This window comes from Falco peregrinus, chromosome 3 (assembly GCF_023634155.1).
Source record: "Falco peregrinus isolate bFalPer1 chromosome 3, bFalPer1.pri, whole genome shotgun sequence".
Lineage (NCBI taxonomy): Eukaryota > Metazoa > Chordata > Aves > Falconiformes > Falconidae > Falco > Falco peregrinus.
In genome coordinates this window covers 96,700,904-96,810,185 of record NC_073723.1, presented here as the reverse complement: position 1 = coordinate 96,810,185, position 109,282 = coordinate 96,700,904, and the positions used below count along the sequence as shown (strand labels likewise).

The 109,282-nt window shown below is 42.8% G+C and overlaps 2 protein-coding genes and 2 long non-coding RNA genes across 4 annotated transcripts; 1 reads left to right on the top strand and 3 right to left on the bottom strand.

The window, feature by feature from the left end:
• The first annotated feature begins 15,994 nt into the window (after positions 1–15,994).
• ADTRP (androgen dependent TFPI regulating protein) lies at positions 15,995–49,252 on the top strand. The gene is made up of 6 exons (XM_005239093.3): positions 15,995–16,596; positions 24,116–24,250; positions 25,673–25,774; positions 37,091–37,206; positions 41,972–42,123; positions 48,366–49,252. Exons 1-6 carry the CDS (start codon positions 16,444–16,446, stop codon positions 48,407–48,409), a joined length of 702 nt encoding a protein of 233 aa, XP_005239150.2. The 5' UTR covers positions 15,995–16,443; the 3' UTR covers positions 48,410–49,252.
• LOC114012641 (uncharacterized) lies at positions 23,933–52,170 on the bottom strand. The gene is made up of 9 exons (XR_008746369.1): positions 50,544–52,170; positions 47,566–47,636; positions 45,650–45,961; positions 44,438–44,542; positions 30,373–35,875; positions 29,218–30,100; positions 29,007–29,099; positions 25,901–26,010; positions 23,933–25,405 (listed from the first exon to the last, which is right to left on the bottom strand). It is a non-coding gene; the product is annotated as an uncharacterized LOC114012641 (long non-coding RNA).
• Positions 52,171–60,628: 8,458 nt separating this feature from the next.
• LOC114012640 (uncharacterized) lies at positions 60,629–82,548 on the bottom strand. Its single transcript, XR_003555232.2, has 6 exons — positions 82,171–82,548; positions 76,792–76,917; positions 75,194–75,302; positions 70,949–71,191; positions 63,381–63,489; positions 60,629–61,616 (listed from the first exon to the last, which is right to left on the bottom strand). It is a non-coding gene; the product is annotated as an uncharacterized LOC114012640 (long non-coding RNA).
• Positions 82,549–83,438: 890 nt separating this feature from the next.
• Positions 83,439–109,032, bottom strand: TMEM170B (transmembrane protein 170B). The gene is made up of 3 exons (XM_055799143.1): positions 108,382–109,032; positions 97,096–97,266; positions 83,439–92,421 (listed from the first exon to the last, which is right to left on the bottom strand). The coding sequence occupies exons 1-3, from the start codon at positions 108,476–108,478 to the stop codon at positions 92,291–92,293; spliced, it is 399 nt and encodes a 132-aa protein (XP_055655118.1). The 5' UTR covers positions 108,479–109,032; the 3' UTR covers positions 83,439–92,290.
• Positions 109,033–109,282: the final 250 nt, after the last annotated feature.

The following is a 109,282-nucleotide window of genomic DNA, read 5'->3' as shown; positions in this document are numbered from 1 at the left end:
GGACTCGCTCAGCAGCCCTTCCGTGCAAGCCCTTGAGAGGCCTCTGTTTTCTCTGCACCGGATTATTGCAAAAAAACCCAAAACCAAACACCAAAAAAAACAACCCTTAATCACCAGGTACGGCAATTGGCTTCAAAGATTTGCAAATTAGGAGTAAGCTATCAAATAGCTTCCTAGGGGCTGTAAACCACACAAATCCCATTGCTGTTAATGAGGGCTTATGCTGCTAAATAATAATATCTTTTCTATACACGCACATACATATACACACACACAGCATACAGCGCCTTTCAGCCGAAGGCTGCCGCAGTGCCTGGCTGGTTTACCCCCAGCAAGGGGCCATGTGGGATTTCCCCGGTGTAGCATCCTCACTCAACCCAACCGGCAGGCAAGCAGGGAGGTCTCCCCGGGACCCCTCGCTGGGACTGTCCTCCGGGAGCCAGCGCCCTGGGAGCAGCGATGGTAATTGCTCAGCTGTGTTTTTAAGGGAGATGCTGGCAGAGGAGCTGTGGGAGCGTTACGAGGGAGGGTGAAGCACCAGGGGACTTTTAAGCATTGCAAGAAAAAAACACCCAAGAAGAAAGGAAAAGAAAAAAAAAAAAAAAAAGGGGGGGAAGACAGTTTGTTTTTCAGCTGTATTCCCAGAGACCTCTGTAAATATGTATGCCTTGTGCCTAACCGCTGTCAGTAGTGACGGGGATCTTCCCGGCTGCTCTGCGATGGGAGGAGGAACATCCCCAGCCCCAAGCTCAGCGCCTACGTAGCAGCGTGGTTCCCCGGGCAGGCTGGGCTGTGGGCAGCCCTCCTGCTGCCCTGGAGCATCACCAGCACCCTGAGTCACAAGCTGCCGGGCGCGGTGCCTGGGCCAGCAGACCGCAGCCTGCGCAACGCTCGGGGAAAGCAAAACAAAAACAAGCCCCGCGCTCCCCTCCGCTCCATCCCAGAGTTCGCTGCCCTCGGGATGGATTTACCAGATCATTTGCAGCTGTTGCACAAGGCCGTCAACCCTGGGAGGCATCGGCCCCTTCGCAGCACCGAGGGGAGGGCAGGGGAAAAGCAAAGCCCCGAGGAGGCCACCGCTCTCGGAAACCCAGTCCTCCCAACGAACCGTCCCAGTTGTTACTGGCTTTTCTCAGCTTGTCCACATTCAAACCCGCTATTTTAGAACAGCAACAAAATCCAAATCATTACATATGTGTGAAAATGAAAGGAATGCAAATGTTTGGGGTTTTTGTTGTTGTTGTTTTGGGTTTGGTTTTTTTTTGCTTGGGTCTGGAGATTCTTTTCTGCTCTAAATAAAAAAAATAGAGAAGGAAAAAGAAAAAAAAAACCAAAACCACTTAGCTTGCATTTCCCCTGTTGAAATAAAATAATGCATTTACTCTTTAGCCCTGGGGATTTCCAGGCTCTTCCTCACTCGGTGAAGAGCAGCCCCTCGGAGCTGCCAGTGTCCCTGGCACAGCTGGAGCCTGCAGCAGGGCATGGGCATAGGGGCAGGGCATGAGAGGGCTGTCTCCAAAATAACCTCAGCTGTGGCCACATTGCCTCCTCAGCACCCTTTATGTGACAAGTCACGAGCCTTGCCCAATGCTGTCTAGCCTGATTTTTCTTAACCAAGGCGAGCTGCACTAGAGCTTGTCCGAAAGGGGTAAAAAGAAGGCAGTGAGGAGGGATGCAAGAGAGCCCAAAAAAACCAAGAAGGGTGGGAGGGATGAGAAGCAGGATTAAAACAGCAACAAGCATTCCCAGAATAAAAAATGGTAACTCCTGAGAAATCATCATTTCTCTAATGAAACAGAGAAATTTCAATGGAGAGACTCCAGGCAGATGCAGACTCTCAACACTTTGTATTTTGTTATTAAAAAAAAAAAAAACAAACAAAACAAAAACCAAAGCAAATCCACAAGAGAAGCCCTACCTAGCCCTCTCCATTTTAAAGACCACTTTCCCCACACGGCAGCAGCAGTCATTACTTTCACTAGCTGCACAGCCCCGTGGAGTGGGCACTTCACACCATAACCCAGCAACACATCCAAACACAGCCCCTCTCCTCATGCACTTCAACCAACACCGTCATTCCAGCATCTCAGACTCCCCCACCCCCGAGGAGCCCAGGAGGTGGGGTGGCCCCTCAGCGGTACCTGGGGTGGGATGCTGAGGACATGGTGGCATCACCCACAGCACGGCTAGGACACAGGTAGCCAGGGGCTGCAGGTGAGGCGCTGGCCCCTCCACACGCAGGTCACCTCACCTCGCCTTTCCTTGCTCTCCCTACCACAAACGGTGGCAAAATAAATGCATTCAATCAGAGGAAAGTGTAACAAGTACTTGACAAGGGCTGCAAGCTACAGCAAGAAGTGCATGAACGCAAGATCAAGCGGTTTTTCTTTCCCCCCAGCAAACGCTTCCATTTTGTTCACCCTCCGATGACACTTTCCCACTTTTTAAGGCAATCTTGGCCCACACCAGCATCTTCTTTGCAAGACATATCATCATCTGGGACTTGCGGATAACTTATCCACTTAAAAAAAACATACGTATTACATACAACTACCACTGTAGCTTAATAGGGAACATATTCCTTCCAAAATAAACACGTTGGGCCAGTAAGCTTTGAGCGACTTTCAAACAAGGCTTACCAAAACAGAAATAAAGCAAATGTGAAAAAGCATGCCTGCTTTGTGCACCACCACCCCGCCCCCACCGCAATAAAACGGGTTTGTTCCTGATGGAAGATTCCATGAGAAGTCGAGGAGAGATAGGATTAAACGGAGAGAACAAAGCCTCCTTCACGGGGTGGGGATGTCCTAACAAGAGAGGAAGAATCTGATTTTTGGTAGCTGCTATTTCACCTCAACAGCTGAGTGACAACAAGAAGGGAAATTTAGTTTTGCTGTTGAGGACACCCAAACCTCACTTTCTAAGCGCTTCGCACAGTAGCCTGCCTTGGAATTTATGTTCTAGAAACCGCTGCTGTAACTGCAAGTCTTACACTGGAGGCTGTGTTTTCATGCCCTATTTTTGTACTGTTTTTTGAGAAGCACCAGTAAAGAGTTTATTTTGTGTGTGTATATATATATAAATACAAAAAAATTCAGAGGTCCCAGGGAGTAGCATCAGGAAAGCTTTCCATGAGGTCCCTGGGACAAAACTACAAGGGAAAAAAAAAAAAAAAAAAAGTACAAATACAGGGAGAAGGAATTAACACCCTAATGCAGAACAAGTGTCTACACAGCCAGCTACTAAATCACCCGAGTTTGGGAGCAGGTCAGTAAGTGACGGGACAGTTTAGCGACTTGCATGGCAAACCCTTACGAAATCCCTAAGGAGCCCAGATCCCTTCCCTCCAGTGTTTCACTTGAATTTAAAGTTGCTGGGCTGTGCCTCTATTCCCCCGCAGGAGACAACCAGCATTGGAAACTTCTCCCTCCTACCCCAAAGACCTAACTGGGTGGAAGATAAACCAGGCAAGAGAAAGGAGAAGGTCTGCTAATGATCTCCCACAGCTTTTTCACAAAGCAGCCCACGCCAGCAGCAGGCAGACACGTCGCTGCAGAGGACACGTGCAGTGGAGAAGGGATGTACAAAATCCGTCTCCTCCACTGGTGTCCCTGAAACACGCTATTTCTGTGAGAATTACATAATGCCAAAAAGCTGAACTACCGGAGAAAGGACAAGACATCACGTCACTTCTGTTTCACCAGCATAAAGCAGCTGTAGTTGTTAGAAGCGGTCAAACCCAACGGTTATCCCCTTCAGGTAAATCTGCATTTGCTGACCACATGTGCACATGGATAGGTGAACTCTGGCTGCTGAAACCCTAAAAGTGAGAAAAGAAAAAGAGGTATTTGGGGGCCATCGGGTGGGGAACAACACACAAAACACAAGAAATCCTCTTTTTAAGTAGCTCAGAGGCAGCAATGCCATGCAGGTCACTGGGGGCAGCCCCAGGAGTTTCCCCTAACAGGTGGCAGCAATGGGGCACAGGGTGCTGGAGGGGAGCTGGGGACCTCAGCCCAAGTCCAGCCCTGGCCTGGCATCTCCTGAGGATGACGCTCTCCAACCCACAGCGGAGGTGCAGCCCAAAGCATCCCCAGGGAAGGGGATGAAGTGGGCAGAACTGGCTGTGCTTGGCTGGGTGTGGAGCCCATGGCATCCCAGGTCGGGGCAGGGGGTGGAGGGGGGTGGGGGTGGGGGGAAGGGACAGTGTGGGGGGCAGGTGACAAAGCCTGATTTTCCATGAGGCTGGTATATTGCCCCTGGAGAAGGATGCAGCTTTGTGCTAACGAGCATGTTCAATCAGTGCGGCTCCTCAGCTAGAAGAGGCACGTTGGCCTCTAGAAGGCTCCACTAGAAGGAGACTCAGGCATGCAGCAGGAGGGAACTTCAGCTGGTTCTGTATGCATCTGCTGGTGGCAAGAGAAACAACTCCGGTTCCTGGGCATTGCTTCTCTGCTCATTCTGTGTTCCTTCATCTTAGTTCAAACGGGTTGCTGACGGCACGTAGGACCCTGGCTTTTAGGATGAGGCTGATGGACATGAAAGAAAATGGCAAAGCATGCACCTAAGAGCTACCAGTTACAGCTGCAGACTCTAAGCAGCACTCCAAAAATATACTGAATTTACTCAAGCTTTCAGCTCACCCTGCTTTAGGTAGAGGCTTAAACACAGAATAATCAACCTATAAGTTAAACACGACTTCTGTCTGCAGAGTGGTTAGCACCACGGTCTCATACAGAAGTCCAACCCAGCAAGATTCCCCTGTCCATCACAGTGCTGTTCCGATGGAAACGAAACAACCCACCTAAGGCCATTCAGCACATGGCCACAATTGTTTTATTGATATATATATATACATATGTGCACACACACGAACATATAAATAAATACAGGGGATCCAGAAGACAGAACCCCCTCCCTGCTTCACCAAGCCATTTTTTTATTCTAAAGCAACAGCCTTAGCTGTATATCCTCCTTCAGGGACTCAGTACCCAAAGGTAACAAGGCCGCTCTGAACTGCTGCTCCTGTCATAGTTACCCACTTGCCCAAGTGACCTTCTACATTTGAAAAGCAAAACAAGTTTGAAAAAAGTTATACTCCAGCTTCCTGGAGACTGCTATTTCCTTTTTCCATTCCTTTAGGCTGCTTTTCCCCTTGCCCTCCTACTTTCTTCCTGTAGTTCTCATAATATTTTTCATTCCTTGACTTCACCTTTTTTTGCCTGCCAAACTTCCCTCCGTGGCCCAAATGCAAAGCTACCCATCGAGGCTCATTGAAAGAGAAGGTGTGCTCAGTGAGACCAATTACACAGAACACAGGGCTTTTTTCTCCACTGCAGAAATACACTTCAAATAAATTTTTAAGAGTCTGTACGTGCCCCACAGAATTATGTGGCTAACTTCACATTTGCAAGAGCAATCCTCCATCCCATCATTTAAAGATGCCCAGACTGCTGCACTACCGAGTCAGTTCAAAGAGCTCGCTTAAATCTATATTCTCCTATATGTTGCCACATGGTATTTCTGGCAGCATTTCATATTTTTGCTATATATCTAGAACTAAAGACTAAAGAGTAAACAAGATATCCCATTTGCTGTTGACTGTATGTATTCCAAGTCCCTGTACATTGAAGTGCAAGGCTCCTGTTGCAGACCTAAAGGGCTTTTATTCTCAAACCTTGCCTGCTTCCCCGCACTGTACGGGCCTTGCTCATGAAATCTGTTATCTCCACTCTCACGTAAGCTGGGGTCGGTACTGGAGTGGCTTCTGCATGTCCAGTGCAGCCATGACTGCCGTGGAGTCACTGGGGAGCTGCAAAAACAAGTCTTGTGGAAGAAACAGATTTGGGATTTTAATGCCAGGCAGCTTAGCTGTTTTGGTTTTGGGCTTTGGCAGATTATTTTTTTTTAAATTAACCAATTACTCCCCAGATAATGATTTCAATAATCTACAGCAAAGCCCTTACATGCCCTGACTTTTCTGTTGTTGGGAAACAAGACCCTGTTTCATGAAGGTGCAAGTCTTCTGTGGTGCAAGTCAGATCTACTCAATATTTTACGTATTAATTTCACTCTGCTCAGGAAGACCTCCTCTGCAACAGGCTTCCAGCAAAGCAGTGCAAAGCTGCGCTAGTAAAATCCCTCTGCCAGCTCCAGGTTCTGCAAAGCTGTCCTGTGCATGATCCCTTTTGGTCCTTTGCAGGACCTCTCCTAATTGACTTCTGCTGTGCTGATGGAAACCATCTCCTGCATGATCCAGCCCTTGCTCCTTCCACAGGTCGTGTTCTGTCTGTTCTGCACGTGTGCGCACACACACACCATCACGCTGCATTTCCTGGCTCTACTAGAAGGAGGCTCAGGCATGCGGCAGGAGCGAAGCTCACCAGCAAGCCTCATCTGGATAGCCAGGGGAGCAGGGCTGTGGGGTGCACCACGGCTCCTACCTCCCACACAGTACAGATGCAGCCCAGGTGGCTTGCAGCATCTTTATTACTGCACTGATAGAGAAGCTTGAAGGAATGCAGCTTTGGACAGTCTGGAAGTCATTATCCCATGGCGCCGTCTTTGGAGCAGCTATTCCGCCTTGAACAAAGCTCTCTGAAAATGTATGCAGCCTAACTTTTATGCTTTAATAAGTGAAATACAGCTTTACTCGAAAATAGCTGCCAGGGTACATAGTTTGCTCTTTGAGAGGGATACGTGTTTGTTGAACTAGAGGAACTGTTGAGGAAAACAGAGATGCTCTGCTCGAGGTCGTTACTATCTGCAAAGAACCAAAAAAGCCCAACACCATTTAGCACCGAGCAGTGCTGTGCTGTACAGCCGGCAATATTCACACGTGATACTTGGCCTTCCTGAACTGCATGCTTTACAGCTCAATTAAAAAAAAAAAAAAAGTGCTGGGGGGGAGGGCAAAAAAAGGCAGTTCAAAGCATCCTCAGCATGTGCTGCAGTCATGTGCCACATCCTAGCTACAGCTAAGGGGATTGAACCAGACGTTTTCAGCAGACAGTAGTTTGATTCAGTTGCTGGGATTCCTAGCAAAGCCACCTTCTAGCACAGCGTTGCCTTGCTTCAGCTCCAACACCAAACTGGCTAGCAGGTTACAAAACTCAGAGCCTTTCATATGGTAAGAGTGTATTTTTCTGTTTCCCAGTCACATGTAAAGGAAAACTTCGTTCCCCTTTCAGTTGTCCTAAAATAATGTTAGCTTTTTTGCTTGGAGATTCACATCCCAATGGAGAAGAGAGTGAGAGAGAGAGAAAAAGGGCAAGAGAGCAAAATAAGTGAAACTGGGAATTATCATCCTTTTAGCTTGCCAGTCTCCATCCCTCCCATTCCGGTGTGAACTTCACATCACTTCCTTTAACTAACTACAGTTGCTATACAGTTATTCCTTCGTTTCCATTCATTACTACAGACAGCCTGGGTTCTCCTGTTTTGCTTCTGGTTTCATCATGGAGCATACATAATATATCGTCCGGTTTCCTAACACTAAGTCCACTTAGCTGACATCACCCCCTTCCACTGCAGCCATGCTAGACTAAACCAGGTCGTTTCATTCCACAGCGACTACACGTTTAATTAGAAGAGTGGCACCTGAATCCATGCTTATTGCATGACCTGATCTGCAGGCATGAGGAAAGAAACACAGACTGTGCTTGTGTACATCTGTGCAAGTGAGAGCTGCTGCCACCGAAGCGAGTGGAACAGCACCAAGCTAAAGCCAAGGGCACAGGCAAGTTCTGGGCTCTCAGCATCAGCGCAGGATCACCTGCTTTCCCCTCCTGTGCTCTCTGTATACGTGCAGGGCTGAACTCCAGGGATTAATTTACCACCTACTGTGCAGTTTTGCAGAGGAGGAAGGGTTCAAAGACTAGTTCAACAACATGAAGCTGTCACTAATGACGCAAAGGGCGATATTTCCTCTTGGCAGCCCAGGGCACAGAGAGGTGGCACTGGCTAGAAGGCAGTGCTACCCAGCCCTGGGTACATTTGGCTACAAGAGCAGCTTCAGGCTTGGCATCCCAGCAAAACTCCAGCTTGGCTTACATGAGGCTGGTGCTGATGGTACCCAGGAAAAGCCTCATCCAGGTTTGGGGTCCTTTTGATTATTTTTCCATTCTTACCCCTTTGTTTTCCCCTCACCGTGTATTATCCTGCCTTCATCTCCAGCACCAGGAGTCATCAGAAGTCAAACTTGCCCTCACAGCCACCTGCAGCAGCAGTGCTCAGCATCAGTGTACGCTAGTGTGGGCAACGCCGCTAGCGTGGGGCAAGATTTGGGAAGAAACAGGACTCTCTGAACTCCTACCTGTTCTTTGCCCTTTCACCAGTGTCCATCTTGCGTATTGGGACCAACACTCCCACACAGCTTGCCTAGAAGCTCAGGTTTTCTCCTTCAAGGCAAGGGCGATGATAGCCCCCCTTTATACAGCATCTGGAAAGGCACAAGCAGAGAGCAGTGCTGCAGGTCGCTAACGAGGCAGGAGCTCTGTCCTGCACACTGCGATGAACTCAAGCTGACTGCCAAACACAAGCAGTTGTTTAGATGTGCAAACAGTAAACAGTAGAATTAGCCGATAACTAGCATCTTGAATTTGGCAAGGGCAGGTTCCTTTTCTGCCATTCTCTCTTTCTAAAAGCAGGGGGTGGAAAACTCCAAGCCTTGGAGGTGGGAAGCTAGCAGCAAACACCGCCTCCCCCACCGGCTGATCCCAGAAACAAAGGTATACAAACCACCTATGTTTTCACTAAGCAGCTAAAGCACATGACCGAGAAAGTTCAGATCCCTCAAATGCATTTAGCATTAATGAAACACAATGCGTTTTCAGAGGGCGGTGAGAAGGAAGGGGTCAGCACAAGAGTTTTGTGGCAAATGGCCGTATTCCAAACTCAAACGCCTCACAAATACATCTGATTATCTGACCGAGAACCAAACGAAGTGTTGCAAAAGCTGGAGGCACTTTTCCTCAGCACTGAACATAGCTGTAAGGAAAGAAGACGTGCCAAGGCACGTCACATAATGGAATTGACAGTGGCAGAAGGAAAGTTAAGGTGGATTTTGTCAAGGAGGAAAAAATATTGAGGGTTTTGTGGTTTTGGTGGTGTTGTCCATCCATCCATCCATCCCCTCCTTCCCCTCACTTGAGTTCATTTCTACGTAGGATAACTTTTGAGGAAAAAAATTTTGTTACAGGAGACAGCCTGCCCCCTGTAAACAGCTACGGCAAAACACTCTGCCAAAAGCCACCGCTAAATCAGCCTGGTCAGTGAGATGGTGACTGCTGCATCAAGCGAGGCAGCCCTGGCTGCAGATGCAAAGGCAACCATGGCCATGCAGGAGGCCCAGGGCTCCCGGCAGCATCCCGCTCCCAGGCAGGGGGAGAGCCGAGGCTGTGCCCGGGGCAGCCGGCAAACGGAGAGCACGGGGCTGAGGAGCGGACAGAAAGCGGTCTCTCACTGCCGCCTCCATCACCCATCACACCGCTACAGCACAGGCAGGTCTCCGGTAGGTGCTGGGTGTCAGAACTGGGTCTCACCCAGCACAGCTCTTTGGGTAGGTAACACATGCCTCACCACCTCCTTGAGGAGGCAAAGCCACCCGGACGGGAACATCCATGCAAATTAAGAAATACAGTGAGCAGGCGTACGTGAGAGGTAAGAAGCAGTGGACTGACTTCCTCACAAAGGTGCTGGTGATGTGGAACACCTTTATGTGGGGTTCAGTCCTAGGGATCAGGATAAGAAGAAGTGGAGAGGAGGCAGCAGGCCACTTCAGCTGGGGAAGCAGCGTAGGGCTTGCTCTGAACATGACCCTCCCCCATCCCATCTCCAACAAGAAAATTCAGAGAGCTCTTCCCAGGGCACAAGCGCAATAGGGAACAACCTGCCAGCTCTTCCCAAGGAGCACTGGCCCTCGTACATCGCTGGTGAGGAGCGGTAGCTAAGACACTGAGGTACCACTGGTATCCCACACAGCCCCTGCTGCAGAGTTTGCTTTTTTTGTTTGAGAAGGAGCTGAAGAGCAGCATTGACGCAGTAAATTGGACACTTGCACCTGGCTCCAGCCTGATGGCCAAGGCAACGCTTCACCCCAGGGCTGTGCAGGCTGCACCGCTCCGCAGCCCTCTGGGTCACTCCTGCTCCAGTACGGAGCCACTACCACCTGGCTGCTCGTTACACAGGTAGGGTCCGGAGCCACGAGCTGCATCAGGCACGCCGATAACCTTGTGTGAACGCCACAACAACAGTGTGACTGCTCTTAGGTAGGGACCCTGCTTTCTGCCTTCACTGCTAGACAGGCAGTCTGACCAACCCACAGGTTCAAACTGTGGTATGTCATTGACATATTGCTGTTAGCACCATTAAAACATCACAATCTTCACTTTACCCTTGCCTTTGACAGACTGAAAAACTTACTTTGCTCTTTAGCGCTGGTAACCAGCGGGAACCGGACATGACTTTGGTGTACAAAGGATATTGTATACCAAGGAGAGAAGAATCTTGTACTTGCCACTCTGGCCAACTTGCAAGGTTCCCAGCATCTAGCAGGGTTTGGGAGGCTCTTGGGGTTGTGACATGTTTTATAACCTATTGAGTCAAGATGCTAGCAGTGGTGGGGAGCGAGACAGCACCTCTTCAATATCTCTTGCAGCATTACATCCTTTCCTTACAGGTGCTAAAGGTGTTATCAGGACTGCAGGAGAATGACCATTAATTTGCATTTCAACAGAGGCTTTCAGTGTGACCCTGAACACACCAAGTCACTGCTTTGGGTTGCACTTCTCCATGCACACGGTGGGGATGAACAGTTCCTTCCTCTGCCCAGCATTTGTTGCAACCCGAGTACTAAATGTTGTAACAGATTTAGGTACTACGCCAATATGGGCTATAGCCATACATAGCCTTTATTTTATTATCTAATACCCATTTGTGACAGTATCTGCTCTTTAAGGTAGATTTGCACATAAACTACACCATTTCAGCAAGCACTGGCTGGTGGGGTCAGTGTTGGATGATTATTGCCTTATATATGGAATATTCATTTGCAATTATACATAGCCCACAGAAAGGTGGGAGTAACATACACTAGATCTGCTAATATTCTGAACCACAAGTGGAAAAAAGCCACAAGTGATGTCTTCTTGGAGCCAGCAAAGAAGAATGACTTCCCTACCCTGCCATCCATCAGTCCAGCAAGGTGTCTCTATGTCATAAATCTTTTGAAATGCTTTTGCCAAAGAGTTATCGTGTCCTGCCCGAGAAGTTGCTGAGTTTCAGTGGTAGAGGAAGAAGCCCCCCACAAATGAAAATATTTTGATATGCAGTACATTTTCAACGCTCATCTATTTTCAAGACAGGTGGTACATTCTTAGCCCCTTCTAGAAAGGGCAAAGGAAAATATTTTAATATAAATGCATTTCTTACCTTGCCCACCACAGTTAGCTAGCAGGAAGGAGTCTAATGAGAGCCAGTCATACCTTGTGTATCCAAGACCTAAAACATACGCCCGGCATTTCTTCCCTACTACACTGTGGTGTGTTTGTTTCGCTCTGAACTTCAAGGTGTTTGTGCACAATCTTCCTAAATGGCCAAAGATTAATTTTGCATCTCTGACAGAAAAGGGAAGAGGTAAAATTGAGGATCAATGTTATATATCACTTCAAAAAGCACGTATGTTCTTGGAAACTGCTGAGAATCAAAGAAAAACAAGCCTTTTATTTCTAAGAAATAGTCATCTTATCAAGAGACAAGACACTGTTGGGGTTTGGCAATAAGACAGTCACTTGTTTCCACTGCAAGTTGGAGGTAATGAGATAGGCAAGCATTTTCCCAATCAAATGTTTCTTAATTTCAACGTACCTACTTTTAGAACCCAAGCTGTTAGCTGAAAAGGTTTTGTTTTGATTAGTGTTATAATTTTCATCCTTTTAAAAAGTGTCAGAAATGTCAAATCATTGTTACACAGGAAGTTTTGTTTCTGGATCAAAGTGACATTTCATTTGGCAGCCTGAATAAACAGACAGTCAAAAACCCAGTTGGACTCAACAAGAGGGAGCAGCTCTGCCATCCCAGCGAGTACTTTCAGCTACCGCATCCAGTTTCTGCTTGTGCACCAGTTGCCGCAAAATCCCTCTGGATTTTGGCATTTTGGAATAAATTGTTAAAACAATTCGGAATAAACATATCAAGATGGGATAAACCACTTCCTGTCTTCTCCTTAAAAAAAAAAAAAATACATTTTTAAACTGTCACTCAAGAAAGAGGAGAGGCCCATGCAGGAGCACTTTCAGTGGTGTAACTTTCCTGCTTGCCGTACACATGGGCAGATGTTGCAGCATTGCCCGTTCTCAGATTTTTTAGTGAAATAACTCAAAATATTTTTGTTGATCTTCATTAGTTGTTGCTCTCACTGCCACATTGCCGGGCAAAGTTTTATTAGCACTTAAAACATTTTGACACTTGTTCACACAGCCCTGAGGAAGAGCTGGGAAACTCAGACCCCTGGAAGCCAATGGAGCCCAAAACAAAACCAAAGAGAATGGAATCTTGTGAATTACACTAACCACACGATTTTTTTGGGAGGTGTCGGGGGGTGTGCCTCAGGATTTGAGGATGCCTGGAGCAGGCTAGGCGAGGCTTGCAATTTTGTCAATTGTGTTTCATTTTATACATCAGAAACGTATGATTTCTGACCACTGTGTCTGGGGGACACCGAGCTCAGTTAGCCACCTACTATGCGTTACAGAGCTCTCTTGGCCAATGTTTGTCAGAAAATGCTTCTTCCGCACAGACCCCTGCATCAGCTGAAACTAAACCAGAACACGGCAGAGATGAAGGCTGTTAACTCCAGCCGTGTTCACATAACACACAGAGGATGCTGCACAAGAACATCCCCAGGACCCACGTTCAAGGAATGCCACCTATAACACAAGCCAGGTGCCAACAGCAGTAAATTAAAATCAAATAAATTATGGAATCCACACGTGATAATAGAACCACACTGAGGATAGAAACAAGTGTCAGAAAACTAGAAGAAAAATGTACTTACCCAGCTCCTTGCATTTTCTTCACCCTGTGAAATCCCTCTGATGGAGGCAAGTCCCAGGTGCATATCCATTCCTTGATCTTAGATTTTGCCTAGAAGACAGAACTAGGCACAAAGACACAATTTTGCTTTTTGAGACCCCCAAACCTGTCCTAGGGCTTTGTTTGGCTTTGAACCCTTTCCTCCCACCTGGCTTAACTGCTGTCACCTGCCAGTAATTTCCTGCCTCACTCTCACTTGTGTTGCCATCACTGGATGCTGCCCTGACAGAAAGGAAACCTTTGCAGTGCAAAAATATCAAAGAACATTTGAAAGGCTCCTAACTGGCCTCTAAATGAATTGTCAGCCCATGAGAAAGCAGGAAGATTTGTTTCTGCCAGCTGCCTCATTGGCGACAGGCTGAGGTGGGAACTGAACGTTATATGGTAGTAATGGACTTATGGGGAGCTGCTGGGTAGCCTGGAAGTGCCGTGCCCATCAGCATAGACACACAACTGTGCTGCAAGCAGGTGTGTTGGCCTAAGATATTACCAGTTTACACTTTGCTGTTGTCTCTGTAGCTGAACCATACTAATAATATCAGTGAGTCAAACCCATTGCCGTGTGAAGTCAGGCAAGCTGGCCTAACTCATTCCTGTAGAAGAGGGCATGAGCAGGGGACATTTTGCATAAACAAAGTGATTTACAGCTCCAGTTACTTCTTACTGTTCTTCAGCTGAACCATGTTGATGGACTAACTGGGAGCTCCCACTTTGCTTCAGCCCAAAGTCTGTTGCTGCTCCAATGGGGTGAGCCCCCAAAGCGGACTGGGAGCACTGGCAGAGCGTGTGAATGTGGCTCAGCTCCAGGGGAGCAGCAGATGTGAGCTGGGGTGTGGTACCCAGCAGATGGAAACCAGTTTTGGTCCCAAACCATCCTTCTAGAGCTGCAGCAGCACATCTGCCTGTGCCCTGATGTGCTCCTTCCGTCTTCCTTCTCTCCACTCCCTGCAAAAAGTTGTGGGCTGCATTTCCTATTCCACAGAACCTGTGGTAGATGTTCATACCAAAGGAGAGATGGCATAAGATACAACCGTTCCAGTGTATTCGCTTGCTGCATCACCCTGGCGGTGAAGTAGGAAAGACCACATGAAGTGTGGGATGTTAGACTTTGGATCCTATCTGGTGCTCATCCTTCCTTTGTGATGCTTCTACAGCCAGACTTCATCCCTTATCTAGGCTGAAGGATATATATCTTGCTTCTTGTGTATGGGAAGACAAAGCAGATGGTCTCAGTCTATGGGACAGGTGTCCGCATCAGAAAACTGTCACCGTACTTGACACCTTCCCAGCCATACTGGCCAAGATCCTCCAGAAAAGAAAAAACACACCTTGCCATTTTGCATACATTTGCAATCATTTGCATGCATTCGGGCACCTACTGAGCAGAGAAGCACATGCCTTCCCATTTTTAAAGCTGCACTATAACAAAACCTCAGAAAGACTGGTGTGAAGATAACTTGTTAAGTGCCGACTGTCTGGTGCCTTTGATATGCAAATCACTAATAAAAAGGGCCCTTCCATGCCACAGTCCTATTCTCTTCCTGCCTTTTGTCACATGGATGAGCCTTGACAAGGAGAAGCAGCAGAAGAAGCTCAGCACGGAGGAAGGAGTGACAGCACTGCCTCCCAGAAAGGCTGTAAAGGCAATCAAAACCCCTTTCCTGCTAGATTTCCTAGGAAAAGACCAGCAACATTGTCAGAGTCCAAGAAAAAAAATATTCCCATCTTTTTTTTTCTTTTTTTCTTTTTTTTTTTTTTGCAAAAGATTTTCTCCTCCAACCTCAAACCATCACAAAGGGATCTACACCTTAGTTTTTCCTAAGTGAGGCAGAAATATTGTTTGGGGATCGTGATGGCTGGAATGCCTAGGGAATCTGGATGCCCGCAATCTGAATTAGGGGAGAAGTCAACGAAACACAGGAGAATATTGAAGTGCCTTCTTGCAAGGGCCCCAACATGCATGCACGCCGCTGTCTGAGTTCATAGGAAATCATCCCACATGGAGCCTTACAGCCAGTGCCAGGCGGAGGGGTGGGGGGGGAAATCCAAGGGAAAACCCAAAACAAACCAAAACACAGCAGATTGCTCAATGGTTAGAAGGGAAAAAAAAAAAAAAAAAAAAAAAAAAAAGAGAACCCTTTACACAGTTTGCTTGGCCAAAGCCCAGCCCTGCCCACAAGAGCAGCCCTTGTCCCCGTCCTGCGCGGGGAAGGTGCGGATGCTGGGGCTTGGTACCTGCTCCCCACCAAGGGCCCTGTGGAACACCCAGGTGACAATTAATGCTGGCAGCACGGCGGTTACCCACCCTCGAGCCCAAATAGGAAATGCTCTGTGTGTTTTTCCAGGGCTGCTTGGAGAGGCGGGAGGGGAAGGAAAACCAAAAATTTCCACCGGAACTTTTCTGATCGCTTCACTTTAGGGTCGTGGCATGAGTATCAGTCCTTCTGTCCCTTACCCCAGCCCCAACAGCACGGCAATGTCATGCCAGGGAAGAGGGGCTCTGGCGGTGAAGGGCAGCAGGTAAAGAAGCAGGCAGGTGAGATGCCCTGCTCAGTGCTTAGCTCCAAGGCCTTTGCCCTGAACCTCCATCCCTGCCAGAGCTGGAGCTTTGGAGCGACTCGGGGCTTGGCCAACCTGCCACGCGCGGCTGCGATGGATGGCTGCATGGAGCAGTGTGAAGGCAGCCAAGCCTCTTCCCATGCAAAAGTGTCAACGCTCGCAGTGATTTTCAACCCCCAGGACTTTTGCCTACGAATCCTCTCAGCTTCCCTGCCACCTCCGTAGCCTATCAACAAATCAACTCTTTTTCTTTTTTTTTTTTTTTTTTTTCCTTTCACAGACCACTGTGTTTCCCACTTCTTCCTTTGGAACAAGGAAAAAACACGGTCACAGAGGCTCCCCAAGCTGAGCTGGAGGCACGGCTGCACCCACAGCTAGGAGCGAGGAAAATGCCGCTTGTTTTCACTCGCTATCCGACGCATGACAGCCCGTTACACAAAATCAGCAGCAAAGCTTCCCCCACTTTTGGCGGGGAGGAAAAAAAAAATCCACTCAAAAACTTATGTAACTCTGCAACTAATCTTTGCTAATCTTGAGGCATTTAAATCTGAGGAATAAGCCTATTCTTCTCACACACACACAGAGAGCCCATCTGTACAGGGAAAAGGGAAACAAATCGAAGCAAAGTTCACAGCCTTGCGATTATTCCCGTTGACGAGAGCAAAGTGGCAACGTGTCCCGAGCTTGCTCTGCAGCAAACCCTCCTGCCCTGCCATTTCCCATGCACAGTGACCAAGGACCTTAAGAGAAAATCTGCTTTTGGACCGATTATCACTTGCTTTTAGCTGAAACATGGAAATCTCTACCCTTGCAACGTACCATTGCTTCGCTTTTGTCTGGTATTTTTTCATTGCCTATTCAATTGCACACATCAGAACAGAAGAGCGGCCATCTGAAGTGTTCCTTTACGGTGGGCAGTGGAAATATTTGACAGTCCTCAATCTGGTAAGCAAACCGTGTTGTACAGTGATACCAATATGTCTATTTGTTTGGCTGCCATCTGTGCCTCAAGACATATGCAGCTGGTAGATTTGCTGCTGTTAAACTGCTTCCTTTAACGGTTTATACCCCACAGGAAACTAAGTAGGGATCCATGCTTGTGCTGTGAAATGTATTCACAGGTTTTATGCAGAAAGAATATTGGCTGGCAAGCTGCTTGGCTTTCAGAAAGTACTCCAGAACTAGCTGCCTCCTTGTAAAAGAGACAAGCCCTCAGTGAGGAGAGGGGCAGAAAGCTAGCGTATGTCCAGCCAGCACACGTGCAAGTTTGATGCATGTTATCTAACCCTTAATTCAATACACATTATGATGCTGCTTGGAGTTTTACTTCATTTTTTTTTAATAGGTTTTTATGTCCTGTAAAAGACAGAAAAGGTAAAACAAAGCATGGGATGGTGTTAATTTAGCCGCTTGGAGTACATGCTTAGTTTGGCAATCGGTTGAAAGCATGAGAAAGAAATTCCAGGCTGTGGAGAGAGGTGCTTGTGACATTATCTCACGTGTTTTAACAGTGTTATCAACTGCTTGCTGCATTTCATAAAAGTATATAGAAAAAAATAGACCGTAATGTGTTCTGCTTCTCCTAAATATGCTAACATTTCACCAGATAGAAATCCAAAGGAAAGCACGTGAGATAGATACCCTGGGGGGGAAGGCTTGCTCACAGCCCAAGCAGTTCGTTGGTGACTCGTGGCAGCAGTGGCAGTGGGGTGGCAGGACTGGGAGTGTGGAGAGGGTTCCTACAAGGGGAAAATTTCAGGGACACTTGCTAGTCTGAAGGATGGCCACAGGGACCTCCATAGCCTTTCGTCCATTCTTTGTGACCATCAGAACTCAAGTATCAGTGGGAGGTCTGGCCTGGGGTATGTTCATCTCTACTTTTATTCTTCAGAAGGAGATTTCCCATGGTGGAGTTCAATGGAAGCTCAAAGGTTCCCCAGCTCCAAGTGGGGCCTTTGGAGACTCTCAGGGGTTTGGGAAATTTGGGTCCCTTCCAACCTCAACCATTCTGTGACTCTGTGAAATATTTGCAACCAAAAGGCGGTGAATGGCACGTGAGGTGGCTACAACAGCCTGGGCTTCGGGGATCCACAGTGTCCTTCTCAGCGGCCAAGCCAGCTGTGGAAGGATGAAGGCACGTATATCACTGCAGTCAGGATGGCGTATGTATGGTTTGTTGCTACGTTGTCTTTGTATCAGTACTTCTAGGCTTTTTGTGATGCATTAAAAATTAATTTCTCTGAAATGCCAGCGATAAAATGGGCAGGATTCAACAGCCTTAAGGATATTCAGTTCATCTGGCTGGGACATATGTTAGTAGACTAAAACACCACCAGCCGAGTCCCAGGAAAAGGACTGTGTGCCTAGCTTCCCTCCTTGGTTTTTGGGGGAAAGCCGGCCTCATTAAAGTAACAGGCAAAACCGCATCTCCACCCCACCCCTTGGCACCATTATGAGTTCTATCACCCAGTGTATGACACAGCTCTACAGCACGAGATCCAGAGGAGAAAGCAAGAGACCCATCTCTTAGTATCTGGGGATGCAGAAATACTCGTCGAAATTATCATCCAGCTTCCCTTAGTGACCAGCAGCAGATGATCAGGGGAAGACTGTACAAGACAAGAGGACGTGTAAGCATCAAATGAAGCTCCCATGGCTCCACCCTCACGCTGCCATACTGACATACCCCGCCAGGAAATAAATTGAGGCCAAGGTAGCTAATACCTACTCAAAACCTTCCCTTCATCCATCCAAAGGAAAAACACGCCTGTTTATACTTCTGGTACCTTCCTTACCCCACGGCAATGAGTAGCACAGGGCAAGCGTGCCTTGTGTGAAAGAGCAGTTCGTTTCGTTGGTGTAAACCTGCTTCCTGACAACTGAATCAGACGCCTCTTTCTGCGTTACAATTTAATCGCCTGTCCCTGTTCGCTTTTCCTTTGTCGCTCATTAGAGACCTCTACCAGGTTTTTCCCCTTGGTTATTCTTTTCTGCAAGCTGGAAGTCCGAGCGTTTTTCATCTCTCCTCACAAAGGGATGCTTCTTTCATTAGAGCATCCTAGTTGCCCTTTGCAGTCGGTTTTCTGGTTTCAGGAAGGGGTAACTAGGGCAAGCGGCAGCGCTGAGCTGTGAGCGCAGCATGGATTTGTACAGTGGCCTAACGGTGTTTCCTTGTCTGTTGTTTATTTCTTTTTAACAATTCTTAACTATTTGTCTTTTTTGATTACTGGTGAGCAAGGAGCTGGCAATTTGAGAAAGCTATCCACAGTGAGTCCAACATTTCTTTTCTGAATTTAGAAGCCACTGTTGAAAAATATATAATTGAAGTTGCTTGGGGTTTTTTGGTTTTGTTTTTGTGTTTTGTTTTTGTTTTAGAATACATTACGTTGCATTTACCAACACTGATTTTTGCCTGCTATTTGATCTTTCAGGCACTCAGTATCCTCAGATTTTTTGACAATTTTGCAGTCAGGCTTCGCTTTGACAGCAAAAAGGAATTAAAAAAAAAAAGAAAAAAGAAAAAAGATTTACAAAGCTTTACCCTCGGTGTTTGCTCCCTTCCCCAGCTCATTTATGGATCTGCTGAACAGCTCAGGTCTCATTAAATCTCCGTGGGCGGGGGCCCTTGCTCCACTTCTCCAGTTCTGTCTCCCATCTTTTAACCACATACTGATCTGATCCTGACTGGATGGGACGGATGAGATGGAGCTGTCAGCCAGCGGGGAGATGGTTTGGGCTGAAGGTATGGCCTATCTGTCACGCAGAAAATGTGGCAATGGGGGCCAGGGTCTGCAGAATTACTCCTTTAAGGCTGGCAGTCCTTCTACAGAGATGTGGGTTTTTTCAGGAAAGGATTACCAACATGGAAAGGGGTCCAGGGAGATACATGCCCTCATCCCCATTTCTCCCGTTGATCTGGACGGTGCTTGTCAGTATCTCCAGGTGGAAAAAAGGTTCCTCAGCTGCTGCATAAGAGAGGAAGAGGTTGAGAAGGGCTCCCTGTGGGACACAGGGCCTAGAAGAGTTGTCCTATGGTTTGGCATTAAACCACTCCCCATCACTGCTGAAGTCCATCAAGGAACAAGAGGTGGCTGTCAGCCACAGAGGTCCATCAGGTGCACACCCAACGTGTTACATTTCTAAGCCTTTGAAAGTAGCCCCAAGAAAGATCTTGGGATGCCAGGAGGTACCATCCCAGAGAAGAGCAGGCAAAAGCTTCCCACTGGGCTCTGCTGGTTTAGTGGATCGGCCAGGCTGTGCCTTGGAGGCTTCCCCGGGGCCAGCAGGCAGAGCCCTTATCCAGCTTTTCTGCTTGTCTCCTGCCAGACTGCCAGTGCCTGGCTTCTGGCACCAGCTGGCTGATTCGCTTGGAAATTTCCCCCGCCCCCCCCCCCCCCCCCCCCCCCTCAATTCCTCTTAGCTCTTTGGAATTGCATTTAAAAATTTCCTTCTGTGGAAAGCTGCTGTGGCCAGCTCACTCTGATCTGAAATGGAAATACTGGGAAACATGACATTTACCGGGGATGGAAATGCAGCCTGACTCCTAGCTCTGCTGGAGGGATGCTGGAAGAATTTCTTCTAGATATGACCCTCTTTTAGCACCTCATTCAATTCCTTGCTAGTCATGTGGCTCTCCCAAGAGAGCTAAGCTCTGACGTTACTCCAGATTCATTTATCTAGTTAATGATCATAGCAATCAAGATTCAGAAAGGAAATATTTTTGTAGTGTAGTAAAAAAAAAAAAAAAAAAAAAAGGATAAGTGGGTTTGGTATCAAAGGAGTTCATTGACCGATTATTGAACAAGCAGAAATGAGAGATAAAAACAATTTTGTATTCATTTGTCCGTGACACAAAAGAGTACAAGCTGAATCATTCATCGCCTGAAATATGAGCTCATAAAAATCTGCTCACTGCTGTAAATCTACTAGTACATCATTGCATAATGAGCACGCTGCACCTTTAAAAACTATTAATTGCATTCCTGCCCCATTTTATTCCTTACGCTCTTGTCTCTCATAATTGAAATACTTTTCATCTCTCCTGAAAGATGTTTTGTATTTCAAAATAGACCCAGTATTTACTATACATATTTTCCAGGTCTCTATCATGTGAATGGATGTGTCTCCACACTAAATGTTGACTGTTATGTCTAATAGTTGAATATTGGATATCAGAATATTGGATTTATCCCCCCTCAAGGGCAGAGCTTGGAGCCCGATTTATTTGTACTAGTTGGAGATTTCAATATACACATATGGCCAGATCTTATATGCGAAAGTAAATCATGTCAGGTTAGTTAAACAGAAACACCCTTTTGATCACTGCAGCAGATAAAAATTAAGGTTTGTCTTTGTCACTACGACGCTCAGTTTGGAAAATCAATCTGGCCAAATTAAGCATTTCTACAGCACCCAGCGCCATGGGGCTCCGCGGGGTCTAGAGGGGAAAGCAGCATCCCTCCAACAGGGATAATCACATCCATATTCTCCTCTTTGGGTTAATCGTTAGCTTTCTGAACGCTTCCAGTCTTCCTTCTGTTCGTGTGGGAATACATTAGGGAATCTTCTTTATTTACAGCCAGCGGATTTATGTTCCATGAGCGGTCACAATGGATTTGTGAGCACCAGCACTGCTGTTTGGGAAATTCACAGGACATCTGGAATAATCTGATGTTTTGCTGTCAACTTTTTTTTTTTTTTTTTAATATCAATAATTTCCCATTAGTGAAGGGCTGATATTTGGATGCACCTTTCCTATAGGAATAAGCCTGGAAAAGCACGGGTTTGGAGCTCTGACTCAACTCTACTTGTGGTGGACCCTGCCAGACTGAGCGTTACTAGGGACAGTTCTAGCTAGGTTCAGGTTTTGGCTTGGGAATGACTTGTATATTCTTCCATTGCTCCTGGAAATACAAGATGATCACAAACTGACTGAAAACCCTTTGAACCTGAGGTGACAGTTGCACAAGCAGTGCAAAACCTGGTCTGAGACTGAGTTTAAACTTCTTCAGGAGTTGTTCTTCTCCACGTTCAGCCAGAGAAACGGGTCAGGTTATGCATTCAGATAAGCATTTTCCACACGGAAGATAATATTGTCCTCCCCTGCATCTGACAGAATATTTACCAGGCTGAGAATGTGGCTGTTTTGGGACTGTTTCTTTTCAGAAATGTTTGTTTTAGTTAATTTTTTTTTTTTTTTTGGGGGGGGGGGGGCGGGAAGCAGCCTCTCCCTGTCCCATGATTAATGTAAGGCTGACCATGAACAAGATAATAATAGCCCCATCCTCTGGGAACCAGGCCTCTCCCTAATTGCTTTATTGGCAATTAGTCACCATGTGTCACCAGACTGTCACCACCCTCACGTTCATTTTTCATGCTTTTTATGGAAAGTTACTGCTGACTCTACAGGGTGTAACAAGAGCTTCTGTTTGTAACCAGGCTTTTCTTAGCGCTTCGGGGACTTGAGTCTGGTGGCCTGGCGAGGCCAAGGGCTGGGACAGATGTTTGGGTTGAACGTGTGCTTGGGTCTAGGTGCTGCGCCCCGGTACAGGCTTTTCTGAAAGAGACCCCGTGACTTGGAGGGCTGAATCTCTACTGACCAAAAGTGTGCCTGCAGTTACAGACGCTAATTGTGGTAATGGGGAGAGAGGGAGAAAAAAACCACATTTAAAAGAGCTGGTTTGGGTGCCTCAGAATTGACCCAAACCATATGTGGGTTCTGATGAAGCTGCTTGGGGGGTTTTATGTAAAAATGTGGCTGTTCACCCCATGCTTTTGGAAGGAAACATGGGGCTTTGCAGCTGACCTGGGTGATGCACGACCTCCGATACCTCCCGCTGGGTGACCCCGGGCCAGTTACCCAGCCTGCAGCAGCACGTCCCTGCCTCCACCACTGTGGGTCTGTGCAGGCAGGGGGGACACTCCACCGGTGGCACCTGGCTGCAGTCTACTATGGCGACCACCTGGACTGTGGAAAGGATAGGCGAGGAAGGATGTATCTTTTCTCTTTGCTGGGAAGCCACATAATGGATGGGGAGGCTTACAGATAACTGCAAGGATGCTTTGGTCAAATGCAAACTACTGTCGTTTTGATCCCCAGGAAGACTCAGTCTCTGCAAACTAAAGCTTGTAGAAACCCTTGTGTAACAAATGGGCACGGCAAAATCGTAGTCCCTTCCTTCCCTCAGATGTTTTGATAATAAAGGAATTTCTGATGAAAAAGCATTGCACTAATTCTGTCCCCTCCCAAGCACCACCCTTCTCGGCTCCTTCAGAAACTGATGAAGTAACCAGCCACAATTTCAGACACTTTGCTCTACATAAATATCTGATTCAGAGTAAGATCATGGCAAAAGAGATCTCACCCTGAAAGCTGTAGCAGAGCCTCTTTCTGTTTAAGCATCACTAGCTGGTCCAGTGCTTGCAGTAGGCTGCACTTCCAATATTGCATCACGCCGGGACAACCCAGCCTGAAAAAGCAGAGGCCACCTCCTGAGTTAACAGAACCGAACTAGACTCAGTGCTGAATGCAAGGGAGCCCGCGGGAGAAGTACTTTTCTGTAGGGTTTTGCCTTTGTGTGCCTGACAAATTGGGTTCAGCTTGAACCGCTGTGTAGCATTAGAAGAGAAAATGAAGTAATCAGAAAAGCAACACTGGCTTGAGCCACAGTACTGTGACAATTTCATACACAATTTGCGGAATTCTGTTTTGTCACTGTGCACATACCTAATTCTTTACCAAATCCTCCTAGCACTCTCCCCAAACAACCCCACCCTCATTGCCTGTAAATGATTTGAAGTCAGAAAAAAAAAAAACAAAGCCCAAACACCAAAACCACCACAAGCCACCCCCCCGACTCCAACTATAAATGGTTTAACTTTCTCAGTTTTACTTAGCGAAGTCTGGATCTCTGCTTCTAAGCACTTGAAATCCTTTCCTGAACCCCCTGGAGTTCAGCAGAAGAGGGTCCGTTTTTGAGCACTTCTACACCTAATTCTCACATTTAAACATTTTGAGCTGCTCAACGCTGAGATCAGCTGCAGCGCGAGTCCCCGGAAAGCAGACCTCGTGTTGGGTAAATGGTGGGAGACACTATCTAGCAATTGCTTTACAGGAAACATTTCCTGGCGTATTTTGTTTGCTCCTGCTCAATATACACTGAACCCAACAATTAACATAGGAAGTGTGAAGGAGCTGGCTTTCAACATGTTCTTCCACCTCTCCCATCTGAATCACATCACACATCTCTTGTTTAGTCTGTTAAATGAGATACTGTTAAAGTTATCTGCTGAACAACTTTATTTATTCAGTCACAGTAAAAAAGATTTAGCCAACAGCTATTTCCCTCACGTGGGCTTGCAGCTCACGAACAAAACGGCTCCCTGAAGAGCAAGAACAGAGTTCATTGAGGAACGTGTTAATGAAAGCTGGATGAGTTTCCCTCATTAGGTGTAATTACTTTAGGTTTTGCAGGCTGCCTTCTATGGGGTGTCCTTCCTGGCTGATGTGTTGAGACTAATTAAGAAACTGCGATGTGCTAAGTGCGTAATTTCCAGCAGAGACCTTCTTTTCAGTGTCCTGGCTTTCCCAACATCCACAGTAAGTAACCTCTGTAAAAATAATGTTTGCATAAATGATTAGGGGTGTATAGCATAACATGCACATGTCCAAAATAGATAACAACTGCGGGCTTTCTTTCACCATTGGAAAATGGATTTGGACCGTTTAGAAGAAGAAACAGTGCTGAAGCCTGTCATGGTTGAACGCAAAGCCTCTTGCACAAGCTTCAGGGTGGCTGTCCCCAAGCGAACACAGCGTGACCCCAAAGGGTGAACGAGATGCAACCTCCCCGTTAATCTCACAGTTCAAATAGCTGTGGATTTATTGATTTATTGATTTAGGGTGCTTCTCTAAAGGGCAGCATGGACAGGAGGACATGAGAGAGTACCTAAGAGGCAGCAAAATCGCACACCTCCTTCTCTGACTCCAGGGTGGCTTTAAATAAGCACTGGAGAGAAGCAGATTCACAGGACAATTATAGGCACAGCCTATGTCAGGTTCATCACAGATCACTTACTCCCTCACTGACAATGCTGTTTATCAAAATGCTGTTTATCTGGTGCTGAGGCTTGGATGGGAACTGATGGGCTACTTATACATGTAGGTACCTCTCTGCATAAGCGAAGCCTGCAGCCACCTCTGAACCCCAAAGGGCTGCTTAATTTTAGTCCATGAGCAGCTCAGCCAGCTGGCTTACTAAAAAAAATCCTGCCAGGGATGGAGACAGAGAGACTGGCTGATTTATCTTCCCTGCACAGCAGTATTCATGATGCTGCTGTCATATCCCCCTGCCCCAGGCATCCTCACTGTGCCCGCAGGACAGAGGCACAGGGCAGTCTCATTCTTCCAGCATCTCACGCCCCTGATTTCCAACTCCAAGCACAAAGTGTGCTCAAAGCCAGGCCAGAAATGTGCAAATAAGCTTCCAGGTATCGGTAACCAATACCAGGATTCATTTCCTCCAGTTAAGTTCTCCCACTGCAAATCCTCCTCTGTTGGGAGAAAAATGGGTGCCCACAGTGCAGCTTGCACCTGCAGTTTAGGAATTAGGCTTATGAATTGTGACGGTAAGGGTAAGTTTTATGTGAACTGGCCTACCAAGATCTGTTTTTACTTTGTTACTGAGCATAACAAACACCGTGGCTTGACAGCCAACCCCTTGAGCAGAACTTCTGGACCATCAAAAGATCCCATCTGCAAAGGAAGAAAAAAAAAAGTTTAAAGCTAATCTAGTATTCCACAGAAAGTGTCAGTGTTGGCAGTTTATAAAGGAGGTTTTTCTCGCAGTATCAACACAGAACACTGCACCTCAGAGTAAATTCCTTTCTTTATATTGTAACGTGAGATGCGTGAGTTTGTCTGGCAATATCACCGTTCTTCATGTAGGAGATGTTTTGCCTTCCCAGAAATGAAAGCATTAGCCAAATTTGAAATTTCTTTCACTGTGTGTTTTGGTTCCAGTTTGTGTCTATATCCTTTTGGACACTATATACCTACAATCGGGAGCTGGTTTACCCCAAAAGCCTTGATGGAGTCATCCCAATCTGGTTAAACCATGCTATGGTGAGTAAGAAACACCCCTGCCTCTTGCAGAGAAGAGAGAATTTGCAACGCGTGTCCCACCATTGCATTGTGTCCCTTTCCAGAAGAGTTTCACGGCTTCTTTCTCACCTGCTCCTTCCTACCTACCTGAATCTGATGCTGAGCTGTACGCAGCAAACAGCTGCATGTGCTTGAAGCCACCTCAAGAAGCCTTTTAGCACACAAGGAATGTCAGTGAATCAGTGCTTGTCAAGCCTCTAAAGTCAATGAGGTGATGTGTAGTCATAACCAAAAAAAAAACAACCAAAAAAAACCCCCAACAAACCCCAAACCTCACTTACTGTAGCTCAAAAAATAAATTTCTGCAAACAGAGGTCTATGAAATACAAAATGGCTGGGAGTATAACAAAGCAGTTCTTAATTTTTTTAAAAGGTGAAAGAACCAAAGAACATCTGACAGCTCTACAGCTAATAAGCTAATGTGTGCACAGCTTTGAATAGCTGAATTGCAATGATTGTTTACAGATTTTCTATAAATACTTTCCAGATTTCTCCTTCATTTGCTCTGGCCGTTTTTATGATGTGTTGAATAATCACATATTTCTCATCAGTCAAGTGTAAGGAGCCTGACAGTAACATGGAAACCGTGGGTGGATTGTAAGGTCAGGGAGGCCTCGTGGGGCTAATGGGAAGGGGGAGAGAAGGGAGAGGTTCAGCGCTAGACTGAATCAGAGAAGCCAAAAAGTATGAAATAATCGCATAGAAGGCTCACTTCTCTCCAGCCTCCATTTCTTAAGTACAATGCTTTGCAGCCCGCTGCAGCAGTCCCCGATGCATGTTGAAGGTAAATGCAGGAGGCTTCGGGGTTTCTGGCTGAGGACACTTGGTAAAGGTTTTGAGCAGCCACTTCATTTACACAGGCGTATCCAGATACGTGTGCCCGGAATCCAAACACACATAGGCATGTCCGCATTGCTGATACCCGAGCGATAAGCTGCAGCCGTCGTGCACTTTTAACCTCATCACCTGCTCTCTGCCCACCAATTCATCTCCACCAGGGCCTTTACGTCGCTGCCCAAACCTCGGCATGGATGCAAATGGGCACCGCTCTCTCTCAAAACCATCGGCCACCAAAAGGAAAGATTCCTTGTGTCCTCAGCATCACACTGGTTTCAGGTCTGGGACCTGGTGTGGATGACTGGTTGAAGTTTAAAATGTTCACGGTAGTGGAGGTGGTGGGGAAGGGGAGGCACAGGGTGCAGCTGAGAGGAGATGGGCTTTGCTGCTTGGTTTAATCCCGGCACACAGCTGAGAATTTGCCCTTTCCATTTCCACATTTGTTTATGACATGGGAAGGTTGAGAGGTGCTAGGATGTACGTTTTTATTTCATGTGCAGAAACGCTTTGCAGAAATCCGTCAAACGCGCTCGTTATAAGTTCTTTCTTACCCTACCTACACCTACATTTCATAACAGAGTCATTCTGACAACAACAAAAAGCTTTTCCTTTTCAGAAATGTCAAAAACAGGTGTTAAAAAAAGAAAACAATTCTTCAAAATTATTTTGACGAGAGACAAACTTCACAGAAAGCAAATCTCTATCACAATCTAGTACTTTATTTCTAAAGCTCTTAATACACTGCAGACATCTCATGCTTTACAGACCCTGGGTGGGAAATTTTCCTCCCAGTTACTACTGAGCATAAAACATCTGCCACCAGCACAGACTGATGCTCGCTCTTGATGACCCCCACGACTTGGGACACCTTCCAACAGGTGCCTTCAGGCTTATCTGAGGCATTTCTTTTATCCAACCCAGAATATCTACTGGGAACACTAAGAAGATCCAGGCAGCTACTGACACTTTAAGGGACAATCTCCAAGTTCTGATTGCCAAGCAGACACTTTTTGGGTTCGTTTCCTTGCACGTTGCTACACTTTATGGCTCTGAGATTACAGACATTTCATGGCAGATTGAGGCAGCATCTAGCTGGCTTTGGTGGAAAAAGACATTGGCGTATCAGTAGTAGATGTCAGTGCCATATTATTTGCAGTGGGAGTATTTTTTTTTTCTCGGTCTATTTTAAAGTTGTAAATAAGGAAAGCATATGTTGTTATGTAACTGAAGAGCAAACCTAAAAAATAGGCATGCAAAAACACTTCAAGAATACCAAGCTCCTTGAGTTCGTGGTGATGCTGCAGCACCTTCCTTGCAAAAACTGAACTAGCCATTTATTTTTCTCACATTTACTGCTCTTACAGTGGGAAAGTGTCGTTGCCCACCTGGTAGCCCAGAGTCATACAGAGAGCGTTACAATTTTTTTACATTCTGAGCAGAAACGTTTTCTGTTTTGCACAAAGGATGGCTAATGCAGAAAGGACTCTTGCTCATATTTGAAGGAGGCCAAATATTTTGGACTGCCTGGGTTTCTCTCTTTGCCTTCTGAGTTTAACCCAAGGGCTGCAGCTCAATTTCCACTTATCTCTGCCTGGGATAATTATGTTTTTCCATCTTGATATAAAGCTTTGAGCTTTATGGATGAAAAAAGTGCCCCTACTTATGTCTCAAGCACAATTATCTTACTTGAACAAGATTTTCGAAGTGGAAGACGGCTGAGACAGAAGATACACTGGCCAATTCCTCAAGTGAATTTGTTTATTTCTTTCCCAGCCATCTCTTTTCAAGCAACATCTGGATACTCTCCAGAAGGCGACTGACTGCTGGAGACAGCTTGGATTAAATCATATGCATGTATTATTCAACTTAATGGCAGTATACAGGAACACTACATTTTGAAGGGGCTGACAGAATTTAACGCTAAACAAAAAAGGACAGTGGTGGGTCAGAAGAGATCACTCAAACCCATATTAATCTATAAGAAAATATCAGATACGCACCAACATTGACCAGATGTGTTCACAAAAATGGTAATGGTACAATTGCCTTTTTGTAAAGGAGGTTTATCTTTTCAGCCTGTAAGGCACTGCTGTTGTAAAACACAAATGTTCTTGTAAAAAGCACAATTTTCTTTATTTTCAGGCTGCAGCTGAGTTTAGTTTAGCCATCTCTTCTCCTAATTTATTCTGTAACCGTCTTGCCCTCCCTGCTTTCCAAAAATCAGCATTTTAGTGTCCTGGGCACTTTACTGACATACAGTTGTGAGCCATGCATGTTCTGCAGACCTTGTAAGCTAAATAACTAAGAATAAAGGAGGAGGGATGGTAAATGGAAGCACAGAAGAAAAATTACTTACCTGGCAGACTTTCAGCAAAAATGACAACAGACCCCACAGGGCCTGAGCCTCTCAAGCTCCTTTGCGCTTTGCCCCAAGGTAGCCAAGCAGTATCTGAATGTAAAAAGAAAATGTAAGGGAGTGGAAGAACAAGCTGGGTGCACACAAGTAATTTACCTTCACTGAAGCAAGCCACCGATGCCCTGGCAGTGAGAATACTGGCAAGACTCACCATGTTCCCTCTCATCTTGGAGCTCCTTGGTATCTACAAGCTGCTCAGGCTCTGCCCACCAAGCTAAACCACTCCTTTCCCGGTGTGGACACAACTACATCAACAGAAATGTTATTTTGGATCAGTATGCTTTACTTCTGGAAAAGAAAACCAGTTATATGAATACAAATTACTCTCGCTCTGTTGTGAGGGCATCTATGTGAAGGATTATATCTATCTACCGCTATTTTAGGAAGCTGCCACAGCACTAACTAACAAGGGGGTGCAAAATCTGTGTGTGGAGCAGAACCCACTTGTCCAAGCCACTCTAACTGGACTCCTGCTCCAGGAGTGTACACAAGAACCAGCTCAGGCTCATCTTTGACCATCCTAAACGAGTCTCCTTGCAATTGGTATTTAATGCCTAATAATTCTTGCAGATTTACACAAAAGAGAAACATTTCCATTTGTTTGCATTTCACAGCATCTCAATTTTAAGCTGTCTGGCAACCATGGACATTCATAGGCTTCCAATTACATTCAGCTTTTGGCAAAGAAGAAGAATGTGTGTGTGAGGGATATGGCACATGAAATTAATCACCCCACACATCTAAGAGCAAAGATGCTTAGCTTTTCCCAGCGCTACATATCTACTTTTTTTGAAGTTTCCATTTCTGTTGACATAAGCCCATTTCCTCAGGGAGAAAGTATGTGTTTCACAGAGAAATGTTATGGCAGGGATTCCTCCCGGGCTGCTGCTACCCCGGCGTGCACAGGTGCAGTCTCTGTAACCCATCCCACGAAGGAACAGCTGGAGACAAATATTCCACAGCAAAGGATGTGTCACTTCAGTCTCAGGTCAGCTTCCAGCTGCAGTGCAACATCAGTTTCTTAGACTACGTATCTAATGTCAGGGAGAAATGCAATTAAAATGCTGGCATTGACACAGAGACAAAACATTTGCTAGTAAGCAATAGGATATTCAGCCAGGGCCTTATTTCCAAAATGCATGCGTGCATGCAGGCAATCTTATCTCCAAAGCTCTTTTAACTTTGATCATACAACTGGTCTGACGTTTCATCCATTTTTCACAAGACTGCTTCCAAACCACCTAAACATCTCAGAAAAAGCAGGGAAAAAACCCCAACGGTCCTTTTCAGCTGAGCATGAACGGACCTGAGAAGGGCAGAAGCAGTTAGTAGCTGACAGTTCGGAGGGGAGTGCTGGTGGACTTCAACCGAGCAATGGCTTCCTGGCTGCTGCCACCGCACCTGCTCTGTAACAGGACTCCTTGTGCCTCCTGCTCCAGCCATAAAACAAATTTGTGGTTCCTTCAAAATCCACTGATGTCTGGGAATATAAAAGACAGGTAGTGACTCTAAGAGAGAATTATATGTTTGACTAAATACATCAATGTCCTAGTTGCGCACATAAAATGAACAATAATGCTTAAGCTCCGCCCACCCTGAAAAATAAAAATTAAGAGAGGAAGAAAAATGTGTAAGGACAGATTACAAAAGGAAATTTTAAAGAAGGCGTTTGAATGAAGGCAGTATCATAGCAAAATAAATCAAAAGAGGGAACTTGTTCCAAAATGAAGCCATGAAAGGAGAGAGCGTACAGAGATCCAGAAAATTATACAGAGGAGTATAAAACTAAATAGAGGTTATGGTGACAGGAAGCCATTCAGTTTTATTATGCTCAGATAACACAGGCTGTAATCGTTTATGAAAGCATCCAACCCAAGGAAATTTCCATAGACAAGAGGACGTTTCCCAACAATGAGCTGAATAACTGAGTGAATACCTCAAGGGTCAACTGATGAACGTGGGCTTTGCGAGCCTCATAAGACAGCACCGAAGTGCGTTTTTACTTTTTCTTTGCAGTAACCTACTGATGGAGAAGATACAAGCATGAGTATTGGCCACAAGTGGCTGCCAGCACACAAGCTCTGTGGGGAATTTGTCTGAAAGGAGAAACACGGGCAGTTTTTCAAAAGCACCCGATGGTGTCCAACTGTGCCCAGTGGAGTTTAGTTTGGCCAGTGGTAACTGTTTGTGAACAATCCCCTGCTGAAGTCTCACATGTTAATGGAAAGCAGACACAGAGGATATGTAAATGCAGACGAATTAGAAACAAACAGCTATGGTCAACTGAGGCATCATTTCCTTCACTCTGGAGTCAAACAGGGTCAAACTGCGACACACGCGTTAGGCAGACGAGTGATCTCAGCAGCTCTGGGGAGATTATTCATGGGCTTAAAACTCAGCCTAGGCTGGAGCCTGCAGCTGAACACAGACTCTACCCAACCCTGTCTCCTCAGCCCCAGGAAAGTTGCTTTTACTTATATTCTCAATAGCAAAACGAGGATGAAACTTTGAATAAACAGACAAATTACTCAAAATACGGGAAGTAAAAATTCCTTATGGTCTTACTAAACTGTGGAAGTAATATCCGGAGAGGACTATTTATCTCAGTTTAAACTCATGAACCTGAAACGTATCCTGGGAAACATACAACGTAGGGTAGGAAACAAAAAGAAGCAGGAGAATGTCATAATTTCATCCTTCTCCGCAGGAGATGAGTTAACATGCCAAAATTTCAGATAAAGTTCAGCATACATTTAAGAAACTTTGTTCCCCCTGTATTCATACGCCAGAGTTTATGAGCAACAAAAACAATTTTGCAGTTTTATAACTAGTTCAAATTTACCTGAGTTCGTCAAGAAAAAAAGCAAAGAAACCAAACTAAAGTTAAAAATCATAATAAGTGCCAAAAGGAGCCACAGAGGATTTTTAAATCAAATGTTTGGAGTCAGACTTCAGATTATAAGTGCAATTCGTTAACAAAATGTCTCTGATAATTTTGAAAGTCTCATAACTTCTTTCCACTGTACAAATTTTTTTCAAAAAGGCATTTCAAATACTTCTGTCCTTAAAAAATCTGTAAGTTGAAAGCTTTCTTCAACAAACAGAGGCTACTACACAAGTAAATATGTTAATATTTAAAAGAATGTAAGAATAAGTATTTAACAGGATTCCTGGCAAGAGAAGAAAAAACCTGTCTGATTCAGTTCGGTTCACTGATAGCCTGGTCTGTACTCTCAGCTATTGTTTTAGCCTGTTTTCCTTACCTTGGAGTGAAATAGGTTTTTCCTCCCTGTGATAATTATTTTTGACAGTTTCACTGTTTATATGTGAAACTGAGAAACTGTTAATTGAAATAAAAAATGAGTCACTGTTTCCAGCAATTTTTGCCAATGTTTTGATCTGTGTCAATCTGAGCTTAATTATTAAGTTTTCTTTAAAGCAAAAGGCAAAATTTCGTATTTTAATTTGGCCCCATACAAACACTTCACTCTTCAAACATATGTCAGTTTAAGGATATAAAGCACAGCTAAATAGGGTTGAAAGTATATTTAACGAGCACGCACTAGAGACCTATGGTAAAAATAACTTGAATGAGAAAATACATCTTTTTTATTGAGAAAGATACGAGAAGTCTTTAAAGCCTTTCAGCAGATATGATTAACCATGATATATGGTCTATCACTAACGATGCTGCCAAAGTCAACGTCTATCAGCTGTGAGAGGGAAATCATTTGGAAAGCCAACTGCATGTCATAGGCAAAGGGCAGGCTTTGCACCACACATTCCTCTGGTGTCTGCTGTATAAATATGCATCTGCTTTTGTAAACATGCTCGGTTATTCGGTAGAAATTCCACCATGATTTTACCGTTAATGGACAAACTGGGCTCAGCAGAAATACATGAAGTCACCAGCAGACTCTTGGGACAGCAGAAGTGCAAGGGAAGATTTTTCCACAGATTTGGCCTGGGGGTGTATGTGTACATAAGAAGGAAAGGGGGAGGTGGGAGGAGAAAAAAAAAAAAAAAAAGCTTTATATCCACAAAGTAAAAATGCTAAACCAAACAAATTTCATCCTGGGGGTGCATGAAGCAGCTGAGAACTGTTGTACAAATCTGTCTCAAGAAGGCAACTGTATGGCAAGTTTAAATGGCCCAACGTCTAGTTAATTTATACAGTGATTCCTTCTAACTAGGAATAAGCTAACCATCTATTAATAAATAAAATTGGATTAATAGATAGCGAAATATTTTTAAAAGATATGATCATGTGTACAGCACACACTTTAGTCATGTACCAGTGTCACCATTGGACTGGGGAAGAAGGGAGCCTTCCTATGCCACAATGAATTTCTTTCTTTTATTTTTTTTCCCTTCCTCCAAATCAAGATAGATCCAAGACCTTTAAAAAACTGTTCACAAAACTGTTCACAAAAATCCATGCCTGATTGCTTTCGCTGCTCTTGGAGGTGGAAGCACCCCTCCAGGTGGTGGGAAGCTTAGCTTCAAGCCTCTGTAAACCAGGCAGAGCAGAAATTTGAACCTACCCCTTCCACTAAACTTTTGGTTCTTTCTAAAAGCAGCCAGTTTTTCCAGATTTTTCCATAACTTTCAAACCTCCTTTGATTTATGGGCCCCTGAATATTTTCTCAAACTCTGCCATAAGTGGAAAAGCCCACCAAAAAAATGACTAGTTAAGCAAATCGGTATTTTCTAAATCAACACGGCATAAAGGGAAGAGCTCCCAACTGTCTTTCACAACCACTACCAGTTTGCTTCCCGTCTGCAGTGCCACTGTGTGTGTTAGAGCCGTGAGTTCCCCCCGCCACCCCCAGCTTGTTGCTCCCTGTGACCCTATCACGCTGTCCGCATCATCATCATCCCGTGCAGTGCTGCTCACTCCTGTGAGGCAAATGAGAAATCGTAAATGAGGTGCAGAGCTCCGCTTTTCTCCCCTCTTCCCCTTTCCTGAGGGATTCACATATTGTAAGGCAGCACAGAGATGTATGAACTGAGAAAGAGAAGTTGGCTAAACACGTGGAGACGCTGGTGGTCTTAGTCACGATAGCTTGCTCCCGTCACAAGAGGGAAGCCCCCGTTTCTGCATGCTTTCACCCTCTGCTTCTGGACACACGTGCTTGCCCCAGCTCTGGAGTCTGCACGGCCCTTGGCAGCTGGTTCAGAGGAAAGCTGAGGCTGGGTCAGAGATGCCCAGAGGGCACTTGGCAGAATCACAGTCAACTTCTTGTCTAGCTTCTCCTGGGAAGGGCTTGCCCAGCTCCCCTAGGTGGTCACTTCCCTGCTTGTCTGTGCTACATATTTCCCAGTATAAAGCTACGTTTCTCTTGAGGAAAACTGAGCCAATCGCCCTTGGTCCTACCTGCGATGGATGCAGAGAACTTTCCCATTGCAGTTATCACTGCATCAACCTCTCAAGCCTTTGAAACCTCTCTCATTTTCCTTTTCTCTCTACGCGCAACAACGCATTCAGTCCTGATTTCTACGTCTGCCTTTGGGCTGCTTTGTTCTTCACACTTTCTTGCTGTTGGTGCTGTCCTTTTCTGGACATGCTCCAAACTATCTGCACCTGTCAAAATGGGGTACCCTAAATCAGAGGCAGAGTGCCAGCCAAAACCTCATCAGTTCAGGTGGAGCAGCTTCGTTACCTCCCAGGTCTTGCTTGCACACAATATTCCTGTTAATACCATCCCAGTACACTACACGCCTTTTCTATTTAAGCAGCATCATATTGCTGACTTGTGCTTATTTAGCATTCCTCTGAGAACAAGAAGTCCCAAACCCGAAAACTGAGCATAAAAACCCCCTCTGCCTAAAAACTGTTCACTTCAACACAGGATTATCTCACCTAGTAACTCCTAGGACAGCAGTAATACAGCTGGAACAACCAGCTTACAGTTGTTAAAAGTGTTTAAATTAATTAAAAGACTAGCAAGGACATTTCATGAGTCCGAAAGGAATTTTGTAGCCCACTGGATGTCAGATGAAAACCAGGACTTATATCCGCTTTGCATAATGGACAAATGCACCGTGAAAGGCTAAAGCCTAGAAATGAGGACAAAGTGCAAGTTTCCATCACTGCTGTCTTGCATAGGCATTTTGGTTTTATTCAAAGACAAACTATTGACCACCTGTCGAAAATAAACGTCTTTTTTAATCATTCTAAAAGCAGCTTAACACATAGATTTCTGACTAAAAGAAAGTTACAGGGATTATATATGAAAACTGTGTGCACTGAACACATTCTTCTGGTTAAATGAATCCAGGCATCACTTGTACTAATACAACGAGAGCTCTGCTATCAGCCAAGCAGGTTGTAGAGCTGAAGAATATCTTTATGAAACAGAACAGACGAAAATCTTGGTGCCTGTGAGTGTGAGGGCCCGGAACATCAAATAAAACTTTCCTATCTCTTTTCTCTGAAAAATGATAACTGAGATGAAAGGGTTATTTTGGCAGTAGGACAGCCAGGTGTGAATAGCAGCTCCTGGGGGGCCTGAGGGAGGACGTGTAGCTTCCAGTGAGCAGTCACTTGGCAGCAGCAGACACAAACGGATGTCTGCCTCTTAGCCAAATAGGTAAAGAATGCATGCTGTGTGTAGCTCAATGTGCATTTAAAGAATTTCATGTGTATTTGTGGCAATTTGTACTATAAATATACAGCAATAAAACTTTGACACCATACTCATACCAGATACTCAGCACAGCTTCTGACAAATACGTACATTGAAGGTACTACAACCATTCCCTTGGGACAAGAGGAAACGTCTCACCATACACCCAGCAGGCTGTGCCTTCAGGGAAAACCAAAAAAAATCATTAGTTTGGTGGGTTTTTTTCTATTTAAAAGTCTATCTATCTTTCTCTGCTGCCCTCCCCCACTTTCTTCCCCCATCTACCCATGAAACTATTTGCTAAATTAATAGGAATTTTACCAACTGGTCAGCTACAGTTGTTGCTATAATTTTCTCCTGTTGCACCTCATTGACTGTTCTTACTGTGTCATTCCCCAGTGTTGTTTAGCCCTTCTGCCCTAGGTATTGCTACTTAAGACTATCATTTGCTTGCACGGGGACTATAACAAATTTTTTAGTGGGGAAATTTCACCCCAACAGATTATTTTCTGAAGTTGCCACAAATCAGCTGACAAGTTGAGGTGTCCCAAGAACCCCACAGTGTCTGTTTAACATCTGAGCCCAGAAGGATTTTCGCAGTGCTCCCAGCCTCCCCACAGAGAGGAGAGGGGCATCACTCTTGGAGGCAGCTCCCCACCAAACAGTGCCACCAAGGTTTCTGCACTGTGCTGAAAATCCTCTGTGCTCAGACAGTCGCCATCATAAAAGCCCTTGAAACTGAAGCTACTTAATACAAATCAAACTGACAAAAAAAAAAAAAAGAGAGGAGAACAAAAAGCTTCTCCAGCCAGCTAACTCTTTACTAACTCTTGGCTAAGCTTGTTTGAAGTTCCTTCATCATCTTGAATCACCACTAACTTATGTGCACTGTATGTTTACAACCATGTTTTTCAGTTTACAGAGAGAAGTACAACATGCCGCAATTGCACTGGAGTAAATAATAAATGACAATATAATACAATACAGTAACGACTTGAAGAGAACATGAAGGCAGTTCAGCAATTGCTTAATGAGTTCAAGGAGGAGGCTTCTGACATCCTCAAGCACACATAACAATAGACGTCGATATCTTTTGTACTCTAATGGGAATTACCAAAAAATTTATTGCATTATAAAATGTAAAAGGAAAGCTCACCTATTATAAAGTGATGCAGATCATTCTACAGGCAGACCTCATTAGAGTACTTCTTAGAGCATACTAACAACAAAATGTCGGTGCTTGTTACTGAGGGGTACTTCTTCACTATAAAAAAAATGAAGTCTGCACATCTGTATACGGTTACACTCAGGGGCAGGTTCTTGGGCTTCATGATCAGCAATGTCCGAAGGCCAGGCACTGTGACAGGTCAGTGACGGACTCTCTTTTCTCCTCAGCACACGGCTGTATTGCCATTTGCTGTCCTGGAAATCTTTGCCACACCGCACCGTTACCCAGCAAAGAAGAAGGGATTGATCCTATTAGGATTTGTCACTTTTCTGTATATCAGTTGGTAAGAATTACGTATTTTAAAACGTTTTCAAGTGATCTGCTTTGCAAACCAAAGCCAAATGCTATACTTCAATCTAAGTCCCCTCCCAGGCACACGGGAGACAGCAGTCTGTTCTGTGGAGAAGTCATTTAAACTTCAGCTGAGACCCAGGAAAACTATTTCCAGACGTAGGCAGAGCAGGTTTCTTCAAACACAATACAGGTCCTGAGCCCATACATAGTATCTCTTGCTCTTTCTAAGGCCTCTTCTAGGAAAACAACTAAATTGCCATAAACTTTGGGTTACTTTGAGTTATTTCTACTGGGCTGGAGTTTTTATTTCTACCAGTACCATCAGATTTACCTCTGCTCACTGTCTTGCTCACTGCAAAAACACAAAACCCCAAAGGTCTGGGGGTCACAGGAGCAGAAGAGGAGTAAAACACAGTTTGGTATTTGGCAGGGACACATGGCTGGGTTTAGAAACTTGAGATAGAAAATGATACTCAGAGCCAGGTGCAAAGTGACGGGTAGCAAGGAGGCATCTGCCCCACTACCACCTCCCACTCCACCAGTGGACACCGCCTACATTTCCAGCAATGTACCGCAGTTGATCTCCAACCTGTTGGAGGGCGATCCTGACAGGATAAATGGTATCTAATCAGCTCCCCACCTCCAGCCCACAGCCGTCCACCCACCTCCTGTGTGCATCATGCACCCCTGGAGCTGGGTTTGCATCCGTTCCTGATCACTGCACCGAGGCTGCGGGGCCGGGGTCTGGAGGCACTGCCTGCTCCATCTAACTATGGGCAGCTGCCAACACTTCAGACCCCTCTCAGCATGCCTTATGTTGAGACTCTGCTCAAGAACAGGTCCATATAGTTTCAGGGTATGCTGTGATACCACTTTTCAGAGCTCAGGAAACACATGGCCCCTGGGGATGGTGGGGGTGAGATACAGGACAACTGGCCAGCAGGGAGGTGGCTTGTCCTCATGCAAAGATTTCTCAGAAGTGGCTGGGATGATAAGAGAAACCATCCTTCCCATTCCTACCCACCACTTCTCACTCTCAGCTAGAGACTACCTTCAGCACACCAAATGAAAGTCTGGGATAGAAAATAAACTGCTCAGACAAAACACTTCTGTGACTTGAATCCCATCAGAGCGGCTGTGGGAGCGATGGACTTCACTGCTACCTTACGTAACCAAGTTAGGAGCCATTTATCCTAATCCAGCCCAGAGCCTAATAGGATTACAACCACGGCTTCCTAAATTCCTTTTCTATGTTCTGGTTCACCCAGTTGCTTAATGCCAGCTTTGTTTTGCTCGTCTTCAGACAGCATTTGGGTTTTACAGTCTTTGAGACCAGACAGCTCTCCAGGCAGCTGTTGCAGTCGTGTGTGCCATGCTTTCCCCTAAAGCCCCTATCGGCTCAGCAATTTCACCCCACAGGAGACACAGCTCATGCCAGGACCTGAATCCTCATCAAAGGATGAGGATCAACACAAGCATCAACACATTTGAGTCTTCCCAGTATCTTCTCTGATTGACGTTGCATGGTGCTGCGGGGGTCCTGAGTGGAAGGCAGTCCCTTAGAGTGCTTGTTCCCCGTGTCCCAGGGCCCTAATAACTGGATAGAAGACATCAGGATTTCAATACTGTTGCTTTCTCTCCTCCTGAGGCAGCAAGGAACCTCCTGGCTGCTTTCTTTTTGCCTCCTTGTCTTGGTTCCTTGCAACCACAGATAACAGCTTTCAACTAACAGAACACTTTTTTAGCCTGTGCAAGTTAAAAACCACCACATTTTACTGTTGCTGCTGCAGCCTGGTGATTTAATAGCCTGACTGGGGCACCTCATGTTTCACAAGCAACAGAGTCCTTCCTAAAAGCCTTGAACTGTCACCGTCATTGCTGCGCTTCCCCAGAGTTGGTGGCCGGGGAAATGGCTGGTCCCTGCAAGGCAGTAGAGAAATGGAGTGGCCGGTGACACCCTGCGCCAGGTACCTGCCTCTAGCGGGGCTTCACTATAGCTCTGTTCAAAAAGGAAAGGCAGCTTCGGTTGCAGAACACCAGGGCTAAGGGAACCATCAGGCATGTTACTTAATTCTTGCAAGGATGGATCTTGCATCTCCTGGTTGTGCTAAGTAGTGCCTTACTCCTGGAGTCATCAGACTGAAAACAGTGAAGAATACATAAATTTTAGAACTGGCATTTTAAATCTTAAAAAGGAAGTAACAATAGATTGTTCTTGCCCACTTCAGTGGTGATAGATTGATTTAAAATACATCTTAATCTTCACAATTTTGCATGCGTTTTCGGAGAAAAGGTCAAACTACCTTTGCAAGGCAATATAAATCATTATAGATTGCACTCTGTATATAAAACTAAAAGACATAAAAATCCAAACCAAATTAAATCTAGAGACTGATGGCTTTCTTGTAGTATGTCCATTTTCCACCTCAGTTAGGAATCAAAATATTTTTCCTCTACTGCATGCTCATTTTCAGTTCACCACCTTTTAATTTTGAATTAACCACTGTCTCAGAGAGCTATTATGTGGCCTACATTCTTTTCTCCTTTCTGAATCTTCCCATCTAATAATTCCCTAGATATACTTTTTTTCCCTTCCGTAAACACAGTGGTCCCATTAATGTTAACGGACAGAGTAAGTCTCGCAGTTTCATCCAGTTGTACTATGACAGCACATCACCTCTCCCTGGTATCTATATGCTGTCCTATATCTTATAGCCATTTGGCAACCTTGGTTATACCCAGGGCTGTTATCTCAATCTATCTTCCCCATAATTCTGGCCATTGTCTGCTTCTGACTCACTCCCTGATATCCAAGGTAAAATCTTGGTAAAAAATGAAATTTGGTAAAATGAACTCTTCAGAACAAAAAACAACTAGAACCAAAACCTGACAAGCATTCTGTGCTTCAGGAACCTGGCAGTATGACCCAAGATAAAAAAACCTGGTAACACACAGCTACTACCAAGTCAGAAAGCTGAAAGTGCTTTAGCGCTCCTGCATAGTCATTTGTTTAGGTTTGAAAATACAAGTCGGAGCACCTCATGTGAGGTGTGCCAGCTGGCCAAATTGCATCCAGATCATCTAGTTCCTCATTGCATGAAATAAAGGCGGTTGTCACTCTCTGTTTTACTGGTTGAGACGCATTAAGCAAATAGTTGCCCTGTGCAGTGAAGAACACATGCTCACATTTGCATGGGCTCCAGTTAACACACAGTCTTCAGTATTTCTGCTCAGCCTCTCTGTGGCCTTTTGTGCAGGCTTTTTTTTTGTTGTTTTTAATTACTTAGCTGTTTCACCGCCCTGTTTGTTTGATGAAAGAACCTTAAATCATGAAAATGAGTCTCTACACTTAACGTTTCCATGCTCATCCCAGACAGCTCCAGTACCACCCCTCTCCATTTCTCCACTCTACCCCTTAGGTGGGTATTAGTAAATCTCTCTTTACAGGCAAGGTAAAAACCCATCATTTTTTATGCCCTACCTCTTCCTTCTCTAACTAGAGAAAGGAGAAATCATCTTTTCAGACTTTTTTGGGTTTTTTTCTTAGCGCACCCTCATTCCTCAGTTTCATGACACAGTTTCAGGCTGGTGGGGCAGCCTGTTTGTCACTTCTCTTTGAGGCGTGACACTCTGTGAGGTGGCAGGCTGGGTGCCATCAGAGAGAGTCTGCATTCCCGTGTTAGCACTGGTGGTGGAAATTACAGCATACTCCTCAGATGAGGGGTTTTTAATCGAGAATTAAACCTTTTAGGACTCTCTGGACCCAAAGGTACTTTTTAGGGAAGTGTTGCCCATCGTTAGATTGGCACATCCTCTTAACGATCACTGGAGACCTGTCTTTATTTTTTATGTTCTTTACATATTCAATAGAAATGCATATAATTTTATCCAGAACAATGTATTTTTCCCTACATTTAATATATAAAGGCCTTTTTTATATTCTGAAGTCTAGGCATTTGCTACTAACTGTTCTTATGAGCCGTAAACAATGAAAATAGTATCAGCGAACTGGCAGCCACTACAACATGGTTTTTGAAAGAAGAAAAAGGCAGAAAGAGAGGGCCTAAGTAAAATAAAAGAAACCCTATAAAGCAGGCAAATTCTTCCTTTCCCTTCTTTTTCCAAGCAGTGCTTTGCAAATGGTTCTGGCACAAAGGAGCAAAAGAGCTACCCCTGTTTCCCACCTACCTGCCCTCCTCTCCCCCTCCTCTTAGACTAAGAGAAAATGTGCTGGAGAATTCCCCTTGCCCTCTTGCCTCCTGAAAACTTTCCACTCTGCTCCCCAAAACAGCAGTCAACAGCAGCACGACAGGATAGAGACAGTGAGAAGCAGCACTTTGTCTCCACAGACACTCAAGATGTGGATAGGGGCTGAAAAGCTGTTGTAACCAAAGAGTAAACACACATGTGAGAGCTTATTTGACTAAGCTTCACTTAGAGTAGCCAAGTGCACATCCCTATTTCTGAGAATTTTGCTATTTTACTGTTATTTTACTGCTGTTAATAGCCAATGCAACCAGGATAACAGCAGAACTTTGTGTGCATTTCAACCTGCACTGAAACCCATCTAATTTAGCAGCGGCTCAAGTGTGCTTCACAGCAAATAGCCCAAATGCTGAGATGTATCAACAGCTGAGTTAATTTTCTCTGTATCGAGATTGTTTTGATAACTTGGCCCTTCAGGAGTTAGAAATCATGAAGTGGTTCTTCTAACTGAATGGTCCTAACCAAAGGTCATTTCTCTTCTTGCCTAGGGTCCTGTGGATTTATTCTGTAACGGGAGAGTGGGTATATCCTCTCTTTGCTTTGTTCAGCCCAGCCGGCCTAGCAGCATTTTTCGCTGGTAGCTTTGCCGTCATCGTCTCTTTCTACAACTTTGGGGAGTTCCTCAACCGTATGATATGGGGTCAGTCCAAGCTTTGTTTTTCACTTCTATCCATATGAAAAAAAATAATTATCTAAAATGAATTCCTGTGATTGCCTAGGCAGGGGGGAGAGAAGGGGGCACTTGTACACTGCGGGGTGCCATCTGGGTGTCTGGTAGAGATTGCCGGGTCCTAACCAATTACTAGCACACACAGAACAACTGGAGCAGGAATCCCAACCCTACCGGATAACAGGCTGGGCCAGGTTTCTTCAATGTAGCTCAAGAAGCACCACTTACCAGCATTATCACTGGATTTTGAATTCCTCCTCAAACAAAAGTCCAGAGAAGCCAAATCTCCCTGGCTAACACTCTTACACCAGCATCATGTGGTGTTTGTCAGACTAAGGAATGGCACTGTTTACTAACAATTTATGGGAAGGCATTAGTATATCCAAGTGAAAGCATTGCAGCAGCTCCATGAGTAAAACAACACTTCAGAAAGTTTTACAAACTGTTGAGAACATCTCCCTTCTACTTTGGTAGTGGTTTAAACAGTAGTGATTTAAAGAAAATGAAAGACAGCTTCCTTGGACAAATGGGCAGTTAGGAAAAAAAAAACCTAGTTTAAGATGACACATTCAACAGGTAGAAGAAAGAACTGATGAAGCAGCTTCGGGAGTTTGGCATAGGATATTATGATGATGATTGATGATGATTATTATTATTTTCCCTTCTGGTTTCCTCTCTCCTTTTTCATTCAAGATTAAGTTTTTGAGGATGAAAGTGTTTCTGTCAGGAAAACGTGTGTATTTTATTTAGGACAAATGTGTGAACATTTGCAATTTCTTAAACTAGCTTTCTGATGAAAGAAAAAACACTGCAAAAACACCTCTGAAAATAAATAAGACAACCTCCCTCTGTTCTCAGGGAACATTTGATGCCTGATCCATTTTGTGAAGTCTCACATGCCTGTCAAGCCAAAGTAGAGTGTCTGTAGCTTGTCTCTCACCATCCGTACTCAGCTACCTAAAAGCAGCAGATTGACTTTCAAATGTGCTGAATAACCAACTTCACCGCTTGATACCTTTGCAAATAAGATGCTTGCTCTACATGTCCATGTTTGGAAATTTTGGCTGAATTCTATTCTGGCATAAACACGATGCGAGATGAGGATTGCTGGTAAATGAAAACAGAGCTGCAGCCTTTCTGCACTAGCTCTGGTGTAAGAGGCATCATACAAATAGTAACTATATACTAATCAAAGACCACATCAGCACTACAAGACAGTGTAGGTCTTTCTATGAGGTCCAATATCTGATACATCTAGGTATCAGATTTTTTCATCACCGAGTATGTATGAGTAATTCCAGGCCGACAGTATGCCTGATGGATAAGTTGGAGATAATCAGAATTAAAAAAATTTGATTCCCAAGGTGTTAATTGATCAGATAAAAGGTTGTGCCGAACAGAGATCAAAGTAACTGCATAAATTAGACTAATTTTGAACAGTTGAGTAAATATACTTGCTTAAGAGATGTTCATTTAAGAGATTTCTAAAGAAACTGGGACAAGCACTCAACTTTCTTTTCTGTGTGCACAAAAAGGCTGAAAAGCACTCCCAGTTGTGATAGCATGAACGTAACCTCAGAGAATACATATAAACATGGCATATGTGATATCCTCCATTGATATCTGGTGTGCTCTTGCAAGCCACAGAGGCCTCCTGTGTGTGGTGGGTCTGCCTCTCCATACGTACTTGATATTTTTCAAAGGAGCCACAAAATCGTGGCCATAATGATTACATGGTATTTTCATCCACGTGCAGGACACACCCCCTGAGCTACAGTTCCCCATGTTTGTGCACACTCTTGCTACTTCACATGCATCCTCAGCTCTTTGCCCCCAGGACAGGCAGTATTCCCTGGATTTGCTGCACACTGATAGAAGAAGCTGCAAGCTGCACCCCAGTAGCTGGTAACTGCGATATCTCAGGCTGCATTTTGGTTATACAGGGGATTTGGCAGCAATAACTTCTCAATAAGGTCCTGTCTACCACCCCTTACTCCTTCCCACTCCACCACACACCTGTTTCCTGCAAGTAGGAGCTGTTCTCAACCTGGATCTTTTTCCCGATCCATTTCCCAGCTGTGTCCACCCAAGAGAAGGGTAGGACTTCTTTAAGCTGGTACTGATAACAAGGTCCCAATAAGCACTGAAACACAGCCAGAGGGAAGCTATTCCAAATTACAGTGTGCCAGAATCTTAATATGTTCCTGACTGAGACAAATCTCTGGCTCAGCATTGCCAGAGTAAAAAGAGCTGCAAACTGAAGGAAGATGCAATTCCAACATACCTTTCTTCTCACAGCAAAAAATGGCTCCATGTACTTTTTTTCATCCTACCCTTTGCTGTCTCACCTTCCCATCACAATAAGGGAGATGACGCAGTTAAAATAACCCTGCAGAAAAAAAAAAAAAAGAAAAAAAAAAGAAAAAAAAAAAAGAAAAAAAAAAAGAAAAAAAAAAGGAAAAAAAAAGGGAAAAGGCACAGACAAACAAAACAATCCTTGGTGGTAGAGGACGGACCTCAGTCCCCTGAAGGCACAGTTTGAGTTCCAGAGTAATGCAACTGTCCGCTGGGTTCCTCTAGGCACATCTGGAAACACCTTCTCCAATAACATCTGTAGCCACCAAGCAATCGGACCTGATGCTGGTGGCATCTGCCAAGGCAGAGCGCCCTGCCTGGGCTGCTGCCACCAGGCTTCTCCCCGAAGGCAAAGGCTCTGGGGCAACTTCTTTTTCTTTCTTTCTTTCCCACTTCAAGGAAGAAAGCTGGCTGAATTCGTGCCCAGATAAGTTGTGTTTATTCGAAGGTGCAAGGAATGATTAACAAATAGCTCCACATGAGTGGTAAGCCTGGTTTCCTTCTGAGCTTACATGCTGTGGCCAGCTGCAGGCTGCAAATGAAGCTTGTCCCACAGCATACCATGCTTCATATGGGCTCTTTTCCATGTTCCTTTAGTTTCAGGCCACTATCACTTTTCCTAAAACCAGCTAAATAAATATTCTACTTTTTTTCACCCTTAAAGGTATACTCAGTTTCAACTTATTCCAAAGTCTATGGATGGCAGCTTTCAGCTTCAAGCAAGTCATTTTTAAAGCTCTGTCCTGCGCTTGACCAAAATGATGCAGTATCATTTCTGAGAGCTGGAAAATCCAGGCTGTCAAATAATATAACCTTGTTATTCCTTTTCAGAACAACTGAAAGATGCCAGACCCTAAATTTGTTTTATTATTTATAGACAAACTGTTTCATACAGTATTGGAGGTTTTAAAAATGTATTCTCTCTCATGTGCCTCTCCCTCCCCTTGCACAGTTGGATTGATGGTAACTAAGGCAACCCAGCTGCACAGCCTGAGAGGCACAGAAAATAGTACCAGTAATGACCTTTTTTTTGTTTTAAATCCCAGAGTTTCTAGAGAACTAGACAATGTTGAGCAATACAGAAACTCCAAAGAGGATAATTTGAAACAATGGGCTGATTCTTTTGCTGCCATAAATTTACCTCAGCCAAGAATTTGGCTGCAGGGTCCGAGTACCAAAGATGAACCATGCAATAGCTTCTCCTGTTGCCGATGGGTAGAAAATATAATGCAGGCAACTGATCATGTCACTTTGGCCAGTCAAACCGGAATCCTCAAAAATGAAGCAAAGCAGTTTTCCCTCGGGTTTTGCTCCTGGTGAGACAACCAGATTCTCGGGAGAAATTTGAATCAAAGTTCTTCACAACAGGCAGAGTAAGATTTCAGGCAAGGGCTCTTCTCTAGCACCAGCATTTGAAGATGGAGCAGATTCATTTGTCTTCCATCTAGGGCACCTGAAAAAAAAACCAAAAACCAAAACCAAAAACCCCAAAACATTCATCAGCTTCTTCATTTCAATACTTTGAGATGCAAGCGGATAGCAGCTACAGCTAGCAACAGCCACCCGCTCCACCAGTGATTTAAATGCCTGTTGGGGGACACTGGCAAACAACTTGTGAGATTTTACAGCCACAAGGCCTCTGCCAAGTCCAGAGAAATGCTCATCCCCAGGTAGCGGGGCTGTCCTTCGGGAGAGATACAGGGCAGAAGGCAGCAGCTCCGACAGCCCCACGCCTAGATGCTCGCTGCCCTCCAGAAAGGAAACCTTTGTCCAGCAGCTGGCTGAGGAACATCAGGCAGGGCAAAGCCAGGATTAGATACTCTAAAGCAAGGGATGAGGCAGTACAACAAGCCTAAGAGCCATCGCTCTCAGGAAAAAGAAGAGACATGGTGGAATAACTTCCTCATGCCAAGTGCGTGGATGAATGTGTTCCTCCAGATCTTCTATGAGTTCTTGAGTGTCCTTGCAAAGACACTGGTGAAACATAGTCACCTAAGGCTGAGCTGAAGTTAGATAGCAATCTTTAATGTATTTTTCATTTTCTTCTCAGAGTACTTTTGCATTCAATGTGTCTTCCAGAAACATATAACATGATTGTTTTCCCTGGATTTTATTGCTGTACTTCCGTGCTTGTGAAACCAAGCTCACTTAATCCCCCGTAGTCACCTATTGGGAAACCCAGCCTATGTGACAGCGCACGAACCTGCGCAATACAAAGCAATACTATAAAACAATTGAATCCTTGATGCTCTCATTCTTCTAGGCAGCTGCTGAGATTTCAGAACCTCAGCTGGCAAATAAAGGGATACAAAGGGCAACTGTGTGGGGTACGAAGCCATTCTACCACGGCACTGGTACAGGCTTATGAACAGCAGGTTTTATATGAAAGTTAAAAAGGTCACGTTCTGCAGGTAGTTATCAGTCCAGACACAGGTTCCACCCTTCAATATTACAGTATCCAGGAGGGATTTTTAAACTGAGCCTCCTTTCCAGAAGATACTTTCTTTTGTTCTATCATGCTTTTAAAAACTAAGAATAAGAGTCCAGGGTATATTTATTTTTTCCAGTGAACAAATAATGTTTATACCTACAATATCACTACATTGTCAGTGATAAATGGAGCTGAAATTTAAGCGGATTTACAGCCCTGAGTTTGCAAACTAAATACAAATACTTACTTTTGTCTCATCCGTTCATCCTAGTCGTGCCACAAACCTGTGATGGTGTATTTATATCCTTCATATTTGTCACTCCCCCAACTGCAGTTTACCCCTCGGGTAGAGGAGTCTAACTATTTAAAGGAAACCTGCACCATCTGTCACACGCCCTACTCTTGCTGACAAGTTTATCTGATGATCCACTGGAGGCAGACCGGATCGGAAGCTCTGGCAACCCAGGGCTTACGATTTCATCACTGGAGGCCAGACATTAACAGGTGCTTGCTAATATGCTGTTCCCTGGCCTAATAGGCTAGTCTTTTTTTTTTTTTTTTTTTTTCCATTTTTTTTGTTCTCCCCCATCTTTGAAATATCTATTTGGTCGGTACAAAATACTTACAGGATCATTTGGGAAGGAAGAAATGGCAGGATTTTGTTCCACGTCAGGTCAATTGCCAAATGCTACACAGGCTGGAGATAAATAAAATATAGCAATTAGTGTTTCGGAGCCTCTGAGGTCTATGGACAAGGAAAGCACCTCTAAAAGAAGGTTCCCTGCAAGTAAATGATCATCAACAGGGAAGAAAAGAGGCTGAGACAGTGCATTAGATAAGGTACCCAAATATATTTGGTTATTGCCACACTTGGTGCCCCATGGCAGCATATCTGGTCTCCAGCTGGTGCTTCAGGAAGCTGCGGGTCTTCAGCAGGTCCTGTGCTGTCCTGGCCAGCCGTGTGGGGATGCTCCAGAGATCTCAGCTGCACGGATCAATTATCTGCTTGCTGCCTTTCCAGACAGGCTTTATTTTTAAAGCTTTTCACATATTCTTACACCAAGCTAAGTTTCTTTATTGACAGGTACTTTTCTCACTAGCAAAGCACCATTATTCTCAGTGTATACAGCCCGTGGTAGATTTCAAACCATTCCTCAGGAGTCAAGTAATCCCTTACTCACTGGGGATACCCCAGGCTCATTTGACTCCTGCAGCACTTCGGCACTAGCAGCTAGTCCAAGCCACACATTCATAGCTTACTCCCACTCCCAGACGGGTTTGGTTCCCCAGGGATGTTGGGAGGCGGGAGCCAGGTTCACGTCCTCCTCCTAACAGCATGCTTGACCTGCAAGAGGACTTCTCTATTGTGCCTTTTTTTTTTTTTTTTTCTGCTCCCGACAATCTCTTCTCCTCTGCCTCTATACAGGAGATTCAATAGTAATACTGGACTACAGGCGGAAAGGCAAGTGAATCCTCCTCTTCAAGCCAAACAATCTCTCCATGAATGCTGAAGCCATGAAGTAGAGGAAAATAAATGCAGCTGTGATAAATCCTTTCTCCAATGCATTGCAGCTTCTGGTGAAGCCATTATGTCATCAGACATATGGAAAACTGGTGGAAAATATGAAATGTTTGCCTCTTACATGATAACTCTGCAACTGCTATGAATAAGAAAACTGTGTTCATCTGTTTACACAGATTTCTCATCTCTTGCACAATGTACGTGAGGATGTGTCCATGGTTAAAACTCGTCACTGGTAAATGAACTCCCTCATGAGCTTGGCACCACTCTGTAAAAGACCTGTGAATGCAAGCCAGCTCTTGTTTGGATTGCCCTTCATCAAGTCTGGAAAAAATTAAGAGGAGGGATAATTCTAACAGTGCTGTGACTTCCAAGCTAGCTAGATAACAAATTGGGCTAATAAGGACTGTAATTAGGAATGTCTGCTCAGAAAGTTCACCATGAAGCCAAGTTCTTCTAACGAGAAACTTTCTGGAATATTAATATGCATAATAGCTCCCCTCCATTTTAACAGGAAATCTGAATGCAACACTTTCTTCCGTTTTCTTGGTTTCAGTTAATCTTGCAGCAAACGTAACCTCATTATACTGACTGTATGATTGCTTCGACAGAAAGCATGTTAATTTAAAGCACTGTTTAACATAAAGCTGCCTGCCATATAATTACACTCCATTCACATGTTTACTAATCTTCCTCAATATAGTTGATTTCTGTTATTAGCCTCAACATTTTGTTAAGATCTAAAACACTGGAGATCTGCTTTGCAAACTGCAATAAACAGGCAAAACTGACAGTAGTCTAAGTGTTCCTTAATGGTCAATGTGAAAAAGAAAGATCTCTGTTATTAGCCTCGCTTTTAAAAGACGATTTGAAACTAGTTGCAGTACTTAAATGTCTAACTCCATCTCCATTGCTAAACCCCCTAGCTTAGAGCTACTGTGTATGCAGTTCACCAGGGTGTTATTTTAATCTTTCAAATGCTGCTGGAGCTTAGTAAAAACGAAACACATTGTAAGCTGCCTGTGAGCAATAAAAAGATAATGTGTATACATAAGGTTGTTCTTCTCACATGTTAAGCACCTGATAAAATTCCAGTCTGGGAAGTTAACATACTAGGCTAGACTGTAAACTAAGCTAACTCAATGAAAGACACGCACGCATTCAATAATTCCCAGCTTATCTAGATAACTCGCTCCAGCTAACTTTGCAAGGGGAATGTAAGCAATTACACACACACACATCCCTCCCTCCTTTTCTGTTGAAGCTAAAGGAGAACATGGAAAGAAGTCAGCTGAAAGATGCTGGTCAAAGGAAACGTGTCTGAGAGACAGACAGAAGAAAAACCATGAAGGTAATTAGGGAAGAGGGAAAAGTTCAGAAGACTCTCTGTACAGGTTTTTTGGTTTTTCTCTCTCTCGCTCAAATTATTTGATTTTGTAGCAATAGTCCAGTGCAAACAGTTTTAATGTCAGCAACTCAGAACAAAGCCTGGCCTCTGACATGGAGGGTTATAGTTCTTTCCATGTCCAACCAGAGGAGGTGAATGCCAGACCACATCCTCAGCTCCTGCTCGTGCCGGGACTGCCTCTGGGATCTGGCATGGTGACTGTGCTGCTGCACTACAGGGGTTTGAGAAGAATCATGGCGGGGTTGTTTCTTTCTTTGAAAAGGGCTCAGAAGAGGCGCTGCTCTCTGCTGCGTCCTGCATGGGGAGGCGAGATCCCAGTCATGTGCTTTGGGAAAGCAATTAGGAATGCCTGTCCCTGAAAGACAAGTGTTGGGATCTTGGGTTTGTTTTGCTCCTTTCCCTGAAGCACACGGAGCCCTGTAAGGAAGAAAGCATGCATCGTTGTTCACAAAACATTTTCCCTGGGATTTCAAAAAGGCTTTACTGAAATACTCCAAGTAAGGATCTGGCTTTTACGACATTTACACTAGATTTCTCTTTCCAGTCTGTTTCTCTCTCTCATTCTATTTTGAGTTAAGTATGCAAAGTCAGTCAGAACTGTTTATTTATAGCTGTAGATTTTCATGGCTGTATAAATTAGATGTTATTACTGAATGAGATGCCCGCCCACTCACCCAGTGCAGCTGTACAGGAATCCTTTCCTGCTGCTTGATGGTACGCAGCCTCAGTCGGGAGAAAAACGACATGCTCCCGGTCAGATGAAGGGACCGCTGCTTAAACCCTTGGGCGAAAAAACCAGCAATTAATTTTTTCCACAGTACAATGTGCAGTATGACAACCACAATTACTTAATACTATTTAGACCTACCACTTCTGGTTGGCAGAGAGAGAAAATGAAGGTTTATATTCACCAGAGTAAAACCCCCGCAAACTAGAACCTAGCCCTGCACTTTTCTTTTTACAGGATTAAACATTTTTTTCTTTGGAGGGAGTTAGGGGGACAGGGACAGTCGGGGAAGTAAAATTGGTTGTTATTTGAGACAGAGCACCACCAGAAAGTAAGGACCCATCCCATAAACACACAGAAAGCTATTTCCAGCAGAAACGGCTGGAAAGCATTATCCACCATGCTTAGGAACTTTCATTTTAGCTCACACCTTTGTAACAGTTTAGTCCCACAAAAAGCATAGGCAAGTGCTAATTTATTCCCTCCCCAATTTCCCACACAAATTTCTTGGTTTGGGTCTCTGCCAGAGCTTCAGGGTCACAATCTGACCTCAATAACGTAATTTAAGATTGTTCCAAGCCTTCAATGGAACTACTGGAGATCTACTTTGATGGATATGGGTCCAGGATCTGGCATGCAGAAAATATGCATTTACATTCTACCAAAGTGTCTAAAATAGTTGCCCAGGGATGCTGATATTCAATTTGAGACCTTGTATTCACTTGGCAGAGCACATAATTAAATATTTTGTGCCACAAAATTAACCAGCGTCTCAGGGGTATTGGTAAGAGGATGCTTGGAATCAACCATGAGAGCCAAACTAAGACCCATTTCCCAGGCAAGTTACCAGTAAGTACTGGAAAAAAATCATTGCATTCATATATGGGTTCATAATAATTTTTGTTAGCATTTAACCTTACTGATTATCTGTTTACCTCAGAGGAAGAGGTTATTGGCTGTGTGGATTTGTATGAATAAACCCAGTATCAAGTTCTGCTCTTGAACTCAAGCTACTGCTTACAGCTAAGAACTGTTTGTGATCAAATTAACCATTTGGAAAAAACAGCAGGTAAACCCCAAATACAATTACAATAGGCCAGACCTTGTAACAAGTGGTTGAAAGCTCCAAAGTGAATTTTTTGCCTTTTTAAAGTCTCCAGGGGACCTGCCCTGCAAGGAGTTCAGCAATTCTGAAGGGCAAAGCAAATACCTAAGGTGTTTGACGTCAATATGCTTTAATTTAACTTCCAGACATCGGTGTTTAAAAACATAGTTTTGAGTAAAACCTCTAGGATATGGCCCAATAATAGTTCTGAGCCATAAGATTTAATAACAACACATGGTGTTTCAAATGTCACCTTCTCTCAAATGCTCTCAAAACATTTAAGCAAACCTTCATGTTCCTTTCACCTCGAGAGGGTGATTTCCCTCACTACCCAAAGAGCAGCACACCTATAAGAAAATAACACTTTTTTCTACACCCGAGACAAACAGAACTACCTCCTCCGAGGATGCAGGGTGATCTGGTTTCACTGTCAGGAAGGACTACGTTCCTCAAGGAGGAAGGATAGAAATCTCCATATACCAACACACACCTGTAATTCATTTAGAGATGTTCATTAAGGTTTGTGGTGTGGAACTGCCTAGCGATGATGCCATTGCCAGCTGGCAGGTAAAAGCCACAATTCGTCACTTAGTCTACTAGAAGTTTGTGTGCTACAACACACCATGACTTCTGTCTGGGTTTGGAAACACCAGTTTTTCCTTCTGCTGCTTTTCTTCCACATCGGGATCAAAAGCTCTGGTAGCAGCATCCCCTGGCTCTGACACAGCACTCTCACCCAGGGGGCCTGTCTGTGGGGAGTTCAGGCTTCCAGCTTACAAGCTCTGTGCTCCAGGGGTGACCATCCCCAGGCTCGGAGGTGACTGTCCCCAGGCTTTGAGGTGACCTTTCCCTCACAGGCTCAGAGTGACCAACCTCAGGCTCAGAGTGGCCATCCCCAGGCTCAGAGGTGACCATTCACTCACAGGCTCAGTGACCATCCCCAGCCTCAGAGGTGACCATCCCCACGCTTGGAGGTGACCATTCCCTCTAAGGCTTGGAGATGACCAACCCCAGGCTCAGAGGTGACCTCCCCAGGCTTGGAGATGACCATCCCCAGGCTCAGAGGTGACTATCCCTGAGCTCGGCACGACCATCAGAGGTGATGGTTCCCTCGCAGGCTGAGGTGACTGTCCTCAGGCTCGGAGCTGACCGCTCCTGTGGCGGCTGCAGCCTCCCTGCCTGGCTGTTGGAGCTCTCACCCAAGACCCCTGCAGGAACTCTGGGCTCTTCTCATCTAGGCCCACCATCACCCCTCCCTGCCTCGGGACCTGCCGCCACCACGGGCACAGCCCCAGCGCTGGAGCCAGGCAGGGACGGAGGACGCCTGTGCCCGGGCGGCAGGGCCGGTGTTTTGGCCGTTGCTGCCGCCAGGCCGCGGGCAGCGGGCCCGTTCCGGAGGCCTCTGCCTCCCACCGGCGGCACAGATGCCTTCAGAGCGGGGCGATCGCTGCCGCCGGGCTCCCACGACTCAGAACACGGGGGGCAAAACGCTCCCCCGGCCCCGCGCTCCTTCCGCGGCGTCTCCACAGGCCGCGGCGGGGGGGGGCGGGGCCGCGGCTCCCGAGGCGCCACAGCGCCACCTGGCGGGGCCCGCGGGCGCCCCCGCCGCTGAGCCCCCGCGACAAGCGACAAGGGGGAGCGCGAGCTGCTTCCCCCCCCCCCCCCCCGCAACTCCAAGTTGTTGCAAGCTGTGGGAAACGCTGCAGCTGTGGGTTATTTTAACGTCACCGGTGACGTTCAGGGGGTGCCACAAGGGCACGAGCGGTGTTAATTAATATTGCGGGACCCGCCACCAACGCAGCAGGCTGGCCTGGCTGGCACGAGGTGGGGGGGCTTTGGCCATTGCCCACACGCATCTGCGAGCCCACGCCGAAAGGGGAGCCCCCACTCTGCCCCCCGACCCCCCCACAGCCCACCAGCGCTGCTACAGCCCCAGCCACAGGCAGAATAAAGAGCAAATTGGTTATTCTGCTCAGCACATCCAACAGCTGTGTGCACGAGCAAAGAAAGAAAAGTTCATAGACCACGTTCTTTCCACCCACGGTCTGAGCTTTGGGGGCGCTTTGCCTTCTTTTATTATTATTATTCTTTAAACCACATGTTGCCAAATGGCTTTGCCCTTGAGTCACTCATGCCTTGAAATGGGCCACCACCTTTTGAGGAACAACCCCTAGGCTCTAACCCATGCAAGGCACCTTCCTCTTGCCAGCTGCCAAACAACAGCCGTTGTTCCTGCAGCATCCTCGCCAAAAACCATCCTCGCCAAAAATCATCCTTGATGAAAACCATCTTCACCAAAACCCATCCTCGATGAAAACCATCCTCGCCGAAAACCATCCTTGCCAAAAACCATCCTCGCCAAAAACCATTCTGTGTGCCACGGCCCTCCTACTGCTGCCTTTGCAAAAGTACTTACAAGCTCCAGAGGTGATTTTATGGATGGTGTGCTGCACAAATAAACTCAAAAAGAGCAGGGTAACTTGAAAAAATGGGTAGAAATGTTGGAGGTGGGTGGAGTAGGAATAAGAAAGTGGTAGGGAACAGAAACACCACCACCCCCATTATAGGGAAAAGTTTATATCAAAAGATAGTGTTTAACTTAAGCAGCTGTTTTTATGCTGTTGCATAAATGAAAACAAAACACAAATATTTGACTACTCTGTCCACGTGCTTGTATCACTAAAACTTGCATATTATTCTTGAGCAGGGTGGTTGCACGATGCACCTTACATGACGCTTTCATACAGCTCTGATTTTAGAAAGAAAATGAGTTGCAAAGAGGGAAAAAGTTACGGAAATAGTCATCTTTTATTCCCCCCACCACTCCTTTCTTCAATTTTTACTACAACTATGCCAGTGTTGGTTCTCAAGGCACAAACATCAGTTTGAATGAGTATTTGTGAGGGAACATAAAATGGCCACCCCTCCTGGTTGGGGAAAAACGTTATTTGAAGATGAAATAGCTGCAAATCATAGGGATCGCAGGCACACAGCAAAATTTGCACAGCCTGCGGCTTATGGGTGGTCGGTACTGAATTTAAAACTTTGCAGAAAAACATAATAAAAAAAAAGAATAAAGAAAAAAGGGAGTTATTTCAAAGTGCCTCCTTAATAACTGAATTTATTTCCTACATATCGTTCAAAAAATAGCAGTGAAGGATCAGCTTAGCTTTTCTGCCATCAATAGTCCAGGCCACAGCAGAGGCATCTTAGATAAAACATGGAACTTTGTATTGTGGTTGACTGTGTTGTACATTTCCTCATATAAAATAAAGATTGCTTGTTTCTATCAGTAATATATTTATCTTATTGATGAAGAAAGCCCTGAAAGAAAGGACAAATCCACATGCATGCTGTGCATGGTATGAAAGTTTGACTTTCGAGTTCTCCTTTACATTTCTGCTTCTAGTCATCAGTCTACTTAGTCATCCCAAGTCCCAGTTCTAGACTCTGACACAAATTTAGAGCTCAACTTTGACCCGGAGTCCTGAATTATAGGTGTAGAAAAAAACATAGCAGGCCAAGAAAAGTCACCTCAGCTATTTCAGATGAAAGCTAATTTAAAAAAGCCATTTTTTTTATAGTCCAGTCTAAAATTCTGGCATATACTGAAGCCAATATTTCCACGTAATGCTATCCAATTACAACATATTTAATAACCACAGCATTTTTATTGCTAACAAAACGTTGCAAATGACTGCTCTAATGGGCCTCTGTTTAGCCATTACCGGCTATTTGATAAACGATCTGCAGTGTTAGAAGGTCACAGAATAATAGACAAACACTGGGGTGGGGTGGGGGAGAAAGAAAAAATCAAACCCCAAGGGGCCAGCAAGCCCAGGCTGCGGGAGAGCCTCGGTTACGCTTGTTTTCCATATGACCATCCCTTAAAAGGGAGAAAAACATGAGCAACGTAAAGCAGTCTATAGGCAAAGCCTGCATCCCCCAAGCTCTGTCCCTGGTGGCACATCTATATACTCATCGTACAAGCATGTTCCACGGAACGGACAGCTGTAGTAACTTCCTCCTGGGGGGAGCCAGCATCTATACATCTAGAGAAACCAGCAGGTGGGTCCAGGTCTGACCACCCGAGTCCACCCGGTGCAAGCTGCTTCCAGAGCGGAGGGAAAAGACACGACCTGGAGGAAATGGTGCAGGAGGTCACTCTGTTGTCATCGGCTGGGGAAAAACCCCCAAACAAAACAGTCACAATGGAAACGGGGTTGATCTGGTCAATAGGCGGACAGAAAAAATGCATTTCCTTTTAGGAGTTTCTGGTTTGTTTTGCTTAATTGCTGGGGGCTGGAGTTCCCCAATTATCAGAGCACTCACAAAGCACTCCTACATTTTCTGTCTGAGCGTGTCAGTGCACTCTCCTATTCCCCAATGAGAAAGACATTTTTAACAAATTGATAAGCTGGAATTTTCCCATACAGTTGCTATCAGGCGGTCGGAGCGCTGCATGGCATGTTAGAAATGAAAAAATGTGCTTATGCTCTTGTCTAACTTGGACTAACCCTCCAGTTCCTCCTCCCGCCTCATCTCAGGGCCAGAACCAGACAGGGAAACATCTCCCAGGCTACAGCACTTGCCAGATTCTGCCTTGTGCCCTGGGTTGGGTCCATTTGCACATCTACCTTAACAGATGGGGAGTTTCAACAAAACAGAAAAAAACAGTAGCTGAAGGAATGAAAAATACGCCGTCGCATCAAACATTAGCAACAGGCTCGCAAAGCCCACCACCCCCTTTATTTCTGTGTTGCCTCACACACTCCGAGGAGCCATCAGTCCAGCGTGATTGCCCTCAGACAGACTGAAAATAGCTGAGACCTGGGTTTGTAAGGGAAAGCACGCTCATGGGGGTGGTGTGGGAGGGTTTTCCTGCGGGAGATAAGCAAGGAGCACAGGGGAACGTACCGCTTGCTAACATACATACCATGGAACACCTAGAACTCCCAAAGTGCTGAAGAGGAGGTTTAGCTTTGGGCAAGCGGTACAGTCATAGAATAATTTCGTAATTAACGGAGGAGTTCCTGCGTTTTAGTCTACTTGTGGTGAGCTTTCGGTCCTCCACGGTGTCCGGAGCAGCCAGGGATCAGGCAGCAGCGGGTGGCACCTCCGGCAACAAGTCAACAACGTGCTGCTCCAGGTGGCCGGCATGGGCCAGCTCAAGGACCCCTCTTCCTGCCATTGTTATTCCTGAAGCCCTGGAATTTCATCCAGATGGATTTGACCCCTCGCTAAACAGCCGGTGCATACCACCCTGATGAGGGTATTCCTGTGTGAGGAGAGGATGGGCTGGGGGGTGGAGGATGTCTCACTCCATCCCTGCCCAGGTGACAGGACATCCCTGGCTGGGATGGGGAGAGGATCTGTGCACCTTGGGTGCACTCCACCTGCAGCGACTGCTAAAGGGGAGAGAATATAATGCAAAGGATGCAGTTCTTCACCCAGCTTGCGTTTGCTTGTGGAAGAAATTCAGTAAGTGCCATTTATGCCCCATGCTTTAGGAAAAGTCTGTTACTATTTCAACTTTTCAAGTCTGAAGTACATTGCCCTTTCCTACAGTGCAGCTATCAGTCTGCCACAATGTCTTGCCACGCTTGCATATAGTTTTTATTTCTGCACATACCTTATAACATTTTTTTTTTTATTTCTGCACATACCTTATAACAACTTTGCACAGCATTCCCCTGCACAAGCACTGGCCTTGGTTTCTGCCTGGGAGAAATACTCGCTTTGCAGGACAGCTGATTATTCTTTGTGGGTTTTTTCAAGTATTTTCTGTCCATAGGATGATGTTCATAACAGTTTACTGCCACTTAGCCTCTGACATCTCAGATGATGCTCCAGTTCCACACTACAAGAATACATCCGAGTGGTCTTTGCCTTGTGATTTGATGGATATAGCCACGCCAAGGATGACTTCTGGTTTTATGTTTTTCTGAGCCTCACACTCCTAAAAAGCTTTGTCCTGTTCTCAAACCTCTCCATCTGTGTTTTTCCCCTCATATTTGTACCAGAGTATGCCCTGCTAAAATTGTCTTCACGCTACTAGACCTCAAAACGTATGACAACATTTTATATAACACAGAATGATCACCAGTTGGTAGCACAATCTGCTTCCAGCTGCCCCACTTTGCCCTTCACCATTCTATTCCTCCAGCCTTTCTACAGGAGAAACTTCACAACTTATTCCATGACAAGGCTGCTGATGTCCAAGGACAGGTCACTGCCACCACTTCAACCTTGGTCACCCAATTTATCCCTCAGCCCATTCATGAAAGCATTTCTAAAAGCCAAATATTGAAGAAAGCACCTAAATTTGAATCCAAGTTTTGCCTTCATAACTGGTTCTCAATTTATACTCAGGGCATCCCCTTATCCCCTGGAGGGGTTGGAAAGATCGGGACCACCTCAAACTTTCCTGTCTTAAACAGACTGAGTTAACAGGAAGGCTTCTTACCTCTTTTTTCTCCCCTTTCCTCCTCCTCCATCCTAGACTTGACTCCCTAGCAGATGCCCATCACCCACCCTCTACAAAACGCCATATTCCCTCTCAAAGTTTCCCTCCTCCTTCCTCTCAGGACCTCCCAGAAGCACCATTCCTCTTCATTCTCCTGTTCCAAACTTCTGCTCCGAGGCAGACATGGAAACTTTATCAAACATTATTAACCCTAGATAACAAAGAGTTAGTTATTCAGGAAAAGGTCCATAGTTTGTTAAATATTAATAGAGGTTTTGGCATCCCAGGGCCACGGCTTCTGTGCAGCTTTAAGCAAGAGGGAAAGTCAGAGAATAATAATCAGAAATTCTATTTCAGCAGATTGACTTCCCTCCTAAGGGGATGTTAAACAATCTTTTGTTTGAACAAATCTCCAGGTACTTTGGGTAGGAACTTCAGCTGGGTGTCAGCATAGCTCTGTCTGAAGTTAGTGGGATCACGTCAATTTAAGACTGGAGTTGCCAGCCTCGCATAACGTAACTCTGTATTATGGCTCTTTCATCTAAGAAAATCTAAATATCCCCAAAATACTAATTAAGCCTAAAAATAGGACAAATACTTTAATACCATATGTAAAAGCAGGGAAACTGAGTCTTGAGAAGACAAGACCCCGGTAATCCATGATATCTGCTGCTTCTGGATGGGTACACATGAAAATGCCTCAGGATAGGATTTTCAGTACAGTTTGGCACAACAGAAGTCAGGGGAAATGGTTGCCTGACAGTACTTCTGATGTCCAGGTCGTAGAGGTCTCATACTGGATTACCCTCAAACAGAAAAAGCACATAAACCAAAAGCTACTTTTAAAACACATGAAGCTAAAAGGCCCAGTCAGAACGCTCCAAACATCGGAAGAGGATCTGGATCTTCTGCCTCCTGGCACAAGACCCTCATTTCATTCCCTTTGTCTTTTACTGGGCTTTGGATCAATACATGCAAGAAATGTTTCCACTGGGCTTTAACTTTGGCCATCCACTCAACCATGCGCTCCTGTACAGTCGCGTGCTATCATTATGGTTTTAATTAGTAAAGGTTACACCGGCTGCATCTATTGTTTCAGTAAAGTTTGGGCCACAAAGTTCACATGGTCACACTGAGCCGAAAACAGTGGTTATCAAGTAATCAAGCTAAGCACATTTGTTGCAATTACAGCTCCCTATTTGTTTTATTCACACTCACCTTCCTCCCCTGCCTTCCCTTCCCCCGAGCCCCACCGCCAGCTTACCAGCCTGCAGCGGGACTGTTGCTTTGTTGTGAGCAGTGACCCTGCATCATGTAGACAGCTGAATTACGTCCTATCGCTGTACCGATCTAAAGTGACATTTTGACAGGGGCGACACGGGTGTACCTTGGCAACGAGGCTGCGGTAAACGATGTTACAGCAAAGAGACACCATTTAAACGGACAAAGCACATTGTTTGTAGCTGTGCCGCATTGAGTTCAACCTCAAGCCAGGCTGCTCTTAGCCGGAGGATTCAAATACCAGAACTGACTGAGAGTTCTTCCTGTGCCAAAACAATAACGATAGATAAAAAGGGATTTGGACATTCTTCCCCTTTCACTTCATCCCGACTCTAAAGAAACAAACAGCTTGATCATACAGGCACGCAATCAGGTATTTTGAAATAAAAGTGCACACAGAAGACTGAAATTGTAGAACAAATTCTGTTCTCAGTTGCACTGGCAATGGTCACATGTAAACTACATCAACATTTTGGCCCCTGCAACTTAGCAGAACTTCCATCTTCTACTGGTAAAAAAGGTTATGTCTGATAACCTACATAAAGTGATTATTACCTGATACATTGCTCCATATGGCTGTTTTCTTATTTACATTTCACCCATCTTGGACTGTGCCATTGAGCAAGTCCATTTTACTTCTAGATTCAGCATGTCAAGTTTTGGTTCTTAGGAATTAGCATGAGGTACTAATGCTCAGATCACTGCAATGAATGCTGATATTCAAGCTTTTCAATAGGTTAGTTTAAAATGGCTTATTAATTGATTGAATTCAATACCTGGAAACTTAGATGGGTAGTCTTACCTATTTAAGCCTTGCCTGGTTCCATTTATTTATGCCTTTTAGAGGTTCAGCTTACTCATAAGTGTGGTTTGCCACTCCACTCTGCTTTTCACGGTCTTTAACCCACGACATTAAGAGTACTTCAGCCAAGGTTCTTTTTGTTTGTATTCTGCCCCAATAACCCATTAAGTCCTATGCTTTTCTCAGAAGCAAAATGAAGATCAGAATCTCTTTCTCTGTCTTTTATGCTCTATTTATGAAAAATCAGTTTTTCTCATAATTAAATGACACTAGAACTGTGGAGCCTAAACCAAGCTGCCACCATGATTCACAGAAAAAAAAAAAAAAAAAAAAAAAAAAGCAGGGGCTTGCAACACAGCTATTTACAACAGCCTGGCACACAGCACACAACCTGCTCTCCTGCTTGCACAGTCAAGGATGTGCAAGCCCACATTTGACCTTAGCTTCATGGCAGGCTAAGAGTACACGTGTGGTTTGGTACTCGGGGGACACAGGGCAGTTGTTAAGGCCCTTGAGCATCTCTGGAATGGAACCAAACCAGGTGACCCAAAGGTGCCTTCCTGGAGCAATAGCCTCTTCCCAGAGACCAGCTTCTCTTCTTTAACTTCCCCCATGAGTTTATCTCTCCACAGCTTCTCCATATAGAGGAGCCTTAAGTAGCTCTTCTTCAGCTCTTTAGCTTGGGAGAAAAGGATGCCAGCTATCTTGAAATCCAGCAGTGAGCCTTCCATCAAAACCTGTTTAACACAAGGCGTATTCATGGGCCACACAGGTCTATTCTTAGCAGAAAACTTTGTGTCTGTCACAGGATAGTTATCTTCTTTTTCATAAATGCAACCACAGAAAAATCACATTCAGTTTAATTAAACAGTAAGCTTCACCCTTTTCCCAAGAATTAAAGAGGTTTCAAATACGGTGGCAAAACCAGACTTCTCTAGATCTCAGAACAAATGAAGCCAAGGCCCCGGAGACAAGTATTCTTGGAATCCCCCCCAAAAAAATTAAGGAAAAAGATGTAGGCAATTCTATGATAAGAGATCAGAGGTCAGATCTGATAGAGCAAACGGACTATTTTTGTTCTTTCTCAAAAAACAAGCAGGACGATCTGGTCAGGATTCCTCAAAAAAATTGTGCAAGAACTAACTTTCTTCAGAAACAGAATGGCAGGTAGTATCCCTCTTCTCAAGCATCTGTTCTGCTTTCCCAGCTAATGTATTTTTAAGCACAGTATTGATCAGCTTTGATTCAATAGCAAGTTTTCCTGTGACTACTCACCCATAACGATGAAGATTTTTCCTCTTCAAATGCAAATAAGCAGCAATATAATTTCAGAACAGTAGGTATCAAACCATACGATGACTTGTACCTGGAAATTAACAGTTCAGAAAGAAAAAGAAAAAAATATTATTTATTCTTAATAAAACCAGATTTAAATACTTCTCTTTTTTTATACCTACTTTTTTAATGCCATCCCTGACCTTCATACTAATAATGGCTGTAGGTATCTAAACTGGGTAGCTGATAGAGACACAAAGAGGTTCAGAACCAAGTTACAGGGTGCTGTGCTGTAACGCTGGCTGGTGACTCAGCCCCACGCAGCTGCTTGCTCACAGTGGGATGGGAAAGAGAATCGGAAAAGTAAAAGTGAGAAAACTCATGGGCTGAGATAAAGACAGTTCAACAGGCAAAGCAAAAGCCATGCACACCAGCAAAGCAAAACAAGGAATTCATCCACCAGTGCCCATGGGCAGGTGGGTGTTCAGCCATCCCCAGGGAAGCCGGGCTCCATCGCCCATAATAGTGACTTGGGAAGACAAACATCCCCACCTGCCTTCTTCCCCCAGTTTATGACACCATATGGTATGGAATATCCCTTTGGCTAGTTCGGGTCACCTGTCCTGGCTGTGTCCCCTCCCAATTTCTTGCCCTCTCGCTGGCAGGGCTCGAGGAACTGAAACGTCTTTGACTTAGTACAAACATCACCCAACAAGGACCAAACCTATCGGTGTGCTATCAACACTGTTCTCACACCAAATCCAAAACACAGCACCGTACCAGCTACTAAGAAGAAACTTAGCTCCGTCTCAGCTGAAACCAGCACACAGTGGTAAGTACCAGCCATATTTCATTTAACTCTGTGTGAAACACCTAGTTTGCCTGACCTCAGCAACCTTTTGTGTTTCTTTTAGAGCACAGAACAGTTTCCATTTTCTTAAAAGTGGTGCCACTAATGGAAAGAACTCAGTGCTACTCATTGAGCATGATTTCTAATACAATTCATCTGTCACTAGAGCAAATTTGTAGCACAATGAAAAATGAGTGGCGTAGTTTCATACTGGAGACTTTTCACTAGCTATTTCATTCCTGTGGTCTGAAAATGCTTATAATTAAATCTGACAGACACAAGAAATTACTTAACATGAGGCTCACACAACACAGGCTCCCGAGAAAGGCCAGAACAGCAGATACTCCCGTTTCAGGCTCCTTTTGCTTCTCGATGAACAGTGACACGAGCATGTTATTGCACGAGCACTATTTATTGATTGAATGACTCCAGGCTCTGGTACAGTCTCCTTACATGAGGCATTCGGCTGCCGCGAGGCTATGCAGCACGGAGGAGGGCGGCACGGGAGGCAGGATGCTATCCCTGTGCCAGCTAGTGAGCACCAGGGTACCCTACAGCTGACATACAGGTGAAAAAAGACTGTGTTCACTTTCTGCCCCTCCTGGCAACAATGCTAGGTTCTGTTTGTTTTCCATTTCTCCACCTCTTTCACACCAACCACAGAGTAAGAAAGGAGCATAACGGAGAGACCTTGGGAAGTTCTGACAAACCAAACTTTTATTTTTGAAGCTGCATCTGCATCCACGATTTCTGCAAGTGCACGGTGAGACCAACAGGAGGACAAAGAGGCACCTGGAAAGTACAACGTTATTCCACTGCCTTCGAGTCAGCTTCTCAATTCTTTCCTTTGTGTGCAAGAGTTCAATGAGCCTAAAAGAGCATTTCTTATTAGAAATGTTAAGAACTGCTTAAAAAAAACCCCACAGTGGTGTAGGAGCAGGAATCAGAATTTTGCGTAATGGATACACAAATATTTTAACAGTGAAGCTGGTGACATCGACTTACTTTTTACTCCACAACTTGCTTTTGCTTTCTTCCCTTATGGTCTTCTGTGTGTTGTACATATGCTCTTCCAGTGTGAGGTTGTGGTGGCAATATGGACAGCAGCCCTCACCTGCAACAATAAGTGAGCCTTTACTTACACCGTCTATATCCCATGCCCCTTAAAGATGCTGAATTGTTTGCTTGTGTGGTGGTGTTTTTTGAGGAGTATGTGATTTAGAAAACATGCTTGCTTGCTCAAAATGCTGAACAACTTCACAGTGTCTCACAGGGAGGAAATATAACTAATAGTCATCTTTTTAAACTGGCACATGAGTAGCAATAGTGCCTCATGCAGTGTAATTGCTGCTGTTTCAAAAGGTGACTGTAAGCACGGATGCCTATATGGCACCCTGCTGGCTGTATGCTATTTGAAAGTTGCTGTGGTTTTGTGTGATTTTCTTTTTTTTTTTTTTTGCTTTTATCTTCTCTGTAAAAGCAACAGTTTGACTTTAAAGCAGAGCCTGGCAGGCAATTTAACTTACCAGTGACAAAACTGCGGTCTCTTATAGTGTCTGATATCAGAAAAGAGCAAAGAAAAGGGAGATAAATTCTGAGAATTATAACCCCCCCAAATTCTAAATTCCTGTGGCTCTTCGTAAAAAGACAGCTATGCAAGGCAGAAGCAGACAATTCATTTCTTCTGAATCATTTATTACTGCCATTTCCCCAAGCAATGTATCTAGATTATCCACTGTCACCTCAAACAGGTTCACAGGGTGATGGGTTAACTCGGGTTGGGGGGAACCTAAGGAGATCACTCCTGCTAAAGCAGAGGCAGCCATGAACATGGGGATTTTAAAAAACAAATCTCCCACTTCTTTTTGTTTATATCTTAAACACCACATGTAACTAGAAAGCAGCCTCCTTCTCATCCAGCTTTTGAAAACAAATACATCTTAATGTTTTGGGTTTTTTCCCTGTTTAAAATACAAGGGTATTTATTTAACGATGACAGAATATGAAGCTTTCCTATCATCCGGTACTCAGAGGAGGATGCAGGGAAAGAAAACCCTCTCTTGGTAAATAGATACATTAGCACATACAAGAGAGGACATGTGGTGACAATGGAAATGCTGATATATGATTTGTACCAGTTAACTCCAGGGAAAACAGGTAAAGCCTGCTATTGCTTTCAACAGAGTTATGGTTTTACCATATGGAATTACAATGATGTAAACCCAGACTAAGTGAGCTCATAATCCGTCTTTTAAATCTAGTCAAAAGACGTGTTGGGGAGAGGTAACATTGACCAGTAATTATGGTTTGACTGAGACAGTATTACAAACGAGAAGTAGCAGAACAGCTCAGAAAAAAAAAAATTCTCCACTAACCCAAACCTCCCTCAAACCAAAATCTTTATTTGCAGATCTCACTTGGTTTGCCATGCTGTTGTTCACATATAGCAAACTTGACTTTAAGCCCAGGAGAGCTTAAGAGTTCCTAGGAAAGAAAGTGGCTCAACAACAGAGTAATAAAAAGCTAAGAAACTCCGCATCATGCGCTGAGCTCGGAACCGAATGTCTGCCCAGGGAGTGAGCTAATGCACAATGTGATGAAGTAGGAAGTTGCTAATGACAGACAAGCTCCAAACTGAATTGTTACTGGGGAGTCTCAAGTGCCTATCAGATGAAAAAATAATTGCAGCAAAGGAAAATATAAGAAAACATCAGGAAAAGAAAAAAAAAAAAGACTATTCTTATGCTGTATTGGATGTGGAATGGTCTCCCCTAGCGAAGAGCGCTTGCCTCATATCTTGAGTCACTTTTCCAAAGTTTTGTTAAAACAATTGTAAATACACCTCTTAAAAAAAACAGAATTGCATTGGCGGGGGGAAAGACACAGTAATCCAAAGGGTCTTTTCTATCTCTAATTACCATGACCTCAGCTGGACATGCCCAAAAACTTTTAGAGAGGAATGTGTGTTAACATTTACATGAGGACATGGGCCCCTGGGGAGATGAATGCATAATTGCTCCAGCAAAGAAACACCACCTAACTAGTCAGGAATGAAAAGACATTGTACACACAGCCAGTATTAGTCCAGTCGGGAAATTTCTTGTCTTTTCTTATTTTTTAATTACCATCAGCAGCCTTCCAGTGTAATCCAGGTGATCAATTTCAACTATGTTTCCTAGCCCAGTTAGCAAGGAACCTCCCTGATTTCAAGTCTCCTTAAAGTTCAGATTAACAGTTTAATTTAGCAATATTTTATAATGATTAAAAAAAAAAAAACACAACAAAAACAACAGATAAGCAAAAGGCTCTTTTGGGAAGAAATTGCAGCATGTTTCAGATATTCTTTTCACTGAATATGCCCGCCCTCCAAAAAACAATGCCCGTAGTAATCAGGGTTGACTGAACTCCTATTGTTAACACTACTTAAATCAAAAAGAATTTTTCAAGCAGCGTTATAAATATTTATATGTTGTCTACTGGAACATTTTTAGCTGCAAAAAAAAGCTTTTGGCAAAAATATTTCTATTTTTGCTTAGTTTTCTAATATTATATAAAATTGTTACCAAAGGTTTTCAAAAGCATTATATGTAAGTTTTTTGTTTACAGCTTTCAATTCAACAGGCACATAAAAATGTCATGAGAGATTAAAAAAACCAACAAACTTCAAACCACATCCATTAAACATTTCCTGAGAGGGAAAAGGAATTACTGACATTTTTATTGTTTTATTTTTAATAATAAGAAAGCACAACTGTTTTGTTTCAACAGCAAGTTCTGAGGACTTGTCAGAACAAACATTACTAAGCACTAACGTGCTGATAGTTGACTGCAATTAGATTCAGCCTTCCTAACTGAAGAGCTTATTGGTATAATCAATGTAAATCTACGTGGTTAAACCAAATTGAAGGATTAACATCAAAATCAGCACGGGATCATATAACCAGATGAAACCGTAGGCATACTACATCACTGGCTTTTAGTATCCGAGGCAAAGACCTGGGAATAATATCAAGAATGGAGTTTTGAGCAAGGTGAGGAGGCTTCCCTGGCCTCAGCTTGACATGGAGCTGAAATCAGGGAAAGGTTTTGTAGTTTTAAAGGTTTTTTTGCACCCCAAAACCTGCCCACCACCATCAAGGCAGCGCTCAGCCCTGAAACTTGCTGAGACTGAAAGCACTGGAAAAGCGCTTAACCTGCAGACATAAGCCTCTGGCTCTCGCTATCAACATTGTCAGTGCTGAAGATAAATATCTGAAGAGAACAAAATTTACAGTTTGGGATTTTTCTGGTGTTGAAATGATAAGGGAAAAAAATCCTGCCTGGTACTCCGCAGTGATATAACTTTTTTTTTTAGTCATTAATAGCATCCAAATTGCCTTAAAAGCTATGATAGGGAAAGGGTAATTTGAAAGAAAGATCAGAGTATGAACTTCTACCCAGTCTCTGAGGGAGGTGGAGATTTTTTTATTATCATAATCATCATTACTTTGTTATTGTCTTGAGATTAGTCTTAACGACAAGAGCTATTTTTGAAACCAAAACAACAAGTGAAAAATGCTTGGGTAGAGAGCCAAGGTTTCCTAGGGCACTGTTCCTTAGCTTGGTATTTAGACATTCTAGAAAACACTTAAAAAAATAAGTAAATTGCTTTATAGCTTTTTTCTTTAAAGCAATATAGCTGCTAGCCACAGTGCAACACTGCTCGGTGAGGCTGAACCACACCTGGGGTGGAGATGCACATCTGCAGCGGAGCTTGGGGTGGCAGCTCCAGCATCAGCACCGCTGCACCAGCATCAGCACCAGCATCAGCACACCTTCCGCACCCTGCTTTGGTCAGAGACCCACCCAACCATGCTTTTTTACCATCCTTAACTGCTTAGCAGCATCTCTAATCCCAGATATGCAGCCCAAGTAGAAGTGCAGTAGGTACAATAAATCGCTCCTTTCTTCTCTTTTCCCTAAGAGACCCTTGACAACTCTATAATTTGGATCTTATGCTTTATATTGGCCAGCCTATACCCACTAAAAGCATGATTATATTTTTTTTCCTGAAGTCACCATAGGTCTATACACTGCAGAGACTTCACGTGTACACTCATATATGTAAGTATCCTACAAATCACCATACACATGCATATGCTCCCTGCAGACTGTGTTTGCACACAAGCAATGCTCTTCTAAAACGCAGCTAGACTGTTTTTTGAAAATATCAAACTTAGTAGATTGCACAAGATAGATGCATATCAGCAAGGAATTTAAGTATGTACCCCAACTTTAACTCATTGAAAACAACATGTGTGCAGCTGAATATATGTTTACCCATCTTGCTAAACTGGAAACTGTAAGATTTGCAAGGAACTGCTACAAAATAAATTAGGAATTTCTTGTTCCATTTTCTCAGTTGGGAAGGCATAGTTAAAGATTGGAATGGCAGTGTAATGAATGTAAGATGAAAGATATTTTTCTGTGTCATGAAAATTCTCATGAATAAAAAAATTACAACTGACGTTTTTTCTAGAGATGGTTAGGGAAATTAAAGAGTTTTTGCTATCAGCAAAATGTGTTTTTTAGAGGGTCATTCCTCTGTGTAGGGGAGATAGTGGGCACCTGTTCCCAAAAATATAATGGCTTGACTTGTGTCCTTAATTAAGATAATTAAGTGCATACTGGATTAAAAATGCTGTTCTACAGGGATCCTGCCAAGCCTACAAATGTCTTAATGTCTACAGTGTTACCATTCAAGAACTGCAAGATGGTTTGGCAATGAATTCCTAAAAAGGGATTGTTTATTTTCTTCCTCTCAAAACTCATTTTTTAAAAAGCCCAAAATAAAAAGGCACACAAAAAAACCCCTGGCATCTGCCCAACTGTATGTTGGAAATAAATTATGAATTTGCACTTTGCAAAGTGCAAATTCAGCCCGTGTTTTGGAAGCCAGGGGTTTTATGGGTTGCCCTTTGTGTGTCGCTGAGCTCCTCTGCACCTGTTTCATACTGTACATACTTGGAATTTTTCTGTATTCTTTATCATTTCAAAGACAGGAATATAAACAACCCTGCTTTTCCTGCGATGACTGCCTCTCTGTGTGTATGTATATGCATCACTGAAACTTCCTAGACTCCAGTGCTGTTTTCTCTTGCCAGACACCCCTGTGGGTCTTCCTGAACAGCAGGCACTTTTTCAATAGCAACTTGGAGATACTGGCGGAGAACAGAAGGTCATTTTCTAAGACAGGATGCCAAGAGGACAGGAATTGAATGGTGCTGGCTGGCCACGAGACGCCATGCAAATCAAGAATGCAGTGTGGTCCCCAGGGAAATAGTTTATGAGCCTGGAGTATATGATAAACCTGCAACCAAAGCCTTCTTAGGCAACTGCGATAACAATGTGTCACATTCCAGAGCAGTTAAAAACAAAGGTTGTAAAAGCCCCTGCAAAGCAGCATTCCCTTAGACATTTGGGCTTTCAAGGAAAAGGAAAGATTTGGCAAGTTTTGTCACTTCTGGCTATTTTCTGAAAACAAAACAGAACAGTTTAGGGTTAGTCCCTCTCAAAACCCCCAAGCAAGTAACAGCAGAAAGCAGTTCTAAGATTCGCTAATCTTTAACAGGTTAAAAAATACGTATATGCACCCACAACACTGAAAATTAAGTAAATGCCACAACACAAGTGGTAAACGGATATTTCCATAGTATATTACAAATAACTACCTGCCTGAATGTAGTGTTAGCCACCAGCTAGGAAGATTAAACCCATGTCTTTAAATTAGCTTTCATACCCTGTTCATTTAAGCATCTTTCATAGATAAGGAGTCAGTTCATTGCTGTTCATAAATTGAGCATCAACAGTCCAAGATACTTGCTGCTTCTATTTGCCATTGCGCAGTGACTAGTCTGTGCAAACAAGCAGATCATGAATTAACTGCAACGAGTATTTGTTGTTCACCATTAATTATTGATGTTGACTGACTGGCCAAGTCCCAGGCTGCGGGAGACAGGCTTGGATGGAATGGGAGACCAAACAAAACACCCTTGTGAAGGTGACAGACAAAATCCTGCCATGCATGTATGAAGTATGTGATGCAGCAGATTTCACAGGAGAAGCATGACTCATGGTGTCCTACGAACCAAGGAAGGAAAGATCAAGAGTGCCTCAGAATTCAGAAAGCAAATACATTGCACTTTTGTGAATCAGATCAAGTTTACTACCTCACTCTGCTTTCAACCTTGAGGTTTGCTGCTTCCCTTTCAGATCCGAAGCACCCGAAAGCTCATTTGCTTCTTTGTTCCAGATATTCCTGCCAATAGCAGTACAAACTACACAGATCTTTCTGGTGTTGCTTTGTAAAAATTCTTTGATATCATCAAAGATCAGTTCTCCCGAGCAGAGTATTACAGTGCACCTCACAACACACCACTTCAACAGCAGGATAAAGGCCTTTGTGATGGAGATGATTAGCTGAAGTGTACAAACAAACAGCCAAAAAAATGCAGAGCATAAGAGCAGAAAAATAGTTTGGAAAAAAAGCACCCAGATTATTCTATGCCAGGTAAGAAAGCTGTATTTAAAAAAAAAAACAAAACAAACAAACAAAAAAAAAACCCAACAACCAAAAAAAGTGCTGGGAAGACAGCCAAGACAGCAGCTGTGTCAAGGCTATGTCTTTCACAGAGAACCCAAGAATTAGTAGAGCTGTGAAGTCAGGCTAAGGGAAGCACTGCCTCCTTAGTCTGCAAAGGCATCCAGAATGCCTACATGGGTGAGTACAAAACACACATCCACAACAGAAAACAGCTACCAAGAGAGCCCCTAGGAAAGGATCTGCTGCGCAAGTGTGTAATGCTGACCAGAAAACCATCAAGGTTCAAATGCAGTGGGTGTCCTGCACAGTAAGCTCTCTCTCTGGCACTGTTTCTTAAGGCATCTTTTTGCCTGGCTGTCAGTACTGCTGTTTATGTAGTGCTTTATTTCTAACACCATTTACATGACAACCTCTCACAGACCTCAGAAGGCACTGTTTAGACTACCATATTTAAAAAATTAAATAAAGATTAGCAAGTTACCAGGCATTCTCATCTTGCAAGGACCGAAAATTATCCGCAAGCGCTCTAGCAGCCTCTAATTAAGAATACCAAAAGTGTCAGCCTGATCAGAGAAAGTGCTAAAAAGCTATTTAACAAGTGCAATTTGCCTGCATAACTGTTTCCTGAAGAAAAAGCCAAAGGTTGCGATTAATTCTGCTTTCTGTTTTCAGCAGTGCATTTAAGGCGATCAGCCCTTTGCTTCACTGGTAACCCACATACTGACAAAGCTTTCCCCTTCTCCTCTGCCCCACAGCTGTGCTTCCGAAGGAACACGGAGCCAGAGAAATAAAGTTGCAATGTCACTCACCCGCTTCCATAGGCTGTTCCTTCCCCCCCCTCCCCAAACAACGTCTGTCCACAGCAGTGTGCCCGCTCTGGAGAGACAGCAGAAGCTGTCCGGCCAACGGGCAGTTGAAAGCGCTTCGTGGTTTGGGAAGTCGGGATGTTCTGCTGTTCCCATGACCAGAGCGAATGCAGCCCTCCAAGTACCTGAGCCAGGCAGGAATCACGGGTCTCCTTCCCTCCATCCCGCGCCCCCTCCACAGCTCCCAGGCAGCCCGGTGGTTTTCCACTGAAGTTCAAATCTCCAGGTGATTCTTCCACTCAGATTTCTCGCAGGCCCCAGAGATGAGTCTGAATCCCATGTTCGGATTTGCAACCTCAGTTTTCCCCAGCATTCAGAGTTGCTCACGGGAAAAACAAGGACAGCACATTGGAATGGTGAAACAAAGCCTGCAAACAGAAATAGATCAATTTTCTGTGCAGATACCACTTATAGCTGAACGTATGCATTAATCACAAATCTATTATAGAGTCAACTCTTGGTTTCTGCTTCCTCATGCTAAAAAAACATCCTACACAATTATTTCCTATATGATTCTTTCCTTCCTACCCACCCCAGCCACTGCCCTTCCTGGTAGCGTGCCAGTTTTGTTATTGTTCAAAGGTGAAAAACAAAAAAAAACTACCCCAGGAACTCACTTTGGCCAGGCTTCACCTAAAATGTTTAATTTAAGAAGAGTGAAGCAGCCTGGTACAGGGGCCTCCACACAGGGCCAGTAGCCCTGACACGGCACAGAAAATCACACACATCACCCTTCCTTCCATTTACTTTACAGTGATGGAGCTGACAGTCCTGCAAGTACAGAAAGCCGCTCACATTCAAGAAAGTTAAAAATATGCACTTACACTTGTGATTAACTTCCAGGCAAATAATAATGAGGTTGCCATGAGGATGCCGTGGGGTTTGAGAATAAAAAGGGGAGTGAGCCATTCAGTCCTGAATGGAAGTGATGCTTCCCTCCCACATAGCCTCAACACACAGCTAAAGATTTTCTCCATTTATACAATTTGTGGAAAAAATTTAACTAGGCATCTAGGTTGCCCAGGGGCAACCTACAGCTTCTGTAAAGCCACCTACAAAATGAAGCTGAATAATGAAGCTCTGATTATTTGTACCAGCTGGAGACCTGCTCCCCCAAGGATCATTGGCACTCTGTAAAAATCCCACTGTTGAAATTTCACGCTTCCCTTTTCAGCTTACAAGATCAATGTCCTGGTGCTTTGTTTTATTTTATTTTTTTTTTCTAAGAAAATAAGCATCAACTGTATGGAAGCGAATTAGCCTTCATTCAAACTACGTTTTGCAAAAGGTCTGATTTTATTCAGTGCCACCCAGAAGACAGACAGTGATCTTATATATGAGAGTGATCTTATTATATATGAGAGCCGGATCTATTGTCTAGGTTTAATTAGCTGATTATTAAACTTCCCATTTCTGTTATTGCAGATCCTTAATTCATTTCCTAGCACGATGTGCTTTAAAAAATGTTTTCCAAAGAAAGCAGAAGACATTTCTATTCATTCTAATTGTTCAGGAAATTAAAACATGCCAAATATTTTCCAGCTAATTAGCTTGAAATACCTCATTTCTCACTGCTGTAACTGACCTGTAACATCTTTCTCCCTCTCTCTCTAAATCACCAACTGCTCGTTTGCTTCCTTTCACCATCCCACATCACTCAGCAACCTTTTCCACTGGACATTCCCTCTCACCAGTTGTTCATTTGCCCATAAGAAAACATACCCTAACCGACACATTGGGCTTTTTTCTTTCCAGATATTGATCATGGTGTACTGCTGGTGATGGCAAAAGTCACTTCTGGAGGACTAGAAGGTGCCGCTTCGTCTAGGCGAAGGGCGGTAGGGGTGTGCAACATGCCACCACACTGCCGGCACAGCTAGGTAGAACGGTGAACAACTGCTACTTCATTTTCACTGGATTCTTTAAATATTGTAAACGTGGAGAGTGGGAGGAAAGGTGAAAAGTTTTAGGACTTTGTCATTGCTGCTTTAGCCAGTCATTAGTGTGATCAAACACTTTTTGGAAGGCATCTGGGTCTTTAGATATCTCTGTCAGCATCGTATAGGACCCATCAATTAAGTCTCCCGCAAGCTGACCATTAGCACACCAGTTTCAGATGTTGGTTTTAACAACACTTGTCTACACATAATCTAGGTGAACCATTCCCACCTAATTGTGTATGCAGACCCTCTTACTTCAGAATTAATTATTTTTCAACCTAATTTCACATCATGGAAAACATCCATAGGAAGCCAGGCCCTACACATCTTACCTTGCAAGCCCCTCTGGTTTTTGAAGAGTTTGAGATTCTGCCTGTCCATAGGCAATTTGTTTATGTAGCCGTTGCACATGGTATGTTTTATCCTTCACCAGAGCCTGAACCGCTATCACAAGAGTAAAGATTTAAAACTAAAGTTGACCTCTACTTTTGACACTGGATCAATGCACCCATGAAGCGTGCAGCAACAACGAACGAGTGAAATGCATTTGTTAATGTATGGTTTGCTTTTACTGCTGCTTCAGCAAAACATGGAGCGCTTGCTTACAAATGTCAGTGGCACAAAGCATCTACCCAAAAGTCTATCCATGAAAATAAATCAGAGCCTGTTTAAAATCACTGTAATTCTCCTGAAGAGCTTGCAAATGCTATTCAGTAATGAGAGAGGGAATACTCTCTCTACACATAAATAAGATGCCACAGAAAATAGCAATGGAACTTCCTCATATTTCTCTTCCCTACCCCTTCAGCCCTTGTGATACCACTGCCCCGGGAAAATGAAGAAAGAAAATTTCTTCTTACAGGAAGAAACTGCCAAGCCCGTTCAATACACATAATCTTTCAAAGTACACTAATAGCTTCTTCTGGTGGCATTTGCAATACGAACAGTCATCTGCAAAGGATGAAATCATCAATATATTTCAAAATACATCCTGGGTCATTGAAAAGTTTTCAAATGGCATGAGTGTCTGGGGTTTTTGGTGGTGGGGTGGTTTTTTTTCTTATTATTTTTTTCTTTTGAAGTGTCATTTGGCTTAGGAAAAATGTACCAGAGATTTTAGGATATGTAACTCATCAAAAGTAAATTTAAAACACTATATTTGCTAACTAAAGCTGTGATAGTGCTCATCTAGCTAAGGAATATTGTCAACTTAAGCCATTATCCTAGAACTGCTGTTTTCTAAGACAACCCCAGGTCTCAGAATGAAACATGAGGGCACACCAACAGATCTTTTCCCCTTTCTCCACTCTAGCTGCAACACAATGGTCTCGTGGCAGTAAAGCAAATGAATAACAATACCCTGTAGACACCCTTGCAGAAATCTTCCACATCTTCATCTTGAATTTCCCTACTGCTCCCTAGCAGATTGCCTTTCCTAGAGTACCAAGGAACAAGGAGGAGAGATTTTGCTACTCTATGCCCAAATGATTCCTAAAAACCAAGAACTACATTCTCTGTACAGATGCCCTTTTGTCTGGCATGAGTCAGTTATCCCCTTTCTCTTCTATAGCTAAAAGAGTCATAAATGCATTCAGACAGCTACTGCACGTCCTTAGGGCACCTGGAAAAAGGTTCCCATGGGTAGGGAGCAAACAATAACTTTGCTTGCCCTTAGTATAATATTGGGTTTTCTTTTAATTCTTATCTTGCATAGATTTTATTTTTAAAAGTTCGTTTTAGGCTGTTTGATTTCTGTCTCAAGCTGCATGAAGGAAAGGTTCTCTTTTCCATAGCCCATTTAAGGAATCCAGCCGATAAGATGCAGCCAAAAGCAAATTTGGAGAAGAGAAATATTTGACAGTGCTTATGCTTAACATCGTATTTGTAATATCAACTGTCCCAGGCAGCCCAAGACAAATAATTTTGGATATTTTGAGGCAAGCTTTATTGGAAGTGGGGGAGGAGGGGGAAATTATGCAGGGACATGCAAAAGCAGCTGTAATTCCATATCAGAACATAAATCAAACCACTAAAAAAAGTGTCATCTTAATTAAAAAATGGGAAGCCAGAGAGAAGCCTCCAGCGGGAATTAAAAGGTATTTGAAAGAAAATTATCCTCAATGGAAAAAAAGGCACATAGTCTGCACAGGTGCCAGCCAACATACAGCATGAATATGACCTGGCAGACTACTGAAATTTAGAAACCCTTAAAAACCTGTTCAGAGCAACTGAGTAGCATCGTGTGTGATGCAGGACTGGTACGCACCAGGAATTGCTCCTTCACTCCAGCTTGCTTTACCCTAACTAGTATGTATGTATGAGAGAGAGCGTGCCTAGTGGATTTTTGCTTCATATCAAAAGACCTCAGCTGGTCGCAGCAATGAAAAAAAAAAAAATACATCCCGTATTTTTACTTAATCTCATACTCACTGTAAAGATTGAGTTAGAGGAGGCCAGGGGAACCAGAAGGGAGCAGGGAGCAGTGCAGGTCGGTAAGAGCCTTCCAGAAGAGCGCTGCTGCAAAACCCACATCAAGAACCTGTGAACCAGAAGGCAACAGAGTAGCACCTGTTGGTGAGCTTGAAGTATTGAGAAGCAAGCTGGCCCCAAAGGGGGTCCCACCTAAAGCTTAGGTCAGGCTTTTAGGACACACTTTATACAAAAGCAGAGACTACGCAGGTGCCGGGGAGATCTGGCAGAATATTCACTGCAGTAGAAAGGAGCACCCAAAGCTAACACCAAGTTCACTTTTTGCAGGGCTCTTTTTCACTAAGGACTAGTCATAAATGTTATGACCCACCACCTCATCCCCCAAAATTGCACATGCTTTTACATTCTCGAGCTCTCAGCCTTCGTCTTCATACAACCATACATGCCAAGCGATTCAGCCATGCCCCTATTAAATTACAGGTTTGTGAAACTGAGCCTGGAAAGGGAAATTTCCTGGCAATTACAGAAGAGAAGCTGGAAAGATCAATCGATATAACCTGGTCATGACCCATCTATTAGTCAGAGGAAGTAATTGGGCAGATAATGTTACCATCACTAATGCTTTCACACAGGTGCAGCACCAGCTGCTTCTGCTCTTTTTGGCATGGGGCTATTAGATGTTCAGCTTTAAGTCCCTAATTTAGGTATAGGGTGAAATTAGTAGGTTCAACCCTTATGAACCAAGGGAGACCAGTGTCAAACATCTGAAGGAAGGTCAGCAGAAGACTAAAGAAGCCTGATACCGGGCTGTACCTCGTCGACATTTGGTTTAAGATGTGTAATAGCCACTTTATCAAACAGCAACTATATTCTTCCAAGTCTCAAATGGACATTTTTATAGTTGGATAGGGTTCATTGTTTAGCTAACACAGAGACTTCGCTAAAAGAGACCATCCCCTTCTCTCACATGGACATCCAAAGTCAGGGGCAACAATCCCTTGTTCAGCCATAGCTCCAGGTTTCCATACTGACTGAGGTGCTGATGGGTGCTGGGTATGCTGCACTGTTTGCTCCCAGAAGATGGCTATCAGCACTCATCCCACCTGTGCTTCCAGAACTTCAGTCTGACCTTCAGGTATGGACTTGTTTGGCAATAGATCAGGCTATATTTAGACTTTCGTTTGTTTGCTTTGTTTTTAAACATAGGCATTATTTCTTCAAAACCCACAGCTCTATGAGTTTCATGTTCAAAATTGGAACTGTTTGAACCTAATGAATTTTCTTCTACTTCTAAGGTAGTATTTTTGACAGCAGGAACAACAGCCCATCATGCAACCTGTGGCATTTAATAAATGCTTGTTTTACTCTTGCTGTTTAATTATTGGGGTAATAAATCTCTCCCTTACAGTTCATTTAAAGTACCTTTCAAACACACGATCCACATACTACATTGTTTGTGCTCAGAGGCCCCTTAGCAAAAGCAAGAACATTCAACTATTGCATTGCAAACTTCCTAGAAAACTCACTATTCAGACCTACGGTAAAAGGCAGAATATTGCTGTTCTTGGCATTGTTGTAAGTTTACAACAGGGACTCACCATTTATTTTTCCAACTGGAAGTTTCCACAGGATATCTCAAAGATGTTTATAGCTTAGATTTAACCCTGTTGAAATAATTAGTTGGATGACTTCAGTTAGCAGAAGCACTCCAAAGAATGTGTAGCCTGGTTGGAAAAAAAAAAAAAAAAAACACAAAAAACCAAACCCACACCTTTTAAATTAAGAGATCTGAAGTATTTTTTATATTATTAACCTACTGAAATCTGTACTCAGAAGCTGACAAAAGTAAACATGAAGGTGCAACTATCCTACTGATCCAAAAAGGAATTCACTTCAAATACAAAGGCTGAAGTCCTTCCTCCTGCCCCCACCCCAACTCATTGCAGGATAATATACTATTATAAAATAAATAAAAATAGCATGAACAAACTTGTCTGCTATGTTCATTAATACTATACCATAGCATGCTTCTCAATCAAGATACAAACCGTCAGGTACAGAAGGCAGTGCAAGTGCTGCTATTTCTATTGTGACGGTGGCAAAAAGTTTCAATGAAGACTGAGATTGCACATTAAAACAAATTGTGTAAAGAAAAGCCCCTTCTGCATTCAGTCACCTAGTCTTTCTGATCCAAAACAGGGTTGAGGTTTGGGTTTTGGTATTTTGGTGTTTGGGTTTTGGATTTTGGGGGGGGGGGGCGGGGGGGGTTGGTGGATTTTTTTGTGTTGTTTTTGTTGTTTTGTGGGTGGTGGCATTTGGTTTCTTTGAAAATGTATATATAAAGAAAATATATTCTACAACACTGCGTCCTCAGATCACTATGTTTGAAAACCAATCTGCCAAAAGGATAACCTGGTCTGGAAAATACTGAGCAGAAAAGTGATAATCATCAAGTCCAAGACAGACTAACTGGATGGTTCAAGTATCTGTTTTTAAGAGGTCTTCTGAGAGGTGGAGTCAGGCTTGAAGTCGTAAGTCTTAAATACAAAATTGAGTGGCTCAGCCCTGGGCATAGGCAATCACTTCAATTATGTGACTCTTCAGGCAGATAAGTGAAAGTCTGGAGGTCTGAATTCTTATATCAGGAATTTCAGGCAGTTTCCTTTTCCACTGTAATAGCTAGCGGAGTTGAAGTTCACTACAGGACTGTCTGGAATCTTCCCCATGGGACATTAAGTCCTGCAAAATAGCTCTAGTTCCAGTGGGAACTGGTAAATTTCTCTTGCAGCTAACTTTGAGATATTCATGTAATTTTGACTGATAGCAGTTGCTTAGACCCACCAGTCGAGGTATTAGTTGACCAAGACCATCTCTCTGTGCAAAGAAACTACTCTGACTGCCAAACACACGGTTAGTCCTTTGCAAAGATTAACATGCACAACCCTGTCTTGGCACTGAAGTGTTTCTTCTTCAAGTATCTCCTACCTGAAACAGAACTCTTGAAGTTCTGGAGGTGGGAGAAATGAGATATACAAGTCTATAACTCACATTAAAAAAACCCACAACCACAGACCAGCACCCTACCACCCACTGCACCGCATTTCTCAGTGTTTGGTTTGTTGGGTTTTTTTGTGGTGGTGGGTTTTTTCCCCTCGACCAAATGGGCAATCTGTTTAACATTACACAAACTAATCACTACTGCTACCCAGAGAATGGCAGACAAGTAGGATAACATTAAAAAAGGGGTTTCTTTACTATGATAGGATGCAGTAACAAGCTGAAGGATAATTAGGTCTCTTCAATTTCCCCATCCTAGAGCTAGGGAGAAGAAAACTGCAAGAAAACCTTTGCACATCAGTTATTCTCGTAGATACAACTGCCAAAGATGCCAACTTGTTAAAGTTGGGTATGTAAGACTCAAAAGGGAATTCATTAAAACAAAAATGTTCAGAGGACAGTAGAAGAAAAGGGTCAACAGAGCTGTAGCATGAAATTTTCCCTTTTTTTTTTTCTTTCTGTTCACAATGTTTTCTTGTGCAGGAAAATGGCCAACGCTATCTACACAAAACTGAAGAATTAGCATTTGAATTTTGTTCACATCTTAATACATCTGAAATCTCAGCTTTGGAAACACGTTTCATATTTAGAAGCAGAGGAATCTGACCAAATAGAAAGCCAAAGGGGAGTTCACTTTCCAAAACACACAATGGAACGATAGCAAGTTTTAATGCCATGGCTACACGCTGACCGAGGTGAGCCTAAAGCTGGCCTGGGCGAGTCTGAGTTGGGACTTGCACTAGCAAATACAGAAGACAAAAACATCACATCCCATTCCTGAAAAAATCCCAGTTTTACAGGCCCACTTTGTTGGTCTGTAAGAGGTGCCAAGTTAGAGCTGCACTGCATGGGAAAAAAGAAGGTGTACCGGAGCAAGCACCGGCTGGAGCAAGTCCAACAGAAGCCAAGTCTCAAGGAGAGATTCCCTTCTGTCCCAGTTTGTTGCCCACTCCCATTTTTACTGTTTCCTTACTACCTGTCACCAGGCAGAAATTTTTGCCCTGGATTTCCAAACCAACACACTACCACTCTGTTCTATTTTTAAAGAACTCATTTCTTCTGCTGGTCATTTAAAAAAGTCATTTAACGTTTAAGTTTTCCAGCTCTGTATTTTCTCATCTACTCTTTAGTCTTTATTTTGACTTTTAAAAAGTATTCATGTTGTGTAGCACAATGTTAGACATGCTACCAACCATAAATAATAAATAATGCCTTCAGTACTGGGCATCATAAGCAAAGATAAAGTTGAAAGGCAAAAGATGCGGATGAATAGTTTCAGTTTGCCCTAAGCCTTTAAATGCTAAGACTTTTTACCTTTGTAGACATAATATTCAGAAGTAGCATTAAAACAGAATTATTGCTTTAGTCATTCCCTAGAAGTGCAGTGAGGGAGGAAAGGGGGAGAGAAGGGAGGAGAAAGAGAGATGCACAGGCTAAGCCCACCATCTAGTGACAGAACTTCAGTTTTGCAGGTGGTTTGCTTAAATATTAGACAAGTTACTGTGCCAGGGAAACAAATCATCCAAACTTCTTACAATAATAATCCTTAAATGTAAGGATTATATATATTCCTTCACGATTAGGAAGAAATTCAAAGCATATAATCTATAGCAGTGAGGTACTTCATACTTGGTTCTTTTTGTTGGCCTGTTTTAAAAACAATCAAGAACAAATATTTTCTTGCATTTGTGGAAGGTTAATTTAGCAAAGCACCTGTTCCAACATTCCCTAAACTAACAATACAGATAACAAGAAGTTAAATATTATTTGAACCTGAACATTTAAAAAATAAATTATTTTGCCATTACTCAACAGAGGCAGTTTTCTGAACTGTTGGGACCTCAAAAAACACAGAATAAGAACTCCCCGAGAGAGGAAGCATTCCTCCTCCATGAGGGCACCGGCCCTGGGCATGTACCTTCCTACAGTATGAAGATGCTTCATGAAGTATGAAAATTCTCTAGAATTTGTCCCTAATTCTTCCAGCAAAATACATTATTCTTTTCTTTCGTATCTCACTACTTTCCTTCCCTCCCCATATAACACTGCCATCATCCAAAATGGTAAACTTGAGGCGTGATCTTTGATGTAGAGACCTACATTTTTATGTTCCAAATAATAAATCTCTCCTACACACAGGACAGACGTGTCGGAAACTAGCCTTTCAGATGAAGCTCCTGTCACCTACCTTCTTGTTACTGCACTACCTTTTTCCCCCACTCCTGAGACATGCACCTTTCCTTGTTCCCTTCCTTTCACACACTACAGAGCCTTGCCATAACCCAGCGCATCCTAGTCTTGGGCACCCCATCCCTTGCACTGCCCCTCCATCCCATCTAAGTTCCATGCTTTTGCTTCAAGGTATTCCATAGCTGGTACCACTCCAGCCATCTTATATACCAACAGGGTATGTTCACCCACATCCAATGGGCTTATCATGTTGCTATCCAGCAGCCATTAACTTCTCAAACCCTGTTATGCTTTATCCTTAACCACCCAAGTTACTTAGCTTTGTGATAAAAGGTTAAATTATGGCTTTTAAAAAATAATTATTTAAACCCTACCATTTTAGCATGCCGAACAACGCTGTCTATCACCTCGTACTTCCCATCCTGTCTTTAGAGGACTGCTTTCTACCGCCTTACACTTAATCCTAGCCTGTTAGCAGCAGGTGAGCACGCTAGCACAGCAGGGGAACAGTCACAGGGACTCAAGCTCTAGGCTGTCCAGTGCTAGAAACCAGGCTGCACACCTCTCCCAGGTATGGCTGAACAAAAAGTGAAGCAATGGTTCATGCTGAATAGTTAAGAGGACAACAAATAACATCTAAATCCTAGTGAGGGAGGGCACTAGGAATTGCACTACACGCAGCAGCTACGCCCAGCAAGCTTGTGAAACAGAAAGGCGTGCATTAGCTGCAGCTGCTGCAGCACTGAAGAAAGAGTGCAGGCATTAGAAACTTCCTTTTTCTGAGACAGCTTTTTTATTTTTTAATAGCTCCAAGGACAGTTTAGACAGCTCTGAAGTAAAATGCAACCAATGTACAAAGGTACTGCTCAGCTGACATTTAGGTGCTGTGCAATGGAATAGCTTTGTCTGGTTTTGGAACACTACGCATTAAGTAGGAAGCTATATGCTCAGACAATTAATTACTCTGGCTCACCGTCTACTGATAAAAATTTAAGCTGCTATTCCACAACAATATTTTCATTCAGCTTTCAATGATTTTTAAAAAATCTCTGCTACTGCTAAGATCTCTCACGCCTGGAATGTCAGTAATCAGTGCTATTCTGTAATCCGTCAGCGCAGTTGGGCTGATACAGGCCATAATTAATTGGGACAAATGGAACATATTTGAAATAAAAATCAGGTCTTCGTGCTCTGAATAATTTAAACACGTATCCTATTTTACAGCGGAACAAGCTCCATCTACACTACACTTCTGTGCCCAAGCTTCCTAGAAATACTTTAAAAAGAGAAATAACAGGTATTATTCTTAAAAAGAGGGTAAACCCCACACACACACTATTTACACAAGTATAGCCAGTTCAACTAAACACTGACATACATATAAATTCTGTATTATACATCTATATCCACATGTATTATGTAGACATGTTATGTATTTTATAATAAATAAAACACATTAATTTAGGGTTTTATTCTGGTAAAATTCACCTTACCAGGCTAGTTTCAGTATTTTAAAGATTAAACTATTTCTTTTGTATCAGAAAAAGTGAAACCGATTTAAAAACCTTTCTGTGAAAAGAAAATGTATCTTAAAAATAAACACATCTGATTTGTCAAGAAGGAAAACGTGCCCAAACTAGTTCCGAATGAGCTGTTTAGGCATGCTAGAAATGGCATTTGGACATCCTTCCCAGAGGGAAGGCTCCAGTTTGGGAGCAGAGATGACTTACCTCGGAGCAGCTCTGGCACTTTCCGCTCCTGCTGTACCCCTGGTTCCTGATTTGGACACAGCTCAGTTTTCCACAGATGTTCCTGCAGCGGCCAGGGCAGGCAGCCAGGCATCCCTGCTGCGGTCAGAGGCGGATCCCAAAGGTACCCAGATGTTCTGCAGAGGCACCGAGCCCACGCAGGGTACAAAATTAAAGTAGCTACTTGCTTCTGGCAGTGGCTCTGAAAGCTTAGATTTTTGCACAATATGGCACTGTATTTTACACAAGTTCTCTAGAGTTTATAATCAGAAGATTCAGGCATTGTGAATCTTTTCCTCCAGACTGATTTCCCTTCTTGTGCCTCCACCGCTTGCAATAAAATCTTAATTTGAAAGCAACTTTAATTTACAAAAAACAAACAAAACCCCCAACACCCACCCACTTCCCAAAAACAAAACCAACCACCAAACCTCAAAGACACCCAGCAAAAAAACCTCCCACCACTACTTCAAGACATAGCAACCTGGTTTTTACACTCTATTTAGAGCCCCTTAAGCTCTTCATGAGAAATTAGCTACTGTGATGCCTTCTCTAAAAGCAGTACTTTCAGTCTGCATGGAAGAGATACAGATTTACTGGTGAACATTCTCAAACTGATTTAATAAAATCTAAAGCAAACAATACTAACTTTTATTTAAAGTAAGTACTACAAAGCTTACATTATACTTGGTTAAAATGGCATCTCCAAGACGTAACAACTGATAACACTCACGGTGAATTACACTTCCTTAAAAATAAAGCACATGTGACAAAAGCAGAAATAAGTATCATCTATATACCTCAGCAGGTCAACAAAAAACTAGATAAAAACATTTACATCATGCTGACTAACCATATTTTTCCCCAGATAGCATTCCATTGTGAGCTGGCTGAACCTGATGAACTAAATCAATCTGGTTTTCCTTTCTGCAACCAATTTGCTTTCTAAACTATGCATACCCAGTTGCATAAACAAATCCTTATTGTAACTGCAAAAGCAGCTGCCTCAGTTCCACTTATAACTAGCCATTTACATATGTTTCATTTGCTCAGGCACTTTATTTCCACATGTTAGAATTTAACTATCAGAAACGGAGGCAATACGTATTAATATGTGAAAAAAATGGAGACATGGAAGTCTCACCCACAGCTCACTTCAGTCTTGTGACAACACAGGTCCCACTGAGGGTTTTTTCTCTCTATAAAACAGAAATAAGACGCTTGCAGGAACACACCATTACAGTCTAGAAGAAAGTACATCACTTAATTACCAATTTTAGCTTTATTTTATGTGTACATTTGTACACTTCAATCAGGCTCACAAAATGTAAAACTTTTGTTATCAGAGTATTTCATACAGAGGTCAACGCATAGTTTTATGATTACTTATAAGAACATGCAATAAGCTATGGAAGTTTTATGAAAATATTTTAACAGAAACTTTTAATCAAATAAATGAGCATGAGAAATTGTGTTTGACTTGTAAATTCTGTATATAAGCTGCTACGAAACATTTCATATCCCAAAAGAAAAAGATAAAACCTCCTTAAAAGATCCTGAAATCTTACAATTGGGTGAGTGTTCCACTGCGCCTCCACTCTGAAGCATGGAAGTGGAAATTGTGCAGAACAAAGTTTTACTCTAAATAATTGTTCAACTGTTATTGCTGCTTTTCAAAGAACCTGAAAGCATACCATGAAAACTTGGAACTAAACAAACAGCTGAACGGACACATTTAGATCGTTACTGCAATTAAATGCAGAAGGTAACTAGAAAAGTTTCTCAAAAAGTTCTGGTCGGTTCGTGTTTTTTTAATATATACATAGAGAACTATACACAAACAGGGAAATAAAAAAGTTCCTTAAAAAAAGGAAAGATAATAGTATACAGTATTTACAGCTTAAATTTCACCTTTTATTTTTAATTGCAGATAAACTGTTACATGAAGAACATCAACAACTCTGAATGAATACCTTTTTCGCAGTGTAATATAGTCCTGTATGAACATAAATCAACTATATGTTAAATCACTCTCTCCATCACTGTTGTCACTACCTTCGAGCTTCGTAACAATGCCTAGCTCACGATCCAGCTTAGGCAACTTCACCAGGTGAAAATACAAACATTTATTTCTAATACAAATTTGCAGAATGCATTCTATCCACAAGACACTTTATGGAGAGATATTATGCGAGATATTATGCTGCATTGTGTATGATCTATTGTTTAAGTCATGCTTGATGAAAAACAGTATTGGTGGGGCACAATTTTGTCAGTGGGCTAATGGATACTTTTTGCTTTTTTCATTTTTAAAGATTTTCAAAATCCCTTTTTTCTCTCCTCCTTATTTGCTCAGCCAAATCCAAATGGTTAAAATACTGATTTTATTTGTATTTGTAAAGCTTATAGTACAACTGTTACAGTTATCAATACAGATGTCAAATACTGTAGGATTTTTCTGATTGTAAAATAGGTATCTATCTTCAGTGGTTCCTGTAAGCATTTCTGAAGAATTATGTGCTCTTCTGTATATTGGCACAGTCAAAAGTTTATTTACATGAATACCTGATTACTCTCTAAACCCCTAAAATATTACAGGCCTTCAAAACTTCATTACCTGTATAAATTTAAACACGTTTCAAACAAGTAAAACCTCCAGCCAAGTCATTTTAAAAGGTTTTAGATTTTTAGCTCCTATGCCTTCATCCATCCATCTTATATTAATGGATAATCCAGAAACAGATTTTACAATGGTGATATTAAATACCTGAATTAAACTTAGATTTGAATAAAAAGAAATGCCATTTATATCAAGTATTATTTATTTTATTGGAAGTATCTCTCAGTATTTACTGTGCCTTATAGGTCTGGCTTTTCTCCAATTCACAGAAGAGGCACAAAAGGACATAGTATCCATTCCCTTTAACAACTGACAAATCCTACTAGTATCCCTGCAGTAACTTCCTAAAGTGTTCAGTATCTACAAGATCAACAATTAGAAGTGAAAAAATGGTGTTCCTGAAAGAAAACACTTCTTTAGGTCGTTACTTTAGAACTGTTTTTACGCCTGCTGTACTGTACTGCAAGAATACCCTAAGCAGTAACGTGTCTTTGTGGACTTTGAGATATCTGTGTGATTACATGTAAACTTAACACGCAAACTGATTTCCAGTGTAATTCTAGGCACAAGTTTGGGAAACAGCATGCTGTCGGGACACAATCTTTCTCACTTACAAGTGAGTGGGTTACTCTTGGGTTAAAGTCTAACTTCTATGACAACTTCATTTTCATCAAAGGATTTACAGTTAATTACACAAACTAATGCAGCTCAGCTGAAGTTTCACCGCCGTAACGGAGTACAGAATACTTATCTCACTGACCTTAAAGGCTGTGGTGGTGGTAATGAAGGGGTGACAGATATCTGACTTTCAACCCAATACAAACTTTCAGCTGTGTTAAATTCACCTGTACACAAGGAACACTTACTCCTTCTGAAGCAACAGCTGAGGATTTGAACAGTCTTTTCACCTTGAGCTGCTCCCAATCTAGAGGTTGAAAAAACAAAATAATTCAAAAGGTATTCTGTCAATATGCTGATGCAGTTGTATGCTAAATTCTGGTCACACTGGAATAGGGTTATGTTCTAGCATTTACATATATGTAGCACTCCGTTATAATTTATGAACAAAATTCAGAATTTCATTTTACCTCAAATTGCTTGGAACTAGATTAGGTTGCAGCTGTCATCCTAACAACTAGTTTCCACATTTTACCCCTTAACTGAGAAACACAAGATGAAAAAGCATATTTCTAGAAACAGAAGAGTAACTGAAAAAATTCTTATGTTCACGATTGTTTTTCTAAGTGTTATTAAAGTCACTCTTTTTTTTTTTTTTGGCCTTAACTGATTCATCCACACTTTGTTACACTTAGCAATACTGTTCGTGCTTATGTGGAAATACACGTGTGATGTTGAATGGCTGTATACAAAACCATGCAGCTTAATATACTCGTGATATCATATTCAGATTTAATGCAGGAAAAGCATTATTAGAATACACTTAGCACAGGAAATACATAAATTAAACCAGAAAATAATGATTAAATCAGTTCTTACAGTTATTTGAGCTTAGACTCCACTACAGCTTCCACTCAAATGGCATTATATATGCCTCCCCCTCCAACAGAATTCAAATGGAACTTGTAAGCAAAATAAATATCGTTGTGCAATATGTTGAAGAGGGAATATTATTTCCATCAGAGTAATAAAACCAGTGTACTTCAAAAATAGAAAGCTACTTTACACAAAATCAGGACTACTCTCTTTGGTCCATGTTGAACGTTCAAAATTGCCTAATTTATTGGTTTCTTTAAAAAATTATCAACAGCAAACTTCAAATTATCTCACCAGTCATGGTACATAGATTAGTTTCATGAACTCTGAATTGCCCATAAAATGAAAGACAATAATTATTTGGAAGATTTTTTTCTGCAGCATAGCTGGAGTTTTGAGTCAAAACAAATTTTTTTGATCTGGGGAATAAGCCAGGCCAACCAGAGCAGCGAGAAATGTTCCTCAGCTGCCTCCCAAGATGAGGACCAGACCAACAACCTCAAGTGTATGTATAGCAACGCACACAGGCTGGGGAGCAAAGAGGAGGAGCACTCAGACAGTTCTGATATAGGAAAAACTGAAATGTGTTGGGACAACTCACATGACTGAAGGATGGTGATGTATGGCTATAGGCTGTTTCACAGAGACAGACGGGGAAGAGGAGTCGTGCTCTATGCTAAGGACAGTCTTGAATGTATAGAAGCCAGCTACAGTGATTGTGGAAGTCCTGTTGAATGCCTCTGAGTCCAGACCAGAGGAGCCATCTCCAAGGGGGATCTTACTAGGCATCTACTACCTACCTCCAAACCAAGACGACAAGGCCAATGAAGCGGTATTTGGGTCACTTAAGCAAGCTTCAGGTCAACAGAACCTAGTTCTTATGGGTGACTTCAACTACTCAGGTGTTTGTTGGCAGAACAATACAGCAGCTCACATCATCCATCAAGCTCCTGGAACGCACAGAGGACTACTACCTCATACAAACGTTAGATACACCAACCAAGAATGAGGCACTGCTACACTTGCTACTCACAAACCAAGACAAGCTTCTTTGTAATATCTCAGTGGTAGCCTTGGCTGCAGTGATCACAACAATGGGGAGTTTGGGATCCTGCTGAGCACACCAAGTGTTAGTACTAAAACAAAGGTTGATGCAAACCCAGGGCCACCACCCGTGAAGAAAGAGTTGGTACGTGAACTATTACAAGAGCTTGACCCCTACAAATCAATTGGCCTGACCATTGTCCACCGGAGGGTGTTCAGAGTGCTGGCTGACAACATTACAAGGCCACTCTCCATAATCTGTGAGAAGCTATGGAGAACAGGGGACATCTCAGAAGACTGGAAGAATGCTAATGTCACCACCATCTACAAGAAGGGCTTAAAGGACAATCCAGAGAATTTAGGCCCATCAGCCTTACTTCAGCCCCTGGGAAAGTTATGGAACAAATCTTCCTGAGGGCTATCGCAAGTCAAATGAAGCATGTGACTGGGAAAAGCCAGCATGGATTCACGATGGGCAAACTGCCTGACAAACCTGATCACCTTCTATGACAAAGTAACCTGCTTCGCTGATGTGGGGTGAGCGGTGAGCATTGTCTACATGGATTTTTCCAAAGCTTTCAATACAGTTTCCTCCAGCCTCCTCCCAGAGAAACATGTGTTACCGTCTAGAGAAGTGGTCTGTGTGGTGGGTGGGGAATTGGCTGACAGGCCACATCCAGAGGGTGATGGTAAATAGCTCCTTTTCAAATCAGTAATCTGTCACAAGTGGGGTCCCCTAGGCATTAATATCAGGCCCAATGCTCTTCAATAGCTTCATAAGTGATCTGGATGATGGAATCAAGCGTACCCTGATGAAATCTGCTGATGACACCAGAGTGGAGAAGTGGACACTTTGGAAGAGAGCGCCACCCTGCCAGAAGATCTGGATAGGCTGGAACAGTAAGCTAACGAAAACTTTATGAAGTTCCAACATGGACAAAAACAAGGTCTTGCACCTGGGAAAACATAATCCAGGAGCACAGCACAGGCTGGGATCTACCCAGCTGGGGAGCAGCTCTGCAGAAAGGGACCTGAGGGCCTTAGCAAACACAAGGTCAATATGAGCAAACAACGTGCTGCTGCAGCAAGGAAAGCCAACAGGATGCTGGACTGCATCAACAAGGGCATCATCAGCAGAGGTAAAGTCATCATTATCCCATGCCAATTCAGCTCTTGTCAGGCCACACCTGGAATACTGTGTTCAGTTTTGGCCCTTCTATGCAAAAAAAAAAAAAAAACCAGACAGGCTGGAGAGGGTCCAGAGGAGGGTCACACAGATGATCAGAGGAGTGGGAAGCCTGCCATGTGAGGAAAGGTTGAAAGAACTGGGTTTGTTCAGCCTTGAGAAAAGAAGGCTTAGGGGAAGACCTTATCACCATGTTCCAGTATTTAAAGGGTGGCTACAAAGATGATGTAAATAGGGAGCCTCCAAGGAGTCACACGGAAAAGACAAGGGGTAATGGGTATAAATTCTCCTGGGGAGATTCTCACTGGGGACAAGGGGAAAGTTTCTCACAGTGAGAACAATCGGCCACTGGAATAATCTCCCCAGAGAAGTGGTGGATTCCCCGACATCAGGCACTTTTAAGATGTGTCCGGACAGGGTGCTTGGCTAGACTGTGCTTTTACCAAGAAAGGCTGGGCCAGATGATCCTTGAGGTCCCTTCCAAACCTATGATTCCATGTTCATACTGATAAATTGGAAATGTGTGGAATGTTGCAATCATTAACAGCAGCACCTTCCAACAAAGCAGTAGAAGCTTCTTCACATTAAATATTCCTCCCTCCTCCAGAGATTGTGTTGATGTATTATTTGTTCTTTACTAGAAACTAATCATTAACAATGCAGAATGTGCCTGGTGATATGATGCAGAGCCAGGCAGAGCTATTTGAAGATAGCACTAAAAGACCCTGTGTGGACATCTGCACAACGCTGTATTGTCCAAAGGGACCCAGAGTACTATCAGTGCCATTCATACACAAGATATCTTTGTAGCCTAACAACTAGGGGTGGGGGTGGGGCGTTAGGTGCAGTGGGGAGAAAAAGGTTATCTGAAATAATTTTTCTTTTTCTTGCAAAAGTTCTCAGTTGCATGTGTAAGCTATAGAACACACTCCAAAACCATCATTCATATATACACACACACATATATACACACATACACTGCACTGACTAGAGCACCTTATGTTTAACAATGTTCTTTCGAAGGATGTGGAATGAAATTTTAAAGTTTCACAGACATAAGGCCACTTACACTTCCTTTCACTGCTGGAATTATTATGCAGTAAATTCATGCTATGATCAAAGAATACATCATAGACAAACTATTTGCCTCATCTATTCTTCACAAGAAATAGTTAAAAACAATTTTCTACCAAATACATAACTTCGTCTCTGTTAAGCCACTTAGGCATTACATTACCTGCCTCTTCATGGTTGCCAGGCAATAATGCCATATAAACCAGAGACAACTAAGCACCTAACAATGTCTTAAAAGTGATTACAATGATCTACGCAATAAAAAACAGCTGGGAGGAAGGTAACAACATCTGCAAAGATGCCTCCTTGTCAAAAGGGGAAACTTACAACAGCAATTTCATTGGCACTGCAATTAAAATGAAGAATGACGTTAATAAAAGTTTTGTATATGCATTTCGTAAGATAGCAGTTGTCCGTTAGTTTAACTTGGTGAAAGACAGCAAGCCATTGATCAGTGGTAGCATAATAGCCTTATACAATAAATAAGAATCAAAATTTGGAAACTGGGAAGAAGTTCCAGTGTGAAGTAAAATCATGAGAATCTAAATTACTGAATCCAGTGTTTCATTAAACTGTTGGGTTTAATCCAGACAAGCATTTCTAGGTTGTCAAACAGAAATGTGTTAAAAGTTTGTTAAGACATCAAATAACTAAATTAGAAATAGCAAAAATAGAACAAGAATGAAGATAAGGTAATTTGATTTTTTTTTAAAATCCTCTCCCCTAAAAATGTATGTAACAAGGCACATTACGAGAAATATCTTCATTTACTTTATTATTCAATTTGACTTAAATACCTGAAAGCAGTTCTCATAATTTAAGACAATGGGGAGAAGCTTAAATTGCCTTTTACAAAAGTAGTAATTTCATTGTCTACTAAAGTGCAATGATTGTTATGCCAAAAGTATCAGCAGAAAGTAAAAGCCACAAGACAAAACCCCCAAACCATGAAAACTAAGGTTTTGAAGACATTTAAAATAACAAATATATATATATTAAACCACATTTTAAAGTAATTCAAAGCCAAAAATATAACACTGAAAAGGTTTATAACATTTTACATTGTTCCCTGCAAAGCCTGTAACTTTGTACATTTTTCAAACCAGACTTAAATACTTTAAAAGAAAAGAAATAATATTAGCATCCTCAGCACTTAAAAAACCAAAACAAACAAAAACAGTGTACATGGAGTAAAATAAAGGCAGACAGGTTAATTCATTATAATATCTTGAAGCACTAAGCAATATGACTCGATTGTAAGTTATGTTTTAACTATATCCTGTTTCAACAGTCCTAGAAGTCTTTTTGATATCTTAACAGCAAAATGTTTGAGCAATTTACTGTCAGCATTAAAAGCTGACTGCTGAATAGCATTCAGCTGAGAAAAGATGTAAAACATCCTTATTCCTCACACAGAACTTCGTGCCCTTTAAATTTTATTTCATAAATATTTACTTCAAATTTCTATTCACTCCAAAACATTCACATTTAAGACATTTCACATGCACAACACTACTGTCCCTTTTAAACTAGAAAAGCACAAACTCTACTGAAAACTAAGTATTTCGAAGTTCCAGGTATCATAATTTTCCAAAGATACAAAGTGTTCAGAAACAAGGTAGTAAATACATTAGCACTGCCCAGTTGCAAACTCTTGGAGTATAGAGACAATTTTATTAAATTTAATATTTTTTGTTCAGTAGAAACCCAATATCATATTTTTATCACTTTCCATTTTCCTCATAGGTTTAATTCTCTTCAAGTCTGTTATATTTGTGTGTTCTTGGAAGAATACGTGTAGGGTTAAGAGTCCTATCAGTGCTTAAATAAATACAGGGAGCTTATTTGCGACAAGTAGCCTTTTTGAGGTTTTCAGAAGTGCTGGTAGCTTATCTGTATGTTTAAGACAAAGTAATTTTAAGGAAACCATCAATTTAAGATTTGTTTGTGCATACGCAAACCTTCATACAGTCTCCTTAAACTACTGATATCTGACAAGCTAAAACCATAAGGGAATGATGTGCTCAGAAAACCACCATGAGCCGTTCTACACATAGTGCTAGTGACATCACAGCTGCTAAAGCTGTTTCTTAAGCCCCATCCAAATCCACCTACACTTCAAAACAGGCCTAACAGTTGTTTTGAATGCTAAATAAGAATATTCAGCATTCAGAGAGACTCTGCTGATACAAAAGTCAGTTATCTTGCTATTTTACCTGAATTCAAGCAGAGTGTGTGTTCACAGCATTTTTCTATAATTACAATTTCAAAGCTTACCCAACCAACAGTTAAGAACTAAGACTCCAAGTTTGGCACATACAGCAATTTTGTGGAGCGCCCCTTTATTTTATTACAACACTGTCAAGCACAATGACCCCATCCCCACACATCAACCTGACTGGCAACTACTCAAGGTGCTTCATCTGAGCTTCGAACACACGACTTGCACCTTGCCTGCGACAGAGGCACATCAGGCGCAGTGCAGAAGGCCATCAGTTCTGACATTAGAGGGCAGTCTGCTCATTTGACTGAACCTCTGGATTTTGTAGTGCACATTCCACATGCTTCCTTTCTCTTGCACTAGAATTCACGTTCATCAACTGATGAATCCACTTTCAGGAAGCTTCTCTTCAGATTAAAGGTTTCTTTGCACTGGTTGATTTTTTTCCCCTTCTACATAAGTCTCAAAGCGTTGCAAGAATCCTTGAAAATGATATAATTAATGTCAGTACTGTCTGTCCAACACCAAAGACAAGCGCTTCTAAGGGAGCCATATTCTTTCCAGCTACTCTGTAAATTCCAGCTACTGCAGCACCTAAGAATCACAAGAAAAACAACGATCAAATCACAGAAAAAGCCAAGGCTTAAATATGTTGCTGGTTTTTTTTAAAAAAAAAAATATTTACTGTGCCTATGCATCAACTATTTATAGAACATTACCAAACACTGCATTACTTTCTGGCATTATAAAATTATTAGCCTTGCTTTTATTTGTCTAGTTATGTCAGTCCTTCAGGAATGATTTTCCCCACTAAAAATGATTAACTTTTCCAACATCAGTGTGATTTAAGAAAACTGAATCTCGCCATTTCCCTGCAGACATCTTCAAATCTTTTCTTACATTTTTGCCTCCCACTAATTTGACAAAGTAGCAAAAAATCCTCTAAAAACTGCTTGTATAGGCAGGGAGAAGACAACAGAAAAACTTCTAATGTCTACAAAATAACTGTAAACACACATCTATCAGCTTAATTTAATATTTTGGTTGAATAACTGAGTCACATTCTACCAGTTTAGTTTTGATTTAAACTACTAAATTGTTAAGAAAATTAAGAAAAAGATCAAAGTATTGCATTCTTATCCATGAATATGTATGAAAGGAAATTTCTAGCTAATATGATTAGATTTTGAGCTATAACACATTAAAAATTAAGAAACCACTTTTCCTCTACAGTTGTAATGCAAATCTTCAATGTATAACATCAAATGGCCAGGATAAACCAGAAATAAAATACTGCCGTGTAAACAAAGCCAGGTGCTACTAACTGCCTTCTACTCTCTTTTATATACTGAATTTATCACATGCATTTGAACAAAAAATATTCAGAGCAAATGTACAGCTGTGATGTCTTAGAGCAAATGCCTGAGAAAGAGTCTTTGCATCAATCAATCAAAAGGATGTCAATACAGAACAACATTTTCTGTGCAAGCAACTTCTGAGCTTTATAAAGAATCTAAAATGTTCATTCAAAAAACTCAGACAGGCTTGTATACACCTGTGTCCATAGGTTAAAAATTTACTCAATCTAAACCTCTAGAATGAAGCTTTTGATACTTTCTGAACTAGTGATTTCTATACAGTGCTTGCTTTCCTTGCCTGAAAAACAAACATTAAGTTTATTGTCCTTTATTTCAGAATGAATTAATTTTTCCCAAAGACAAAAACTCAACATTCAATTACAGATCTTTGGTGTGTATGGCTCAGATGCTATCTAGTCATAATTAAATGCTTTCAGAGATCACAGAGCCTTTTTCAGGCTCAAAAGACAACTAAAAAGCCACTGTAATTTTTTAGTTAATAGGCAAGAGTTCATTTTTTGAATTTTCTTGGTTTTGCAGCATCATTAACAGGAATAGTCTGCTGAAGTAATCAAAAAAACATTAATGACACAAATACATTAAGTTCCAACAGATTTTCTGAAAGCACAATGTGTATTTGACTCATCGAACGCCTTAAAAAAGTAACACTTCATTTTTACAAAAGTTTTAGAAATAACAGAATTCACTAATAATTGTGGCCATAACAGTGTCTACAAACAGTATTCATGAGACTGTTAGGCGAGTAAATTTGGGGGTTTTTTTTATTTTTATCGTTGTTCTTTTAAAAAAAACATTCTGTAAAGTATTTTTTTGTCAGAAATATCTCACCAGAAGGCTAGCCTTACATTATTTCACTCAGCTACCTTGCATACGCTTTTCCATTTTTTCCTTGAGTATTTGCTGTCAAAATCGAAAAGAGATCCTTTAGACTGAGCCCAGTACTGACACTGAAATTATTTTGATGATTGAACTCTCAAAGTGAATTCAAATTGACCAAATTGGAATACCAGATTTTGATGCTATTAGTTAATCAGTAACAGAAATTTTTGGCTTCTTATGAAAACACTGAGCTATTCTGGAAAACATCAGTAATAAAAACATATTTTTTTAGTTTAATTATTATGTTTTTATAATCAAGTAACAGTGTACAATGCAGACTGTAATGCATAACCCAGCACAATTGGTACAGAGCCAAAGTATACCACAATAGGCTGCCAATGAGGGAAATGAGAATAAGTCACCAAAAAGCTTTGAGTGTGCTTGGAGACAGGAAGAACAGACACTTCTGGATAAAATACAGCTAAAAACCTTGCCTCAAACTGCCTGACATTTATCTGTGGTTGGCTTAGGTTTAGGTTTTGTGTTTGGTTGAGTGGAGGTTTTTTGGACAGTATCCACTGCTATTTAGTAAATCTCAATACTTCTTTTAATAATCATAAATTTCCATGGTTTTTCAAAGCCTAGAAACTGAAGGGTTTCCTGCTTTTCTATATGCTAGTAAAAAGATCCCAGAAGGCCAGAAAGTTTGACAGATCTACCTGAGCAAAATTAAACTTGCATTATTTAATAATCTATACTGCATTCATTCACCTACACAAGCAATGCAGAGGACTGGAAATACAAAATTAAAGTAATCTTGCTATTTCAGTTTTCTAAGCACTGGACCAGGCATATCCAAACAATTAAATACTTCAACTTGCAATCCCAGTTTGCAGCACAATAGCTATTAAAAATCCTCTCTAACATTTTATTACCATAATTTGTCTTTAGAAGCTCCCCACAGAATTTTTTCTGCATGAAACTACCCAGTGCTGTCCAGAAACAAAAATATCTGAAAGTAAAAGTATTCGGCTAACCAAGTTGCAGTGCTCTGTGCAAAACCTCTCGAAACAGCACAACAAGCCTGCAGTCTAAGACTGGAAAAAGTTCCAGGTGAATTTACACATAAACAGTACTGCTTGCTTGTTAAATGTTTTGACCTGCAAAACTGGGATGCCAAAAATAAACTGTGTTGCTCCTCTTCTTATGCACAGATAAAAGACAAAGTATTTTCATCTGAGAAACACCGAACCTTCCCCACTATAGAATACTGTAAAAGCCTCATATTCCAGCATCACATTTCCTATCTTCAGTTCTTCAGAAATGCTCGTACACTGCTGACCTTGTAACAGGGCCACTGCCATTTTAATCATAGGACAAAAATCAGCATAACATGTAAGGTAAGGCACTCAACTGCTTCCACCTCACCTTAGCAAAAATACCAACCAGGAGAGTTATAATACTGAACTATACTGTGTTACATGATGGCAATTCTAGGCTGAGAAATACACAGCAATTAAAACAACCTTCTTAGGAAAGTCTTCATGAAACTTTTAATGAAATTTGCATTTTTATTTAATCTTGAAAACCAACAAGCAAGGACTTTCAGTAGCAGTAAGAAATGATCTGTTGGAAATCTTCCATGAATGTGTGTAAAGTTGAAGTGATACCACTGTTCCGATAATCTGGGCAATACGCAGAAAAATGGGAATGAAAGGCAGAAAGGCTTGCCTACAGACTATATGATGGTGGTTAGCTTTACAATTCCTTACCCTCCAAGGCTTTTCAGGATAGACTATCTTGTCAACAAGATCTTCTGGCAGAAACTACTGCTCGGGTTAACACAGGCCCCATTCAATTAACTGATTTTGATGCTGAGAACTCCTTACCAGCGTTGTTTCAAACAACAAAGCACAAACTTCTTTCCTGTAAAAATAATATTCACTACTCCTCACCCCCCATCTCCAACAGAAAACTCACCATGGTTCTACTTGCTTAGGAAAGCTACCGTAGTCTATTTATAAGTTAGATAAACACGGCTGGATATGATAAAGCCAAAGCGTCCTACTGATCTTATAGTACATATTTCATCATTGACACAGGTAACAGAACTTCTTAGGAAAGATGGAAGAACAGTATCGATACTTTGATGAAAATTTCAGCATACTGCTTTAACAAAAAATGCTTAGCGGTTTATCTGTGGATACAATGCCAAGAAATATAAAATGTCTAAAAAAATATATCAAGCGGTAGGCATTAGACTAACAACATAAACTCTGTAACAGATGCCCTTCCCAAACAGCATTTTATTTTACCTAAAACAGCAGCATAGCTTAATTTATTCGAGGTGGGGGTGCTTGCAGGGGGGTGGGGGGAGGTGGGGCAGGGTGTCTAATGGCCTTCCTCCCTTTCCTCCTTACCCCAAATAAAACTGAAAGGAACATTATGGCCAAGTCAAGACTGGAAAGTTCTTTCAAATCCATGAGCCAAGCGTAACTTCTCCAAACATATTTTCTTAGCTGTGAATCACTACCTACGTTGCACTTTAATTTCTTTTAAAAGAGCAAGGTACTATACTATCCAGGTGCAATTTAAAAACCTCCAGCAGACCCAAGAAAATGAGCAGGAATTCAGTCTTGCAACCAATGGAATCAGGGCCTCATTTCCAAAAGAAACTCATGCCTTTAAGGCTACTAAGAGGTGATCTTGATCAAAAGCTTCTGACAAAAAAAAAAAAATAATAATCTGCAACAAGCACAGCAGGGCAGGACTGCTCTTCCTGATCCCAAGAAGATATTACCTGCTGAGTATATACCTTTTGAATAGTTTGGTACCCAATGTTTCCAAAGTGAGAAGAGTAGGATGATTTCTGTACTCCTCCGACAATTTATAGTAGTTTTATCTTTACACAATAGAGGAGCAACTCAGTTGTCACTATCATTAGGATAGCTATATAACTAAGGCAAAATCCTTAATAAACAGTTAAATAACTATGAAAAAGTGGGGTTTTTCTTTTTAGAAGTTAGATTAAAAAAAAACATACAAACACCAAAACAAAAGACGGACTTACTGGTTATCATTGCTCCAGTTACAGAACCCAGAAATCCAATGCTGACCACAATGACAGAGATCAGCCTCCCCTGCCTATGCCTCTGCAGCATCACAAACATTAATACTCCCACAGCACCATGGACAAAGAGAGAGGAGAAGAGAGCCCACAGGAAAACCCAGTACCACATCTCTGAAAGAAAGCAGTCAAATAAAGGGTTAATATTTCTGAGACAAGTACTTTGTAAGTAAGAAACTTTAAAACATTGCATACAACCAACAGTAAGGGAGCAGCAATACTGATTTCAATCTTACAAGGAATGAATGTGACAACATCAGCATATGCTCAAGACACTTTCCCACTTCTAGCAGTCTATCAAAAAGCAACAATACTATTATGATCAAAAAACTATAAAAAAGATTTGTCACAATTCTTAACTCAGATGTATTATTACAAGAATTCTGTCATTCTTTTAATGGTGTCTTTAAACAATGTTAATTGCAGCTTCTTACCAGGTATTGTAACTACTCCCGAGGAATGAAATATTCTCTGAAACAAAAACCGAACCAGAAAAATAGTCAAGAATTGCGGGTTGTTTCTTTGTTTGGGTTTTTTTTTTTGTATTAAAAAACAGCCAAACAAACAGAGACAGCATCAGGTAACATCAAATGGGAAAACTGAGATTAAAGACTTCAGTTTATCTACCCAGGAGCTGTAACAGTGTCCTATTGAATTAGCTTCAAAGGCACAAATAAAAACACTACAATTTCAACAAGAAATTTTAACACATCTAACTCCTTGCTTCCAATTGCTTAGCAAAGAACTTCAGAGAGACAGGTAGTCACTATTATTTAAACTACTAAGCAAGGAAATAGATCGTGAGAACATGTGGAGTACAAACATTTCACTGAAGAATGGCAGACATGACCATTACCTTCAAAGAAATGAGCAAGAACCATCAATGAAACTACATAAGTAGTAAAGAACCTTTCTCACTTGGTTTTACTATAACTTAGTAGGGTGGCAAAATGCAACAAAAGAGAAAAAAATAATTTATTTTTTAAGTCAACTACAGTAGGAATAGATCATCACAGAATTCAGGAAAATGTGCCCCAATTTGCTGACTGACATAATCCCACAAAACTGTCATTAATTCAGATTTTTTGCTGCAGTTCCACCTCAAAAAAATAATACAGCTTCCTTACAACAGCAAGATACTTGCTGTCTATGAGGTGAGCCTGTACTATTTATCACAGCTTGACACACACCAGTCATTGGAGCAGAAATATGACTCAATTAGCTAACTTAAGTACTTAGCAGTTCTAACAAAACATACTGTGAAAGGATGCTGAGAAAGAATGGTTGCTACATGATAACCACAGCCCTTTGGGTCCAGTGTCAATATTGGATGTATAATCATAGCACAGAGTTTAAGCTTTTCACTTAGTACTTAGAGTAACTCAACCCCTTCCCGTTCACACAGACATAAAAAGCAGAACTATGTCACAGGCCTTAAAACTCCTCTGAATTATGGCAACCAAAAGGCCCTCTTCAGAGAGCAGCAAGGAAGATGGGTGGTAAATTAAATTCAATTAAGATTTCAGCTGTAGTTCCAGAACTAAATTTCCTTCCCAAGTGCTTGGATATACACACGCATATACCGACAGGGGCTCCAAGCAGCTCTCCTCAGATCTTCCATCCCTTCACTCTGGCCCCAAGTTGGGTGCCAAAAATCCTTGCAAAAGGAAAACGACTGCAGTACGGTTTCACTAGATGTCTCACCATTCTCAGAAGCTACTGTGACAGAACAGTGGCAAGAGTGCCAAGTCGTCACTCTACAAACACCTGACAAACCCTTCTACTAGCATTAAGAAAGATAAACTGCTGATATCTAATCTGCCATGGTCATGGGGAGTCTGGGAGGGGAACCTCTCCTGTAGTCCTAACAGGCCTCGTCTGTTACTGGTACAGCTTGGGTATTCCCATTGTTTTTTTTCTAGTGGAAGCAAATCAGCAAGGAGAAGAATCAAAGGATCTGTCAATACAGAACCCAGCAGGATCTGTCAATACAGAACCCAGCAGTCCTGCTAGACCTACAGTTTGGCCATAGAGAAATAAGCCTTAGAAGATAGTAAAAAAAGTTTACTTCCCTGCAAAGTAAATCACATACAATTTCAGGTGGGAAAACATTGTCAGGAATGAACATTTTCATTCTTCTAGCATACATCAGAAGAGCTGCCAGGGATGACCCTTTCATCGAAAGATGTCACAAAAACAGATTCCTAACAGCTCAAAACACTATTCTATTAAAATATCAACTAAGCTCCTGTCCCATGGAGGATCATTTCCATGAGGACCAAATAGACTGTTCACAGATAACAAATAATAATTTTAGAGGTATGGACTGAGCAGACTAGTTCAGCAATAGACTGAACAGGTCCTCAAGTCTAAACTGCTTTGGCAACACTGGCAGTGAAATCACCCACAAGGTCTATGCTCCATTTTACCATATGAGTAACCATGAAGAACAGAAATTAGAAAGAATGTATCTAGTAGGCAAGACAAAGCATTTCCTTGCTTGCAGATGTTGATCTCTGAAGACCTTCCACCTACAAGGTATTATGTGCCTATTCTTCAGTCTCCCAATTTAGTTCTCCACAGTAATGTGGTTGAGCCCATCTCCCAGATTACTCAGAGAAGCACAAAATTAAACTGTTGGCAGGTGAACGTGATGCTGAATGCAGCTTTAAAACTTGTTCTTATACAAAAGAGGGTGTTTTGCTTTGTGTGCCAGTAAATACTGTAGTGGAAATGCTGTCTATTCTCTGGACACAACATCCTTTCCTGCAATTAAGTCTGTCACACAATTTCCATACCACTCAGCATACACTAATAATCCAGGCCTCTTTTACTGAGTAATTTGCTTATCAGGACAGTGCTGACAATATTCTTGACCCAAATTTTCATTTCTCTTGAGTAAGGCAGATTGCAGGAGATGAATCAACTATCAAAAAAAAAAAATCAAGGACCTCTGCAATATTACTAAAGTAAAGATAACCTGATACTCCAGAGATACTCTGAGAACACATATTTCAAATCTGCAGTTGAAGAAAATGCTTGGTTCTTAGGTAAGGTTACACAACAACTGCAGGCTTCTAAGACTGGCAAACACTCCATAACTATGACAATGGGGTATTGATCAGTATCATCCCACCAGTCCTTCCACAATCTATAAACAAACTTCTGGAAGGTGTGCTGTCATGGATACTGACTTCAGGTACATATCAACTGATTTCATAAAACTGCATCAGAATGAGATAAACTCATCCTCATTTAACATGAATCCAAACACTGGCAGACTCCATCATTCCAGGTGAGGGGGACCTGCAATTATGGCAGCCTATTCAGCAGCCAGTTACTCTAGAGTGAGCTGCCAATATATAGATATGCTACGGGGAGAAGCAGCAAAGCTCTTGACATTGTCTCTCAGCAAATGTACCTGGGGGATGCTCTAGACACTGAAAGCTGCACTTCCAGTCACTCTCTCCTAAAATACCATTGCAGCTGAAAAGCTTGAAACTGGACCAAGAAAGTGTGACTCTTGAGACAGTGCCATTCCCTGTTAACATCCACAGAGTTTATAGGCATTGCACCACCTTTTAGGAAATCAGTGTCTGCAGACATTGTCAGCCCTCAACAGCTAGAAAAGGCAACCGATTTCCAGTCTTTGACCTTTCCAGACTTACTAGGATGAGTCTATTTTTAGAAGAAAAGATTATGGGAAAGCTAACTACTGCTCTGTAACTAAGGAACCAAAAATATTTACAAACCTTTAAACAAAATAGCTGCACAGTGAGCAACTATCTTAGGTCTTTTTTAATTTTTTCCTGGTTTCAGCAGGGATGGAACTAACCTCCTTCTTAGTAGCTAGGACAGTGCTGTGTTTTTGGTCTGATTTGAGAACGATGTTGATAACCCACTGATGTTTTTAGTTGCTGCTGGGCAAAGTTTATACTAAGTTAAGGACTTTTGTTTTCTTGGGCCCTGCCAGCCAGAGGGCTGGATGGGCATGGGAAATTGGGAGGGGACACAGCCAGGACAGGTGACCTGAACCAGCCAAGGAGGTATTCCATACCATGGGACATCATGCTGGGTATATAAACTGGGGGGGGAGGTTTGGAAGGTGTGATTGTTGCTGCGGGACTTACTGGGCATCAGTCAGCAAATGCTGAGCAGCTGCACTGCGCATCACTTGTTTTTCCTTCCTCCCTTTTCCTTTGGTTTTCATCCTTTTCCCCACCTTTCCATTATAACTGTTATTATTGTTGTTACCTTTTTATTCTGTTTAAATTGTTCTTATCTCAATCCTAGAGTTTTACATTTCTTTCCGATTCTCCTCCCCACCCCTCTGGGTGGGGGGGAAGTGAGCAAGCAGCTGCATGGTGCTTGGTTGCCAGCTGGAGTTAAACCACAACAACATTCCAAATCGAGCTCAAGGAAAATCAGCATCACCTCTCACTTTGTATTTAAGCCACCAGACATGAGACTAGAACCAGCCCCAAATGTCCTGTTGGGTAACAGAATATAAACTTGAGTTCTTTGATACACACTTCCTTCTCCTGGTCCTTAAAAGCAACACACATGTTGGATTCATTCAGAAGGAAATCAGAGAACACCCAGAAATATTCCTTGTTGCACACAAATGCAGCTGTAGTGTTTAAAGAAACCAGTGAGAAACCAGCACTTCAGAGGCTTAGGTTGCCAAGTCAGTAATATTGTCAAGTCAGTGATGCAAGAAATACAGGTAGTTACACACACCTGCAATAACCCAGTACTTTCTTACTACAAATTATCCATAATACCTTATAATGTTGCCAAATTGACTGTAGATGCTAAAACTTGTAGGTATTCAGAAGACTTGGAGGCGAGTGGAGTGGAATGGGGGAACACCTTCAAGTCCAGCTGAAGGCAAGAGGGAGGAAGAATCAAAACTTTGAGAAGGAGACAGAAGGGGGAAGTGACAGTTGTGGACAAAAAAGTTAGGGACATACACCTATGATACTTCTATTTGCAGAGGGCAGGCAGCAGTGTAAGGGACATAGCAAGCAGTGGAATTAATTGTCTTTGTCCTGTATGTAGGCAAATTACTCAAGAGTTCATCTTCTATTTGGAGTTGATTTGGGCAACTCTATCAAATATACATGCTCTAGATTATGCACCCTTTACCAACTGACATACTTAAATCTGTTAAATGAAAGTAGCTGAAAAGCTTTTCTTTATCAAGTTACTAGACAAGCTATGAGCAGATGGACTAGAAGGGTTGGGTTTTTCATTCCTCCCCTGCCCTCACACACACACACATTCTCACTAGAGATCCTCACCTGCTGCAACAAGAACTGGATTTTAAAAGCAAAGGAAGACAAAAGTCTCCCTGAACAGGAAACAAAGTACAACTCTGCTACTTAATCTTGCAGTTGGAACTATTCTAGCATCTTCCCTCAGTACCAAGATCCTCTAAGTTTCCTACAGAGCCATTATAGGATATTTTTTTGAATTGTTATTAGCAATGAATAGACAATAATTTATATTTTGTATCAGGATGCAACAATAGAAAAAAGGAATAACCACACTACTCAAATATTCTGGAATGACAGCTTACCTAATCATCATATGACAGTAGCATTTCAAAATCCGATATCAAAGAAATTGAGAACTTGATCACACAAAGCTTTTTAATCATTCATTTAGATCATCTCTTTCTTCCTCTTGCAAAGGTGGCTTTTCTTGTGAGGGACTCAATTCAACAGCAGCATAACTTTCAGAAAACTTACAAGACATACAAAATCAGAGCCTTATAATAATTTATGAACCTTTTATCAGTCATCTTTGTCATGTTAAAGTTGCTGTTAAAAAACAAAAAATCTGCAATTCAGAGAATTTTATCAATTGACTATTTTACATAAGTGTTTCCTGTTCTTTAGGTACAGACTACACATTTATTAGCAATTTTTCTGAATCCAAGAATTTTCTTTGTCTTCCTGAATAGGTACTATCCACTTGGTTAAACCACCACCTCACTTCATTAAAACATCACCTTAGTCTGGGAAGCTGAAACAGGACAAATCACTTTTTAGTACCTTCCCTAGGAAAGGCAGGAAGAATCATCCTTTCTTATCCTGCTTTATTTACTCTTTTTAAGCCTGGTAGTTCAACACACTCACTTATTTACTTCTGCTGATTAACTGGGCCAGTGATGAAGACAACCGAGTAAGGTATTTAACACAGATGACCAAGGTAAGGAGGACAGCCCATCTTTTAAGCAAACTAGAGGAGGCTACAAGCTCCACAAACCTAGAGGACAATACAGTCATTCTTATCCTGACATGCTGAGGGCAGAGAACTTGACGCAAAACTTTAAGCAAAGAATGGGCTGGGGATAACACTGAGAGATGCCACTAGGAAACAGAGAATGTGGACCTCTGAACACAAATGGGCCAAACTTTGATTGCTCAAAAATACCCGAGTAGTGAGAACTTTTTTTGCAATACCTATACAGGCAAGGAAGTGAGACTGAAGTGTCTTAAACAGCTGTACCAGCACGTTCTTATGTCCTATATACTAACTGATTGACACTTTAAGAGGTATAACTTTACCTAAATGATCACTGTTGCTACCTTGATTAAAAAAGCACACTGTCAAAAAATTTCAGTCTTTGCGTAGCTAATACTAATTAGCTTGCTGTTTTGGTGATACAAACATTCAGTCAAGTCCTCATAGAGCTAGTGAAGAGACATGAATAGAATAAAATTTTAAAAAAACCTTCCAACTTCTTTTGCATAACCCTAAGAGTTTCAAAGCTTACTTTCAGTGTATCCAAATCACTTTAAGTAGCCAAAACACAACTTATTTGTATCAAAATTCTACAGTTCCCAAAGAAATACAGGGAACTAGGAAAGATCCAGTACTTACTGGCTTACAAGCACATCCAATTTATTGCACAGATGCCATAGGTTTTCTAATAAGGACAACCGTGACCTATTTTTCAGGTTGATTTTAAATTCTCAGCACTTAACCACTACCTTAAACCTTGTTTTCAGTTTATGTTCCTTTCCACTGGTTTGATTTGGGTGGGGATTTTTTCTACCAGAAAAGCTGCAAGGCTCAAATGGCTTTTAATTCATGCCCTATCACTCCTGTTTTAGAGGCATTTTGTTGATTTAGGTATTTATACATATTGGATACATATCATACATTATGCTTGTGTACTATATATACACATTATACCTATATTAGTGTAGGTATACACAACCTTCAAGACTAGAAAAAGAGCTTTTAAAGCATGCCACAGTTTAGAATAGCATTCATATCACTTCCATCATATCAACACTTGAAGTTGCACATTCTATCAACAGCTTCATCCTGGGCAAACCAAAATGCAAACACACAAAGTCTATAAATGCTAACAATTTCAAGTATTAGCTATATAAATGAGCATGCTGTCCTACTGCCACTCAGCATCAATAAACGTGGAGTACCTCCTTAGCTCTTCATCTTCAGCATTTTTCTTTTCCTCTAGTCCTTAGCTTGTTTTGCCAAATAAATAATGATCGCCTATAACATTTCATAAATCAAAACAGATTACTCCAAAAGAAATTATCTCTTGAGATTTTGATCTATGCACCCAGCCTACCATCTACTACTCAGATAAAGAAAGGACAGTATATTATACCTGCAAATGTAAATCAGTTTTTTTTACATACAACAGTATTTCCTCCATCACTGGGTCCCTTTCCTTAATTATTGTATTAACCAGTACTTTCAAAGTTAACAGGACTATACAGTCAAACTGTTCTTTGGAGATGCTGATTGTTTTGCTGCATTAAGCAGAAGAGAAGCAATTGCTCAATAGTATTTAAATCGTAAATTACAGATTAGTCCTCTCAGGTTACAGGATAGGGGACAAAGACATCATCCAGACAATCAGGGACGAATATGTAGAAGATAGAACTTTGGGGAAAAAAAGAATAAAAATTTAACAGACAAGGAATATCTTCAATGTGGCACCCATAATCTCTTACAAATGTTCACTTTCAACAAATTCAGGAGTTACTAGTGTCTAGCACTTTAAAATTATGGACTTTTATTTCAAAGTGTATAAAAACAGTTGCTGGAGTCTTGAGCTCACCACCTTAGGACACCAGGAGGAAGAAAACCCTGACTTCAGAAGTCAATACAGTACAACACATGCTTTTTTCCCCCATAAACTTTTCTGCACGCAGTGAAAACAACATTCTCCCCACACCTCCTCAGTGGCTAATATAAAACCTACTCAGACCAGAAGCTTATACCTTTTGCACATGCAATAACCAGATGCAAACAAAACATCTATGTTGGTTACAGGAAGAGTAGAAATATCACCAAGTTCTTCATTGTGGAAGTAGCCTTTAAAGAAATAATTTATTTTAATGGGTACTCAAACTGGGATTATTATTTTCTTTTCAGTTCAGATTCAGCTATTACCCAACTTCTTCTAGCAAACGCTGATCTAACACTAACTCTAAAACACAACCCATTCACACAAAGGGGCTGTTCTTGGGATTTGCTGGAGGAGGTAAAACAGGGTGATGTAAAAGACACCTCTCCCATGGTTACTACAGCCTTACCTCCACCTCCCACGTCAAGGCAGGAAAACACAAAGCAAAGTACATTGTGTTGGTAGGCCTAGATTCAGCTACAACGAACAGTGCTTGCAGGTTTAGCTATTGCAGTGTGTTGTGATTGTGGCAGGAATTAAGTTGTCTGCGGTCTCCTGGGTACTTTGGGCCATATATGAAAGACAGAATTTCTTTTTGTTGAACCTAGATCAGATATAAGGTATAAAAAAAATAATGGCTCAGCTTCTCATTAAGAGGAAAAAAACACCAAAATTAAACCATTCATGTTTGTAGCATTCCTGATTTAGGCTGGAGTTCATATCAGGTTCCTGTTGGAAGTTTTGACAAAATAATGAATTTTTAAGAAGGATGTTGATAAAATTTTAAAGCTTTGTGCAAACATAATCAACATTGTTTAGATAAACACGGTAAATTTTTACTTGTGCAACTTACAAGCCAAGTCCAGACCACAGCTTTTTATCTAAAAGTATGTACAACACAGTCTTAAAGAATATTCATGGAGCACTGTATATTTATGTATTTTTTTTCCCAGTACTCTGAAGGAGTTTCTACTTATACTTTACAGAGATGGAAAAGCAAATAAAATTAAGTAGTCAAACAAGACAAACTCATTCACACAGCTGTTTTCTTAGCATCGAAAAAAAGAATTTATGTTTCTGAACAAAGAGTTTTCTTTGGTAAGTATTTCAGGAGCATTTTACCTAAGTTTAACAACAATTATTTGTTTAATATTAATTCTTCTATTAAAAACAATCTCCTAAGATATAATCTGTAACAGTGTATCTTATATAGAAAATCCAGTGAAATTATTAACTGTCAACAGTCCATAAAATACAGTGCAACAGGCTGGCATTCAAGTTCCAATTCAAGAACTGTAGCGCAACTACAACTGACACAGACAATCTCCAACAACACTACCAGGAATAAATCATTTTTCAGATTCTTTTAATTAAAAAGAAAACCCATTCCACATTAAAAATACCTTGCACAACCCCTCGTTATATTGCAAAAGTGTCAAGAAACAAACTGGCTTATTGCAAAAGAATGAAGAAACAAACTGTTTTGCTTACTTAACACTCAGCACTGAATTTCACAGAAATGTGTATGTTGCAAAATGTTCTAATAAGAAAAACTTTATAGAGGATGTCTGGCACAAAGAAAAGTTAAAGGGGAAAGTTCACAATGGATTTAAGAGTACAAGATGTATTTTTATAAGTATGTAAAAATACTCAGAAAATGAGTTGTATTAGTGTGGTGACACACTAGTATCTGGAAAACAATTATCAGACATCTTAAAAAGTTCACGGATCAAATAAAACAAAAAAATCTCTATAACCTTTTCATTACATTTACAAGAACAAGTAAAGTAATAAAGCCTAGGATGATCACTTTTTTTGCTACAGCTCCAACTTCACCTAGACCTCTATTTTCATCATACTTCTTCCACCTTGAATAGATTTTAAATATATTTATATATATATATAAATCATTACCATACAGGGGGGGAAAGATGGCATAAGAGCGTCTCATTAATATTAGAGTATTTTCATAAATATTTAAAATACATCCCCTTCATCAACATTTTCCACTAATCCATCACCACCTGACATACCCCTATACCAAGAAGAAAGAATTCACCCAGTAACATCTCTGCTACTGACACCAAATCTCTGCTTATTCAGAGCTGGAAGCTTATGATTTTGTTTACCCCTGGGCAGAATAGGAGATCAGAAGATACACCTCTCCACTACATGCCATGGGTCTCACAGAAGTCCACATCCAAGTTTGAGCATGAGATTAAGCAGAAAAAAAGCCAGCTCTTGCCAAAGCCAGCTAAAGCTCCCCTCTCCTAACAGAGGGGGAAGCCCAAGCTCTGCTTTGGTTCACAGAAGTCTTTCAGAAAAGCACAGTCTAAGAACTCCTGATGCTCAAGATCATGTCTATGAGTCAGGAAACGTCTGCCACCTCCTTAACTCCTACAGCTCCCATTGTCCATGGAGCTGGTGGTGGGGTGGGGGAGAAGCCTCCAATTCCCTGTTAATTTCTCTGGGTTTTTTGTAGTTGGTTGGTTTTTTTTTTTTTTCATAGCTGTCAAACGCCAACGAGCATCTATCCAAAACCCACCCAAACCAAACCACTCCCCCAAACATACTCCAGCCTTCCATACATATTTATATATTCACACATGCTTCCTACAACCCTTTACTCACACACAGGGATCTACCAGCTCGCTCATATACACATACCCTATACCATTAGCCTTTTATTATATCTATACTACAAAAGTGAGCGAACACAGTCACACCCTCGGCCTCTTTACTCGTGCAGACACCGGGCACACAGCCCAGTCCTCCCGCCGCCGGACACGCGGCTCCCTCCCGTTCCCCCGGGGATACACACACGCTATGTAGGTGCCCAAGGAGCACCTCGGCCCGCTCGCACACAGCCGGCTCGGGCACACAGCCCCCGCCATGCCACACACCCACGCCCGCCATTGTGTGCCGCGGGGGTCGCTCCCCCGCCCCGCCGGGCCCACCGCCCCCCCCGGCCCAGCAGCCCGCCCGCCCCGGCCCCCACGCGTGCGGCAGGGCCAGCCCCCCCCGCCGCCCCGCACGCCCACCGCCGCCGTTACCGGTGAGGTGGCGGAGGACGGTGCCGTGAGCCCACAGGCTCAGCACTTGCTGCACCGACAGGTTGATCATGGAGTTGTCTCCCGCTTCCACCTTCATCGCGGCGGGCGGGCCGGCGGCCTCTCCGCCGCCGCTCCTCAGCCGGGGGGGACGGGCGGCAGCGGCGGCCTGGCGCCGGGCGCCTCTCGCCGCCGGACCGCGGGGCGGGAGGGCTGCGGCGGTGAGGCGCGAGAGGGCGGGGAGGCGGCAAAGGGGCCTCCGCGCCGCGGGGGAGACATCGAGGACGGAGGAGGAGATAGCGGCTGGGGAGGGGGAGCCGAGCGATCGGGCCGGCCGCTGGCGCTTCCCCGCGGCTCAGGGGCAGGGCGGGGCGGCCCCGAGGTGCGAGCCGCCGGCGGGGGCGGCCGGCAGGGCCCGCGCGGAGCCCGTCGCCGCCTCCTTCTCCATCGGTAACGGCCGCCGCCTCGCCAACGGCGCCGTCACGCCGGCCGCGGGCATCACCTGGAGCGGGGCGGCTGCCAGGCCCCCCCGCCTCACACGGGCGGCTCCGTGCAGCAGCGGCCCCGCCCGCGGCCGAGGGGTGAGGGCGGCGCGTGCCGCCCGCGGCTCCCGCCGCGAGACGCCCGCCGCCGCCGCCGCCGGAGGGGCGGGAGGGGGAGGGGCGGGGCGGCCCCGCGCAGGCGCGGGGCGGGGCGCGGGCACCGCCGCCGCCCGGGTGTGGGGAAGGGGCAAGCGGCCCGGCGACCGTCAAGCAGCGCGCGAGCCGCACGCCTCTGCCTGATTGGCCCCGGCCGCGGGGGCGGGCTGGCCCCACGTGCCGCTGGCGGCCGCTCGGGCCGGTGGGGCCGCCCGGGGCCCGCTCACCTGGCGGGCGGGACCGGCCCGGGACCGGCAGTTAGAGAC

What these genes read in the sequence shown, in the direction of transcription:
- ADTRP (XM_005239093.3), top strand. Translation starts at nt 16,444, where the DNA reads ATGGAAATCTCTACCCTTGCAACGTACCATTGCTTCGCTTTTGTCTGG. An exon ending in ATTTGACAGTCCTCAATCTG is followed by an intron (nt 16,597 to 24,115) that starts GTAAGCAAACCG and finishes TAATTACTTTAG; the next exon opens with GTTTTGCAGGCTGCCTTCTA. An exon ending in TCTGGTTAAACCATGCTATG is followed by an intron (nt 25,775 to 37,090) that starts GTGAGTAAGAAA and finishes TTTTCTCCTCAG; the next exon opens with CACACGGCTGTATTGCCATT.
- TMEM170B (XM_055799143.1), bottom strand. Translation starts at nt 108,478, where the DNA reads ATGAAGGTGGAAGCGGGAGACAACTCCATGATCAACCTGTCGGTGCAG. An exon ending in CGTCCTCCGCCACCTCACCG is followed by an intron (nt 97,267 to 108,381) that starts GTAACGGCGGCG and finishes GCTTTCTTTCAG; the next exon opens with AGATGTGGTACTGGGTTTTC. An exon ending in AACTGGAGCAATGATAACCA is followed by an intron (nt 92,422 to 97,095) that starts GTAAGTCCGTCT and finishes TGTGATTCTTAG; the next exon opens with GTGCTGCAGTAGCTGGAATT.